This window comes from Arachis hypogaea, chromosome 19 (assembly GCF_003086295.3).
Source record: "Arachis hypogaea cultivar Tifrunner chromosome 19, arahy.Tifrunner.gnm2.J5K5, whole genome shotgun sequence".
NCBI lineage: Eukaryota > Viridiplantae > Streptophyta > Magnoliopsida > Fabales > Fabaceae > Arachis > Arachis hypogaea.
In genome coordinates, this window is record NC_092054.1 from 13269581 (window position 1) to 13413759 (window position 144179).

Genomic DNA, 144179 nt, shown 5'->3' on the forward strand with positions numbered 1-144179 from the left:
AATGAAGAAAACATTTCGTTTCGTATATATCGGAATGGGAAATAAAAAACTATTGTTGTTTCTTGACTAAGGACAATGTATTGTTGTTGTACTTGTATATGCAGTAATGGCAGTTGCTGATATGGTTTTTTTGTTTTAACTCGTCACCTTATTCGGTTATTCCACTTATATTTGGTTTTGTGTTTATGTTTTGCTGCTTTACACGGTCATGGAGTTCTATTCTTGCTACTCCTGAGAGTGTAGAGGTGAAGTTATGATTGGATGACTAAAATTACTACATAAAATATTTTTTAAAATTATCTTTTGAATAATTTCTAGAGGTAGTTGTTATGGTGGGCTGCTCTTTAGTGGATGATGTTGGATTGCAGTATCTTGAAAATGGATGTCCACTTCTTAAGGGGAACTTTAGGTAAGTTTCAAGAAGTTTGCCTGATGAGTTGTGTGGAGCATAGAGACAGATATATGTATCACGGTGCAACTGTATTGGCTCCTCTGGCTTAATATCTCTAGTTAGTGGACATGTGGATCTTGTAGAGATACCTGAGTTAATACTCAAAATAGTCCTTGAAATTTGACCACCAATTTAATTTAACTCTCGAATTTTCAATTGACCCAAATTGTACCATGAAATTTTAACGCGTGTCTCAAGTTGGTCCTTCTGTGGCAAATTTAGTTGACACCTAGCAGTGGCACAAGAAAAATGACGTCATATTTCAAAAACCCAATTCTCTGTTCCTTCATCACTGAAAGGGGACGGAAATGGACGAAAGGGCCAACTTGAGGCACGCGTTAAAATTTTTGGGTATAATTTGGGTCAATTGAAAATTCGAGAGTTAAATTGAATCGGAGATTAAATTTTAGGGGTCATTTTGATTATTAACTCGACTACTCGAGTTTGTGACATGGTGACTGAGAAGTGTATTTATCATAACTTGATCTTACTGATTGCTCTGGCATCAATGACATTGGTAAATTTCTTGTATCTGTAATTAGACTTAAGTACCTATCTGGGTGTTTAGAACTCTTAAGATTGAAGTTAGGATTGTGCACAAACATATCAGACATTGGGTTGTCACAAATTGCTTATATATTGGAGGTGATGGGCTAGCAGCACTTGCAAGTGGATGTAAGAAGCTGATGAAGCTTAATGTGTCGTATTGCAAGAGACTGGCCGATTTAGATTTAAAACATTGTGAAAAAATACATGATTCTGGTTTCTGGGCCCTTGCTTTTTACTCACAAAACATGATTTAATATCTTATTCTCATATGTTTTTAGCCATTTGAATTGGTATCAAAATATATTTTTTAAGGAGTTGAGCTTCCTAATAAAGATTGTAGAGAAGAAGATTTAAATATGTTGAATCATCATCTAGTTACCTTGTCCCTCAATAGACCACCATTATTTATTGATGATGACAACCATTTATACCAGCGAAACAAATGAGACTATTCTCTAAGGTAAAATATATTCTAATATTACCCTTTATCTATCTATCTATCTATTCTTAATATATAAAAGTAGATGTATGCATTTACCTACATTACTTTTAAGACATTTTTTTTTCTTACTAATGCCATGTCAGCAATATCGCTTACTTAGCAAAATTTTATAATCAACTACTCAATTCTTGTCAAATCAACTATTATTTCCAAATCAACAAAAAAATAAAATATACAAATAAAAAACTAAAAAATACAATACAATATATTTGTAACCTACAAATACATTGAATTCATATTCCTATATTTATTATATCTTACCGTTATAAACAATACAATAAATTTATGACCACAACAATTAATTTATTAATTTTTATAAATAACTCACTAAAGGTAATAAATATCCATATTACAAATGTCATAATAATCTATTCTTAATATATAAAAGTAAATGCATAAGTTTACCCACGTTACATTTAAGACATTTCTTTCCTCCTACTAATGCCATGTCGGCGATATCGTTTACTTGACAAAATTTTAGAATCAACTACTCAATTCTTGCCAAATCAACTATTATTTTCAAATTAACAAAAAAATAAAATATACAAATAAAAAAATAAAAAATACAATACAATAAATTTGTAACCTACAAATACATTTAATTTATATTTCTATATTTATTATATCTTACCGTTATAAACAATACAATAAATTTATAACTCCAACAATTAATTTCTTAATTTTTATAAATAACTCACTAAAGGTAATAAATATCCATATTACAAATGTCATAATTATATTATTAATCATAATAAATTTTACGTTATAAGTATTCAAATTCCATACTATTTAAACTACTTATATAAATCTCTTATCACTATTCCTTCAAATAATATCAAATTTAGCAAAAAAAAATTATTTTTAACTACACATCTCAAACTTACTCAATAGAGCATCATTCTTTCAGAGCAGAATTATTAGAAATCGAATAACTATCAAAGATCTAATGGCCATGCAATGAGAATCTGATGATCAGGTATGACAAAAAAAAAACTCACAACATGCATCATACATTCATACTTACTCAAATATCATATACCTAATAATAACATAAATTAAATATTGGAATAGTAAAAGATCTTCACAATTTTAGCAACTATAAACCAAATTGATGATAAATTTGGATGGAACTATGTTAAATGTAAAAAGTGTTAGAAGAAAGCATATAAAAAAGGAAACAATTACATTTGTGGCACATGTAATCAAACACCACAATATCCAACAATAGAGTAACTCTATATACTTTTCATAATCTCATCTATCAAATTATTAGTTATTAACTCAATACTTATTTTAGGTTCAAAATTCAATTAAAGGTTTTAGATCAAAGTGTTACAACAATTTTTGTACTATTTGATGGTGAAGCAAAAAACTTATTGGGTACAACTGCTTCAAATCTAATGACATTCCAGAAAAATAACGACATTGAAGCACCACTCCATCAAGAGATTAAGGAGAAAGAAAACCATACAAATTTAAGACACAATTTCGGAAGAAGAACATACATACAAAGATGGAACAAACAACACAATAGAAAGTGCATCAAACTCAACAATTCATAAAGAACATGTCTTCACAATAACTTACGACAGAAAGAAGAAAGCAACAATTCTAACAACAACCAATAAAAAAAAGGAGGACGAGCATCACATAAGAAGACTAAGTCCATCGATTAAAACAAATGTAAAAATCAAACCACCAAATAAAAATATCACTTTATACAACTCCAGCATTCAAATCTTTTGTACTACAAATTATTTTAAATAAAATATATTTTAAATTTAACTTTAATTTACACATATTTAATTTATTTTTATAAAATATAATAATTTTTAATATTTATCATATACTATCGTTAATTTACCGCCTCGTACATCGCGCAACCTCATTCTAGTTGTTATAAATAGAGGTACTAAAGCCATATTTGATAACTAAGCATCACTCTAACTTTTTATATTGTCTCATATCAATTTACAAGGTGTTTTTATACTAATTTAAAAGATATACAAAAGTTTGGTTTATATAGCATAAATTGTATTCGTGTTCTTATGCATAAATTTTTATTGGTCAAGTCATTCTATACATATTATTTATATATTATTTCTTATTTTTTAAAAATTATAACTTTATTCTACTTACACGTTATTAAACTTGTATTGACTAACAAGTTGTTTGTTAACCGACATTACGACTTTCTCAAGTGGCTTTTTTTTTACGGTGACTAACTTTCTCAGCGACTTAATAAAGCATCTCTGTTTAGCTAATGGAGAAAGAAAAAATTTAAAAAAATAAACTACTGACAAAAAAAATAATTTCCTAACATATGAACGAAAAATAAATAAAAACAACAAAATGCTAGATATATATTTTAAAAATAAGATTCTAATAAGATTTTTTTGTAAATATTATTAGATAAAGAGTTTTTTATTTTTAAAATTTGATGACGTTAATTAAATTTTTTTATATTTTTTGTGAATAATTATTTTTTAATATAAAAGGTAGAAAACAAATTTATTTATATTTTTTATTTTTGATATTGGATTAATAATAGTAGAATGTTAATTGTGGAAATTAGACTCTAGAAAGTACAAAAATTAAACCAATCTTACTCCTTAATTTCTATTTCAAAAAAGGTAAAAAAAAAAATGAGGTCGAAGATCTAATTTTTATTTTTAAACAATTAAAAAATAAAAAATTTTAAATTAGACCTTTTAATTTTAGTTTTCCTACAATTTAAAAAAACATAAAAAATTATAATATTGAGGTATATTGCTCATCTCATTCCTATAAAAAAATCTTACACTTTTTTTATGTAATGTATTTGTTAAATAATTTAATTTGATGCTTATAAAAAAATTTTACACGTACATTCAATTCAATTACGTAATGCCATATTAATAAAAATTAGAATGAGATCCGTGCAATGTGCGAGGCGGTAAATTAATGATAGTATATGATAAATATTAAAAATTGTTATATTTTGTAAAAATAAATTAAATATGTGTAAATTAAAATTAAATTTAAAAAATATTTTATTTAAAATAATTTATAGTACAGAAGATTTGGATGTTGGAGTTGTATAAGGTGACATTTTTATTTGGTGGTTTGATTTTTACATTTGTTTTAGTCGATGGACTTTTAGTCTTCTTATGTGGCGCTCGTCCTCTTTTTTTTATTGGTTGTTGTTAGAGTTGTTGCTTTTTTCTTTCTGTGGTAGGTTATTGTAAAGACATGCTTTTTTATGAATTGTTGAGTTTGATACACTTTCTATTGTGTTGTTTGTTCCATCTTTGTATGTATGTTCTTCTTCCGAAGATGTGTCTTGAATTTGTATGGTTTTCTTTCTCCTTAATCTCTTGATGAGTGGTGCTTCAATGTCGTTATTTTTTTGGAATGTCATTAGATTTGAAGCAGTTGTGCCCAATAAGTTTTTTGCTTCACCATCAAATAGTACAAAAGTTGTTGTAACACTTTGATCTAAAACCTTTAATTGAATTTTGAACTTAAAATAAGTATCGGGTTAGTAACTAATAATTTGATAGATGAGATTATGAAAAGTATATAGAGTTACTTTATTGTTGGATATTGTGGTGTTTGATTACATGTGCCACAAATGTAATTGTTTTTTTTTTATATGCTTTCTTCTGATACTTTTTACATTCAACATAGTTCCATCCAAATTTGTCATCAATTTCGTTTATATTTGCTAAAATTGTGAAGATCTTTTTCTATTCCAATATTCAATTTATGTTATTATTAGGTATATGATATTTGAGTAAGTATGAATATATGATGCATGTTGTGAGTTTTTTTTTTGTCATACCTGATCATTAGATTCTCATTGCATAGTCATTAGATCTTTGATAGTTATTCGATTTATAATCATTTTGCTCTGAAAGAATGATGCTCTATTGAGTTACTTTTAGATGTGTAGTTCAAAAATAAATTTTTTTTGCTAAATTTAATATTATTTGAAGGAATAGTGATAAGAGACTTATATAAGTAGTTTAAATAGTATAGAATTTAAATACTTATAACATAAAATTTATTATGATTAATAATATTATTATGATATTTGTAATATGAATTTTTATTATCTTTAGTGGGTTATTTATAAAAATTAATAAATTAATTGTTGGGATTATAAATTTATTGTATTGTTTATAACGGTAAGATATAATAAATATAGGAATATGAATTAAATGTATTTGTAGGTTACAAATTTATTGTATTGTATTTTTTATTTTTTATTTGTATATTTTATTTTTTTATTAATTTGGAAATAATAGTTAATTTGGCAAGAATTGAGTAGTTGATTCTAAAATTTTGCCAAGTAAGCGATATCGCCGACATGGTATTAGTAGGAGGAAAGAAATATCTTAAAAAAAAAGAAATGTCTTAAAAATAACGTGGGTAAACTTATGCATTTACTTTTATATATTAAGAATAGATTATTATCACATTTGTAATATGGATATTTATTACCTTTAGTGAGTTATTTATAAAAATTAATAAATTTATTGTGTTGTTTATAACGGTAAGATATAATAAATATAGGAATATAAATTCAATGTATTTGTAAGTTACAAATATATTTATTGTATTTTTTAGTTTTTTATTTATATATTTTATTTTTTTGTTAATTTAAAAATAATAGTTAATTTCACAAGAATTGAATAGTTGATTCTAAAACTTTGCCAACTAAACCATATTGAGTAGTTGATTTCTAATAATCCTAGTTTGGACTTGCAAGAATTAAAGAGATAGTTGGAGACAACAATTTTGTGTATAAGATTTAGTTAACATATATTTTTACGACATATGATAATAAAAAATTTTAAATATTTTTATTTAATGAATATAAAGTAAATGCATTAAAATTTTAAATTTTTTATATTTATAATAAAAAATTTTAATTTATAAATTTAACATGTATCTTTAAGACATAAATTAAATAAATCTTTGTATATATTAGATTTTAAAATTATGAAATTGTATTTATACTTAATTATTATATTAAACTCTAAAAATTAAATAAAATAGAATAGTATTTAATTTTATTATATTCTCGTTAGAATTAAAGAATCAGTAAATAATATTGGTTTATCCATTTTATTATCAAAACCGACAAATAATAATAGTGAGACTACCGTATATAAGTTTAAAATAAAATAACTAATATTTATAAATAAAAGATGGTGGCATGTATATTTTGTTGTTTACACAAAATAATTTTAAATAAAATAAATATTAGAAAAAGTTGTTGTTTATGTTTTAAAAATAATAAACTTATCTCTTATGTTCTTATTTAAAAAAATAAATATTAAAATAACAACATTAATTAAGGGGGGAATAAAAAGCTAAACGAATTTGTTATTCTAAATTTTTTGACATGCTACTATATATTCCTTTATGTTTTAGGAAGAAATGGATAAACCAACTTTTTTTCCTGCAATTAACAATGTTTCTTTTTCTTTTTCCTTCTCTTTCTCTCTCTTTAATTTTTTTTTTATCATTCTTCACTGCTTTGTTGGTTGACAATAGTTAGTTGCTTAAAACCATCATAATTTTTATTTATTTATTTTTTACGGAAGATAAAGAGATTCGAATCCACAATCTCTTAGGTGAACATGCAACAACTATATCATTTGAGTTATAACTCGTTGGCACCGTCATATTTTTATTAAGGATGAACTTTTATTTTATTTTATGAAACCGGATAAAGAAACTTGCCGCTGTTTAGTATTGGTTAGTGTACTATTTATTGTAACCAACTTGAGTTAATTGAGTAGTTAATTCATTCGTCTGCTTAAGTAACGAATATTTAAATTACGTCTTATGTATACAGTAATTCATTAGCCAGCAACAAATCTTTAAATGGAACTCAAATTCATAACGAATTAGTTCTTGTAATATCGGGTTGAAAACTACTAGGACAACTAACTAAAAAGATGTACTACTTGCTCTTAAAGTGTGTGTTAGACTATGGCTAGTTAACTCTACTGTACCGTCAACCAGTGTTGTATAGCTGTTATAACCTAGTATCCAAATTCTTGCATATAAATACTTGTGCATGAAATGAGTTTTCCAAGCAACAAAGTCACACCAATTCCCAAAATAACCAAAATGATTGCACTGAGCTATTATTTCTTAATCCTCATCAAGCTATGGCACCAACAAGGTCTATGATGATGGATAGCCCCTCAGATCTAAATGAATTTGTTATGATCCAAGGAAATGGAGTAAAGGGTCTCTATGAAATGGGCCTAAAAACCCTTCCAAAACAATACATCCACCCATTAGAGGAGAGAATGAGCATGATGACCAATAAAGTTGTGCCTCAAGAATCAATTCCCATAATTGACATGTCCAATAATAATAATAATAATTGTGATGTGGAAGATGCAATTTGTGATGCAGCTGAAAAATGGGGATTCTTTCAAGTAATCAACCATGGTGTCCCCACACAAGTTCTTGAGAATGTGAAGGATGCAACTTATAGATTCTATGAGTTGGCAGCAGAGGAAAAAGTGAAGTACACAAAAGAGAATTCACCAACTAAGCATGTGAGGTATGGATCAAGCTTTAGCCCTGAAGCTGAGAAGGCTTTGGAGTGGAAAGATTATCTTAGTCTCTTCTATGTTTCTGAGGATGAGGCTATAGCTACATGGCCTTATGCATGCAGGTATAGTTAGTTACTTAATTTAATACATTATTGTTTCTTGTTTAATTAATTAACAATATAGTATAACACCTTCTTTTATAGCCACACGTGCATGCTACTTTCCAATAAGATATTGACTATATGTTTGTCAAAAGCATAATTTTATCATGTATGGTTTTGTTATTATCTAATTGTATTTGATGAGTTAAATATATTATTTAATTTATGTATGAAATATAAATTATTTTACCTAAATTAAATTTATATATAAATATGATGAATAATATCTTGCGTACTCTTGTGTATGTTTAAAACATAGTAGTATAGTACACCATTTTTTGATAAAAGCTATTAGAAGTGGTGAATATTAAAAAAATCTCATAATTTTTATTACCTAAAGAAAAAAGTATACACAAAAATAAAATTTTAAAATTTATAACACAACTCAGACTAAGAAAACTGTTGTCTCTCTTTTATTGTGTGCTAGGTAAACAATGACCATCTTGAACAACATGAACAATTATAAATCAAATAAAAATACACTACATCTTAATTTAATGCTACTAATTAAATTTAAGATTAATTTACTCTTTTAACTCTATTAATTCATATTGTTCACACATTGTTCAAAAATATTGTTAGTTACCTATCCTTTTCCTAATTATTTATGTATAATTTTAGAAGCCAGTGAACTTTAAAAATTAGGTGAAAATTTATATATATTTATTTTTATGCAATGAAGCTAATATTTTAAAATTATTAAATAATTTGACAAGTAGTTTAACAATTATCAACTATTAAATTCATATAAATATAATTGTATGTGAGTTTTCGCCTAAAAATTACTCCATTACTTAACTCTAACTTAATTTTGTTGCATGCATGAACTATAAATAATTTGTAGGAATGAAGCACTAGAATACATGAAGAAATCCGAAGCTTTAATCAAACGGCTTCTAAATATTTTGATGAAGAGACTAAACGTGAAGGAAATTGATGAAACAAAAGAAGCACTCTTAATGGGTTCAAAGAGGATCAACCTCAATTACTATCCAGTTTGCCCTAACCATGACCTAACCGTCGCAATAGGGCGCCATTCAGACGTCTCAACTCTAACCATTCTCCTTCAGGACCAAACCGGCGGTCTATTCGTTCGGACCGAGGATCGGCGTGGATGGATCCATGTGCCGCCAATCCCCGGAGCCCTAGTGATCAACATTGGTGATGCACTACAAATAATGAGCAATGGTAGATACAAGAGCATTGAGCATAGAGTTACAGCCAATGGGAGCAAGACTAGGGTTTCTGTGCCAATTTTTGTAAACCCTAGACCTTCAGATGTTATTGGTCCTTTTCTTGAAGTTCTTGCTAGTGATGGGGAGAAGGCAAAGTACAAAAATGTTTTGTATTCAGATTATGTGAAACATTTCTTTAGGAAAGCTCATGATGGAAAGATGACAATTGAATATGCTAAAATAACTTGAATATGTGAGTTATGTGTTTGGATGAATGTGTAATAATATCCAATAATATTAAGTTTTCTTTGCTAGTTCATGATTTTTATTTGCAAAATTTATCATATATATATACAAAAGAAAAATATTGTTTTTGTTACCATGTATTGTGAAAATTTTAAATTTTATAAAAAAAATATGCGTACACATAAAAAATTAATATCAAATAATACTATATATTTATATATAAATATGTGTTATTTAATTTTTTAAATTTTAATATATATTTTATATTTTTTATGTCTTTTATGTTGATAATTAATTTAATAATTAATTTTTGTATGTATATGCAATATGATTGTTAATTTTATATTAATAATTAGATTCAAATTATAACCTACTCATTAGGTTAACTTATTTTTTTTATAAAACTATAAAAAAAATGCATAAAATCTACCGATTTATTTGTTATGTCATGTTCTAGAAAGTGTTACACTTACACTTCCTATTTATTTTTTAAACACATATTAACATTTATCATTAAAAATTAATTTGTTAATTTTCTTTGTTAGGTATTTATAGGAGGTGGAAGTAGTCTGATTATCCGAGGGAGGCTTGCGACTCGGCTCATTTTATTAAATAGGTCAAATTTAGATTCTTTGTAAAGTCTATCAATTAAAAAAGTTAGGCCATAAGTTTAAAAAAGAATCAATAAAACTTATTGGATTAACTCATTAATTTTATTTTGTAAACATAAATTATTCTTACTTTAGATTTTTAACTATTCACTTATATTAAATAGAAAATAAAACTAAAAAAAATCAATAGTCAAGATTAGTTAAAATGATAATTTGTTAAAAAAAAGTTTATAAATTATAAGTATGGTTATGATATGTGACTAATGATTGATATATAAATGAATTCGGATATGTTTGGTAACCAAAGAAAATCAGTCAAAAACAACCATAATTTGCCTTATTTAGCATTTATTAATTGTTGCGACAATTAATGAATGCTAAATAAGACATGATTGTTTTTTTTTTGTCTCCCTAACATTACCCAAATGAATTATGCTTTACAACTTATGAATTATAAATTTTGGAAGAGCAATGCTAGGAACTAAAAGGGTATTAGCCAAAAACCAGCCAAATACCTTTGGGTGAATCCAAAATTTCTACGAGTTAATATATATGGATGTTTCTTCTGCTAAGTATCAGAATGTTTCTTTTTCATACTAAATGGATGTTCTTTTATATATTTTTTGAATTTTTTTGTATTACAAATGTGAATGTCTCTATTTTTTTAAGAATTTCATATTTTTTTTAAATTTTATAGATATTTAATTATTTTTACTAAAATATAATTAGATATTTCTTTTGTTAAGTATTAGGATTTTTTTTTCATATTAAATGAATATTTTTTGAAGATGGACTATTACTCCCATGTTATTGTTGTTGTTGTTATTCAGTGGCTCCGCCACTTCCCACATTGCCCCTCCCAAACGCCTTCCAGATCCAATGGCAGCTGAGTCACATGTTCCTCTTCTTCCACTTCGGTCTCAACACCTTCACTGGACAAGAGTGGGGCTCCGGCCACGTACACCTTTCCCTCTTCAACCCCACCAACCTCAACGCCACTCACTGGATACACCTCGCCAAACTCAACGGCTTCAACCGCGTCATCCTCACCGCCAAGCACCACGATGGTTTCTGCTTGTGGCCTTCCCAATACACTAACTATTCTGTCCGCTCCTCTCCCTGGAAGGCCGGCACTGGGAACGTCCTCGCTTACCTTTCCGCCGCCGCCAAACTTGCCGGCGTTGACCTCGTCATCTACCTCTCCCTTGTGTTGAAGCAGTTGTCTTGGATGCGCTTGTTGAGGGCGTCGCAAAGAGCATAGAAGTCGCCGGCGCTTCCAACAGCATTGGTGAGAGAGAGAGAGGTGTGTGTGATTGTTGGAGGTGGGTAGGTTAATGTAAGAGATAAGAGGAAGGTTTTTATAGGTTTTAATTAGGTTTACTTAATTAATTTTAAATTTTTTAAATTTTGAATTTAAAAAATTTAAAATTAATTATTAATATAAATTAATGTGGTTTTATTTAGTTTTTGGTTGGTAACCTTTTGGTTTCGTATACTTTTCCATTTTGGAATGCATTTAATATTTTAGAATTTTTAAGTTTATTATTTTGAGTTATAATTTACGAAACAAGCTTTTTAAATAGGTTCGTGGGCTTGTCGGATTTTAAACAAACTGAATTCGAGCATGAAAAAAAAAACCTATGACCTACTTGTTAGGTTAACAATTTTTGTAAGAGTAATGTTACATGTCCAAATCTTTTTATGAACTAAGTCTAACCAAGTTAAATAATAAGAATACTAATCATAACTTATTTTTGTTATATTAGACTAATTTATTTAGATTTGATTAACAAAATAATTTGGATGTGTAGCATTATTTTTTTTATAAAACTATAAAAAAATAAATGCATAAAATCTATTGATTTATTTGTTATGTCATGTTTTAGAGAACATTACACTTGCACTTCCTATTTAATTTTTTAAACACGTATTAACATTTATAATTAAAGATTAATTTGTTGATTTTCTTTATTAGGTATTACCGTATTAATTTATAAAAAATATTATTATTATTATTATTATTGTTATTATTATTATTATTATTATTAACTTTTTAAATCAAGGGGTAAGAAAAAAAAGATTTGAACAGACATACAAGTCTTTTTGGCTTACAAGTCTTACAAGTTGCTACACATACGGGCCTTTTAATGCGTTATTCAACCGTTTCCTGTTTTCAAAGCGCTACACTCACCATGTATTATGAACGCTCTTCTTCCTCCTCCTCTTCTTCTTCTTCTTCGTTTTTTTTTATTTTCATGGTTTCTGAAATCAAGTTTTGAAATTGTTTTGAAGATAATGGAACTTCAGAAATACACCCAAAGAATTACAGAAATACACCCAAACGGTTACAGGAATTCACCCAAACGATTATAGAAATACACCTAAAAGATTACAGAAATACACCCAAATGATTACAAAACTACACCCAAAGGATTTAAGAAATACACCCAAAATTCGTTGAAATACACCTTATGCATAATTCAGAACTATTTCTCTTTCTCCTCCTCATCTTCTGCTGCTTCTTCTTCTTCAAAAACGATTCCAGAGCTTGATGTCAAAAAAACAATGGAAATCGAGAATAACGAAAAAAGAAAATAGAGAGAAAAGCACGTAAATAAAGAAGAAGAAGAGGAAAACGAGGAAGAAGAACGTGCAGTAAGAAGAAGAAAGATGAGAAAGAAAAGGCAATAAACGAAAGAAAAGAAGAAGAAGATGAAGAGGAAGACGAAGAAGAACGTGCAGCAAAAAGAAGAAGGAGAAAAAAAAGGCAAGAAACAAAAGAAAAAAAGAAGAAGACGAAGAGGAAGAAGAACAATTCGAAGCACGTTTTGAGCGTTAGTTTTAATTGGATTTGTAAGGCTTACAAGCCTTAATCGATTGTATGCAAAGAATTTCTGAAATTTATTTTATTAAACTTAACAGTAAATTTAGTTTAATAAAATAAAAAGTGACTTGTACTGAGAGTTAAGACGATAACCGGAAATGATTCTTGATTCCATTACCTACTAAAAAACTCCAATCTCCTCCTCTCATCAGTCATCACTGCCTCCCATCCATAGCCGCCAACGGTTTTAACTGTCCACCGCCGATCTGAGTTTCCGCCGCCCCTGTTCCATCAGCTGTTGACCAATTTGAAGAAGCACTCGCAGGTTTGTTTCAAAATAAAAAGAAAACGCGCTCTCATATGCATGTTAGTTTTGTTTATAGCAATATTCAGTTTTTCTCTTTTGATTATTTCTTATGCAAGCTTCAGGTGATGAAATTGAATGGATTAATTGAAATTGATAGAATTTGATGTGTTACTGTTATTAAACTTGTATTGACTAACAAGTTGTTTGTTAACCGACATTACGACTTTCTCAAGTGGCTTTTTTTTTCCGGTGACTAACTTTCTCAAGTTGTTTGTTAATAAAGCATCTCTGTTTAGCTAATGGAGAAAGAAAAAATTTAAAAAAATAAACTACTGACAAAAAAAATAATTTCCTAACATATGAACGAAAAATAAATAAAAACAACAAAATGCTAGATATATATTTTAAAAATAAGATTCTAATAAGATTTTTTTGTAAATATTATTAGATAAAGAGTTTTTTATTTTTAAAATTTGATGACGTTAATTAAATTTTTTTATATTTTTTGTGAATAATTATTTTTTAATATAAAAGGTAGAAAACAAATTTATTTATATTTTTTATTTTTGATATTGGATTAATAATAATAGAATGTTAATTGTAGAAATTAGACTCTCGGATTATTAGAAAGTACAAAAATTAAACCAATTTTACTCCTTAATTTCTATTTTAAAAAAGGTAAAAAAAAAATATAAGGTCCAAGATCTAATTTCTATTTTTAAAAAATTAAAAAATAAAAATTTTAAATTAGACTTTTTAATTTTAGTTTTCTTACAATTTAAAAAAACATAAAAAATTATAATATTGAGGTATATTGTTCATCTCACTCCTATAAAAAAATCTTACACTTTTTTTATGTAATGTATTTGTTAAATAATTTAATTTGTTAAATAATTTAATTTGATGCTTATAAAAAAATTTTACACATACATTCAATTACGTAATGCCAAGTCACCAAAAAAAAATTACGTAATGCCATATTAATAAAAATTAGAATGAGACCCGCGCGATGTGTGATGCAGTAAATTAATAATAGTATATGATAAATATTAAAATTTTTTATATTTTGTAGAAATAACTAATAATTTGATAGATGAGATTATGAAAAGTATATAGAGTTACTTTATTGTTGGATATTGTGGTGTTTGATTACATGTGCCACAAATGTAATTGTTTTCTTTTAACACTTTTTACATTCAATATAGTTCCATCCAAATTTGTCATCAATTTAAGATTTTTTTCTATTCCAATATCCAATTTATGTTATTATTAGGTATATGATATTTGAGTAAGTATGAATGTATGATGCACGTTGTGAGTTTTTTTTTGTCATATCTGATCAGATTTTAATTGCATAGCCATTAGATCTTTGATAGTTATTCGATTTATAATCATTTTGCTCTGAAAGAATGATGCTCTATTGAGTTACTTTTAGATGTGTAGTTCGGAAATAAATTTTTTTTGTTAAATTTGATATTATTTGAAGGAATAGTGATAAGAGACTTATATAAGTAGTTTAAATAATATGAAATTTAAATACTTATAACGTAAAATTTATTATGATTAATCAAGATTTAGTTACTATATTAATTTTTATAATTTTATTAAATTCGTAATCAAATTTATATATTTTTTAATTAAATTTTTATACTATTTTTAATTTTACAATAATTTTTTTTAATGAAAAAAATATCAGAATTAACTAAATATTTTTTTTGTAAAATAAAAATATTATATTAATTTTAATGTTTTAATAAAAAATTTAGTTATAAAATTAAAAATAATATAAAAATTTAATTAAAAATATAAATCTAATTACAATTCAATAAAACTATAAAAATAACAAAATAATTAAACAAAAAAGAAATAAAAAAATGGTTGACAAATTGGGAAATTCCCCTCCAAAATCAAACCGCAATGAAGGAGAGTAATGGTGGAGAAGACGACGTAGACCCTACTCAGCAGCACCCACTCCCTCTCCGTCCCTCCCTCGCAGTCCCCAGATCAATGCTCATTTCTCGATAGTCAATAAAAATATAATAATACAGAACAGAGGCCCCACTCCATTACTCACTTTGCCGCTTAACATTGACGCACTCGCATCCACACACACTCACTTGGATCTCTCTTCTCTCACCTCACCCAAAAATGCCGATCTTCTCGAACCACGTGCGCCTTTCGTCGTCGCTCCTCCAACGGCTCAAGAGGCACGTGACTGCCGGGGTGCACCGATCTTTCACCACCACGGAAGGGAACCGCCCTACCATCGTCCACAAGCGCAGCCTCGACATTCTCCACGATCCTTGGTTCAACAAAGTATGTATAAATACTCTTAAATTCTCCATCTTAAATTTTGTTAATCGTTATGATGTTAATCAAATTGGATTCATTGCTTTGGGAGCCACTTTTAGCTTAGATGACTTATTAATTTCATCCGAACAACCATAAAATTCTTCATAGTTGCTTGCTTATTAGTTGTAATAGCATATGCATTCAGTAACTATAGGGTGTGTTCGTGTTGTCAAATTATTTTTTCTCCAACAGAAAAATCACTTTTCTCAGTTCTCTCTCTCTCTGTCTCTGTGTGTGCGTGTCTACGCGCTATCTGATCAACTTCTATTTTATTGAATTCAGTGGTAATACTAGTCTTAATCTTGGCATTTAATAGTTTCAACTTTCAGTTTCGGTCAAATTAAGTGCAAACTGCATTATTGTTTGTGTATTACGTTAATACAAAAGAAGTTCAGTTCTGTTGGGTATGTTGTCATAGTAAGAAGGCAGTCCGGTGCAAAGCATCTGGTGTTATGCAGTATGCACGGTCTAGGGAAGGGCCGCTTGTAATGTAGGCAACCTAAACTAACCTGATGTAAATAGCAGCAGCTGTTTTCACGGTTTGAACGTATAACTTTTTATCTTGTGTAAATTTTGTCCAATAAAATTCCTTTTATCTGCTTTCCAACACTTGTATACACTATTATTTTCTTGAATAACCGGTTCCCAATTCCTTTTCAGAAAATCTACCATTCGTAATTCATAAATTCCTTTTTATCCTGCTTATTTTATGGGATACTAGAAAATGCAGATGGATTTTCTGGTAGATTCCGTTTTCTTCATTTGACATTTCTTTGTAGTTGGTCTTTAAGTTCTAGGCAGGAGATGATGTGTATTCACTTTTTTTATGTCACATAATTTTCATTTGGAGTGTTTTTATTTTATTATTATTACTATTTGCTAATTCATATTAACTTTGGTGCCTTCACATTAGGGAACAGCTTTTTCTATGACAGAGCGTGATCGTCTTGATCTACGAGGACTGCTTCCTCCAAATGTTATGTCTCCCAATCTACAGATTGAACGATTCAGTATGTACTTGTACTTTCCTTGGTCTTATGCCAATGTTGAACTTGTTCTTTAGCCTTGTGGTTGCTTAGGAGGATGCTTTTACTGCTATTTCTTTTTCTATCCGTAAAGTTATGAATTTTGGACTATTCTGTTTTAATATATCTATTGCTAACATTATTGAATTGATAGTGGTTGATCTGAAGAGACTTCAAGTTCAAGCAAGAGATGGACCTTCTGATCCTAATGCATTGGCCAAATGGCGGATACTCAACCGATTGCATGATAGAAATGAGACTATGTACTATAAGGTATGTTCAGTGTTTTCTGCCTCATTCTTTTGTTAACCAACCAATTTAGGCAGAGATATTGATTGATGATTATTTAGCTTTCAATATTTTCCGTCCTTACAAAATGATGAAGAAAGTGATCAAGGTGTCTATAACATGTGGCATGTAAAACTGCATAGAATTTAAGAGAAAATGGTATGTTACTGTTCCAACTAACATTTGAAGTTTTGAGATGTCAAAATATAATGCCACTCTACGTCACTAGCAGAATCCCAAACTTGGTTTTGGGGGCACTGAATGATGCCAGCTCACTGCCCACATGCAAGATTTAGTTTAACTGTTCAAGTCAGTTAGAAAATGATCCCACATTCAGTTATATCAACCGAAAAAGAGTCAGGCCTATAAGCAGAATTGAATGGAACTGAGTAATTCAACTCATTTTCACATTAGTCATCAAATTCTATTGAGACTCAAACTCTGTTTCCGTTTCCCTTTCCTCTGATTCCCTTCTTCTTCTTCCTACCCTAAACCCTAAACATTTACCTTACAGAAAAGTATAGGTTTTTAAAGGTAGTATAACATTGAAAAATGAATTTCCAGGATGCATCAACAGCAGAAAAGCATTATTATCAACAAAGCATTAATAAAGAGGGTAAAACAAGATATAAAAGCCGTGAGTAAATGTAATTTAGAATAAAATGAGAGATAAAGCAGGCACATGAAGTTTGGCTTTGGTATGAACTAGGGTTCCAAAATGCAGAACCAAATTATTTTCAATTCAGAAACACAGTAACATTAGTGTCAAAACCACCCCGCCCCCCCGGGGGCGGTGCCCGGCCGGAATTCAGTTGATGCTGCATCATGTGGTTTTAAGCCATATCATTTGTTTGTATGTTGCATTCCAGTCATAAATTGGATAATTAAACTTGCCCTGTTTACTTCTCTTTGTAATTAAAGATGTACTGGTGCATATTAATAATCCTGTTTTATCCAAGGAATGGGATTAACTTCTGTGACATGTATTACATGGTTAGGTTTTGATTGCAAACATTGAGGAATATGCACCAGTAGTGTACACTCCAACAGTTGGGCTTGTATGTCAGAACTATAGTGGATTGTTTAGAAGGCCAAGAGGAATGTACTTTAGTGCTGAGGATCGCGGAGAAATGATGTCTATGGTCTATAACTGGCCCGCTGAGCAGGTCCTTAATTATCCGCATCACAGTATCCCATGTAAACATTTAGCTGGTACTTTTACTTATATATATCTATCCTTAATGTCTTAACATGTTTGGTTTGTATAATTAGATTTTATTACTATGTTGTTCGAGTGTAATCGATTTCTAACAATTAGCCCAGAATTATTACTGCTCTGGTTTGAAAAGTACTGTACTAATGTTTCTGTGATCTCTCTAGTCAGAACCATGACCCGCAGCCTTGTTTTTGAAAATTAGCCTTTCAATTAGTGGTCTAGAGAGATGAGATTAATATAGGAAAGGCAATATTGGGACAGGTGAATATGATGTTTATTAGCTTGACCACCTGTTTTCTTTATTGTTTAGAATGTGAAGTAAAGTCTCCATTATCCTTTAAGTTTGACATTGACCATAAGAATTTTAACAAGTTAAGCTTTCAAGTTGGCAAATCATTTCATAGTTCATACTTTCTTTGGGTTTCTAAAGTAATCTTACTACTTTTATCACCTCAATGTGCAGTCCATTAGTGCACTGAATTCTTGGTATGAAACTGTGCTTGAAGAGAAGTCTTGTGGCATCTTATTCCAAATTCACCGCTGATGCAATTATCAAGTGCATTAGCACAAGCTGCTTGTGCACAGGACTACCCTTTTATTATTATCATATCCAAATAAAAAGGTGCAATTTAGTACAGAGACTCTGACTTGGTGGCAATTGTGAATGATAGATTTATGCAGCCAAAATTGCAAGAATAGAGGCTTTTTCTATGATTTGAACCCATGACTTTCAACTTAGTAGGAAACTACTTTACTGTTATGCCAAGGTTCACCCTCTAATAATTTTATCCACATACACCAAGAGAGATATAGGTACTCGAAAAGCAGCAGAAAATATGGAGTGATCAAAATGGCTTCTTTGATGTACAAATTGCTAGATATTCTGACTATACTACCCAAACCAAATGCTTGGTGATTATATAAGGCAACATAATGATCTATCAAATCCACTAACGTACTCGCCCATTGCTCAACAAACAGCAGGCTTTGGTACAAATACTATTCTTTGTGCAGTTTGCTATGAACAGTGGCTTTTCTTCCAGATCTGATATGATGTGATGACTGTCTGCAAGAGATAAATATTCCATAGAAGCAGGGCTAGCAGCTGGACGAAAAAATACTTTAACAGCTGGGAGTTTGTTCTTTCAATTAAGCAATTTGATTTGTGTTTTGATCAAAATGGATTTTAAAACTCTGGAATTTTCGTGAGAGAACCAAATCTTGAAGGATTTATTATAGAGAGATGCTGCCTACGGAAAACTATGGTTAGAATCTATGATAGAAATCAAGGGATTGCTGGGTGAAATTACTTGTTGTGTTTTCTTTGGTTAATGCTTTGTGCTGTGCTACATTAAAAAGTGAAAGAGATTAATGGTATTTTAGACCTCAACGTTGCGCTCAAAATTTTTTGTTTGTTATGTACTTCCATTAATGTGGTAATGGCCATGTAATATTTTTGGCACTTCCTAAATTTATCAACAACCACTGTTGGTTTCTGTGTTATCCGATGTTGGGATGTTGCTGATTGATTTATTTTAACCGAATGAAGATACAACTGTTTTAATATTTTTTGAAATTGTATGATAAAATTTCTGTCCCTTGCGTATCATGTTACACTGAAGACATCATGCTCAATTTTCTTCTTTCATTGGAATATATCTAATTTATTAAATATTGATCAATGTCCCGGGATGATAACCAGAAACTTATTTGATTACGAAATTGAGACATCTCTTTTTATGTTCTTTTCAGGTTGATATGATTGTTGTTACTGATGGGAGCAGAGTTCTGGGACTTGGAGATCTTGGAGTTCATGGCATTGGCATTGCCATTGGGAAGCTTGATCTGTATGTTGCAGCTGCTGGGATAAATCCTCAAAGGGTATAATGTTGCACATTTTCCTTTTATTCTTTCTTTCAAGCTGTTCAAATTTTGACAAAATTAACAGCTAGAAGTTGTCTGTGTTAAAATATCCAAGTTTTGTTTTAAATGTTGTGATAAATAGTTAAAAAGCCTTATTTGATCGAAGTTGCTTTTTACCTTAAATACTTATTTTTTGTTTCTTTTTCCGTGTTTGATTCCAAGTATTCCGTCCTGTACACTATAACTGTCACTTTGAAGAAATTTTCTTGGTTCAATATATTGGTCATTCTCACATTTCAATGAAGTATTTATTAAGCACCTTCCATCACTACCTTCCATGCAATATTGACCACAATAATCAATGAAACATTTACCCTATGTCTTAGTAATCAATTCTTGATTGTTGGTTCCTTAATTAATGTGTTGATAACCAAAGTGATGGATATTGTGAACTGGGGGAAGTACCTAACTACCTATTAATTTCCTTCTTGTGTATAGAACAGCGTTGCGGTGTTTTTGGAAGACCTTCCTTTATACTCTTGTTGGTTCTTCCACTACAAGTGTTCTTAATTATGATAATAGTTTCATATCTGCTTTAATACTTGGTGGAGTGGTGCAGATATTCTTCATTTTGTTTTCAATTCCTTCCTATTTTTTCTTGCCATAGGTTCTTCCTGTCATGATTGATGTTGGTACTAACAATGGGAAGTTACTCAAAGATCCCTTGTGTAAGTCTTTCAATATCCACTTGGTGAATGATATTGCTTATTGAATGAGTGTTGAAATTAATGTATGTTGGGGTTGTCCCTACCTTTATTCAAATATATACTTTCTCCATTTATATATATTATAATTTAAGAAAGTGATTTAAAAGCATTGAAGTTACAAAGATAAAGGGTATTTTACAAGTTACCTTTAGTTTATTGTCGCACTTAATCTCTCTCTCTTCCTCTTTTATACTAATATATCTCCTTGTCACTTATTCCAATCATGTTATTGAATAGGGTTGTAATTGAGTTAAAAATAATTAATGCCGCAGTGCATGAAATTCAACCATCAAGGTGTCACTCACTCCAACCATGTTATTGACTAGGGGTGTAATTGAGTAAAACATAATTACTGGCACAAGTGCTTGAAATTCAATCATCAAGGTGTCAAGTTTATCAGACAACTTTTTTTTTTTTGTACGTGCATGTCCTTTTCTTCACAACCATGTGATTAGAGACAATATTTAATAAATGAATGACATCATTTGAGTATAGTTTCTCAGCCTTGACCAAGTGATCATGTCCTTGCCCTTCAAACGAAAATCACAGAGCAGCATATCAGGATTTTAAATATGATGTTAATAATATATTATGGAACACTATATTCTTATATGTTTAATGTATTTATGATTCTTTGTCTATAATAATATATAGCATCTGTTGTGTAGTTGAGACATGGTTTCTCCCAAATCTGTCATTGTCTACTCCCTTTTTCTTTCAACATCTATGACGACTGCTTATGCTGGTCCCCTCTACCTATTATCACAAGCTTTCTAAGTCTAAACATGGTTAAACATTTCTTTGTAGATTTGGGATTGCAGCAACACCGCCTTGATGGGGATGACTATGTTGCTGTTGTGGATGAATTCATGGAGGCTGTCTTTACTCGCTGGCCAAATGTGATTGTGCAGGTATTGGAGTGATATTTGGAATAGATATTGTAACTTGAATTTGTTTTCAATTTTTGACCTTATTCATAGGGCTACTGTTTTCTGCCATAAGGCTAATATTTATTTATTGTCGTGTGGCTGCAGTTTGAAGATTTTCAAAGCAAGTGGGCATTTAAGTTATTACAGCGGTACAGAAATACCTACAGAATGTTCAATGATGATGTGCAGGTATAAATTTCTTTATATAAGATCATAAAATGTTTCACACACTTTCATTGGTAGATTTTTAGACAAACAAGTTTTGTGGGATATGGTTAGACATTCTGCCTTATCTGGATAATTTGGTGTAAACCTTGTGATCAATTTAATGGACTTCCCCTCTTAGACATGTTAAGAGATTGGAAAGCTATTATTCATTAATATTATTTATGTATGCATGATCAGATGATGTATAATTCCATCTTTTGTAAATAATTGATGTACTTTTAAATATGTATTTAAATGTTATGGATGCTAATTTTTGGGACAAGCAATTAAATCTATAGTTTTCCTTTAAGTATACCATGGCTTGGAGATTTTGAAAAGGAGAATCTCAATGTTGCAAGTTATGTGAATTATTATGAATTTACCGATTTATGCATAAAGTGGAATTTTGTATAGATACTATCATGGTATCCCACATAGTTGAATGGGTGAACGTTTGCATGCAGGGAACTGCTGGTGTTGCAATTGCTGGACTTCTAGGTGCTGTAAGAGCACAAGGGAGGCCAATGATTGACTTCCCAAAGCAGAAGATTGTTGTTGCTGGTGCTGGAAGGTTAGTTAGCCATTTTGTGAAATCATAAAGTAGCATTTAGGATTTGACCTGAAAACTTTTTCTTATAGCACTACTAAGATGCAGTCTGCAATGCAAAAGTATCCTTAGGAGTTGATACATACGATAAAGATATACAACTAACTAGTTAAACATGTTCTTTAGAATTGATTAATAAAGAAATTTTATCAAAGAGGAGACGGTGTAAATGACGTGCAATATTTGGGGACAAAACAAGAGCATGCACTTCTGAAACTTCCCGTTTTTGTCAATTCTGTCAGGAATGGCTGCCCGAAGAAAAATATAGTTCTTTGAGAATCTTGTTTTCAAAATGGATCTTTCAGAGTGCAAGACTTTGTTGCTTCCGTGTTCTTAACAAGGTTGTTGGGATCTCAAACTTCTGTTCCAGAGAGTTTTGAGGGTAAAAGGAGTTTGATATTAGAAAGGAACAAACAAAGTGTAAACCTTTTAAGTTATTGATAGCTTGGGTTGGGAGCTATGTATAAAGTAGCTTTGTTATCACATTATTGTTTGTGAAATCCCTCCAAATTGAATTGCCAATTTTGCTCTGTATTGCTTTATTGCTTCTTTGATTTTATTTTTATTGCTGCAGTGCTGGAATTGGGGTTCTCAATGCTGCAAGAAAAACAATGGCAAGGATGTTGGGGAATAATGAGATTGCTTATGAGAGTGCAAAGAGTCAATTTTGGGTCGTTGACGCAAAGGTATTGTATTTCCTGGTACTTGTAGTTTAATTCTTGTTTTCCCTATTGGTATAAAATAGTTCTTTTTAGTTTCGACAACTGATGATTTATACTTATGTTACATTAATTAAATACTTACATTTTTAGTTTAGTTCTTGTATTTTAAATACTTATTTTATCATTAATTGAACCGAATACCCTGTCCAGCTGCAATCTAATAATCATTGATATGACATACATGATACATTTTAGAAATTAATTTGTAAACATTTTAAAAGTCCAAAAATGTTTTAAAAATTCAGAAGGGAAAAAGAAAAAAACTCGCTTGCTTTCTGTCATGATATGCCAAAATGCATTCATGGTTGAAAAGTTTCTAATACGCCTCCTCACATAATAGCCAATCTTTTTGTCTTGAGGCTTGGACAAAAATACACAGGTCCACAGATACCTTGTATTAATATTGATTTTTATTCAAAAGAATGGGCGAAACAGAAATTGAAATTTATACCTTTTTGTCTTAGAAGCTTTGATATTATGTTATGAACCATCTCTTCCAAAACTTAAAACTGTTAGGTAGTATATCTAATGGAAAATCAAACTTATTTCACCCTATTTTATTGGATATATTTAATGAGTTAATTATTTATTCAAATGTCCTGTAAACGACTTGTGATTTAAAACAATTGATATCATTAAATATACATACTTGTTTTGCCTTTTTCACAATGAAAGCATTTTATTCTTTTATCACACTGGCTTGCTTTAGATTCCAGTTTTGATTAGTCAATGATTCACTGTTTTTCATCTTAAACATCACCTCACTTTCCCTCTTTTAGCACTTTTGAAGATGTCAAAAAATAGTAGCCTGTGAAATTTTAAGTTTTTAACTTAAATGAGATTTTTGGCAGGTTTTTATGGATTACAAGTCTTATTCAGTTTGCTTATTGTTTTTACCAAATACAGGGGTTAATCACTGAAGGACGGGAAAATATTGATCCAGATGCCCTACCTTTTGCAAGAAATTTGAAAGAAATGGATCGTCAAGGACTCAGGGAAGGAGCAAGCCTTGTGGAAGTGGTTTGTGAAAATTATCTCTTTACTTGATTTACCAATTTTGAAAATCACAATGAGATTGATCAATGGAATAATATTGATAGTTTTTCCCTCTAGAATGTCGAGACTAAGTTAGTATCACTCAGTTTTATATGGAAAAATTCTTAGCACGAGTATGATGATCACAATAATTGTTCTCACTCCTAGTTCAGTTAAGGTGCCATAAAATTGAAGAATGATGACTGCAGAATATTTGTTAGATTGCATGCTAATATTTACTGTGGGAGTTATTAGCTTGTAGACTCCTTATGTAAAGTTACAACATGCTTCTGTAACACTTATTTGTCTGAATTTTCTGTGTTTATGATGGTAAGAATTGCTGAGCTGCTTCCTTAATATATTCTTGCTGAACATCGGTAACAGGTCAAGCAAGTGAAGCCTGATGTCCTTCTGGGATTATCTGCTGTTGGAGGATTATTCTCAAAAGAGGTATATATATCTTGTACTTAAATTTAACCATTGATCGAAAACTGTAAATATAGGAATTGACACACTTTACTAAGTTTTTTATAATTCAGATTATTAATACAGCATCCTTCTATTTGATATTATATGAAATTTTCAATTCTGTGTGGTATAACAAAATCCATGCCTTCCCTTTGCTGTTAAGTGAGGTTGGCTAAATGGATAAAATGGTGATATTTTGGTCTGTAGAATTTGTATAAATAATTGAAGATAAAATGGAACTCTCCGGAATGATGCATGTGTTAGACGTGTTTTGCCTGAAAAGCGTAGCTATCATATGTGTGGAGTAGGAATGTGTCTCTGGCATGTGACTAATGTGTGGCACTGGAAATCTACAGTTGTTGGAAATAATTCGCAGTAATTATCCATATTTGAAACTATGCATGGAATTTCTCCCTAATGACCATGTAGTGTTTCTAAGCACTCAGGCATTTGAACCCAAGTAATTATGACACGTTGTTACACTCCTCCCCTTTTTATTTTTCTACTAACTACAACAGAAGCAGCAATGCGTGGAAGAAAATGATCAGCCCCTTAGTTTCAATGCTTGCATAGAAACTACAAAGAATTACTAATAAATCTGATCCCTTAGCCCAAGGGATGGAATTCAGAAGTAGAAATGAGTTGTTAACTTACTTTGACATGGTACTGATGATGACTTTCTGTTATGTAGGTATTAGAGGCCCTCAAGGATTCAACATCAACAAGACCAGCTATATTTGCCATGTCAAATCCAACAAAGAATGGTATGGCTATTTTATCTACTCTTGTTTTCTTAATATCACATACTATTGCAGCGGACAACATATGTTCATAATTGCTTGTATCATGTCCCTCGTCTTTTGACAGCTGAATGCACCCCTGAAGTAGCATTCTCCATATTGGGTGACAACATTATTTTTGCAAGTGGAAGTCCGTTCAGGGATGTGGATCTTGGTATGCTACAACTATACATTCTCCCCGCAAGCTAATCTTTATAGTTTAATAGTAGTTCCTTCATGAAATATCCTAATGCAGAAAGTTTCCTTAATGGTTGCTGGAAATATACAAACCATGATAATTGCCTATAAACATACAATAAATTTTCTTAATGGCACAGACACACTGCCATTAATATTTGGCTTCCTTTCTTCTACCAAAACCAGCAAACCTGATCAACAGAAAATTGATCCAAAGTTTCAGGACAATTCCAAACAATGAATTCCATTGGAAATTAACCATAGAACAGTGCATAACTAGATGCATGTTTTGATTTTGAACTATATTCAAGACAAAAGATTTGAGTTTAATCTATCAATGGATCCATTTGGACAACCTTTAAAAGTAAACATCCATTGACACCCCACAATATATTGTCTTTCATTTTTTTGATTAAAAAAAATAATAAATAAGATGAGAAGGATAATACTAATAGGGGGATAAGGGATCCCCTATACAAAAGCAAAAACAAAAAACTAAAGATTTATTTATAAAGCATAGCTTTCCAATCTCTCAACATGTCTGAGAGGGAAGGTCCCCTATAAAGATCAAGAGTTTTACATCAACTAGTTGCTAGGTGTCCAATTCTATACGACAATATATGTACTTGCTAGTTTTGGACCTAGTTCTCATGCTTGGTTAGATTTCTGAGTTTGTTGCTTGTCAGCAACCTTGGTGGCATGTTGATTAACTTGTGGTTTTATGGATGATAACCTAAGAAAGCATCTAATATAGGTTTAACTAATTTTTTATGTGAGTAAAGTTCTTGTTTCTTAGAAAGCAAGCATTGTATTTTGTTTCACCTTGTTATAATTGATTTTTGTTCTGCCATGCATTTGAAGTTTGAACTGTGAAAATCTTCTGTACGTTTTAAATAACTAGTTCATCATAGAAGTGTCTTTTGTTTTCTTTATTTTCTCTTGGGGCAACTTACAGCTGTAACTTAACAACTTAAGGGTTTTTTTTTTTTTTTTTTTTTTTTTTTTTCTTTTTTTGATGTAGGAAATGGTCGCATTGGCCACTGCAACCAGGGAAACAACATGTACCTCTTTCCAGGGTTAGTTGGAAATTTTACTTATAAACTAAAATTTTCTCTATGTTGTGCTGTTGTATTAAATATGGTTAGTTTCCTCAATAAGTTATGTTTTTGTTCCAGCATTGGTCTTGGAACACTCTTGTCTGGTTCTAGAGTCATCTCCGATGGTATGCTACAGGCTGCTGCTGAGCGGTAAATCTTTCTACATTTAATAAAATTTGAAAATACTAGTATGAAAAGAATTTTCTGGTGAAAAGATTATTTATGCATCATAACTACTGCCATGTCATGCATAACAATTTATGTGTACTTCGGATGCTCATGAGTTATGGCACCACATTGCGGTTTAACTTTGAAGGATTATCTTATACACTTTTTTTTTATTATGTATGGTTGATTATTGGAAACTGAAGTTTGGCAGCATATATGAGTGATGACGAGGTCATCCAAGGGATTATTTTCCCCTCAATATCCAGGTATCAATTGACTTTTCTTAGCTCTATGTAGACTGGAAGCTAGTTAGAAAGGAGCAACATCTTTCTCTAAACATGTATATCTGCAGAATTCGAGATATCACGCAAGAGGTAGCTGCTGCTGTTATTAAGGAAGCTGTGGAGGAGGATCTAGCTGAAGGACACAATGGCATGGATGCTCGAGAGCTCCGCAAACTCAGTCAGGTAAATTAACTGTGGGTGAACATAGCATTTAAACTAGTAACATTCACCATAAGATGGTTGAAATTTAATGTCTCCATCAACTTTAAATTGGCTTTTTATTTTACCCATTATTTTAATGTCTTCTGCATAAATTTCTTCATGGTCAGGCTCACCTTACAAAAATGGAGAATAATATAACCTCAACTATTTAACATATAAATTCCTATTGGGGCAAAAAAAAAAATTAATTAATAAATAATATAAGATACAAATTTCTGTTTCGAGGTCAAATGAAAATGTTGGAAATCTGGACTGAGTTATAGGAATCAGTCGGTAACAATCTTACTTGTTGGCCATATGAGAGATAGCACTGCAATTTATCTTTTCATTATCTTTGTAATAGGATTGTCTTAATAATAACGTACTTTGTGTTTTAGAATCATGCTTACGAAATTTTCAAAAATTCACATTCTAAAGTGCACTTGCTTTTTTGGGGGAATTGCAGAATGAAATTGTGGAATATGTGAAGAAGAACATGTGGAATCCAGAGTACCCGACACTAGTTTACAAGCAAGATTGAGTAATCAACTTGGTTGATTACTGCAATTTCTCCCATGAAACAAGTATGCTTCGATCAGTTTCACCGTTGCACTGCTTAGGGCAGAAGCAACGTTGCAGATTTAATTCATTAAGTTCTCTAATAGTTTTCTCTTGATTTCTGGATCTATCTTGAAATTTTATGTACAAAACTATAGACATCCAACAAGAAACATATGGTTGATGTTAAGCACTTAGCTATAAAACTTTGTGATCATTTTTACCTAATATTTCAAGTTAGAGAGAGAGAGAGAGAGAGAGAGAGAGAGCTCTCCTGATATATGACCATCTTTTGTGATCAAGTGTACAACATAGATATATAAGAGAATATAGCTTTTTTTTTTTTTTTTTTGGTCTTGGAGAATATAGCTTCAATAATATGAAATTTTCATCATGATCATCAGATCATCGTCATTATAAATAGTTAAATACTCATGCTGTCCTATAACATAATATTTCGACCTTATCAGCAAAGTTTATATTTTGGTTGAAACTTCATAACTTTTTTTTTTTTGGACGTGAAACTTCATAACTTGAGTAACCGTGATAGAAAGCTTTATTGGGTCACACACAACAGTAATCACAGCCCACCCCCATTATGTGGCTCAAACCCCCAACACTTTATATAAGTGAATTGGTCATTCCACCTATGCAAGTTGGTTATTCCACCTCAGTATACTTCCATTATAAATTTAGAGACTTACTCTCAATCTCATTTTGGGATGGCCACGGGTCTCCCGTGGACATGCCCCCGTCCCCCGCTTTTATTGTCCCGTACCGCGACGGGTAATGGGGATCTTGTATCCGCTAGGGTTTGGGTATCTGCGGATATTTGTGGATTTTTTTTAAACAAAAAAAATGAAAATAATTAAACAAAATTAGAGATAACAAATACTCCAATGATAACAGCAAATCCACAAATGAATAAGGCAAATCTATAGCAACTTTGATAACGGAATTAAAATACACAAAACATAGATAGTAATAACAGCAAATCTACAGATACAGTGATAACAGCAAATCACATATGAAGAACGACGTAGACGGCGACCCTCAATGCTGCCACGAAAACGGCGACGACGACCCTCCTTACTGTGACGAAGACGACGTTGAGAGAACCCTTCCTACTGTGACGAAGATGGCGATGGCAATCCTCACTGCTTCAACAAAGATGACGACTGCGACACTCACGGACGCGTGAAGAGTGAAGATGCCAACAATGGATGATGAACGACGAAGAAGGTGATGCGATTTCAGTGAGAAAAAGGAGTGCGGGTGCGCGACGGTGAGGGTTTAGGGTGCCAGTGGGCGGCAGACGGCGAAACGGCATTGGGAAAAAGGTGGATTGGAGAGGACAAGAAGTTGAGGTTTCGTGAATGATTTCATCAAAATTTGGACGAAGAGAGGGAGTGTGAATGATGGCTTAGGGTTCACAGGAGGGTTTGAAACTATATGTATATGAAGGGCATTTTGATCATTTTTTATAACGGAATTATACGGAAGACCTCTGTTTCCGTTTCCGTCCCGTTTATTATACAGGTCTGTCCCTGTAAACCCCGATTAAATTAGTAAATAATTAGTCAATAAATTAGTTTTTAATAAGGAGGATTAAAAATGTGAATATTATATCAAATTAGGATAGAGCTCATCGAAACGAGAATTTTGACACCAATTTCGAAGAAAACGGTCTAAAATTGGACCGAACGGGCCAAACCGGACCGTCGGTCCAACCGGACCAACTCATTAAAATGAAGCTGAACCCCTTTCTCTCCCTCATTTGGATGCAGCAGCGTGAAACACTTCCAGGGAGGGGAGAAAGCTTCCGTAACTTTACGGTAAATTTCCGATCCCCGAAACTTCTCCGTCCGAGCTCCAATCGCCGCACCGTTTGCGGCCACGCGTCCACCGCGTCGAGCTCTACATTTCTACCGAAACAATTTTACTGGTAACTTGTTTAATCACTCTCAGCCCTCTTTTTCCCCAATTTTCGAATTTTAAGTGGGAATGTTGAATTTCTTTGATTTCTGATATTTTAGGATCCAATTAGCTTGAGAGAAACGTTCACTCTTGCTTATGTGAAGCTTGGGTAAGGTGAGGATACGATAATTCTATTTTATTTTCATTGAATTTGAGCTTTGAGTATTAAATTGGATATATATGTGTTATGAATGTGTATTAGGTTGTGAATAAATAATTGGAGCTGGGAATTGTGAATACTGGAACTTGGAGGAAGCGGATTAGTTGAGTTTTGAGGGGCTACCTTGGTTTTGAATAAATAGCTTTGGTCGTTACGTGGAAATCGGCCAAGGTATGGTTTAGGTTTCTTGCATTTAATATATAATGTTCTGTGAAAACTTAGGCTAGATGACCATTGGATAAGTTGGAATGCAGGTGTATGTTTAATGTTTAGTAATTTGTCGATAAATATATTTGGTTGAAGTTTATTGGATAATTAGTTTTTAATTTTGGATGGTGAATGTTGTTATGTTAATTTGGAGAGAATTATGGTTGAATGTTATTGTTGATGAACATAGTTAGTTTGGTGCTTGTTGATTAACTAATGATTTGGTGAATTATTGATTTGAGGTTTAATTATTGTGGAGGTTGTGATAATGAGGTATTTTGTGTTAAAAGCCTAGGATTTGTGAACTATGATTCTTAGTTGGATTTTGGTTGTTGGACTTGAATATTGCATGAGTTTAATTGTTGATCTGAGGTAGATTTATTGTGGTGATTGTTATGATGATGAGAAAGGGTATGTTGAATTGAAAAGAATGCAGGTTTGGACCCGAAAAGGGTGGCAAAGTCCGAGTTTTAGAAGAGGTGCTGCCGAAATTTTATAAAAAATTAGAGATTTTATTTAGATAATTATTTAAAAGAGATTTAGATTTAAAGGTTATATGGTTTGATTTTGAGTCATTAAGAAAATGAGTGTGTTTTAAGTTTGAAGTTTGATTCGTAGAAAAGAATGAATTATATTTTGAATTGGAACTATTGATGGATGGAATGAGAGGTGTGATAATGAAGGATAAGGATTGAATATGTTTAATGTATGATGATGAATGAGATGCAATTGAGAATGATGTGGATGTTGATGAATTATAATTGAATTATTTATATGGCTTATGAATTTGAATAATCTGAGATACGAGATTCCTTGGATTAAGTGCCGTGGCTTGCCACCACGTGTACCAGGTTGAAAACTCGATACTCTGTTGACCCTACGACGTAAGTGTGACCGGGCACTATATAAATTCCCGGGAATGTTACCCCCATTGAGCAATATTGATTATTTGAGAAAAATCTATGCATAGACTCTTGGGGATGCACGTCGGGGGACAGTCTAAGGACAATTCAGACTTGTCGGGTTGGCTGGATAACCGACAGATGAGCCTCATCAGCCATAGAACAGGCATGCATCATATGCATATTACTTGAATTACTTGCTTGTGCTCTAATTGGGTGTGCCTATCTGTATTTGCCATGCTAAATGTGTATTTGTTACATGCAGTAGTTGTAACCTTCTTGTGTTTGCCTTTATCTGTCTATTTGTCCGTGAAAATGCATGATGGAGTTGGAGGTATGGAGGAATGGCAGTATAGGACTTAGATTTAAGGTTAAGTTAAGTTAGGATTAAATATTTTTAGGAAACCACCTTTTATGGCTTCTGTTTAATACTTTAAGCTCTATAATCTGAGTGTCGGCGTTCTAGGATTGCCTCTGGCATTCTCAAGACCTTATATATTATGTGTGTGGCACCTTTACCATACTGAGAACCTCCGGTTCTCATTCCATACTATGTTGTTGTTTTTCAGATGCAGGTCGGGAGCCATCTCGTTAGGCGTCTGGACTCTTAAAGCGGAGGGGTTACTGGATAGTGTTGTTGTATAGTTTTGTTGTACAGTGATGTATATATATGTATTTAGCTTTCTCTCCGCATAACTTGTTCTTTTTTATCCTCTTAGAGGTTTATGGAGAGGCAGGATTGTGTGTATGTACTTTTGGGTTTTGGATATGTATGTATATATGTGTAAATATTCTCCGGCCAGTCTTGACTTCGCAGGCTGAGTTAGGAGCTTGTTATTTTGTATCTTTGGCACTCTATTCCTACTTCTGTTATCTTATGTTTGACAGTTACGGTTTTCTTAGCATGCAAGTTAACTCGTTCCTTGAGCGTTGCGCTTTTATCTCGCGATTTTTATTTCCCCTATTCTTCAAGGCTCCTAGCATATTATAACTCTTCTGCTATTATATGTACTCATTTTATTTTAGAGGTCGTAATACCACATCACCTCTGTTTTATGACTTAAGCGTAAAGCTTTGTGTGGTAGGGTGTTACAGTCCCCATCTCCCACGGGAAAAAATTGATCCCCAAATCTATTGAATAATTCTCCACATACAAGCGTTTTTTTATACAAGTCTTTACAAGTCATTTATATTAACGCGCTTCGAACCGTTACTGCACGTTTTCACTGCACCTTCTTCTTCTTCTTGCTGTACGTTCTTCTTCCTCTTCTTCTTCTTCTTTTCTTTCGTTTCTTGCCTTCTCTTTCTCCTTCTTCATTTACGTGCTTTTCTCTCTGTTTTCTTTTTTCGTTATTCTCGATTTCCATTGTTTTTTGACATCAAGCTATGAAATCGTTTTTGAAGAAGAAGAAGCAGCAGAAGATGAGGAGGAGAAAGAGAAAGAGTTCTGAATAATACATAAGGTGTACTTCAACAAATTTTGGGTGTATTTCTTAAATCCTTTGGGTGTAGTTTTGTAATCCTTTGGGTGTATTTCTGTAATCGTTTGGGTGTATTTCTGAAGTTTCATTATCTTCAAATTTGGCAAGAAACTCGTTTTCATGGAGGAAGAAGAAGAAGAAGAGTCTTTCATAATGCATGGTGAGTAGCGCGCTTTGGAAACAGGAAGTGGTTGAATAACGTGCGTTTATTTACTCTTGAATGTGGGAGTGTAATGCGTGTGTTTTGTTGAACTTGTGTTTGTAAGACTTGTAAGCCAAAAAGATTTATATGTGTAACAAGCCTCATCTATTCTCCATAAAATAAATTTTTGCAGATATCCGCCCTGCCGAAAAAAATTTGCCATGAATTCTCATTCCTATATGAGAAATTCTTTCCTTTTTTTTTTTTTAATAATCTTCATACACTTTGTGAATACCTTATTTTTTTGTTTTTAACGCCTTAATTCACTTGTACTGTCAAACAACTTTTTGCGCATTATTAATTTTTATCAATTCATAGTATATCTTGATAGTTAAACTCATCAAATTTTAGAAAATTCAAAACATCAATAAATAAATATTAAATATGAAATTTTAATGCATTGTATTGTAAAATTGTACATTCAATTGTGCAATGTTATATCAACAAAAATAACTACTTTTTATATGAATCATGTGAATAATTATTCAAAAAAATTGATGTAATTAAATAATTATGTAAAATTTTTACAATATTAGTGTATCAAAAATAAACTCACTAAATACATATAGAGCCTGTTTAAAAACTATTTAACATGAAAAAAAAATTCTATTTTTTTTAAAAAAATAATTCATTTTTATTTGAAACTCAATTCTATGAATTATTATAATATATTAATAGAATATAATTCAAGTTTGAAGAGTATATAAGTGGATTTGAAAATCAAACCAAGAAAAAATGAGAATTGAAATTTTCAAAGAAATTCAAATAATTCATTTTTTGTTGTTTTAAGTAAGGAAAAGAATTCAATTCTCGAGTGAATTCTAATTTCTATCGTTCAAAACAAGCTTTACTTATATGATCAAAACAGTAAAAAGTTAAATTAATAAGACAACTACGACAAGACTTACACTCAAATACTCCAAAAATGCTAGATGTCCAAGTGTTTTCACTAACTAAGTTAACTAAGTTATTAAAATTTAAACTTCAATCACGCGCCCTCTTCCTTCTCTTCCTCCAACATCATCATCATTGCTGTCGCCATCACTATCATCACCACCACCATCGTTGTCGTCCATCGTCTACCGTCACCACCACCATTGCTTCTTGTTTAATTTCTTCTTTGTGAATTTGATGAGTTGAGTGAAATTGAAAAGGTATGAATGCCTTTTATATTATTTTTCTATGTTCAATATTTGTGTGTTATAATTGTGAATTTGTATACTATGTTGAACAAAAATGTGTGCTATGCTTAAATATTTGTGTGCTGTAATAAACTAAAATTTGTTTAGTGATTTTTGACAAATTAGTGTGAGCTACCAGACTATTAACTTCGATTACTTGTGTTGTTTTTCTATACTCGATATTTGTGTTCTATTGTATATATTTTTGTTTTTTTCTTAATTATGGTTATTTATGATGATCTTAGTTTTCTTTAATTGAATTATTTGAAAAACTAGTGTTATTCTATGATTCTGTTTTTGTGCCATATGTGCGAATTTGTGTACTATGCTGAACAAAAATATGTGCTATAATAAACCAAAATTTGTTTAATGATATCTGCCAAATTAGTATGAGCTACCAAGCTATTAGCTTCAATTACTTGTGTGCTGTGAAAATGAAGGGGTGTGTGTTGTTTCACTTTGTTTGATTTACACATGTAATGTGGTATGCTATGTTGATGGACAACTGCAAAAAAGACGAGGCGATCACTGAACTTCTCAAGAGCCATTGCATTTAAAGCTGATTTGCACCTCTTGCATTTAAGGACAACATTTCATGACCACAAAGGAGATGTGTTGGGGGCTCTCAGACATTGTCGTGTCGCACTCTATGGACCCTAACTACTAAAAAATGTTGAAACTGCACATTAAAATTAATAGACATGAGTCATGATGACATACTTAAAAAAAGTGTCAACATCTTTTTGTGTGTGTATTTCTTTCTTGAAAAATGAAACCTATAATGTAACATTAGCTTGTAATAAATGGTTATCAGTTTACACACCAGGAAGAAAAAGAAAAAAAAAATAAATGTATAACAAAACTCAATAAAAGAATATACACATAAATTTTGATGTAGTAAAAATTTGTGTATTATATGCAAAAATTTGTGTATTATATCGATAAATTTGTCAAGAGCTGTGTGTGTTTTGGAAAATAAAACCCGGAAAATAACATTGGCTTGTAATAAATGGTGATTGATTTATACACCATAAAAAAAAGAAAAAATAAATGTGTAAAAGAACTCAATAAAAGAATACACACATTTAAATATTGGTGTGCTATCCAACAATAGGTCATGTGCAAATTTTTGTGTGCTATCCAACAAAAATTTGTGTGCTGCATAAGATATAGAAAAACTTGTACATATAGTACAAATTCTTTGAATTATGTACTAATAAAGCATTGGAAAACACACGTTTTATTTTGAGAATAATTTTTACTGTAATTAAGCTAACTTGATTGAACTTAATTGACAAAATTACTTATACATGTAACATTACTACAAATACTCAATGAAATTAGATCCCCAATTCTCTATATTAGTTATCAAATTTCATACAACAGAAAAAGCATCAATAAATATGTAACTTCAAAGTCAATAGTTGTGTTTTCAAAATCGTAAAAAATCAGATGAATGAAGCTTATTTTAATATCACAAGATTTACACATCCAGTGTAATTAGATCTCCAATTCCCCACATTCGTTAAATTGACAACAAAGTTTAAAGTTTAAACTCAGACCTTATGCGTATAACCAAATTTTCACCACTAGCTCAACTCGGATTACTTGTCTGTATATTCTGTATGGTGACCATAATTTGATTTGATTTGAACCGTTTAAAGTATATTCGTACACGTGTATGTAGAATATACTGTTTTGGGAAGGTTTTTAGAAAAATGATTTACTGATCTCCTTGTATTTAGAAAGATTATATTTTTGGGATATATCTAAGATGAGCACAATAATAATGTATTTATTAGATATGTCACATTTATATAAATCATTAGATTTTATTAGATGAAAATTAAAGACTAATATAAAAGAAGAAGATTAATGAACTCTAATAAATACAGAATATTCTAATATATAAATAAATATTTTAAATAATAGTACTTTAATACACAATATTTTAAATGATAACAAAATTTTATATTCTTAAATAATTAAATATAAAACATATAAATACAAAAATATCAATATTCTTTATTGATTAATATTAATTATTATGCAAGAAATGTTTATAAAATTAAAAAAATTATATTAAAATAATATTTTAAACTGTAATATAAAAATATAAAATAATTAAAATTTTATTTTATATTACTTGACAAATAATTAGATTATTATATTCAAAATTTATTAACTAATTATATTTGTTAAAAATATTATTATATAATATATTTTTTATCAAAATATTTTAAAAATATAATTTATTTAAAATATTATATATAATACATAAAAATATTAACTTTTTCATTTTTTAAATTTTTTTAGAAAAACATAATAAAAAATATCATTATAAATACGCGCATATCACATTATATATTTACTTATATTAGTAAGACCTAAACTAATCAAACTTATGCAATTAAAAGTATTAAAACTGTATACAAAATCAGACTATTGTAGAAATATAATCACATAAATACACTATTTCTTTTTATACCTTTCCCAAAATAACATATATACTATATACTATCTGAATTAAAATGTAGATTACTTATTATATATAATTACACCGATAAATATAGATTTGTCTAAAAAAATTAGAAAAAATAAATTATATTATTTATTTAGTTTTTCCAAAAAAATTGAAAAAATAAAAAAGTTAATATTTTCATATATCATAAATAATTTTTTAAATAAATTTTATTTTTACAAATATTTTGATAAAAAAATTATATTATATAATAATATATTTAACAAAGTAATTAGTCAAAATCCGTGGTTTATATGTATTCAGACTCCTCCCGCGATTTACAATTTTGCATAGATTTCTAAAAAGTTGCATTTTGGTATCCAAACTGCAAAAGTTTATCCTTTTTATGTTGTAGTTTAGAATGTTATTTTAATATAATTTTTTAATATTATAAAAAAATTTGCAAAATAATTAATCTTAATAATAAAAAATATTTATATTTTTTGTATTTATCTATTTTATATTTTTTCGAACAAAAAACTTCTACCTTTATATAATAAAATACGTGATAATCTTCTTAATATATATTAGTGTATATTATCTTTTAAGTTCTAAACTAAATTCATTATAATAAATTTCAAACAATTATAATTCCATGTATTATTTATAGAAAATTAGATTTTTTTTATCAATTTAATTTAATATTATTTTATATTTTCTAAGTTTTTTAATTAAATTTATTTATTTATTATAATGAATTCATGTGTATATAAATTTAGTATGTTATAATTTAAAATATTATTTTAATATAATTTTTAATATTATAAAAAATTTATATAATAATTAATTTTAATGAATAAAAAATGCTGATATATTTTGTATTTATATATTTTATATTTAATTATTTAAAAATAAAAGATTTTATTGTCATTTAAAATATTATGTATTAAAATATTATTATTTATAATATTTATTTATGTATTAAAATATTCTGTATTTATTAGAGTCTATCAATATTCTTCTCTTATATTAATCTTTAATTTTTATCTAATAAAATCTAATAATCTATATAAATATAACACATTCAATAAACACATAATTATTATACTTATTTTAGCCATACCCATATTTTTTGTATTAGCAATAGAGAGATTCTTATTCACTGAATCGAACAAGTCAACCCGATGCTCCTCAGTTCTCATGTTATTAACCTTTGTGCTTATGTAATCAACTAATCTACAAGTAGATAGTCCAAGTGTGTGATTGTAATAAGCAAGGACGAATTTAAGGATGAATAATGCTTTTAATTTGATGTTTATACTGTTGATATCATATCAGATATTTCTTTGACAAACATTCAAGAAACCAATACCGATATGTCAACAAGGCAAGAAACCCGGCGAAGCAAAAACATTACATCAATTAATCATTGTGATCATCTTAACTTGATTATCCAATCAAAAGTCAACATAAGTAGTAAAACATTTCTAATTATTTTTTTAAACAAAATAACCAATTTATAAAATAATTAAACGTTTCATAATAAAGGTTAACCACCAAAAATATTTCTGAATTATTTAAACATCGACAAAAATACACTCAAATTTTACTATCGACAAAAATGTCTTTAAATAATTTAAAAATACAACAATAATACCCAACAGTAAATATATATTTTCAAAAAATACCTTAGAGATTGAATTTTGATGTGATTTTTCACAAGTATAATTAAAAAAATAAGATATTATTATTCTTAAATTTTGGTGATTTTTTTCTATGTATATATTTATTTGTGATTTTTTAAAAGTATTATTAGTTGTTAACAAAAAAATTACAAAAAACATATATACTCAACAAAAAATTACCAAATTTTAAGAATAATAATATCTCATTTTTCTAATCATGCTTGCAAAAAATTGCATCAAAATTCAATCTCTAATATATTTTTTGAGAAATACATATTTAATGTTAGATAATCTTGCAAAAGAACTAACATTAAATATGTATTTCTCAAAAAATACATTAAAGATTAAATTTTGATGCAATTTTTTACAAGCATAATTATTAAAATGAAATATTATTATTCTTAAAATGTGGTGAATTTTTGTTAAGTATATATTGTTTTGTGATTTTTTAAAAGTATTATTGGTTGTTAACAAAAAAAATTATAAAAAATATATACTTAACGAAAAATCACTAATTTTATGTATAATAATATTTTATTTTTATAATTATTCTTGCAAAAAATTGCATCAAAATTCAATCCCTAAGGTATTTTTTAAAAATATATATTTACTGTTGGGTATTGTTGTTGTGTTTTTAAATTATTTAAAGGCATTTTTGTCGATAGTAAAATTGGAATGTATTTTTGTCAGCGTTTAAATAATTCAGAGGCATTTTTTTGTGGTTAACCCCGTAATAAAATAATTAAATCTACTATTACAAAATAATTAATTTTTTCACATTAGTACTATCAAACTATGTTCACGAAGATTAAATATATATTCCTATAATGGTAACCATTTTTTATGTTCACATATTATAATTGATATATAAATTATGTCATATATAATATCATTTAAGTTTTTAGTATATTTAATCTTAAAAGATGTCAATATAATTTTATTAAAAAAATCTTTTTATAAGCTCTCCTAAATTTTTTTTTTAACTGAAAACTCTATCAAAACTATTACAGACCAAAAGAAGTAAAAAAAATAGATTTAACCTTTAAGCCGAAACAGGTCAGCTTATCTGGAGGGAGAGACCCAAACGCTGCATGCACCCGGTCAAACAAGCCCCAAGCTACTAGCTGTAACTCATTTTTGTTAAAAAATTTTCACAATTAACTACTTTATTTTTTGGGTTACACTGATTATCTAACCATAAAACCAAAATTAGTAATTAAAAAATTATAAAATAATAAAATACACCGTAAGAGGCGCTGTATTCCAGCAAAAACTTTCCCTAACCATATCCATTATCCATATTGTTATTTGTTAAAAATTGCTGTTAGCCCCGCCAACCTTTCCCTTTAGGCCAAGTAGGTTCTTTTTTTTTTCATTCCTCCTTCTCTCGCTACAAATTTCGAACCACAAATATTACTCTCTCTTCCATTCTCATCCTAAACTCTCACTCAGCATTCAGCAACAACACAAATCTTCTTCCCCCTTTAATTCTCTATTTCGCATCTTTAAATTCCACAGTAGGCACGCACGCAACGCAATAGGAAAAGCATTATATATAGATCACAAGAAAGAAGGGATTTGATATATAAATGAAGTGTCAGAAACACGTACCGGATTCAACCAGCGACATCGGCGTTTGTGCCACTTGCCTCCGGGAGCGCCTCCAAGTCATTCTTGCGGCCCAAACCCAAGCCCAGGCCCAAACAGAGGACGAAGACGAGGACCAACCAGCAGAAGCTCTCGCATCTTCAGACCACAGCAACAACCAATCGGAAAAGAACGCCGACGAGAAGAAAAACCCTCCGCCGATCAATGCTAACGACTTCGACGGACGGAAGGACAATGACAACGACAAGGTAATATACAGTACGCCGCAGGTCGGACCGCCATTCTCCGTAACCGCCACGGAATGCGACGGCAAAACGCCGAAGAGGAAGCTTGGAAGGTTTTGGAACCCTACGAGACTGTTCAGGACGAAATCAAACATGACGGAAAACTCGAATCGGGAATTGACAACTACGTATCGATCGTGGATGTCAATGATCTTCCATGACAGACGGAAGAACAACTGCGGTGACGCCTCGAATTTCCGGCAATCTGATCGAGAATCGGAGGGTTTCAGCAGCGAAATCGACGGACACGATCGGTCGTCTTCCACAGAGAGCAGAATCTCTCTGGAAACATCTCCGAAAGGCCGGAACCAGGCGGCCCCAGCACCTGCGCGACGGTCGCGATCGTTACAGGCAGGGAAGAGGGTGTTTAACTGGAGGTTATGCTTGAGCCCGTTGGTTAGGGCAAATCCCAACCAGCACTTGGTCCATAACCATAAAGGAACACTTCAAGAAACCGGTTCCGTGGGTGGTGGGGCCCAGAAAATTAGATTTATCTCGGCAGCGTCCTTTAGCTGCAGCCGATCGAAGAAGCTTGCGGATATTGGAAGAGTCGCCCGCAACCGTTGATTTCTTTTAGGGCTCTGTTATCAGTTATAATTACTTAAAAAAAATTATTATCTATTAATTTCTTTGTGCAGTTTGATTTTAAGCAACAAGAATATGTGCATTTTCTATTAACGAAAAGGAGGTGAGTTGAGGAGGAATCATTTGTCAATTTTTTATTTCTTATTTTTTTGAATAGCTTTTTGTCGTATTCAATAGGCACTAAATCTTTTGAGTTTATTTTGTTGGTTTATTCAATAGATTATTCAAAAACATAGTTTGGCAAGGCAACAGCCAAACAGAGTCCAAACCAAGTGAAGGCCAAGCAAAAAACGCAAATTTCGTTCTCCAAAAGGCATCTCTTGGACCTCTTTGCTCTCGTTGAATACATTTACCAACTTCCCCATACAAAAGATATTAACCGTTGAAGGTTCATGCCTGTGCCTTTTTAGAGTAAATAATAATCTTAATCCTTGGATTATAAGCATCAGTTACATTAGTTCATGGAATTAGAAAGCTATGTGTAAAGACTCCAAAAAGTCAAAATCATACTTTGTCCATATTAATTCTCATAATATATAGTTAGTCAAGATGTCAAATTACTCTCTACATATAGAATTGATTTTTGTTTGTCTTTAAAGTGTTTGATTTAAAGTAAACAACTGGTTGAAACTTTAACGATTGATAAATAATGACAAAGTGCAAAATAGTATGAAATATGAAATATCCAATAATCCAACACGTCCTTCATAGTCATCGCCATTGCTAATGTCCTGTGAACGAACACCATCGCCTTCTACTTTGATCCTAGAGGCTACAACTCTTCGGAGAACTCGGCGAAGACTGAAGCGTGTTTTTAAATCAAACCTTCACACTCTTGTATCACTAAACTGCTTTGCAGAACACAAAAAAGCTTCTTTTAATTCAAATTTGAAACATTTCTTCTAAAGTGCAAATTTTGATATACTGAATTTTCCACTACCACGTTTCGAAGACATTTTGACTAATAAATTTAAAAATTAGTTACTTTATATATAGATTAAACTACCATTTCTACTCATCAAAATTTTAAACACTAATAAATCGATCAATGAATAAAAGAAATTGCCATTTCTACTCATAATAGATAGTTATGTACAATAAAATTATCCGAACATTGAGAAATCACTTAAACTCTAAATTACCCTTTTTCCTTTTCCAACCCTCCCTTTTATTCTTTTTATGGATTTCACCATTTCCTTCGCCAATACCACCACTGCCACCAACGTAAGCCCCACCTTTGGAGACAAAGGGAATTCGGCGACGCATTGCCTGCCGCTAGGGACGGGATCCCGTCCTCAATGCCTTCCTGCGTCACCTCTTGGTAGAAAGTGTCCCACGTGCACCACCCGAAGAAATCCGCAATGCTTCACGACCTTGAATGCGCCGTGGACGATGGCAAAGGGGTCAGTGTCGGCATTGATAAAAAGTGTGGCTAAACGACTTGCCTTGAAGGCATGCTCTGAAGCTTCCTTTAATGAGAGGGAAGAAAACGGTGTAGATGATCTGGTTACTCTCGTCACCCTCGTCAGATTCGAGATGGAAACCGTCCTTGTTCTCAACAAGAAAGAACTGAGTTTTCAATAGAATATCTCTTCCTTTGTCTCCCATCTTTTGAGCCATCCACCATAGCTTGAAGCGGAAGGAGGAAGGTGGGATTTATGGTTGGTGTCAGTAGTGGTGGTGGTAGTAGTAAAGGAGATGATGAAATTCATAAAAAGAATAAAAAGAGAATTAAAATTTGAGAGATGACTGTTGAGATTAGAATCAAGAAAAGAATAATTTGAACATTTTTAAGTGATTTTTCAGTGTTAATTCTATCATTCGAAATCATCTTTTATGGATAAAAATAGTAGTTTTTTTCATAAATAAATTTATCAACGTTCAAAATTTATCAACGTTTAAAACTTTCAGTAGATAGAAATGATAATTTACTCTTTTATATATAAAAAGAAACTAGTATAATGCTTTAGTTTATTTTGAAACCATCTTATTTGTTCCTATCAAATTTCTTCATATCAAGCCTCACAATGGCACTAGCAGTCATAAATAATTTATGGATCTATACTTGAATAAATAAATAATTAATTATATGTTGCTAGTAGCAAGGAATTAAATCTTGCCCACAAATAAGTCTCTTCCTGATTTCACCTTTTTTTCCCTTGAGGGGGATTAAAAAAAAGAGTCTATTCTATCTTATCTAAACAAAGAATGAAGTCCTAGCAACAAACATTTGAACACGGCAATCACCAACTCACTGTCAACAGAGGAAATTGGGAACTTAGGGCTTCCTCAGGGCAGATGCTGCCCCCATTGCAATGGCAAGGACAATGCCAAGACCAGCACCAACAGATGCACCCACAGCAGCAGAATTAAATGAATTCGCCTTAGCTCGAGTATCTCTACTTGCATCACTTGACATTGCTTGTTCTCTTGCCAACTCCAACATAAGTCTGTCTCTGGCAAATTCCTGCGCCAAAAGAATTGAACAGAAATAGAATTTCTCATTATGTACTACTGTAACAGATAATATTTGTAGTGTGATGAGCGAAAATTGAACCCAAACGATATCAGCTGATAGATACTTCAATTTTTATAACTGGTTAAGCCACTGTAAGGGATGAATATATATCAGATCAAACAAATCAATAGTGCTCCATAAAAGAAATTCAAACAATCAAGAAAGCCAATTAGAATAAGTATTTTTCAATACACACCATGGTGTATTGTTGAATATTTTATTAAAATGAACAAGATATGAATGCTTTGTTCACATATTAAACGTCATGTATGTTAGTAAATTATACTGAATCTGTGACATGGATGGTTGATCTAGAATATTAGCAACATAGGTCTTAATGGACATTGATTTTATTCATGTACATCTAAAATAAAACTGTTTCCTATTCTAAACCAATTATTTCAAGAATGTTTATTTTAAAAACAGTTTGGTATGATGAATAGCATGTTTAAACCAGAAAACTGGGGAAAATATAATTAGAGACTTGACTACACAAAGAAAAGGCCTCCAGCAAAGGAACCAAGATAAGGACTCCAGGCCAATAAAACTGGATTACCTTTCAAAACCTGCCCCGGGCCCAATAAAGAAAAATGGGGTCATCATTTACCCAACAGAATGTCATCATATGCTTAGTAACAATTACCAAACAGAAAGCATCTTCACCTCATTGAAGCAGCCGGAGAACATCAGCAACTCGCTGGATATTGGAATCATCTCACAGCCTTTGGAGGACCTTGTTTGTTTTCCTCTAAAGCAAAGCTTATGGGTTTTATTGTTTGTTATGCATTTTTTAATTTTGATATTTTGCTTATAAATTTTTAGTTGCAGGCTTATGAATATTTGAAATCCAACGGAGCATGAAATGCATTGTTCTATGATAATAACATTTATATGAAAGGCAATTCACAAATATAGAGATACTACTAGTATTACTCAAAACAAAATAAGATAAAACTATGAACCACAAAATAAAGATTTCCCCACCTGTAATGAAGACTCCTCATGACTGCGAAGTACCCGGTGGATTTGTTTACAAAGAGAGTCGACACCTTCAACTGGAAGAACTATCTCCTTCCTCTGGAAGGGCCTTTTAACAAAATTAATAGGAGCCAATAAAAGCTTTTGAGGACCCATCTTTTTAACAGAATCTGCATTGTTTGGATCCCATGATAGAGTGGCCCCAGCAAAACCAGGCATAACATATGGACAGGAATTTATAACTTCGGTTGAGTTAGGAGATGCTTCGTAAGCTTGCAAAACAGCATTGATCGCTACCTTTTGAAGGTGTGCACTAACTGCAAATTTATTTGTTATTGCGAGAACCCATGGAATTCCAAGAGACTTGGCCTCATCCAAGAAAAGTGAAAGGACAGGCTTTGGTTGAGAGCTGTTTGAATTACTATATCGAGGTATGCTATGGGATAGGTTGTGAACAAGAACAATTAAATCTGTCTTCCTACTTAGATCTCGGATTCCAAGCCACAAATCATCCCTGAAGCAAGAAGTTTCCTTGTTAAGTTCCTGCAAATTAATTAAGAGAAATGAAAATTTAAATGAACATCATAAGGTACATTTCATTAATTTAAATGCACATCCAGAGTTTACTAGCAAGTGCAACCCAGCTCACTATTAAATCAAACATATCAACATCCCAACTTTTCAAATCAATCATATATATCCACACTAGTGAGTACAAAGGAGGATATTTTGAAAGGAGAGTAATATTTAAAATTGGAAAGCAACCGACACGAAAAGAAGGTTGGTTACCTGCATATTTACTCCAGAGGAATCACAGTAGCACAAACCACCAGCAATACCTTCCTGCACATCAACATCCAAAAGTGCATCCTCTATGGAGGGAATGTTGGATTTACGTTTATTCAAGATTGCCTTTAAAAGAGTAGTTTTACCAGCACCCTGCACATTAGACAACTCATACAACTTATAAGATGATAAATAATAAATTATATCCAGAATGATCCCAAAGCAAAATTGTCATACCTCCATCCCAATTAATCGTACCCTACGAGTTCTGATGTGAACCTCTTTAGAAACCGTTGAAAAATCACTAGTGCAGAATATTGAAAAGTTATTTAAACTTTCCGGACGGATAAACTTATCCTTGTCAATGGGTGCTAAGTTCCTAGCAAGCTCAGAATCAACAGAAGTGAACACGGGCAACAATGAATCTAACAAAGTTTGATGCTTTGGTGGCCTTCTTAGTGGAGCACCAACTAATATTCTCATCTTCTGTAATTCCGGCTGAATTCCTTGATTTGAAGAATACTTTGGGGCAGAAGGAAAGGACTCAACTGAAGTCGAACACCTAATTAAGATAAAAATACACATTACATTACCTATAGGACCATTGAAGTTAATGTTTAAGAAATAAAAACATTTAATTAGAAAGTTGTTGGGCACTTCACAAACAAATCCACCACTCCATCCTATTTCTTTAATAGAGTGATGTATATTATAAATACTAATTAGGGTCTTTTAAAGATCAACTGGGAAGAATAGATATCGTGCACAAGTATTCAGAAGTGTATTATTAATCAAATGAATAAAGCCACAGACTCGTGAATGGCTTGTTGTCATAGCAATTTAGCAATTGATATGCATCTCTACAGAACCTTTAGTGAAATATGGAAAACCAATTAATTTATCCGTCATTATCAAAGTAACTCTTAATAATAACATTATTGAATAATTTCTCATGTGTCTGCCCTTGCTCCCACCCCTCCAATTCGTAAAATTATATATATACATGTTATCAATAAATTTTGATGTGTCACAAAGTATAGCATGTCAATACCAGTTACCATTAACTTGGGCATGAACCAATGTACAGAGATGCAACCCAAAACCAGTAATATCAACTTTTAGAGGTTCTCCATTTTTTGCTCCAGGCCCATCATCCCATCCGAGAGGAACAATTGTAGTTGCAGTGCGAATAACAGGAGACTCAACTATATGCCCGAGCTCCACAGTCCCTGCAGTTGCAAGGCCAAGCCATTGTTGTAGATGAGGAAACTGCTGCCATTGCTCAATCCCTAGGAAATTTTCACTCATACACAAATCATAGATTCTGCAACAAATGGAGGAGGAAAAGGATTATTTTATCTCAAATAACTTCAATTAAACATGTACACAAGCAATTTCAAATGCTTCAACAACCAATCCTTATTCTAGTTGGTGACTAGGTGGGGATTCAAGGAGCTAGAAGCACAAAAATTAAAAAGTTTATTCAACAGAGATGACCATTATTAGAATTAAATGGATTTAACACAACTCAATAGTTAGCTCATATGGTGAATGTTAACCCAATAACTTGTAAAGGCTATTTAGGCCCTATCCCTATGTGATGTGGTGAGTCCTGTACAAGTAGGACTAGACATCTGGTGTATAAAGTTTACAGGACTAGACATCTATGAATGCCCCATTAACAACCATAGGACAAGCCCCTAACACCACAATCAAGTCGATCCAAATCAAAGGCTTCGATATCATATATGAAATGAGTGGCCTTAACCCAAAAACTAGCTTAGTAGCTCATAGAATGAGGATTGCCATAACACTTATAAAGGCTAAGTCTTATCTCTAAACAATGTGAGACTCTAGCAGCCATTAACAAGTTCTTTGAAAAATGGGGGAATGTGGTCATTTAAAAGTAATAATTTTGGGAACATATAAACATAGTTTCAAATATATATAACACGACAAGTACGACTAGTCAAGTACCTTTGGAATCTAGATCTATATGATTTCATTGAATGAGATTGTAATCTTTCCCTCAATTCCGTAATCACTGATTTGACCTGAAAATGTCTTTGCCAAAAGAAAGCAAACAAAATGAGAGAACTTCCAAAAGTGTATTTATATATAATATAAGGTTTAAATACAAACTATCATCCAAAAAAAGGCAATGGAAAAATATCATGGATCAATAAGCAATGAAAGGAAGCTCATACCGATGTCAGTTTTGAGTACTCCGCACCTGATAGTGACTCTACTGAGGAATTTCCCAATAAATAAAGCTGTTTACATGAAACCATTTTTTATCAGTTAAAAATTAATGAGAGGGGAAAAAAGGGGAAAGGATAAGCAGAATATAAAAATAAAATTGCATGGTCATTGATGGAAACAGTTGACTGTAGGACATTTTACTCTTTTTAATTGATCCTACTCATTCAAACAGCTTTTTGTAAATACAAATATATGAGAAATAAAAAAGGCTTGATCATTAATGTTAAGCTCCACATTGCTTAAGAACAAAATGTCCATGATAGCTTCTAATAGAAAACTTGGGTAGCCCCTCTTTGAGCTATGTTTTTATCTGGAGCTAAACATACAATCTTAATTTGATATTAAAGCTTATCCTTTGATCTTCCCTCCCTCCATTCTAACATAAGCCTTCAGGCTTCCCCTTTAACCATGCACATAAACTCATGCTTCCTAGCTTTTTGCTAGTATATATAAGCTACAGGATGAAGATTTTCATATTATATAAAGGCCAATAATTCAAAAGTAGGAACTTACAGCTACTTCCTACTTTTTCAAAGTAAATGAGACACAGAAACACTACTTTCACACCAATCATAGAAAAGATAGAGCAATGGCGGGAAAAATCACATGAATAACCAAGCCAAGAAAGCAATAAAAACAAACATAAGAAAATGATGGACTGCTTAAATAACAAACCCCTCACATTAACATGCCCAAGTAAACAAAATAAACTATACAAATTTAAATTTAAAATAAAAAATAAAAATAAAACTTCATCCTTAGTTACAGCAAAAGAACACTAGTGGAAAAGAATCATCTCTGATAATATCTACCTGTCCGAATGGCACATATGAAGGTAAATATGGAACTCTGCGCCATTTTCTTTCGTCTCCAGTTACAATATTGCCTTTTGTATTTGTTTTTCCATTCTTTGCCAACTCCAACGAATGTTTGTCACTGTCTGGAAAAGGCTTGAGTGATATGCCATCAGAATCCTCTTGTATTTCAAGTGATTGTGGTTCAACTACTTCCTCCTCAATCAAAGTACTAGCAAGAGAACCAGTCATTGAATTTGTTTCAATAGAATTAATTTGTCTCTCTCGTTTACTAAATTGTCTCAGTACGGATTCTAAGGGTACCAGCTTTGAGAGTCTCCAGAAGGATTTATGCAAAGGACCTACCCCCAAAACCAACTGCTCTCCATCATTCTCTTTCGGCTTCCCTGAATCTTGGCCCCTCTTTGATGATAATAACCCATTAGTTTCATTTTCAGAAAGCACTGACTGAGGCTGAGCATTATTATAATGGTGGAAATAAGCAGGAGATAAAATACGAGGAATCAAATCTTCCGGGATGCAGTAACTCTTAAAATAGTGCTGCCAACCTTTTCTATTAACATAGCTGCAAAAGGGGAAAAAAGGAAAAGAAACCAATGAATATTTTTAAGTTTTCATGTTTCTAAAGAGAATACTGCAGCTAACCAATTTAGACAAGGAGTAGAAAAATACAGCGAAAACATACTCCTTCAGAGCAGCATTTCCTACAGGAGGCTGAGAAAATGTTATACATTTGATAGAGACTTTCTCATTTTCCTTTGATGAAGATGAAGCAGCAACTACTCTCAAAATGGCAAGAGTAGCTAATGCGGCTACCTGTGTAGAACATCAGGAACTTAGCATATGCATATTGTTCAAATGCATCTACACCATTGTTATGAAATCTAGATGGATTAATCATACTTACAGCTCCACCAAGTGAATGACCACATAAAACAAGCTTGCGTTTCTTCTTTTGAGCAAGCCTATACAATTCTAAAGCAGGTATTCCTTTAGCACGAGCCAAGAAACCCTAGGAGTGAAACCAGCAAAATTAATAGAACCTAAGGACACCATATTTACATCTATAACATTAATTAACATATCACAGTATCAATGACTAAAGGTTGGACCATATCCTTGATTAAAAAATACCTAATAACATAAATAGTTGAAAAGAATATAACATACCATGGTGATTAAGTAATTATTAATTGACCATATTACGCAGCAATATAAATCATAAATAGCCTATAAGATCTAAAGAAGTAAACCTTGAAAAAAAAAGGTAAGTGGTTAAATGAATCTGTAGACGCCATACTCTTCAGAAATTCCAATTGAAAGTTGCAACTGAGTCCATGTAGTTTCAAAAATATTTTAAATTGGGTTCCTTACAGGCTCAAAAGGTAGGCTGAATTCAACGCCTCACAAGAAAATATCAGAATTAAGCACATGTGATATATCACATATTCCTAGACTAACTCAGTTTCTAGTGCTCATTGATCAATGTCTTGGTTACATTATTCTTATTTAATTTAATATTGAACATGCTATAAACTTCTGTATGTGTGGGCTCATAAATGCACAAAGTTATACATAATTCTATAGAGAAGTTTACCTGATCCCTCACCATTGAAGAATATAAGAAAAGAACCAATCAATAAAAATAAAAATAAAATTGATAGAAAACAAGCATTTTACCCTATGAGCAGCAGGTTTAGATTTACTATTTATTTGTTTAGGCCTTGACTCCAAAGGGTTCCACATATATTCTTTTCCATTTAAGTTTTCACCCTTATCAGATTCAGCATGTGCACATCCATCTGCCGCCTCAGGAGCATCCTCATGGAAGATCGCACCTTGAAGTATATTTGCATCAGCAATTACATCCCTATCAAGAAAATATAAAGGTATATAAAAATCATTCTCAAGAAGAAGTACTGATTTTTTAAAAACTTACACAAAAAATCCCTGAAATAACTCACTTATATTGTTTTGTCCCTATAAAAGAAGCAAATAAAGTGTCTCCTGCCTCAGCCAACAAATACCTGAAACAACATAATCTGTCAAATAACAGTCCAACACAGCTTAAACCAGACACTAATACAATCCATTTTGGAAAGAAGTGCATACAAAAACATGTAAGCACAATACTACCTTGAGGAGAGACAGGAGGGGGGAAAAGGATCTAAGTGGTTATCAATAGATTAATTGCATTTATTTGAAATATCTTTTAGGTACTTGTATATAAACATTCATTTTTAGCTTGCTTCTCCCTGTAGAAAACATCTTAGTTTAGTCCCTATGTATTTTTGAGGATGAGTTTTGACTCCCACCAAAGTAAAATCACTGCCCTGTGACTTAGAAGCTACAGGTTCAAATATTGGAAAGAGCCTCACTGCTCAGGGGAATGAGGTTCCATAAATCCATCCTCCTCAAGTGCCACCATCTAGCACTAGGGCGGCCTACACCTATAATTATTTTCACTTCTATCTCAGTAGTCATTGATTTTTCACCATTATAATACCGAAGCTTATCATAAAGTTATCACGATGCATAAACTTAATGGACGCATAAGGGTCAACATGAAAATGTGTTATATAAAGAACTCCACCAATGAGTGTCACTGCTTCCTAACAACCTCGTCCTTTATGTCCAAATGTTCAAATATTAGGTTAAGGGAAAAAAAGGTTTCTAGTTGCTCAAGAAACCGAGGATGAAATTTTCAGGAAGAAAATAATAGAAACTTCCAATGTTCGAATATTTAATGGCATTTATGAAAATAAAATTAGAAGAATTCTATTAAAGGCAATGATAATTCACACGAATAAAGTTATATAAAGACTAACATACCTATGAGGAACATGATCTGACGAAGGTTGCACCCGTTCCAACGCAACAATATGTCCTCCAAAATCAGCCTTAAATTTATTTACAGCTCTAATCATCTCAGTGGCAGGTCTCTAAATTATAGGAAGTCAGACATAAATGAGAGTAATTAACTTGTCGATTGACACTAGACATAAATGAGAGTAATTAACTTGTTGATTGACACTAACTAACTAAATTTCATGCAAGCATAGCATACATATACTCTAAGTGAAGTTTCAAAGTAGCTTCGTGTTTATGCAAGACCTAAGGCCATTTAGTATGGTGAAAACTCTTATTTAGTTCCTACTTTTTCCAACATATTCTCTAATGCTAATCATGGTTATTGAGTCACGAGTTCATACAAGTCGTTTGGCTGGTTATTCGAATTGTCTTCACTTCTAAATCAGACGATTCGGCATTAGAATCACACTAATACGTGCTGGAATCGTGAATCACAAATCAAAAACGATTCCCGGTGGCACTAAATCGTGAATCACACGTTTGAAGTTCATATGCAAAGTTCGGCAAACAGGTCAAGAAAACCCGATGCTCACTCTAAACATGGGCTTTCTCTTTTTTTTTTTTAAGAAGAAACAAAACACTGAACACGGTGGGTTGTATTTTAAATATTTAATGTCTCTCTGCACCACAAATGGTGCATTTCCATTTGTTTTCCAGGGGAAAAAAAAAGTACAGTGCCTTTTATGCATATCAAGATAAAATCCAACAAGTATTCTGAGTCAACTTCTCTTCCATACTTTCTTTTTTATCTATCTCTGCACATTATTACTTGTATATTTAATAATTAATTTTTTAAGATTTTATGCCTTCTGTGAAATATTTGTTGACGATGATTTTGTATGTTTTGAGCTTATACATGACTTTGGTGATGTTTTTATGTTATTGGTATCATGAATTTTTTGTTCAGAATACTATTTGTTTGTGTTATAGTATACAACAACAACAACAAAGCCTTATCCCATTAGATGGGATCGGCTACATGGATCAAACAACGTCATTGCAGCCCTATCATGTGTTATAGTATATACAATGTAATTTTGAACCATATCCCTTAATCTTACTATTCGATATGATTTACAATTCAATAATTACCCTTAGCATTCAATTTAAGAATCGCGATTTGATAACTTTGATGCTAATTTGCACTTAACAAAAAATACTACATATACCTATCTAGCTTTTATTACACTAATTGACCTACCTATCATTACAGAATATAGATCATATACGGTAGCAAAAATTAGGTTTTGGCTCTAATAGGATCCAAAGATCTTGCGACACAGCTTTGGTTTATGCTGTATTTTGCTATTTATGTGGTAGACAAGAATGTAAGAAGTTTTCATGATTGCTTTTCGAATGTAGACTATATTTGAGATAGGGTCGCTCTTTTGGCTTCCGTTTCGTTCCCTGATCATTGTGTGATTTCTGGAGTGCCATTATCTAACACATTGCTGACTCAAAGCCCATTCTCTGAAATCCTTTAAAATAAATTAAAAATAAAAGGTGAAAACTCAGGTACAGTCAACTTCAGGTGAAGTTGATAGTTGAGAGTCGTTAACTGATTTGACTGATTTGACTAAATTTTCATCTAACAGCTCTCAACTATCAACTTCACGTGAAGTTGACTGTACCTGAGTTTCCACCAAAATAAAAACCTACAAAAACTAGAGACTTCCCATTTCTAGAAAGAGAATAAAGCAAACAGCATAAACCAACACAGAAAAAAGCTAACCAAACTTCACCACCCTCCCATTTCCTCAACATAATCATTTTAAATCAGATAAATAAACCAAAAAAAAAAAATTCAAAATCTCCCACAAAGCTGAAGCCAGGCCTTCTACAGCTATATTTGGATTGGTGGTTTGAGATGAGTGATGAGCTCAAGGCAGTATAATGAGCATCCATTGTTTGGATTGGTGGTATAGGATGGTGGAACAGAATGGGGCAGAAGGAAATTTAATCGGCCCCATACTTGGATTGACAAAATTAGGATGGAGTGGAATGATTACTAATGGAACAGAATCCATTCAATTAAATCAAAACTTTAATTTTTTGTTCTTTCCAATACAGGAGGTTTGGGATGGAATTAAGTTTCATTCAAACAATGGAGAAGAATAATTAATCTACTCCTCTGGACTCCATTCCACTCTATATCTATCATCAATCCAAACTTAGCAAAAAATGAGGTTTGCGATCGAATTGAATCCATCTATTCCATAAAAATCCTCATATTTTTATCCAATCCAATTTTGAGTGTTTAGAGGGGAAGCCCATTTTATATAAGACAATATTAACTCAATTCTTTTGAGCTCCATTCACCACTACCTTAAATATTACTCTACTCCAGTTCCTTTTGTTTTTGTTTGGGTATTACCACTCCCTTAACTTCCATCAATCCAAGCATAGCCTTAAGGTAGCATTAGGCTCATGTCCTCGGATAGAAAAAACAGAGACAGTAAGATGGTAAAGACAAGTCTCCCACGTCCCTTTAACTTCGGACAAATAGAAGGTAGTTAAAAATAATCTGAGATATGCCTCTGGTGTTCTCTATTTTGAAAATAGAGAAATTATCTTTCCCAAGATACTCTTGTCCCCAATGTCTTTGTCTCCTCTGTATCAAAATGTTAAACCACACACTACCTAAATTATCAGAAAAAATAAAACACAGCTCAGCTCTCTCGTGCAACAGAATGGAATTACTTCATCACTAACTATCCAACTCCATTTCTAATTTTGTCTATTGCGCTATTTCCCATTCCATCCCAAACTACTAACCAACATACCCTTAAATCCTAATTGAACCACAATTTAATACCATTGTTCAACAACAACAATACTTAGTGCAGTTCACTGCATGGATTAAACAATGTCATGCTATGCTATTACAAACAACAACAACCGCAGCTAATTACTGAGTTTCATATGCAGTGAAAAGAAAACTACCTTGTAAACGCACTCGGAGAGAACCATGCAACAAAGGAGATCCTGCAAATCAGAGACGGAATCAGCCTTAAGTGCGAGGCAGAGATCATGGAGCTGCTTCCGGCGCCGCTCGTACTCCTCATGGATCCTCTTCTTGTTCTCCCTGTGGCTTGTCCATGGCCACTTCATCCGCCATTGGAGTGGTCCCCACGACACCTTCATCAGCTTCGCTCCCTGGTCCCTGATCCACGGCTCCACGCGGCTCTGTATGAACTCCATTGCCGCGAGGGACAGGATAGCTTCTTGCGGATTTTGAAAGAAATAATAATCAATCAATTGATTCAATACAATGATAATCCATGTTCCTAACCTAATTGAAATTTAACGAGAAAGAAAGAGAATAAAAATCTAGAGTTGGGTTTTTGTTTGTGTGTTGAGTTTAGAACAAGGGAGGGATAAGGGATAATTATTATAATAATTATTATAATTTTGAAATTAGATTTGGGCGTATAAAATGGAGAATATGCGGGAGGTTACGAAACGGAATTGTATGTGACGTAGACTGGGGACTGTCACAATCACATTTTTGGGGTTGTTTGGTTTCTTTTTGAGTTCTGGTAGTTATATCTTCTCTCGTTTGATTGGAAATTGTTGTCCACAAATATTTGATTAATAGAAACTAGAAAGTTTCGGTAGATTCATTCCGCTGCACGAGTCATTCGATACGGACATACGGTTTAAGATATGAATCTCAGGTTTAATGACTATTTTACTATTTTTAGAGAGAATTTACATATCATTTGCGAAAAATTAATATATGATATCAGATTTAATGAATATCTGCGAGAATCTAGGGATTACTTGCGAAAAGAAGCCTAGCTATTTTCCATGAAATCATTATAAAGAATGAAGATGAGGTGTGATTAGAGTTTGAGGGTGACTAGGTTAGAATAAAGGAGCAAGTTAAAAATTTTTAGGATTTGGATAGTTTTGCGGCTCATTTTTTTGCAAATGGAGAAGCTCATGGTGTAACACCATGAAATGGAGCCACACCAAAAATGTTCACTGCTATGGGTTTAGGAGAAAAACGGAGTTAAGCCCCACTTTGGTCCCTGAGATTGACGAGTTGCACCGATTTAGTCCTCCAGATCCCAATTGCACCAAATTAGTCCCCCAGATTCGAAAAAATGCACCACGTTAGTCCTTTCCCTATTTTCCGTCACCGGAGGTCTGACGCCGTTAGTGACTTGGCAAATATTGCCACGCTGGACACGGTGGAAACGGCGTCGTTTGTAGATTGGCGCTAAAATCCCCCTTTGAGCGACGGCGTTTCTATGCAAAGGAAAACAAAACGTTGGCCTCTCCCTCGTTGTTCTTCACTCTTCGTCTTCAACCCCTCCATGACTGACACAGAGGAAAAACGTCTCTCCTCCGTTAGTCACTGAAATCAGGAACGACTAAGCAATAGGATTCCGGAGACTGCTTGATCGCAAGAAAACATTGAACAGTTGTGTGAGGAGGGACTTTGCTGCAACAAGGAGCACCGAGGTTAGTGAAGAATTTAAAAATATTTTTTTTCAAATTTTAGGGAATGCGTTGATGGTTGTTGATCATAGTTTATTGCTTTGTAAGTTATTTTTCCATAAAGTTTGTAGTGGAATTTGGGCTAGGGTTTTATTTGGATGTTGTCTGCAACTGTTTTTTTGGGGTTTGTCTTCATGCTCTGTTCTGATGGTGGATAAATTTGTTTTATTTTGATATATGTTTCTATAATGTATGAATGTAGTTGATGAAAAGTATGTTAAAGGGATCATTGTGTGGAACTGTTTCTGAAAAGAAATTTTTGTTAATCATGCAGATGGATGTGCACTTAGATATAATGTTCCACCATGGGGGAAAATTTCAGAAAGATGAAAAAGGGATGACTATATATTCTCCTGATAAGAAGGCATGCGTTGGAGACATTGATGTAGATACTTTAGATGTTTTTTGGGTGAGAAATTATTATAAGGAACTAGGATATGATAGGATAGGAGAATGTTGGTAGCATGTGCCTGGGAGGAGTTTAGAAGTTGGGTTAAGAGCTCTGAATTGTGATGATGAGCTGAGAGAGATGTGTTTCATGGGTGAAAAGAATGAGGGGCTGGTTGATGTTTACTTTGAGCATGCAGTTTCAACACCAGAAATTCTTGAGGGAAATGAGATTGTGGAGTATGTTGAGGGTGACCATGATGATTTGAGAGAGCCTAGTGATGAAGATGACCATGAACCCCTACAAGATGTAACCCCAAACCCAGCTAATAAACCCACTACCCCTACTGATGAGACTCCATTCACCAAGAGCACTGAACCAATGCATAATACCTCACCACCCAAGACCACAGAACCAACAGATCCTGGTGCTAGTAACCCAACAACCCAAAACAGTAATCCTACTACCACACCCAACTCTAATCCTAGCCAAGCTACTACTGCAGAGCCTATTACAACTACTCCTCCAGTTCCCCCAAAACTGAAACCCAACTCAAATGTCAACCCAAATCAGAAAGCCAATACTACCTCATCACAGAAGGCCACTGCCAACCCGAAGAATGCCTCTAAGCCCAAGCCCAAGCCCAACAAAAATTCTGTGTCTAAGCCCAACCCAAAGGCAAAGCCCAAAATCAGAGCTAAAGCCTATTGCACAAGGTCTGCTTCACAAGTGAGGACTAGGAAGCAACATGAGAAGAAAAAAGAAGTGCTGGGGTTGTCTTCTTCTGAAGATGAACACACCACAGAGGACAGTTCATATGATCCTGGGAGAGATGATAGCTCAATTGATGATGATGTTGTTAAAAAATGTGAGACCAAGAGGAGAGAGCCTGGCTCGAAGCATGCACCTGCTGAGGGACTAGCAAAGTCTAAGAGGAAGTTTCTTAACGATGATGACGCATTTAGTTTCACATATCAACCTCAAAATTGTTGTCCACGTTGAATTGAATTTATGTCCTACTGAAACAGGATCCACCTGCGAGGCCATCAAAGTTGCAGACAAGAAGGAGGTCCTCCACACCACCATCAGGCTCGATTACTGTGGATCCACTACAAGGAGCAAGCTCAGCCACATCTTCAAGACTGGCCAACTTCCTCAAATTTGTCCCAACACCTGGCTTCAAGCCACCAAGGAAGAAGAAATGAAGATGATCCTCTTTTTGCCTATTTTGGATGAAACTTGACAGCTTTTTGTAAATGATGCTTTTTGTTTTGTGGCCTGAATTTATGACAGTATACTTTTAGTATATCTGAATAGATTATGACAATCATGGCACTCTGTGGCCTTTGACTAAGGTGTATTTTGTCTAAACAGTTGTCATTAGTAAGGCAGGATTATTGTTACTTTTGTTAAAACTTATTGATATGGATATTGATATTGTTACAATTTCTTCCAGCTTCAAGTATGCTACTTCACATGCATTTTTTTGCAAATTCTTTCAGCAATTTCATTGAATGACAGAAAACAAATATGACATCTGAGAAGAAAAATTTTACTTTCTTCTAATACACTTCCACCCTGAATACAGAAACACAAACTCATCTTCAAGCTTTAACTACCAACATAAAACCCACAACAAAAACTACAAACAAAGCCAAACCTAAAATGTACATTTTTTGGGTTCTAATTTCAGCTTCTATCTTCCCAATTCTCCAAGCCAAATCCACCCTAACTTGGTCACCATCCACAGTAGACATTACCCTTCCTCTCAGGTCTTCTTCTCCAATGTCAGCCCAGACAAACAAACCACACCACCTCTTACCATTAACATTGTAGTTAGGGCACCCAAAGAAGGCTTGTTAGGGTTAGCCTCTGTTGTGGACCACCGAAGAACAGGGCGGCACCCACACCCACACCACTGTGGAACAACCGACCCTCTACTTCGACTGGAACTCCTACTGTTGGACCGCATGGAACTCTGGCTCCTACTTGCAATCATGCTGGTAAACTTGGAAGGGAGCAGGAGACGAAGAACCAGAGAGAAACGGGTAGAAGAAGAAGATGATGGGGTGACATGGTGAACTTAGGTTTTAAAAGGGGGATAAGGACTAATTTGGAGCAATTTAAACTTTAGGCCACGTCATACAACCGTTACTGTGTCCAGCGTGGCAATATTTGCCAAGTCACTAACGGCGTCTGACCTCCGGTGACGGAAAATAGGGAAAGGACTAACGTGGTGCATTTTTTCGAATCTGGGGGACTAATTTGGTGCAATTGGGATCTGGAGGACTAAATCGGTGCAACTCGTCAATCTCAGGGACCAAAGTGGGGCTTAACTCGAGAAAAACGTAGCTTTCGGTTTTCATTCACTAGCATTTCTTTTTTTTTTTTGTTTCAGATTAAACAAAACGTAACTTCCGTTTTGCTTTTGAATTTTTTTTTGTTTTATGAGAAAATCAAAAACGCAACTTGCGTTTGTTAGAAAAGTTTTATTAATTTTTTTTAAAAAAGTAAAACGTAGGCTACAATTTGTCATATGAACTGTTCAAATTTTTTTAAAAGAAGAGAAAACGCATGTTGCGTTTTATTTGGGCCTAATTTTTTTTTGAAATGTACAAAACGCAGCTTACGTTTTGTATGCGAAATAATATTTTAATAAAGAGCCTTACATATAAATAGCTAACACAGCTAACTCCAACTCGCACCTCACTTCTCTTCTTCACTTCTACTTACATTCTCTTTTCTTGTATCTGATGCTTGTGAGATTTTTTGGTTATTAGAAGGGTAAAAAAAGTGAGAATATGGAGGATATTGCAAATATACGAGTGTATTATAACGGTGAGATTATACCGAATACACACGAAGGAGTGAGTTTTGTTTGTGAATGTCCATTTTCATTTGCTATTCCATACAGCACGAGTTTTATAGAGTTGCAAAATGGTCTTTGTGTGAACATACAAAGTCACATTTCGAAAAGAGTGAGCAACATTTTGTATAGGAATCCTATGCAAGTATTTGGTGGACTGATACAGTTTCAAATAATGTCCATCACTGACGATGCAAGCATGCAGCAGATGTTCTATATTTATCGACAAATCCGATTTCACGTGCCGGTGATAGAGCTGTACGTTGAGTTTGAACAGCAGTCGGGGATGGGTACGGTCGGCGACGAGGTCAATGTTGATGAGCTCGGGGATATAGATTGGGAAGAAGAAAATAATGACAGCGAAGAGGAATTCGAAGCTAACTATGAAGTCGATGACGAAAATGATGACGGAGACTTGGCAGGCAATCCGGCGGTGCAGAATGAGGCAGATGCCATTGTAAGCCAACACCCGTTTGGTGTGCCGTCTTTTATGCGGACTCTAGATCTCGAAGCCATGCATGCCCCGGAATTTCCTGAGTATGCGAATACGGGTATGTTATGATTATTAACTCAAGTGTCCTATAGTGCTTAATTTATTTACCTTGTTTGACTGATGGTGGTGCGCATGTCGTAGGTGAAGGCAACGTTGCGGCGGAAAATGGCGAGTTTAGTGTCGGAATGGAATTTGGTTCGAGAGAGTCGGTGATATCTGCAATCAAAAGCTACACCATCTCTAGAGAAGTTGATTACACTATGTATGAGTCTGAGCCGCAGACATTCTATGCGAAATGCAAGGGGTATGGTGCAGGGTGCGACTGCCTTATCCGAGCTAGCTTGATTCGAAAAAAAGCTTGTTGGGAGATCAGGAGATACAATGGCAAGCACACGTGCACCATGGGCACGATTTCACAAGATCATGCCAAGTTGGACTCAGACACAATTGCAGATGCCATTAGGCCGTTGGTCGAAGCAGACCCCTCGATAAAGGTGAAGTCTGTTATTGCAGAAGTTCAAGGCAGGTTCAACTACATTGTGACTTACCGCAAGGCTTGGTTGGCAAAGCAGAAAGCTGTCGCAAAAGTTTTCGGTGATTGGGAAGTTTCTTACCAGACTCTGCCAGTATGGTTGAAAGCAATGACAGTGAAGATGCCAAGGTCTCATGTTCAAATTAAAACGCTACCCGTTTACCGTGAGAGTGAGGAGGTTCAAGGTGTAAGAGTTCTTCACCGCGTGTTTTGGAGCTTCTATCCGTGTATTGTAGCATTCAGACACTGCAAGCCACTGGTGCAGGTTGATGGCACGCACCTGTACGGAAAATATAAAGGTGCACTTCTGGTAGCGGTTGCACAAGATGGGAATCAGAACATTGTGCCTATTGCATTTGCGATTGTCGAAGGCGAGACGGCAGACGCATGGGAGTTTTTTCTAACTAATTTGTGGAGATATGTTGTTACCATTGATGGTGTGGGTATTATTTCTGACCGCCATACCTCCATCGACGCTGCAATAGCTCGCAGTAACGGTGCATGGTCACCACCAAGGGCGTAGCACATGTGCTGCATCAGGCACATCGGGTCCAACTTCTTAAGGAGGTTCAAGGATCCATATTTGCATAAACTCGTGGTGAACACAGGTATTTCAACTCGCTGTTCTGGTTCTATTCATAGTAAATTGTGGCATCTGCTTATGATTAAATGGTTTGTTCAACAGGCTATTCTAGGACGGAGCAGGAGTACAACAAAAACTACCAAAGGCTTAAAGAGCGGGGTAAAGCATATACTCAATGGTGCGATGAGATCGGTGTTGAGAGATGGGTGTTGGCATTCGATGGTGGTCATCGTTGGGGTCATATGACGACAAACTTGGTAGAGTGCATAAATTCTGTCCTGAAGGGTGCACGCAACCTTCCTGTGACTGCCCTTGTCCGGTCAACTTTCTATCGGTTGAATGAGTTGTTCACTCGGAAGAGTACCAAAGCTCATGAGCGTCTTCGCAACGGATACACGTATTCAGAATTCGCAACGAAGAGAGTTGAAGAAAGCTTCCGACGGGCAGGAAACATTGTGGTCAACCGGTTCGATAGGCGCAACGAGATATTTGAGGTTCGCAAAATGCAAGATGGTACTATTTACACTGTTAACCTTGCGCAACGACACTGCGACTGTGGCCATTTCCAAGTCAAGCGACTTCCATGTCGCCACGTGCTTGCATGTTGCGCCAACCAGCGTCTTGATTGGCAAGCGTACGTGCACAATGTGTACAAGATGTCTGAAATTTGCAAGGTGTACAGAGGCGAGTTTGTTCCAATGGGTGACCCATCTACGTGGGATAGATACGAAGGAGCGAAGGTGATCGCCAACTGGACATTGAGGCGCGCGACAAAAGGAAGACCGAAGTCAACCCGCTACTTGAATGAGATGGACTCGCGTGATATGCGTGGTCCTCGCCGGTGCACTATATGTGGACGCGAGGGACATAGCCGCAGCCAATGTCCTCAGCGTGCAGGTCCAAGCTCCGCTGGAGGTCATTAGTGGTCTAGCTTTTCAATATAACTTTGTTATTACCTACTTCAAAATTATATGCTACCTTTTTTTGTAACCTTGTCATTTACTTTAACCTAGTTAACAATTTATAATAAATAAAACTTTTAACCTCGTTATTTAATTTTTTAGTGAATAAACATTTCGAGCCAAACAGAGTTATACGAGAACAAAGCTAAATATGTCAGAATAATAATACTGAACAGAAGTTTCTAAATATAAGATACGACACTAAATACAAATCTGAATACAACACTGAATACAAGAACAACTGCAACAGACTACTTCCTCGGCGCCTTCTTCGAATACAAGGATGGGGTGTATTTGTCCGGAGGCGCAGTCTGTGTCCGTAGGTTATATGGATGACCCTGAGACACATCGGCATCCAGCCCACTACCAACGTCAGGACCACCAAAATCTGTCACGCTCGCACCACCAGTGTCATACAAACCGGAGCCACTCATCCCCGGAGCACTCGCTCCACCAACATCATACCAGTGCTGCAAGTCGTATCCCAAGTCTCCCTCTTCCTCTTGCGGGTACTCATTCAAATCAAACAACTGGTCGCGTGGTGGAACGGAAGGACCAGGCGGATCTACATATCCTGTCGATTGATCAAAGTCGAAGTCACTGGCATGACCTGATGTGGTTCGACGACCAGCAGACTGCTGAGATGTAGCAGGCCCTTCCTGCGGTGGCGTCGGAAATAGATAATCTGTATCTCTCAGGACCTGATCGAAGCTGATGGTGTCAGATCCACCCAACGGACTAAAGTGACCCTCGGCCGGAATTACCAGTTGTGGTATGTAGGGCTCAGGTGCCTGAGGAGGCTGTGGTTCCGGTATATATGGTGCCTGCTGCTAATTTGCTGGCCACTGCTGCGCATATGTTAGTACCTGAAACTGCTGCACATATGCCGAATCCTGAAGCTGCTGGGCATGTGTCGGATCCTGAAACTGATGCGCATATACCGGATCCTGAAACTGTTGGGCATATGCCGGTATCTGATACTGGTACTCGTATGCCGGGACCTGATAGTGGTGCTCATATGCCGGAACCTAATTAACAATTAATTACAATTAATAGTAATTAATGATAAAAGATAAACCTAAACAATAATACTTACTTATTATTTAAAACGGTAAAAATTCATAATAATAACACTAGTAATTAATAATAATACCTGAAACTGTTGCTCATGAGGCGGGACTTGCTGCTGAGGACCAGCTGCGTCTTCCTGTTGCTGCTGTGGTTCATCGGCGCCAGCCTCTTCACCTGCAACTCTATCTGACAGTCGCAGGTGAATCCCATACTGCTGTGTGTACCACTCATAGTACACTGGGAGAGGATGAAAGTCAATAATCTCCGCACCTAACTGCAATGTGTTATAGCGGTCAGATCTCCACCTGTTAACCCATTGACTGTAAATCTCTCTCCAGTCAAGGTTCTGTGCTCCTGTCAACCGCGTGCAATGATCACGACCAAGGTCGAACGCCGGGCCTGGTGGAAGCTGTTGCATCCCGAACTGTCGCCTAACTCGGTCTGTCGGGTGCCATTCTATGCACTCGAAGGACACTAGCGGCGACTGCGTGGAGCACATAACCAACTGAGCAGCGAGGACATCCGGAACCCACACTCCCATATACGGCCGCCATATAAACTACACATTAGTTACCAAGAGACCTATTAGAAAAATTAACTGAATAAAAACATTGGACATTAATGGTTACAACTTACATCGTCAACTCCCATGTCGTCGAGTCCTCGCCTAAAATGCGCAGTAGGCTTCCGGATATATCGTGTATGTCGGCGCCAATGGCTCCACCTAACATAAAAAAACAATAACAATATTAATAAGAATAACAAATTAATAATAATAATAACAATAATAATAACAACAACAACAACAATAACAATAAAAAACAATATCTTTGCACAAGTGGAATACCGACGTCGCTGAGCTGATCGCGGGGTATAGGTGCCAGGAGCGGCATACGCTCCCACGCCCAAACAAAAAGCAGTATCAGTGGGCCGTCCATCTCTTTACAGTTGTATCGTGAAGCACAACACAACGATCTGTATAAGTGCGCCAGACTGGCTGCCCCCAACTGTATTCTGAAATCCGGTGGAAATCTCGAAGTAGCGGTAGAAACTTCGAATTCAATGAAGTGGTCGACTTATCCGGAAACACTACTGTTCCGAGCACGCAGAAAATGTGCGCCCGGACGTACCGCTCAACAGACTCCTGAGTGTCACAAGGCTCAGTGTCTCTGCACCTTCGGACCCATGCGAGATTAACCTTCCCTAACACGTGATCTTCTGGACCGGGCTCCCGACCAAAACAAGCAATGCAGTTCTCCACCAAAAACTGGTGACTGCTATCTGATCTACCGGTAACAGCCTCCCCATTAATCGGGAGACCAAGAATATAGCTCACATCTTCCAACGTCACTGTCACTTCACCGATCGAAAGATGAAACGTGTGAGTCTCCGGCCTCCAGCGTTCCACCAAGGCACTCAGTAGTGCAGCATGACCTCTCATTTCGCCTACTCGCGAAACATGTTGAAACCCAGTTAATGCTAGTGCCTCTGCCGCTACCTCGTTAAAAGTATCTGGCGGATCGAATTTTCTGGGCAACAAATTCCTGATAGCCTGCAATAAATAAAATGATAATTATTAAATTCTAAATAATAATCATAAATTATTAAAAAAGATAATAAATTATTAAAAAATAATAAATATTTAATTCTATTAGAAAATAATAATAATTATTATACAATATTCTATTATGGGTAACATTCATAATAATAATAATAATAATAATAATAATAATAATAATAATAATAATAATAATAACTATTTCATGACTACCGTATGATAAAACACAACTATTTTTCATATAATAGACATGATAATAATAATAATGCCGGTATGATAAAATACAACTACTATTCATATCATAGACATGATAATAATAATAATAATAATAATAATAATAAATTTATAAGTTAAAATATATCACTACAGAACATAAAAATAAAAATATTTATTTATCATAAACTTAAATAAAAAATTACTCACCAATTGAGGATGATCCAAATATTCAATAATGTGTTCTTCTGGTAAAGTAAAATTACGAACTATTTTTCTTTTTTTACTAAATAAAATCCCAAACCTTCACTAATTCTTCTTCTTCACAAACTCACTCCCTTTCACCTTAACCCCACCCTTTTACTCTCAAAACTCACTCACAGCATGTAACATGAAAGGGAAGCATGTAACACAAAAGGGAAGCTGAAACTCTCATGGCCTGCGTTTTGATTTTTATAGGCAGGCTCCACCACCACTCTCCTTCACACGTGTCGCACATGCAGCTGAGGATACTGTCAAACGCAGGTTGCGTTTTGCTGTGCACCTGCCAAACGCATCTTACGTTTTGGAGGTTCGAGGTGTTGGCATGCAAAGAACACAGAGGCACGTTTCGAAATTGGGTTCTCCTCCCATGCCAAACGCAAGCTGCGTTTTGCAGAGCATGCAGCTTTTTTAAAATCATCTCGTCAAAACGTAACCTGCGTTTTGCAAGTTACTGAATTCACCAGTTCCACATCTGTGGATTACTCACCATGATACAATATTGCTGCACATCACGTTTTTCACTTCCATAAATAAATTAATTTCTGTAGTTTTGCATATGAAATTTTATTTTTTATGGTTTTAAGTTAGTTTTATTATGTTATGGTCAAATTTGTCAGTATCATAATTTTTTATGGAGTAAAGCTAGGGAACCAAAAGCATATCAGCTAAAACTCAGCCAAATACCTTTGGATGAATTCAAAATCTCTATGAGTTAATATATATGGATGTTTCTTCTACTAAATATCAGAATATTTTTTTTTATATTAAATGGATATTCTTTTATATATTTTTCGAATTTTTTTGTATTGCAAATATGAATGTCTCTATTTCTTTAAGAATTTTATATATTTTTTTAAAAATTTTATAGATATTTAATTATTTTTGTTAAAATATAATTAGATGTTTCTTTTGTTAAGTATTAGGATGTTTTTTTTCATATTAAATGAATGTTTTTTTTTATATTTCTGTAATTGTTCAAGGACTTCTTTTAGCTAAGATCAAGTATGTAGTTTATCAAAACGGCACCTAATATCCCAAAACAATTGCGTACAAGGTAAAATCTCTTCATACAATGTGATGAAATCCCACAAAAGAGTGTCCAAACACAAAAGAATGCATTCAATAGAAGAGAACTAGATCATAACAGTCAAGAAACTCCTAGAAGAAGATAAAGAATCAAAAGAAATATGAATACAACCTCCCACATCACTGTCAACATCTATATCCTTTAACTACTAATATAATAACTATCCCTAGACCCTAATAAAAACAAAACCCAGTACACACGGATTCCAGCCCCTTCTCTCTTGAAGTCGCATTGCATTCTACTTATCACCAAACATGTAATGCTTCACATAAAACCTTGAACGCCACAGCCTCCCTTCAGCAATAACCATCAATAGTATCCATGCCACGTCCTATGATATATCTGAAAATCACACTCTTCTACCATGATTATCCATTCCTTACGTTCCACAACATCTCCTTACGGTGGCAAATCCGACGAGTCAGATGTTGGTGATAGAAGAGGAGTGGATCGCGGTGGGGAGGCAGAGAGGGCCTGACGATGAGAGAGAGGGGTCTGTGTGTGTGATTGTTAGAGGTGGGTAGGTTAATGTGAGAGAGAAGAGGAAGGTTTTTATAGGTTTTAATTAGGTTTACTTAATCAATTTAAAAATTTTTAAATTTTGAATTTAAAAAATTTAAAATTAATTAATTATTAATATAAATTAATGTAGTTTTGTTTAGTTTTTGGCTGATAAGCTTTTGGTTCCTTATACTTTTCTTTTTTTATGGTATTTTGGTACTTTAATCCTTTTAAAATTTAGACATTTGAAGCTTAAATATAAGAAATATTTAAAATGATTAAATGATACTTTGTTTTTAATAATTTACTCTTATTTATTTTTGGATTTTGATTCTCTAAATTTTGAATTTCATTTTAGAGGATAAAGTGTGATTTCTCACCATTTATTTCTTAGGTGGAACCAAAAAAAATATGAGAAAGAAACTATTTAAGAATAAGAGATCACAGTTTACTATTTAAAGTAAAAAATTTAAAATTTAGAGAATCTAAATTCTTTATTTTTAATTTTACATTTTTAAAAAACATCTAAAATCTCTAAAATTTAAACATTTAAAATTTAGATATAAAAATATCTAAATTGATGCTGATAACAAAAAAGATAAACAAAAAGGAAAGAATTGAAATTAAATGAAAAGGATAAATTGATATTGAAATAGAAAATAAAATAATACGTTGAAATTGAATACAAAAGAATCACTTTACTTTTTATCTAATTTCTTGATGTAACAAAAAAAAGACTTACTCAACTTAATTTGTACACATCATAATTTGAAAATTGAATCGAATGGAGTCACTCAACCTTCTACCAAATTTTCTGGTCCAACAAAAGAGAAATTCACTCAACCTCACCTATCCATACAATGATTTCATCACGAAACTAAAAAGGGAATTTTCAAACTTCTAATCACTCTGTAACAACTACAATAGTTTAAAAGGTATTTATAACATCATATTAGATTAAAATAAGAAAATCATAAACCCACTAACATAAACCCAATCTACTAACTAAATAAATAAAAATCAAAGTGCATGAAGCTGAATATTCTAATACTTAAAAATATAAACTAATAACTACTAAATAATAGGGATACTTTTTTTATTCCTAAAATTTAAGGTCAAAACCAAAATTGTCCTTAACTTATTTTTTGATTTAAAATGATCCCCAACGTTATATTTAGTATTAAAACTATCATTTTGATAAATTTATCCTCTATAAAATTAAAAAAAAAAAAAAAACACTCCTCCCTTCTCATCATCCTGTTGGAAAATAAAAGAACAAGACACACACTCACGAAGAATATAAAATGAAGAGGAATGTATTGAATGTATTTGTGTGTTATTGTTTATGAAATAACTACATATGTATTTATACTTTTCTTTGACGTCTAAACTTAATACATCCTAATAAATAAATGGTTTAAATTAAAACTAAATATAGACAATTTATTCAAACTGTGATTTCTATTCCTTCTTAAATTCTAGCCATCAAGTTTATTTTTAACATTCTCCCTTAAACTTGATAATTTTTCGATTCCAATCATAATCCTTAACTTTTGAAAAACATTATATTTCAGAGGTTTTGTGAAAATGTTAGCAACTTGATCAAGTGATTTCACATACTCAACCTCCACATACATGTTCTCAATACATTGTCGAATGAAATGATACTTTGTTTCTATGTGCTTGCTTCTATCATGAAACACTGGATTCTTTGCTAGGCAATCGCTGACTTATTGTCCATCATGATCTTGGTGGATTTAGCTTGCTCAAAATGAAGTTCCTTCAGTAGTATCTTCAGCCAAATTGCATGACATGTACAGGCAGTGGCAGCAACATATTCAGCTTCACAAGTTGAAAGAGTGACTATAGTTGTTTCTTTGAACACCAAGAAATTGCATTATTTCCTAAAAAGAAAACAAAGCCAGTAGTACTCTTCCTGTCGTCAATATCCCCAACATAATCACTATCACAATAGCCCATTAATTTGAATTCATATGAAGCTGAATAAAACATGCCATACTCAAGAGTGCCTCTAAGATAGCGAAGAATTCTCTTGGCTGCCTTTATATGGATTTCTGTTGGATTCTCCATGTAACGACTAACTAACCCAACTGAAAATAAAATGTCAGGTCTGGTACAGGTCAAATACCTTAAACTCCCCACGAGACTTCTGAATAATGTTTGATCAACTTTTCTTAAGCCTTCTTCCTCTTTGAAAAGTTTGACTCCACACTCCATAGGTGTATTGGTAGGATTGCAATCTAGCATATTGAGTTTCTTCAATAGCTCTCTTGCATAAGCCTGTTGTGAGATGAAAATTCCATCCTCTATTTGTTTCACTTCAATTCCTAGATAATAAGACATTAGTCTCATATCACTCATCTCAAATTCTTGAGCCATTACCTTCTTCAATTCTTCAAACATTATTTGATTGTTTCCTGTGAATATAAGGTCATCCACATAGACACAAACAAATAACAAATTTCCTCTTTCCTCTTTCACATAGAGTGCATATTCATGAATGCACCTAATAAAACTATTATCTTGAAAATACGTATCAAGACGATCATTCCAAGCTCTTGGAGCTTGTTTCAATCCATATAAGGCCTTTTTAAGCCTTAAAACTTTATTTTCACAACCCTCAACAACAAAACCCAAAGGTTGTTCAATATAAATTTCTTCCAGAAGATTACCGTTCAGAAAAGCAGACTTCACATCCATTTGGTGGATTTTCCAGTTGTTCTGTGCTGCAAGTGACAACAATAGCCTTGTCATCTCCAAGCGAGCAACTAGAGCAAACATCTCATCATAATCTATTCCTTGCTTCTGCTTATACCCTTTTACAACGAGTCTTGCCTTATACCTTTCTACATCACCTTTAGAGTTTTTCTTAACTCTGTAAACCCATTTGACTCCAATAGCTTGATGACCACTTGGAAGTGATGCAAGTTCTCAAGTGTTGTTCTTCTCAATTGCTTGAATTTCTTCCTCCATAGCTTGTATCAATTTCTCGTCTTTGACAGCTTCTTTAAAACTTAAAGGATCATCATTGAAGAGTAAACACAATAAATTTTCATCCTCTAGCTTTTCTGTTTGCTTATAGAGATCAGGGAGACTTTGATATCTATGAAGGCCTTCGCTTGAACTAGATGATGGAGAAGACGATGATGATGCTAGTGGGGTTAATGCTAGTGTTGAAGGATCGATTTCGCCTTGCACTTCTTGCTTCGGGGATTCTTTTTCCTCAAAGGAAGGCAGAAAATCATAAGTGACTTCATTTTGTGTACTCCAGTCCCACTTTGCATTTTCTTCAAACTCAACATCTCTGCTTATTATTATTTTATTATTGATGGGATTGAAGAATTTGTAACCTTTGGTATTCTCCTCATAACCAATAAATATAAGCTTTTGGCTCCTATCATCAATTTTTGATCTTTCTTGCTCAGGAATTTGGACATATGCAATAGATCCAAATACCCTTAAATGTGATACATTAGGCTTCAAACCACTCCATGCTTCTTGAGGTGTTATATCGCTCAAACTCTTGGTAGGAGGTGAGCGGTTTGAGAGATAAACTGCACATGCAACTGCTTCTCCCCATAACTCTTTTGGTAATGACTTTTTTTTTAACATCGTTCTTGCCATATTTAGAATTGTCCTATTCTTTCTTTCAGCAACCCCATTTTTTTGAGGCGATCTAGGAACAGTTAGGGGACGTCGAATACCATGATTTTCATAAAACATCTTGAATTCATTTGAAGTGAATTATCCACCTCTGTCAGTTCTGAGAGCTTTTATCTCATAGCCACCTTCTTTTTCAACGAGGGCTTTAAACTTCTTGAATGCTTCAAATGCTTCGCTCTTTTGCTTCAAGAAATAAACCCATATTTTTCTTGAATAATCACCAATGAAAAGAAAAAAATAGGCGCTCTTACCAAGTGACAAAGGCTTGATAGGTTCACAAACATCCACGTGGATAAGCTGAAGTGGCTTGGTAGCTCTTGATTTGGACTGCTTTGGAAAACTCTTTCTTGAATGTTTTCCAAGTAAGCAGGCTTCACATAACTGATGAGGATGATCAATTGTTGGAATTCCTTTTACCATCTTTTTTGTTCCCAATTCTTTGAGCCCATCAAAATTTAAATGTCCATATCTCATATGCCAAATCCATGGTGGATCTTCAATACATGACTTCAAACATATAGCTCCACCGCTTCTCATGTTTAACAAGAACATACAATTTCTTGTCATAGAAACCTTAGCAATAAGATTTTAATTTTTATCTCTAAGCCAAAGATAACGATCTTCCATGATTATCTTGCAACCATTCTCCATAAGTTGCCCAATACTCAAGATATTATTCTTCATCTTTGGGATGTAATAAACATTGGTAAGAATCTTATGACTTTCATTCTTCAACTCGAATAGAATCGTCCCTTTGCCATTGATCTCTACTTTTGATTCATCACCAAAACGCACGTGTCCTTCTATATTGGTGTCGAGTGCTACAAATTTACTCCTATCACCTGTCATATGGTTGCTAGCTCCATTGTCAAGATACCACGTACTATCTTCAGAATTTTGATCTTCCTTGAGCGTAAGGAATAATGTTGCTTCTTCAACATCTTCACTGTGCACAACAAGTTTATTTTCTTCTTCTTTGGATGTCTGACACTCCCAAGAATAATGTCCATTCTTTCCACATGAATAGCATTTAATGTGTCTTTTGTCAACTGTTCTTCCTCTTCCACGACCTCGAGAAAAATTTTGATTTCTTTTCTCTTGAGAATAATTTTTCTCATCCCTTCCTCTTCCATAACCACGTCCTCGTCCTCGTCCACGGCCTCGACCTCGTCCACGGCCTCGACCTCGTCCTTATCTTCCACTTTCGTTGGTTTTTCCTCTAGCATTCTACGAAAGTTTTGCCTGCAAGACATGCTCCACACGTTCTTGCTTGTCTTTATCCATTCTTTCTTTATGGGCCGGTAAGGAACCATTCAACTGATCAATAGACATCGTATCCAAATCTTTGGACTCCTTAATGGCTACCACCACATGGTAAAATTTTGAGTTGAGAGAACGAATGATTTTCTCAACAACACGAACATCTTCTAATTTTTCTCCAAGCTTTTTCATTTGGTACATTACCGTCAAAATTTTGGTGAAATAATCCGAAATGGATTCAGTCTCCTTCATCATTAGAGACTCAAACTCAGCCCTTAGAGTTTGAAGACAAACCTTCTTTACCTTTTCAACTCCTATGACGGAATTTTGAAGAGTATCCCAAGCTTTCTTTGCATTGGTTATATCAGTAATCTTCTCAAACATATCATCGTCCAAGCCTTGATGAATGATAGTAAGTGCACATTGATCTTTCTTTCTTTTATTTTCTAATTCTTCCTTCTGAGCTTCTGTTAGCTTGTCCACATTCTCTGGTTCTACATAGCCTTTCTCAACCATCTCCCACACTCCTTGAGCACCGAAAATTGTTTTCATTCGGGTTGTCCAATTGTCATAGTTGAGCTTAGATAATTATGGGTATTGAAAAGATAAAGTAGTTCCTTTTGACGAAGACATTTTATAAGTGGCTCTGATACCACTTTGTTGGAAAATAAAAGAACGAGGCACACACACTCACGAAGAATATAAAATGAAGAGGAATGTATTGAATGTATTTATGTGTTGTTGTTTATGAAATAATTATATATGTATTTATACTTTTCTTTGATGTCTAAACTTAATATATCCTAATAAACAAATGGTTTAAATTAAAACTAAATATAGGCAACTTATTCAAACTGTGGTTTCTGTTCATTCTTAAATTCTAACCATCAAATTTATTTTTAACACATCCTTTATGGGAGAGCATCATCCTCAACTATCATCCTCCATCACCTCCTTGAAATTTCCTTCCCACTGTTGCCGCCATCCTTTTCTCCACCTCCTTCCCAAACAATGGCTGCAAGGTTTGCTTGTAGAGCTTATTGCCGGCAAGGGGCTTCGCAATAGGAGCAAGCGCAAACATCTTCTTTCTCTCCTCTTGATTATGCGCCGACTTCTCTGCTTCGTTGTCACTCCCCATTCTCTCTCTTTCTTTCTCTGCTGCGAAGACGATGGTGGAAGTGAAGGTGAAAAAGAAAGAACGTCCAAGGTTAGGATTTAATTAGGGTTTGAGATTACCCATGTTGGAGAGGACGACGCATGCTAGACGGCTAGAAAAGGCGTCACTGTCGAAGACGACGACGACGTTGCTGCAGTGCTATGCGTGAGACAACAACGTGAGTCAAGAAGTGCGACAGTGCGTGAGGGAGTGAGTGAGTAACCGCTGTTTAACGTTTCTAATTTGGTAAGTTGAGGTTCAGGTTCCTAATTTTCTGAAGTTAAGATTCAAGAATTTTAAGTTAGGATTTTCAATGATTTCAAATTAAGGTTCAATAATTTCTGAAGTTTCTATCTTTTGTTGTTGTTGTTGTGGTTGAATTTAAAAGAAAAATTTTTTGTTGTTGTTATTGAATTTGAAGGAATTAAAATGTGGTGACTGGTGATCTTGGAGATGAGGTGACCATGGATATGAAGACAGTGGTGTGGTGGTAGTAACAAAGGGGCATTTATGTCATCTAAAAAATTATTATGTTAAAAAGAATGATTTTAATGTTAAATATAACGTTGGGGTCCATTTTGAACCAAAGAAAATGTTAAGATTGATTTTGATTTTGATTCTAAATCTTAAGAATCAAAATAGTATTTATATCTAAATAATATTTAACTCTTCATGTCGTGTCGCCAACATTTGAAACACATATCATATACCTTCATTTCTAAATTCTAATAGTTTACTTGTATTTATTTTTTATTATATATTTTCCAAAAAAAATCCAAAATCTAAGTATAAAAACATTGAAAAGTAATACATTTTTCTTTTACCACAATTAAAGGAGTTTTTATTGTATTCAAATGTGGATGTTTTTTGTTTAGATTTTAAATGTTCTTTTACAATAATTTTAAATTTATTTTGTTACATTTCGAATTTTTTTATTAAATTTTAAATATTTCTAAATTACTCTTTAACTTAACCTAGCTATTCTTAAACTCTAACCCTAACAATTTTCTTTCTCTATTACTCTTTATCACCACCACCCCTAACTCTCAATCCCTTTTCCAAATCCTCTCCCCCCAATTTTTCATTATCATTCCAATTTCACTCCCTTCTTTTAAGTTTCCTCCTACTCTTTTTAATGACACGATAAAAGTCTCTATTTTTTTTTATAGTTTTTTACTTCTTGTTGTACAGTGTCACTGTAGGACAAGGTTGGCATGTTCCCTCCTGGTGTACCATGAAAGGTGGTGAAATTCTTAGTCCTTTCAATCTTGATCTTCTCATTGTAATTCCCTGCACCTATGAACACTATCACATGCTTGGAGTTCCGGCGGAAGAGACGCTATTGATGGCGTCCGTGATGGTCTTGAAATCACCGCTACTGTCTTGCATTATCATAACAACTTTAGAACCTTCCTTGACCACCAGGGACGGATCCATGTGAATGTGAGACTCCACTATAATTTTAAATTTTATTGAATAGTATATAATAATAATATTTATTTGTCCCACTAAATTATTAAATTTGACCGCACAATATTTTTTTATTCAACTTTTGATACTTAATAGTCAATTTAAAAATTTTATATTAGATGTCCATTATAATGATCAATTTTCAAATTTAAATAAGATTGATGTTCTTTTTTAGAGATCGACTCGAAAGAATATTATCTATCTATTTGTGTTTCTTCTTTTAAAATTAGCTTTAGTTTTTTCATAATAATTACACTAATTGAATAAACTTTTTCAACTATGAATATCATCAAGAGCTAATTTGTATGAAAGTTGAATTTTAAATAATTGTTTAGCAACATATACAAAAAAAAGACATTTTAATTATATTGTCAAGGTTTAAAAATATAAAATATAAAAAATTAAATTTTAAATTATTTGTTATTATTTAAATTACTATTTTAGTATTTTAATTTGTAATCAGATATTTTGAAATCTAATCATATTTTACAATAACAAAATATAATTATAACAACAATTATGCTACGTATACATAAAATAATCACTTGTAAAGAATAAATCTTAAAATATAAATTTTGAAATACAAAATACATATTAAAAATAAATTAAATGATATATTTATTTATACATAAATTTATAATAAATAATTTGATAACTAATTTTTTATTATAAAATTTATTATAATATTATATATATTTTATCTCCACTATCAAAATTTTCTGATTCTTGACCACCACAAGGGCAAGGTCTAAAATGTTATTCCTTTGATCCAATGGCCCCACATTTTGGTTGAACCATGATTCCAGTTGTCCCTGTCAGCTGGAAGTGGCACATTATCATCACGTAGAACAACATTGGATGATGTTAGGATTATTGTAACCATGACCATGAGAGACACCTTAGTGTTTGTAGCTTCTTGGTTCTGTGGTCATTTTTCAGTTTATCTTTTTCCTCCTTATTTTCTATTTTTTTTTTCTTAATAGTGTTTCACTACAAAATATGGGGACTTGTTATTGTGTAGTTGGAGAAAGTAGGAAAAAACTTAAAGAAAAAGAGTGAGAAATTGAAATGAGAATGGAAAAACTGGGAAAGAGGATTTGGAAGCCGAGTTTTTGGGAGTTTAGAAGGTAGTGTGGTGAAGAGTACTTGAAAATAGGAATGGGTAGGGCCAAGTGGTTAAGTTAGAAGGGCAACTTATAATTTTTTAGAGAACGCACAATTTTGTTTTTTGGAGTTTATTTTTTATATTAGTTTTAACTTTTTTTATGGTCAGATTGGTCAGCGTCATAATTTTTTTTTATTAATTTTGATACCTTACAAAAAACTCATGAATAGATTTTGGTTTCTTGTTTACCAAAGCCCCATTGATGACGGATTTTATTTTATGTGACAAAAAGTAGCTTTGGGTGTTTGTTAAGATTTTGAAAATTGAATCGGTCATTAAATTAGGGATGGTAAAATTTTTCGAGACGTAGAGATCCCTATAAAGATTGCTTCGAATGGAGATTCGATTGTAGAAATTTTTTTTTGCAAGAATGAGAACGGGGAGCAAAATTTTTCCGAAGCAAGCGCTGAGACCCGAGCGAGGATTCCTATCCCGTCTCCGCTAATACCCAAAATTCATAAATTTACTTAATTGTCCTTAATAGTTTATTTCTTATATATATTTTTAGTCATTTCACATGCTATATATATATATATACCATCATTCTCTATATTTGTGGCGTTCCTTTCCACAACTCTGTCGTCGTATCCATGATTCCATTCTCCTCTCTGCTGCCGCGTTCCCCACCTCATCCACTATTCTTTGCTTTGGCTCGTCGTGGTGTCCACATTTTAAAAGATGTCACCATCTTGTCGTTTAGACATTTTGTATAAAATCTTGCTGTTTTTATATAGAATAGATACTTTCAACTCTATTCCTATGGAAATTAATAATTAGTCAGACAAAGAGATGAAAAATGGAGTCCCCACAAAAAATGGGACCTTATGGAGAATGGGAATAGGAAGCAAAACTCCCCCACGGTGAAAAACTGGGGCAGGGACGAGGATGGAGATCAGGGAGGTATCCCCCACCTCCTCCCCTACCCTACCCCATTGACATCCCTGTATTAAATTAGCAAAGTTAGAAATTTAAATATTCAAAAGTTTAATTGAGATTCAACCAGGAACTAGCATAGGAACTTTTTATTAAAAAAAATTAATATTAACAAGTTATTAAGTATAATTTAATTTTTTCAAAAGTTTATTTAGTATTTACTTTAGTATAAACAAAATTTCAATCCAATTTAAATATTAATAATTTTTAATATCTAAAAAGTAAATAATAATATTAAAAAAATCTAAAAGAGATATTATTATTAATATTTTTTAATTAAATAATTTTTTTAAATCTCATAAAGAGAATTATTTTTCTTATTGTGACCGTTTTTCTTGATTTTATTTGGTATTAATTTTTTTTTTGTTTTAACTGCTATAATTGAGAGATCTTTTTTAACTATAAATATTGTGAAAAATAACTCAGAAACAAAATAAAAGATGAATTTTGTGCTAATTGTCTTTTACTTATATTGAAAAAAAATTAGGGATAAACATTCTTTTGGTCCCTAACGTTTAGGGTCAGAATCGAAACCGTCCCCAACGTAATTTTTTATTTAGAATCGTCCTTAACGTTTTATTTTGTATTAAAATCGTTCTTTTAACGTTTTACGGGCAAAAACCGTGACCATAGATAAGGCTGTGGTCACGGTTTTAAGGAGGGGTGACCATAGATGCTATGGTCACGGTGAAAACTGTGACTATAGATTAACCTATGGTCACTGTGAAAAAAACGTGGTCTAAAGTGTCAGAATTTGAAAATAGAAACCGTGACCATAGATAAAAAAAACCGTGATCATAGACCTATGGCCACGAGAGAATAGGCCACGGTAAAAAACCGTGACCATAGGTCCAAAACCGTGACCATAGATCTATGGTCACTTTTTTTACTAGTTAAAACCGTGATCATAGGCTTTTTTTTTTGTAATTATAAAATATATAGAAGGATAAGATGAAAGTAAAAATTTTGTATGTGAAATATTTTGTCTGGAGAGCATGGTGGAGCTGCAACTTATCCTTTCCTTCACCCATAAAGTGAGAGATAAACTTACAGTCTAATCTTACCATATGCAGCTTCAAGTCTTCAGCCACCTTATATTGAGAAGAAGTTATGTTCGGTAGACAATAATTTTTGTAAATAATGTGAATAATAGACTTTAGAATTGTTTCAATAAAGTAAAAAAAAATACTCCACTCCTAAATTACCTCCTAAACCTTAACATTAGGATAATCATCTGCATACTTAGTGAATTGAATATCCAACCGTTATAACTGTGCATAAGTAAATCGAATAAAAAGAAATAACCATCCTATTAAAAATAATAAACATAATCATCTGCATATCTATTGAATTGAATATCCAACATATCCATTGTTCATATTGTTTAGTATTCTCATTATCTACATATAATTTTTCATTGGAAAGAGCGAAGGATGTGATGGACTAACATAACATGAATGAGCCCCTTTTCAACGAGCATTAATTTTACTATAAAATAAGTATTATTCTAATAATATTATTTAATGAAAGATCTTTATTCAAAAAATTGTTATATATATGCTTTAATATTTAAACTTTATTAATATTTACTCAATTTATTTTTATATATTACTCAATTGTTATACAATTTATTCACAATACATACATATCTAATAATTTAGTAATTTGTTGTATCTTTTTATTTTAAAGTATTTTTTATAAATTTATTTTATAATATTCACTTTAATACGGACCTTTACTATCATCTAATAATAATTTCAATGGATTATATCCAAAAAAATATTAATATTTAAATTTTTTATCGAAACATTTTAAATGTAATTATAAAAATATATATTTTTGTTGTAATTGAAAATAATGGTGTATATAAACTATATAATAAAAAGTTTTCACGCAAATAATCTTCGTACTATTTTTGTAGGTGAAAATTTTACTTGCAAATAATAATTCATGCAATGATACATAAATATTATTCAAATATTATTTAAATATTGTTGTTTTAAAATTATAACACGGCATACATTTACTAAATTTCAATATGTTAAATTTTATCATTTTTATTATATAATTATCTGCTAAATTTTATGAACAAGAGTCTAACTAAGATTAAAAAAAAAATACATTCTATTAATTTTCAATATGATTTTAAAAACTCAAACAAGGTACTTCTATCATTTTATATGTTCTCGTAATTTCAAATTTATAAAAGTAGTTTTACCTATAATTCAAAAATTTATATACGGTGATGATTAGATTTTAGTTACTATATTATAATATTTTATTTTTATGCCAATGGTATATAAGTAAATAACGAATTAATTTTCACACCTTTAAATTGATAATATCCCTTGCTCACAAAAAAAAAAAAATAATAATGCCCCTCTCAAATTCATACATATTAGTAAGTATATTGCTTTTTTTTTTTTACCAAAGATATGAGACTCGAACCCGCAATCTTTTAATTGAGTATGAGGAAACTATGCCATTTGAGCTATTATTGCTCATTGACAGTAAGTATATTGCTCTTAATGTAAAATACATTGTTATTAATATTTTTATCAAATTGGCTAACGTTATTATTTTAGAATTATTTTAGAATGCTCTAAATATTTTTTCTCGAAAAACTAATATAATTTCAGTGTTATTAACATATGTTCTAAGAATATATTTTAACAATATCACAACAAAAAATATTTTACTAATTAAAAATTATTGAAAAGGATAACTTTTTATATTTTTAATTTATTGAATATATTAAAATATTAAAATTTTTTATTATTATATCACTGTCATAGGCTAATATTGAAAATAAAGGATAATTTTTTTATTATTTACTGTCATAAGCTATTGATAATCCAAGAGTCAATATATCAGATAATGTCTTTCTTTAAAATCTGACTAGCATTTCTAGACTTGGATTATATTTTTGACAATTTTTTAGCTAGCCTCTTACAATGCTAAAATTGATCGTGAGAACTGTTGATGATCCCTTATTTTATTTTGTGATCAAACTATGTATGTGTATGTAGTTGTTCAAATTGGCATGTGTTTATCCTTCTCTATATATACAAAGGTGATTGCTATGATGTTTAAAAATATTTATTTAACTTATTAAAAAAGTTAAAAATTAATATTTAATTTTAAAAATATAAAAATAAATAATTGTTAAATATTTAAAATTTATCTTAAAAAAATAAGTTAGCCACCAAATTATAGATATTATAAAATTTGTTGCATTTTTTATGCTGAGTTTGAATAATGAAAAATACGTGGTTATGCTGGTTAGTTATAGTTTCTGCATTCGAATTAATTCGCTGGAAACAATTATAAATTTGTTGTAGTTTGAAATTATTTTGAAATTTTGCTAATCTGTTATTGTTATGTTAACATCAGTGTATGTAATACTCAATTGCATCCATTAATAGAACTTATAAAATATGTAGATTTTTCTGTCTCATTATTTTTCGTCATTGTTAGCTTCGCTATTCCACTATTTTTCTTAATGTCTTCGATGATTAAGGGAAGTTTCTTTCTCTTATTTCCTTTGTTTTGCCCTTGTTTTGAGCTTTTCCTGTGTTCATCTTTGTTTCTACGCTTTCTGCTTTTAGCCATGATCTCATTTCTTTGGATTTGTTAGCTCTTTTCTTTTTATCTTTAACGGCTTTTGCACAATTATTTTCTTCATGTTTTATGAGTCCACAATAATAACAAAAATTTGGCAATCTCTCATACCTGAAGTCAACCTAGATCAACCCATCCTCCTTTCTTCCAAGACTTGCTCCTTTTAATAGTGGCTTGTTTGTGTTTACAGTGATGGTCGCCTTAAGGAATCTTGTTTGGTCTCTAGCAAGTTCATATATCTTGCATTCTTTTCCCTCTCCTAGGCTTGCAGCAATTTTCCTGCCTAATCTGGTCGTTTTGCAATGCTTGGGCATATTCCACATTTGGATAGTGATGTTTGTTTGTTTGGTCCTTTTCCCCCAACTCCTCCATTCTATCCCATTTTTTTGAGAGAGGCCGTAAGTTCTTAAAAGGCGATGAATTCCCCTTTAGGTTTCAACTCCACTACTCTCATTCTCTTCGGTTTCTTCCATACATTATGCACGACAAAGTGGATCCATGAGTTGTTTATGTTTTTGTTCAAGGTTTGTGTTCTGTGTTACATGTTTTACAATTGTGTTTGACATTTATGGTGTTGTCAATAGAACAGGATTCTACCGATTTGAGATCAGTACAAAGACAAAAGGGTACACAATATTGTACGGACATTTTTCACTTCACTTCTTCAAACTGTAGGAGAGCCCTTGGCTTCAAGGATGATGGACCCACGTTGTACGCTGGGGGAACTTGCTCCAACTAGAGTTTTGCAAAAAAAAAAAAATAATAATAATAGTTATATACGAATGTATATATTTGTCCATTATTATAAAGTAATTATCTAAATAGGTTTATGAGAATTTTAAAAGTGGACACTTTAGTCCGTAAAAAAAATTAAGAGCACTGATAATCTATAACATTATCAAAATAAGACTATCTTTGCCTCTTAGAGAATCATCCTCATTTAAGTCAGTCGCTAACTTTACATTATCCTTATCAGCTTGGGAATCAATCTGTTTCTGAGCCTTGAACACAGTATCACCAAAACAACAAGAATAATCTGGGTGCTCCACAAGTTCCTAGGCACTTACAATTTTCAATCATTATTTCTCTGGCCATATTATCTACTTCAGATGCGGGAATAGTTTTTCATTGTGCTGCATGCTTGTCAGGATCCAACATAGTACAGTAAGCATCGTGAATCCTCATGAACTCGTTCGCCGATGGGCCGATCGCTCGCCGCCATATCTGGGTGGCAGACTCTGGTTAAAACTAGTTGGTTGAAACTAGCTGTTAAAAAGTGGTTATTGAAAAATACCCGTTACAAACACAAATACAAATATGAGACGAGGCTTGAATATGTTTGCTCACACTTAACTCTTAATGGATGGGAACTATGATTTCAATGACAAGTCTTTGGATGACTTGGCTGAGAAAATTGTGTTCAATGACTCAGATGACTTTGATGGCATAAATCCGAGTGATTGAATTAAGAAATTTTTTTTTGATGACTCAGATCAACGCCAACTTGAAATTGTTTTGCAATTGTATGAGAAAGTTTCTTTGCCCAAAACTCTTAGAAGGATAGATAAAGGTCGTTAAGAAGGACATCAACGACTTTTCAACGATTACTTTGCACCTAACCTAGTATACCTTGGTGATATATTTTAACGGCGATTTCAAATGAAAAAACATGTATTTCTTTACATTATTGAAGCCCTTTCTGAGGTAGATCCATATTACCAGCAAAAAGTCAATGCCGTAGGAAATAAAGGCTTATCTCCATTACAAAAATGCACAACTGCCATGAGTATGTTAGCATATGGAGTTTCGGCTGACGTTGTTGATGATTGCACACAAATAGGTGAAAGCACTGCAATTGAGTGCTTGGAAAAGTTTGTTGAAGATGTAATTTCAGCTTTTGAGTGTGAATTCTTCTGTACCTCAAATTCGAATGATGTACAATGCTTTCTAAAGATAGGAGAGAACCGTGGCTTTCCCAACATGAAGGGAAATATTGACTGCATGCATTGGAAGTGGAAAGATTATCCAAAAGTTTGGAAATGTATGTTCTTAAGTGATTACTGTGGGGTTCCCACTATTGTACTTGAAACTGATGTTTCTTCTTCTGACCTTTGAATATGGCATGTTTATTTTGGAGTTGCTGGTTCCAATAATGATATTGATGGTTAAATTGTTCATCGTGTTTGACGATGTTTTACAAAGTTGCACTTCAGAAATAAACTATCCTATAAATGGTAACTCATACAATAAAGGATAATATTTATTAGATGGTATATATCTTAAATGGGCAACATTTGTTAAAATAATATGCCAATGACAAAAAGATAAACAAAAAAAATATTTGCATGATATCTATAAAGGTAATTAAAAAGATGTAGAACGAGCACTTGGAGTGTTGCAAGCTTATTTCGCAATCATTCACAGCCTAACATGATTTAGAGATAAAAAAAAAATTTGAAAAAATAATGAGAGTTTGCATCATATTGCATAATATAATTGTTGAAAACGAAAGAGATAGATATGCTTATACTTTTACTAAACTCCCTTCTTATGACGATGTCGACAATGACCATTTACAACCAGAGTTAGGCGAAGAGTCTTTTGCTCCTGAGAAATATATTCAAAAAAATGTCGAACTTCGCAATAGACTAAAGCATCGACAACTACAAACAAACTTGGTTGAGAATATTTGGTTCACAATACAAAATAAGTTTAGTTTAGAGCTTTATTATTTTTAATATTATGTTGTCTTTGTTAATATTCTATTTATGTAATGTTTTAAATATGTAATATGTTTTTTTAGTGTTATATTTAATTAGCTAATATTTTAAAGTATATTTTTATTAGTGTGTAATATCTTTTAAATTTATGGTATATAATTATTAATTCTGTAATTCTATATTTTATTTTAGTTAAATTTTCACAACTTAACTAAAATGATTTGAAATAATTAAAAATAATTTAAAATTAGAAAATTAAAATGAGACTAAACATTAAAGTATCAAATCTCATATTGAGTTTTGAATCAAATTTTATTTATATGGTCCCACAAATACTTATATGACATTTTGTGAGATCCAAAATAAAATTAAACTGAAACCAAATATTAAAGATGCTCTTAGAATTATTAACAAATATTAACATAATTAATCACTAAATGTTAATTTGCGTTTTCATATAAATTTATAAGGATTTACACTTCAGACAGGTTAGTCCATAAAAAAAAAGTACCAATAAAGTTCAACAGGATAGCATGTGGATAAGTTGGTTCAAATTTAGACATTCTACTTTAATCATAGAGGACTAATTTAAAAATAGTATGTCTATATTTGCAATTCTTAAAGACTTTATTAATAATTTTTTTTAGAAATTAATCTGTCCGAAGTGTAAATTCTCAAGAGTTTATTTGTTACTTTACCCTAATATCTAATATCTTTGGTAAAAAGGAAAAACACCATTTTCTCTTTTTTGAAACAACTATGAAAACCAAAATTTTAAAAATCAAACAAATTATCTAACTGGACGATATAGAGATTTAAAAGGTTAAAGATTCTACTAAAACTCAACCGTAGTTGGACTAGATACAATAAAATAATATATTTACGTATAAAATATTTATTTTTAAAAAAATTGATTTTTTATGGTTTATAATTGAAATCAGTTAATAGTTAAAAACGGCACAAGTTCGACCAATTAACTGATTTTTTGACTAATTCTTTCCTATTTTTATCGGTTTACTGTCAAGCAATTTTTATCTTGAATCAAAGTGGTATAGTGATCAATTTTTAGTTAACTAATTCGGTTTTTGTCCAAAAATTAGGAGTTAGTATTCTTCAAATGTTCTGCAAATTAGTTTTAATTGGAAAGTCGAATTGGTCAAACCAGTTCTTCAATATAAAAAGTAGTTATTTTTACTAATGTAGCGTTATATAATTAGATGTATCTGTAAAATTATTTTACACTGTTAATACATCAAAATTAGATAGAGTGTAAACTACTTTTGAAATTGCTGAATCACCTGAGAACCGTGCGGTTAGACCAAACCTGGACCTGGCCGCTTTTAGACAAAGACGCTAAACCGCGTCGTTTCTAGGCTAAAGAGTAAAAGGTAAAAAGTAAAAACTGTTCCGTGTTCAATCAGTCTTCACATTCAAAGAAACCCTAGCCTTCCACTCTCCAGATACCTAAGCCAAGCGGCGTCACTCCAGCGTCACGCCATCGTCGATTCGTTCTACCACCGTCTGTTGCAGTTTTCGGCCGTGCTCTCTCTCCCTCGAGTTCCATCGTGCTCCCTCTCCCTCATACTCTATTCGAGTGAAGGTTTGCTGTGATTTTAGGTATTTTCCTTGTTGTTTAGTTCTTAGTCGTGCTGTGTTTTCTATGATTTACTGGTTTGATTTTTTGTTCTTGTTTTTTCTTATTTAATTGTTCAATCATGGATGTATTTGCTGTAAATTGTTCAATTTTGGCTGCCTTGGTTAGTTGGTGTTTGGAGAATAATTTTCTTTCACTTAATTTATGTTGTTGGTTTATAATGGCTGCCTTGGTTGATTACTTGTTATTCAGTTCTTGGTCTTGCTGTGATTTATTTTAGTTCTTGTTCTTGCTCTTTTGCTGTTATTATAGGTCTTTGTTCTTGATTTTAGTTCTTATTTTTGGTGTGATTTAGTTCTTGTTCTTCTAGTCTTTTCTTATTTAATTGTTCAATTATGGCTGTGTTTGCTTTTAATTGTCCATTTATGGCTGCCTTCGTTAGTTGATGTATGGATAATAATTTGTGTTCACTTAATTTTTTTTTTGACATTTTAAAGTTAGTTGTTTAATGTGGATGGCATTTTTATGATTATATTAGAATATAATTAAGTTTGTGTATGTTTATTTATATTTTATTATAAAACAGTAATTTAGGTTGAACCACGATGGAATGGTTGAACTAGTAGCTAGAGTTTGATGACAGATTTTGTTTAGAGAACCTTGCAGTATTCTTTGTCTTAGATCTGGTGTGGTTGAAGCTTCAGCCATTGCACTATCACCAATTGAGGTCTATAAATAGAATATTAATTTGTTATGGTGCGTGCTTTGTGGGACGAGAATCTACGAATAATACCTTGTTTTGCATTTTGCTCAAGTGCTTCGTCAAGTGAGATCTTATTCTGTGTGTTAGTTTTGGTGATCTTATTCACATTGTTCATGCTTGATCTGGTTTCTTTTAATTGCACAATGCTCGAGTCATGTTCCATTCTCACCGTTCACTTGTCTATTGTGTTTGAAAATATATTATATGATTTCGCAAAGGATTTTTATTTTTCTAGAATTTCATCTTTGATTCTGTTTCATTTCTTCTCACTTCTCAGAACTCCGTTTTCGCCTTCTTCGTCACTTTAATCTTCAGTCTCCCAAGGGTTTACGCTAATATCAATTAAGAAGCATCAGAAACGCAACGAAAATGGCGTCTTTGGATCCAGAGATTGCAAAGACGCAGGAAGAGCGCAAGACGGAGCAACAACTCGCATCCCTCACTTCTCTCACCTTCGACACTGACCTCTATGGCGGTTCCGACAAGGGCTCCTACCTCACCTCAATCCCTGCCAGTGAAGATGAAGAGAATATCGATGCCATGGATAACGAGGTTGCTCGCAAGCTTGCCTCCTTTACTGCCCCCAAATCTCTGCTCAAGGAGATGCCCGGTGGTGATGACAGCGACACCGGATTGGGGTTCAGGAAGCTGCAGAAGATTACCGACAGGGAGAATGAGTACCAGCAAAGGAGGCTCAAGGCCATTGCTAAGAAGAAGAAGGAAGAGGAGGAGGCTGCTAAGGCGGCGCCACCACATGCTTGTTTTAGGAGGGTTTATCACTTGTTGCTTGCCTTATTCATTTGTAGAGAAAAATAGGAAGGTTTATCATTGCATTTGCTTGTTGCCTTCCTCTTTTGCAGAGAAAAAGTTTATCACTAGTTGCTTGCCTTAACTGGTTGCAGTTGTTTATTACCTTACTTGTTTGCAAAACAAATTAGAATATCTAACTTTTAGATGCCATAAAATAATTATTAAAATTAATTCTCTATATATAGTACAGGTATATGTTGTTTAATTAATATTTGTTTTAAGATTGCATATAATATAATTTTTTTTTCTATTCCCTATCGCAAATCATGTTAATTCTCCTAATCTTTAGTCTGTGTTTCCAATCTCTATCATTAATTTGACATGCAAAAGTTTTATAATTAATAAAGAGCTTATTTTTCTAGTTGTAGACTTGTTAGTTTTTCTTTGTTACTCCTAATTAAATTTACTTAATTTTGCTCTTTTTTCCTCAAACTTTTTATTAGCTTTAACTTATATTATATTGTGCAAATTAACCAAATTTAGTCAAAGATTGGTATCTACTGTTTTTATGATCTATCAAGATAAAAAGTTTGAATAATAATAATAGTATTGTTAATATTAAAATAATTGCAAAATCATTATTTATTCATTAGATGTGATTTAACTTCGGATATTATAAAACATGATAGACTTCTAACATCATGTATCAAATAAAATAAAGAATTTATTTTTTTAAAAAATAAAAAACTACTGTCTTGTTGAGTCCAACAATATAATTTTTTATTTCCTACAATAAATTAGAATACATAAATAATCAAGAGTCTAAAATTTACATATATAACTAAACAATTTAATTGGGGACAATTTACGAAAATAAAATATTTGACTTTTAAAATTACACGAAATGTAACTTTTGCAGTTTAGATACGAAAATACAACTTTCTATAAATTTATGTAAACCGTAGAAGGGATTCCATGAATTTGAAATACACGTAAACCGCTAGAGGGGTCGGTAGAGGTTCCACGGTTCTGTGAGGTGCATAAACTATGGAAGGAGTTCAATGATTTATACACGAGTTTCACTATATATACCAACCTAGAGTGAGTGGGATATATTTACATCTATCATTTGTATTGTCAACGAAATAAGACTATATTTTGTAGTACATTTTAAATTTATTCCAATTGTAAAAATGATATAATTTTAAACGATTTGAATAATATTGATTTGATTTATACTTTTCAATCTAATTCAATTTTATGCAAATGATTGATTTGTAGGGTGCTAATTTAAATTTAATTTTCAAACTATTTTGATTTAATCTAATATAATTTGAATTAAATAGAATTATATTCTATTTAAATTTAAATTTTTTAATTTAACTAACTCATTCAAATTTTTAGTACATATATTTAAATAATATTTTAAATTTTTAATACGTATATTTATATATATTTATTTAAATAATACTCTCAAATTTTTATTAATAATAACATAGTTTACTCCAGGATATTTAAAATTTAAATAATATAATTTAAATTTTTAAAATTTTAAACCTTATTATTTGGATGAAATATAATTTCATATATTTGTTAATAATTTTTTTTGGTAACTTAAAAAGGATAAATTCAAAATAAAAAAAAAAAAGCCTCAAGAGAAGTTGTAAACCTACAACATCACTACTTCACTAGGGATAAGCATTTGAAAAGTCTGACTATGTCAACAACCATTTAATTTACTCAATTTTTTTTTAACTAAGTTGAAATGTACTCCCTATTTTGGACTATTATTTTAAAATCTTTTCAACTCTTTAAGTGTAAAACAAATAAAAGGGCAAATTATTGAAATAAAAATGACACTTTAGGTTGGTATATATAGTAAAATTCGGTGCGTGTTTTGCATCCTTATAGAAACCGTGTTCCACGGTTTCTTCCCAAATGCTTCATCAACGTAAACTGTGGAACCCCTCCAACAGTTTATGTGTATTTCAAATCCGTGAAGAGAAGTCATCATGGCTGCTTGAGGAGGAGGAAGAAGAGGGAGAGTAAAACCACGTCATGTTGGAACAAATAGCAAAACGACGTTTAATTGTGCCAGGTCAGCTTTCCGAAAATGGACAAAAAGGCCAACTTGAGATACACGTTAAAATTTCATAATACAATTTGAATCAATTAAAAATTCAAGGAATAAATTGAATTAGAAATTAAATTTCAGAATCATTTTGAATATTAACTCGACTTAGGGGCGGAGCTAGATGAAATATTAGAGGGGGACCAAAAATATTTACACAATAAAATAAGACTAAAATAAAATTTTAAGGGAACCAAATAGGATTAGTCTAATGATTAGCTCACTAATTCGCTTAAACAAGTGTCAGGAGTTCGAATCCCGCTTTGTGTATGCAGCAATCATGTAGTTCCGCCCCTCACTCGACTTTCGTTTTTTGCCATGGAATTTTCTTCTTAAATCGTTATTAATCAGTAACTTAGTATTTAATGCCAGATATTTTAATCACAAAAATGGTGGACCTTACTTTAATGCTAAGCATTTAGTAGTTTCAATTTTAATAATGTTTTCGGTTCGAAAAAGAAATAAATGAGGAAGGTGCAAATGAATATGTGTTATTTTAAAATTTAATCTTAACCATTTATTTAGATTTAATGGTTGAATTTATATCTTCTCATTTTTTTATACAGAGATAGTTTTTCTTATTAGATACTTAGTCTATATAATATTGATGTATAGTTTTTCAAGAGTTGATTTATTATCTACTTTTTTATATAAAATTTGTAGTAAGCTAGTGTGAAAATAGTGACTTATTTTTTACGGGTCTGCTACACATACAAGCTTACAAGCTTACAAGTTGGCCCAGCCCAAATACAAGTCACGCGCATCAAGAAAGATTACATGGAGCGTCACCTTCACGCGCTCAACACTCAAACGGTTACGTATGGCAAACTCTTCCACTTCTTCCACTTCTCAAAACGCTTCGAAAACAAGGAAACCCTTTCATTTTCGAGCGAAAATCAAAGTTCAAAATATACAAGTCATTGTTCGAAACCTCCGTCAAAACACCATCAAACTCTCCATCAAGAATCTGAAGAGAAAACAAAGCAACAATACTCAACGTAAGTTCATTAAGATTCCTGTATATTTTCCATATTACAAACTACGTTTTACTTTCCTTCTACGTCGTTGTTCTAGGGTTTACTGTTACTCTTGCTTCTTTGTTACACTGTTCTTCTACGTTGTTGTTCTAAGTTATCCTGTTATTCTTGTTGTTTTAGATCTTCTGGTAACTGATTTTTGGAGGTTTATTCCGTAGATTGGGGGTGTATACTGCTTGACCTTGTAATGTGGCTTGATATTGAAGCATGTTTGAGTGATATCTGACTGATATATATGGATACTATATCTGAATCATATCTATGGGAGTATCTCACTGTTATCAATGGGTGTATCTGATTCTTACATATCGGTGTATCTTACTGTTATCAATGGGTGTATCTTACTCATATATGAGTGTATCTTACTGTTATTAATGGGTGTATCTGACTCATATATATGGGTGTATCTTACTGATATCTTTGGGTGTATTTTTCGTTTCAGAGAAAATGGCAGCAAGAAACCAAACAAAAGACCTTAAGTGTGCCACACATCTCCTAAGTGATAAGTTCAGAAACATGAGTGAGGAGAAGAAGGCGATTGTGAGGGATCTTGGATTCGGTGGGTTGATGCACATCCCACCACTGAGGGTGGATCACCAACTGTTAAGGGAGCTGGCAAACAACTTCAAACTTGGGGAGAACAGACTGAAAACAGGATATGGTTCTTTCCAAATAACACCAAAAACAATAGGTCATGCGCTAGGCATCAATGCAACAGGTAACTGGCTTAAAATTATAGGTGTATATTAAGTTGATGCTTGGGTGTATTTGAACCGACTTGGATACTTTGTTGTTTTCCTTTTTGTAGGAGATCTATTTCCTGAGAAAGTTGAGTATAAGAAACTTTCTGATGATGACAAAATAATTTTTAGAAGATTCCAGGGTAAGACCCTCAAAAGTCTTACTGATGAAATGATGGAAATCGGCGTTGGCAACGAAGAGGAACGCCTGATGTTCAAGAGGATATTCATCCTCTATATACAGATGGCGTTCCTTTTGCCAACGACGATAAACAAAATATCGGCTGTGCACTTGGCCCCAATTTTTAAGATGGACGGCATATCAGAGAGAAACTGGGGGGGGCATGTTTTGACCTTCATGGTCAAGGGCATCACAGGCTACAAGGAGAAAAAGAAGAAAGCAATTGATGGCTGCCTCTTCGCCCTGGTGATAATTTACTTTCATCTTTCAAAAAACAAAGGCAAGAAGAGGGCTGAAAGACTACCAAAGTCCTGGATTGCCAACTGGACTAAGGAGGAGTTGGTGGAAAGAATGACTGTAGAAAGAGAGGAAATTTTGGTAAGTAAACATAATATGTTGCTTGTATTTTATTTACCTGAATGCTGCTAGCTAAAATATCTAATGTTTCATGGGATTGTGAAGATGGCAGAGACAAGAGCAAGAGAAAAAGTGAAAAAAAAAGAAAAAAAAAGAAATAAAACAAGAAATAAAAAAAACAAAAAAAGGAAGGCGAGTTCAACATCGTCTTCGGAGACAAAAGCAACTACTGACAGTGACACTTCTATCTCTGAGTCTGAGACTCAAGAAGACTCAGAGGATTCAGGAAGAAAACACTGCAGCAAAAAGGGGAAAAAGTAAGTACCATACTTGGGTGTAATTTCTTTTTCGAGTTAGGTGTATTTTGTTGATCACGTTGGGTGTATGTAGTTTATTAAGCTGGGTGTGTTTCGTTTACTGCGTTGGGTGTATATTGTATATTCAGTTGGGTGTATCTTGTGCATTCATTTGCGTGTATTTTTTAGTATGTTCTAAATGATGATTGTTTGCCTTCCAGAATGGACTCCAGAAAAAGAAAGAAGAGTCAAAAGGAGTCAGATTCTGATTCAGAATCTGAATCTGAATCAAGTGATAAGTAATGTCCTGAAATTATTACTCCTTTCTTTTGGCTTCATTATAAAGATTTCGTGTATTAACTGAAATGTCTCTTATTAACTTATAGGAGCGAAGAATCATCACCGGTGGAGAAGGAAAAGAAAAAGAAAAAGACAAAAACAACACCAAAAAAGTAAGCACTTCTTTGGATAATATTCTGTGATAAAATTAATTTTTTATTTCTGATTGGTACTCTTTTTTTTCCACCCAGAACACAACCAAAAAAGAAAAAAGTTGTTGTGGAGGATTCACCTCCTGAAGAAGATCAATACTTTGATGGGTACAGTACCTCGTAAGCTATATTACCGTCTATCATCGTAATTATTTTTGTTAACATCTTCTTTTATGAATGTAGTGAGAGATATGAAATATCAAGTGACGAACTGGATGAATGGCTAAGGCAAAACGTTGATAAATCTGCTGCAGAGGGGTATGTCTTGCTGGACTGTCTATTTCATATTTTGGTGTGTTTTGTATGCTAATAATTGTTTCTTGTTTCGCAGGGAGAACCAAGCTGACCTGCGATCGACAGAAGGTCGCTATGTGTCCTCTGAAACGTAAGAAGCTTTATTTAATAAAATCTTGTTATGATGATTTGGGTGTATTTTGTGGAACCATTTCGGTGTATTGTGTTGATCAAGTTGGGTGTATGTTGTTTATTAAGTTGGGATATTTCGTTTGTTGTGTTGGGTGTATATTGTCCATTCGATTGGTTGTATCTTGTGCATTCATTTGAGTGTATTTTATACCTGTATCTTATTTTGTCTGAATAACATGAAATCTGTTTTAGAATACTGGTTGTGAACTTGGGAAGTGATGATCCTTCCTCTCAAGGACGCACAGAACAGAGTAGTGTAAACCAGCCGTCACAGAGCATGTAATTTCTCTTTCAAATAACCGTTACTTTTGTTCTTCTATTACCCTTCTACTTCTAATTATGTATATATTTTTTTAGAAAAAAAAGCCCTTTATTATTTTATTCAAGAAAAAAAAGGCAGGAAAAAAAAAGCAAAAACTGCAAGTATGTAAGTTCTCAAAAAACAAAGCATGTCTTCTTTTTGAATTGTTCGGGTGTATTTTTTGACCTTCTTTGGGTGTATTTTAGGTTGAGTCCGTCTGATTTGAATATGATGGTTGTGAGAGAACAGACACCGTCGGAAGCGCTTGCAATGTGAGTTTTCCAATAATATTTCAACCTTATAACCTTATTATTTTCAAAGGCGTTGTTAACCTTTCATTTTTCTTCTTGTTTAGAGTCCCGATTCAGGTTTTTGCGCCGGCATCCCAAACAACCACTGAGACAGATTTTGAACCAACCCCTATGCTACAGATTGAAGGGACTACAGAAACGTAAGAAATAGTATTAGGTGTATATTTGTTTAGAGTTTGGGTGTATATTTGCTAACAGTTTGGGTGTATATTGTTCCTGATTAGTTTTTTTACGCCATGATTAATTTTTTGTAACTGTGCAGCACTCCTGAAACCCCCAAACAACTTCAAGAGACCACACCCACGATTCCCCCAGCTCCAACTAAAATGTAAGTTCATCAGACTAAAATCAATCTTTGCTTATCATCTGTATATTCTTATTCTTATTCTTATTCTTATTCTTATACATGATGACGCAGTCATCCAGCCGCAGAAGACGCTGCTGCCCTGTTGATGATGGCACGGACAGCAACCTATGTTCCTAAAACAGATCCAGGGGTGCCATCATTCAGCCTTGGATTGACTGATTCAAGCCAGGAGGGGGCGTCAACGCAGGAGACAGAAAGGGCAAAATCTCCTGAAGCTACAAATTTGCTAGAACAATTGGACGATTTGGTCCAAAAAATAGCAAGCAGTGCGGCGAAGGGAAAAAACAAAAGTCCACAAATTCAGAGGGAGACTGGGGGAGAAAGTTCTGCGAAGTTTGAAACTCCTGGGGCAATAAATCAGATTACGGATGATATGAAACAAAAGTGCTACATCTGGGGGACGAGACTGAAGGAAGACGCAGATGGCAATACTAACGAGTATGAGGAGATGTGCACTCTCATTGCCCAACATGAATACATTTTGATGAGAATGCACCTTGCATCCCTCTAGGCAAAAAGTGATATAGAATCTCAGGTAATATTAGAATAACATTAATGTTTTTGCACCAAAGTCAACTGCAATGTTTATTAATGTAAAATTGATTTCGGCATATATTTTTAGATTGTATCTGCCATCTGCCTCATCCTCAACCAGAAAAATGAAAAGAGGTTTCAAGAACAAATATACTATCTCCCCCCGATATTGTGGTAAGTGTTACTTCTACGAACTTTGGGTGTATTTTCTGTATTAAATTTGTTGTATTTTTTACGTTCGATTGGGTGTAAGTTGTGTATTTTCAGTATTTCATTTTTTGTTTCGCAATTCTTGCAGAGCATGGCACTTTCGGATCACCCAGAGGGGGAATTCATATCATCGAAAACGAATAAGGAATTCAGGGTGGAAGACTACCCGAGTTTTATTCCCTTCATAGATAGAAAAAAATTAACTTCGCATCCATATGTAAGTTTTCGTTTGCTAAATTTGTTAGTACGCTTATTTACTTATATGCCAAATAAAATAACGCACTGTTGAAATGTGGCAATCCTTCAGATTTTTGCACCTGTTTGCCACTCGGGACATTGGTGGTTATGGCTGATAAATACAACGAAGCGGAAATGTCATATACTTGACCCGCTACACAAAAAAGCTCCAAGCGAAGAGAGAAAGCAAATTAATAAATTCACTGTAAGTTACCTCTGTCTTCTTTACTATAATAGATAGGTCTATTTCGTTAGTTGTGTTGGGTGTATGTTGTCCATTCAGTTGGGTGTATCTTGTGCATTTATTCGACTGTATTACTGATTTGTTTTGGTATTTAAGGGATATGTATTTTCAAGATTGAGAGCATATGCCGGCGGGGAACCTCTGCAGAAAGACGAGAAGGAGAAGGAAATTAAAGCATCATATGTTAAAATATCAGGCCAAAAAACAAGGTATAAATTTGTGACTCTGAACATTAAACTTTCCTAAATGAGATTTGTAATCTATTTTCTTCATTTTCAGCTATGACTGCGCTATCTACGTTATGAAGTAGCTTGAGTTAATTGAGCCGGAAAACATTAAAAAGGGGAAGTATAACTGGGATAATTGGAAACAGGTAACTGTCTTTAGAACTATATAACTCTGTATTACTTTACTGAATTAATATTGCTGTTTAAACAGAATATACTTTTTAATTGTAGGAGGAGGTGGACCACTATAGAGTGGAGTATGCTTCCCGGATACTATTCAGTGAGATGAATAAACAGAGAGATCGGGCAATTAGAGAGAGTAGTGCTATAAGGCTGTCGAAGCCATCCTCTGTATTATTGAGTCCGTTTTGTCAGATAAATTCTGCTGATATAGAAACTGCGTAATCCAACTGCTGGGTAGTTTGTAAATTGAACAAATGATGTAAATATTTGCCATTTATCAACAACTTCTATTCCATGTATATTTTTTTCAATAGTTAAACTATCTATGCTGTTAAACTGTCTGTGCTGTATTCAAAACCTGTATTACAGGTGGTAAAATATGAAGGAAAAAATCAAGGCATATATAAACGCAAATTATGAACTGTTACACCCAACGCAAGTCTAATAATACACCCAAGATTGCATCAAATATACACCCAAACTGTATGTGCTGTATTCAAAATGTATGAATTACATGTACTAAAATATGAAGAAAAACATCAAATCAAATATACACCCATAACCTGCGAATTTTTTGAACTTTTGTTCTATATGAATTTATATATGTGTCTATATGTAAATTGTGAATTAACAAAAATACACCCAAAAGAACGGTGCTTTTACACCCATATTCTATAAAACTATACACCCAAAGAGTTATCCCCCCACTGCTGGTACCCTGAACTGATAATTCATAACGTGTCCTTGATATTGGCTGGAATTTGAATGCACCGCTGATGCAGCATCAAATAAGTTTATCTGAATATAACACTCACACATTAGCTAAACTATTAACGAGAAAAATAAACTCAATGGCCACAAATTTAAAGAACATTACTTTTACCTCGCTTAAAACTTTCGTCTTCTTCTTCTTTGTGGCATTTGCGATCTGTTTCTCCAGCTTTGAACCTAGCCTATTTTTTGGACGTCCTCTTGTTCGAATCCTTGGCGGGCTTTGAAGCTCGTTAACGGATTCCAAGTTGGCGTCTTCGTGGGATAAAGAAGATGTCCCCTTCCTTTTGGCTTTTAATGATTCCATCTCGGGCATGACGTTATCGTACGCACGGTGCAGAATTGCAGTCAGCTCATCCGATTCGGAGGCAAATTCGCAAATATTTTGCGAACGAAAAACCAATTGGTCGAACCTCTTGCTTCTTGGCTCTATTAGTGGCTGGTCGTGGCTGCTCTTGATGTGTGTGTGTCGCCTCTTTACCTTCTTGCTCTATCGTTCCAGTATATATCTAGGGGACACTTGGCTTACTTGTTCGAAGCTTAACACGCTTAGTGCGTGACGGCACAGTATCCCTCTCGACTCGAATAATAAGCATTGGCATTTTACCTCGGCTGCAACTGAGTCGTAAGTAACCACGAACTTGTTGAATATTGAGCTGGAAACTTGTTCTCCGACTTCGTATACTGAATAGCCTAGAGCGGAATTCGTTAATCTGGTGATGCAATTCGCCTTTCCTCTGAATTGCGCTTGGACTTCCCTAAACTTTGCATGAGTGTACGCATCTTGAAACTGAGCTTCAATGGAGGATTTTGTTGCACACGGTATGACCGTATGAAAATCTACAGCATTTGATTCTCTCTCTGCTTGCTCCCTGCTTCCGAGGCAATTATCGTATTGTTTGACGAACTGAATAAGCGAGCTGTTCCGGGTGATATACTTGTTAAAAAATGAATGCATGCTCTCGCTCCTTTGTGTGCTTCTCATCCCTGCCCAGAAGTGGTGATCCAGATAGATAGGAACCCATATGTGACGGTCTTCGTACAGATCTGCATAATACACCCAAACACAGACTGTAAATACACCAGAGGAAACATGAAATTTACACCTCTGCTGCAGATTTTAAAAAGACATTACCTGAAAGCCACTTGTTGTCCGCAAGACCAAAATTCAGCAGAAAATCGTTCCAATTCCTATCGAATGAGTCTTTGCTGTGAGAGTTCCAAACAACTTGGCTCATTTCTTGTTTGATATCGGCATGTCCCTTGTACCCGTTTAATTTGCTTGGAATCTTCTTCATGATGTGCCAAATACACCAACGGTGAATTGTTGTTGGCATACAGGCCTCTAAAGCCCTTTTCATTGATGCGCACTAATCGGTGAAAAACCCTTTCGGAGCGTTTTCTCCCATGCAACAAAGCCAGCATTGAAATAACCATTTGAAAGATTCAATTTCTTCGTTCTTCATCAAAGAACATCCGAGAAGTGTTGACTGACCGTGGTGATTCACCCCGACAAAAGAACCACAGACCAAATTATACCTGAAACAAATTACCATAGTGCAGAATGCAAAATTATTAGGTACACCCCCAACAAATGCTTCGTATACACCCAAAGAAACAGCCAATATACACCTCTGCTGCGGATTCATAAAAATACATTAATTTAGCATCATAAACAGGGGCAGTTTGTTACCTGTTTGTATTGTAGGTGGTGTCGAATGAAATGACGTCTCCGAAATACTCAAAGGCGGCTCTGCTTCTTGCATCGGCCCAAAAAGCCAGCTTAATCGATTGATCCTCTTCGAGTTGGAGCTCAAAAAAGAAATTCTGATTCTTCTCTTTCATTCTTAACAAATATTTCCCGAATTCCTTTGCATCTTCTTGTTTGGAAACATTCTGCACTTCCCTGGTAATATAATTCCTCACATCCTTTTCGATAAAATTTAACTCACGGTGACCCCCGGCAGCCGCAACAAATGATTGGTATGTTTTGCTTGGTCTGATACCGGCCTCCTCGTTATTCTCTATTGTACGACGAATGGACATGCTTAGTTCCCTGTGCTGTTTGAGCATCTCTGCTTTGCTTGGACAGCAGGGGTGTGAATGATCGAGCACAACCTTTAAAATGATCCAAGCACCGACATCCTTCAATGTGTGTATATAAATTCTTGCAGGACAGTTTAAACCGACTGTCGGATTGGTCTTCTCGGTCGGAGATATTTTAGATTTCCATTTTTCCTCTCTGCTACATGTAATCAGTTGATTCTTAATCTCGTTTCCCTTTCTATTTGTGCACCGAACTCTTGTAGAGAAACCTGCAGCCTTGGCGTAGTTCCTGTAAAATTTTCCAGCATCTTCAAGGGTGGTAAAGGTCATTCCAACCTTCGGAACAAGCTCGTCATCAACAACCGAGAGAGGCTGCACAATACACTATGTCAGAAACTGTGAATACACCCATAGATATGATTCAAATACACCCAATCATGCCTAATATGATACACCCGAACCGCAACAACTCAACTACACAATGACCTTTAAAACCATAAACTGTAAATACACAGGCTGCAGAATACACCATGTCAAAAAACTAAAAACACACCCAATCATGTCTGATATAATACACCTGAACAACAACAACTCAATTAAAATAACAAAACCAGTAGTGTAGATACACCCACACTTCTAGCAAGAATACACCCAAAAAAAGATCTGATCTACACCCGAGCGTTTGCTATAAATTCCAGGTAATTAATCACAACTAATACATTGAATCGACAGATTTATGTTAACGTGTTAGTTTCATAGTCAATGTTCAGCAATTTTTCAACTACACAATGCTATACAAATTACTGAAAGAAAATTCATTATGTAAATCAAACCTCAGGAACTTCGTTAGATTCAAATTCATAATCCACTTCGCCTGGATTCAGCTGACAATTTGAGGTTGAATGATCCATTATCTTCAAAACGAGTTCAAACTTTGATTTCAGAAAACAACAAATCAAAATAGAAAACGAAGCTCGAGTTGCAGAGAGAGAAAAAAGTAACGTAAACGAAGAACATACCAGTGAGAAAAGGAGAGGAAAAGAACGATGGAGAAGAATGAGGGAAGACGCGCGAGAAGAAGAACAACCAAATCTCAAAATAACGAAAACGAAGAAGGAAACAAATATTTTAAATTTGGTAGTTAGATATATGCGGGATCTTATATAGCGCGTGTAATCAACGTATGTGGAGCAGCGCGTATTTTGGTTTTATTGTTTAATGAGCTTGTAAAGCATACAAGCCCTAATAGCTTGTATGCAGAACTTTTCTGTATTTTTTATTATTTAAAGAATCACCCATAAAATTTTTCATTATGTGATTAACTTATTTAATAACATTTATTATTATTTTGTACACAAAAAAATATCTTATTTAATAACATTTATTATTATTTTGTACACAAAAAAATATCGATTTATTCAAACATTTTTTCAATATTAAGAAGTAAAAAAGTACTGACACTATTGATGGACAAAAATCTGATAATTAATTTCTACAAAAAATATTGCAAAAAGTTTAAAAACATTAGTAAATAAAATATAATACTTTTAAGAACTACGGATCAAAATACAATAAAAAAAATTAATATAAAACAAAATTATGAGAAAATTTTGATAAAATAGATATAAAAAACAAATAGTTACAAAAATTGTACGTGAAGCACACAAAGATAGGGGGATTTTTTTCTAATGTAAAAAAATTAATTAATTCATGAAATAAGATTTTGAAACTTTATTTTTTGAAATACGATTTTTTTTTTGTAATTAAGGCAAGTTTGTCGCACATCCGGTAAACTCTATATAAATTATGGAGTTCGTCGCACTTCGAGCAAATTTTGGGATAACTTCAGCACACTATATAAAGTTGGTTGGGCCATTTTTATTTGTCCCTTTCTTTTCCAATCTCTCCTTCAAATTTACTTTGTTCCTTGTTTCTGTCTTTTGGACGTCCATAAAGTTTGTTATCGATGACATTCTCAATTTTAGGTCAGTAAATAATATATTAGTTAGAGTTATTTTTTTTAGCTTAAAGTTATTATTTACATGTTAGATAAAGTTACTAGTTAGAGGTTGCATGTTAGTTAGAGTTACCGATTTACTGTTTACATGTTAGTTAGACTTACTGTTAAATGTTTACATGTTAGTTAGAATTTTTATGTTATTATTTTTAAGTACAGTTGTTGGTTATTGTTTATAACATGTTAATTAGTATAAGTTGTTAGTTAATTGTTAGTTAATTTAGTCAGAATAATTAGATTAAGTTGTGAATTACAAGGTAATTAGTGGAATAATTAATTAGGTTAAGTTAGATTAGAAAGAAATATGATTAATAAAATTTAGGGTTCAATTAGTTATTAATTACAGTTGTTTAGGGCGTTAGTTGACAGCGTCATGTAGTTGGGTTAAATTTAAATTAGTACGTTTATAAACTAATTAAGAACTAATTCCAACAGATGAACATTTGTCCATTGGTTGTGCCACAACCTTATAAGCCGTACGTCTTTGTCGTCACGTAAACGATACCTAATTCAAAACAATAGAAATATTTCTCACAACCGTGGTCTAATAAATATACTAGCAACAGAGACAAGACAAATGTAATATATCTTTTATAAAACAAACTGCCATCTACTTCGGTCGGATATCTGTAGTAAATTTTTTCACCCTTTTTGCCTCCTACTGTCCGACGGAATGCGATATCAGATTCTTCAACACTGTTAGACTGTTAATTTCCAGTGTCATATAGGTAATTATTGGTTGCCCGATCTAAAAACGATAGAACCTTCTTCGACCTTCTTCATCATACATTATTTCACCATCGTAATGAATAGATAACAATGGATTCCTTGATATTGTAGAGAAAAAATGTCAACAATGAGAACAAAAGTGGACAATAAAATTGTGGTTCTCTGATCCGCTCTTCAACAGGCATGCTTTTATTTTGAAAACGTAACATAGAATTTGGTAGGGCTGCGACGAACTCTATATAAATTATAGAGTTTGCCGGGGATGTGGCGGACTCCATTATTTATATAGAGTTCACCGGAAATGCAGCGAACTTGCCTTAATTATAAAAAAAAATCGTATTTTAGAAAATAAAATTCAAAAAATTAATTAATTTTTTATTTTATATTAGAAAAAAATCTTAGAGAGGGAGGAAGGAGATCTAAGCATATTCTGGTTTCACATTAGAGAATAATAAGAGAATAAATTAAATTAATTCATGTATTAATATATTATTTATTAAATAATTTGATATTTATCTTAATAAAATTAATGTAATTTAATTTATATAATTGATTAGTTATAATCAAATGTAATTTAATGAATCAAACAAAATATTAAATAGTTTGATATTTATCCTAATTAAATTAATTAATTGATAGTTATAAATAATGCATTAAAATTAGTCAGATAAATTAAATAAAAAATATCTCTAAAAAAATGTCAAATGAGCTCCACTATTAAGTAGGAAACCTCAATTTTAATAATATGTAACAGTAATAAATGAGAAAATAGTGTCATATAGCACACTTTTATCGTCAAATTAATATGTGTGTTAAAACATTACAAAAAGAGATAAATATTTTTTTGGTCCCTAAGATTTGGGATCGAAATTAATTTCTTTCCCAATGTTATTTTTAATTTAAAATCGTCCCAAATATTTTTTTTAGTATTAAAATCGTCTTTTTTAATAAAATTTTTAATTTTATTATTAAATTATCCCTATCTTATAAAAAATTATAAAATAAAATAAAAAGAACGCGGGGGAAAGGAAAAGGGAAAAGGACGCGAGGGGAGGGGGAGGAAGGAAAAGGAGGAAGGAAGAGGGGGGAAGGGAAGGAAAGGGGGAGGGGAAGATGAGGGGAAAGAAGAAGAGGGGGAAGGGGAGACGGCGAAACTTAGAGCCGCCGTCGGTGTCGGGAATTGGAACCTGAGGGCTGAGGGAGAGAGAGCTCGCTAGGGAGAGAGGGGACACGAGCTAGGGAGTCGCGCTCTGCCACTGTCGCTGCTGCTACAGACCTCGCCACCACTTCGCGTCCTCGCCGCTGCACCTCGCCGATTCGGCTTCTACTTCTACCTACATCTGTATCTGCTTCTGCGTCTATGTCTGCTTTTGCTTTTGCTTTGTTTTTGTTTTGCTTCTGCTTCTGATTCTACTTCTAATCCTGATTTGTTATTTTTCTGATTTTATTGTTGTTGTGTGTTGATTTTGTTGTTAAATTTAATGTTGTTAGTTTATAAATTTGAATAATGTATTATTGTTGGTATTCTTGAATCTGATTATTAGTATTTGGTGGGAGTAAAGGAGGTGGTGGTGGTGGTGAAAGGTATTTTGATATAACATAAAACGTTGGGGACGATATTAAATCCAAAATAACATTGGAGATGAATTTGATTTTGACCCTAAACTTTAGGAACCAAAACAATACTTACCCCTTAAAAAAAATGTCGGAATTACTACTGGTGGATTGTCAAAAAGATCTGATGATATTTTTATTACCGATAGACAAACTCTGACAATATACATGTCGTCAGTAATGATTTATCGATGGAGCTTTGGTTTTCGATGCAAATTACCATCGAATGAGTGTTTGCAGAACGACTAATTTGAGGTGATGTTTTCGCCTTAATTACCGTCGAAAATTGATTTTGGAAATTCTGACGGTAATATTATTTAATAAAATACTTTTTAAAAAATAAAATATGCCGTTGAATTAATCCCACGCAAAAATCGGCTATAATATTTTTCAATAAAAATAATTTATATTTAATTTTTTTAATTGTGATTATCACAATTTTAACTTGATTAAAAGTAGATAAAAATTAATGAAAATTAAATGTTTCGTTAAAATAAAAAATTACAATATTATAAAGTAATCTCCTCAATAAAATAGTGGATACTGATGTGTAACTATACAAAATAAAACATTAAGACACTACTGGTTCTCGTAATCGTCGTCATTGTCCTTCTCTTAATGGTTCCGCTGCTAGTTTGAATGCGGCAGTGTTGTGGATGCTGGTGTCTGGGCTAGTGCAAGTACAGATAAGGAGGAGCCGCCTCCAACACCGCTGCCCCCTGTGTGATATGCTCATAGTAGATGTCCATCTGCTGTCGTATACGCTGTATTTACTCTAGTTCTTGTTTGAGCTCCTGTCTCAAGAACTATGTCTCCACATCCCGAGCATCCTTTGTCACCATCCATGCAAGGAGCTCCCTATACCTCTGCTCAGACAAATAGAGCTGGTACCCTGATCCGATAGGCTCTAGGTTAGGCTTTGGATTTGTAGGGTGGTAGCCGAGGTCGAGGAGGTCCTAAAGGTGGATGTGTGGAGGTTGCTGCCGAAGAACAACCCGACTCCAAAGATGTGGTTCTTCTGTGGCTCGGATGCGATCTGGCGCCACACGTCATCAGGATCCACCACGAATGCGTTCGAGGGGTTGCCGTCATCTGCCATCTGCTAAGATTGCTGTGTCACAGCCTTCAAATTTTGGGTGTATAAATCCTATTACTTTCAATGCGAATGTCATAAGATCGAGTATTTTGTTTCACTGGATGAGGATTCTCACCGATCTTCATTCCTACCAATTCTAGTTCTCTAGATTTTAAAATGTGGCTCAAAACATAAACAACATGTGAAAGTCTCTTTGGCTAAAAATGCCTCACATATGGATCTCTCGACACGAGCTTTGTTTTTCACGGTTCACTTGAATGAACCTATCAATCTTTCAAAAGGATAATCAATCTAAATTGAACTGGCGCGAACATTCTTTCTTCGTAAGACAAGTGAATCAGTAAGTATTCCATAATATCGAAAAAATTAAAGAAAATATTATCCCTAACTTACACAATATCAGAGGAATGTTCTTTTCCATCATTAATTCTTAGAGGGTATTTAGTTTAAATAAAATTCAATTCAATTCCACTATTTTTTTCAAAATCAATTCCTATTTAATTGCGTCTGATTTGAAATTTCATTCCATTAGAATTTCACTTAAAATATAAAATGTCTAAAATATTCATGTGACTTAATTACTTTTTTTTATTCATTCACTTTTAAAACTTCCCACCTCTAAACATATACGGCTTCCTCGGCATCTCCACTGTTCTTTCCTTCACTACTTCACCGACATACGCATAAGGTACGTACTGTAACGACCCACATTTTTTAAAATATAAATATAAATAAGTTATAATTTATTTTATAATTTGGAGTTCCTTATTTTTAGATATTATTTTATTATAAATAATTAAATTGATTTTATAACTATTTGAATTCAATCAAATTCATATTCCTATATATATATTTTTTATGATAAAATATTTTACATAACTAAAACTATAATTCTAGTAATTTATAAGTGATGAAAATTATATGTATATTTTAATTTGATTAAATGATATTTTTAATTTAAAAATAGAGTTTAGTTAATAATATTATTATCAAGCTCGATATCCGTTGATATGAGTAAATATCGGTACTCTTAGATGAACTTAGCTTTGCTAATGCTTCATCGTATATCTTTTATCATTATGTTACTAATATCATTTATATTAGTAATTCACTTATATTATTACTTGTGTTTTAATATATCCAACTTTCATAATTATCCGTTTAAGATATTTATAACTTGAACTGCTGACCAGCAGCTTATATATTTGAGACCCAACCCCGTACGTTTCACAAAACCATTCAAAATCATCATTCTCCCATTAAACATCATCAAACACGCATGGCTGGTTCATTTTTAAGAAAGAAAAAGAAAGAAAGGCCGTGAGAGAGAAAGAAAGAAAACCATGCAACCTCAACCCTTTCGAGCTTGATTTCTTGAGATCCGTAACTCCAATAAAAAATCTAATTCGATAAAAGTATTCGTATCTCCCTCCTCTACACATTGGCATCATTTTTGTTCGGTAGAATTTAATGGTGACGTAACTCTCCTTCTTCTTGAGTTTGATCAAAAAGCTTTTCCGGAATTTTCATTATTTTAATTTCGCAGCGAGATAGGATTTGGTAATTTTATAATAATTAAATATGAATTTGATAAGTGAATGTTGGTTTGATTGATTATTATTTGAAGTTGATTAAGTTTATGTTGAACTCTTGTTGAAGTATTGTTATTGCTTGTGATTTGTTGGTTCGACTATGAGGAACAGCTAAACTGGGATTATTTTGATGATTTTGGGATTATTATGATGTGGTATTTTGAGAAAATTAATGAAATTTGGTGGTTGGAAGATTGAATGAAAAATTGTAAAAAATCGATAACTGTAAAACTCAAAAACGGACTTAAAAATCAAGTAGAAAACTTGAAGAATTTTAGGAATGGGTTCAGTCCTTTAATAAAGGTATAATCATGGAAACAAAATTTATATTTGAGATTGAAATAGTAATTTAATAAAAACTTAAAGTTAGCTTTATAATTATATACGTTTTAGGATATTTTAGGTAATAATTAAGAAATTTAGGAGTAAAATAGATATTTTATAAAAGATGCAATGTTATTTTGGTAATTATATTATATGTAAGAATATTTTAATAAATTATACAATTTGTTGAGATAAAAATATAAATATTTTAGAAAGCTCAAAGATACAGAATAATTTATAAAAAATTAATAATAAAGTTCAAGTTAATAAGTTTTGGGTAATAAAAAATTATTATTATTGTTATTAATTTATTAAAATTATTATCAATGTATTTTGAAATATATTATATATTATCATTTTACTTAAAAGATATTATTTTATTTATGATATACTAAAAAGATAAGCAGAGAACTGTCCTAAAAGTTTTAGAAAGACAAATCTAAATTAAGAATCTTTAATTCTCTTTCCATAAGATAATTAGGAAAAGACGAGGGAATAATACAAAGATAATTTATATTGTGGAATGATAAGAAAGAGAAGAAAGAAAGAACAAAAAGAAAATGAGATAAGCAGAGATATGGTGGTGAGTCCACCAAGATTATTTTCTTTCCAGAGATACATCGGCCAATTCAGGAGATGATCGCACCTGTAAGACAGAGGTTACTTACAGAGGTTATCAATACATATATTGGCTAGAGAGAGAGAGAGAGAGCGCTTCACTTGTAAGACCGAGGTTTCTTACCGAAGTTATGTTTGCATACATTGGCTCAAGAGAGTCGCATCTGTAAGATAGAGGTCACATACAGAGGTTATGACACTGGAAGTCAAACTTAGACAAAGGTTGCTGAGTTAGTCGGAATATAATTATGTTATTTATTAGATAAAAGATAGTAGATTGATAAAAAAAATTCATTACAACGGGTATATTCATTTTAATAAATATTTTTCTATCAAATATTATAAAAAATACACTGACTATTCTAAATTACTACAGATCCAACTTCTATTGGCAGTAGTGAAAGGCCTGAATTGAGACATTTCTGGACAATAATATTTATCAATCAAATAATCAATCAAACACTTATCTATGCCTTCTCATCTTGAGTATATTTATACATAAAAGAAACTACACATAAAAAAAATTAAAATAGTAAAAGCGATAAAAATTATGATTCTTATAATTTTGTTTTGCCATCTATACATGAAAGATCAGAAGACCATGATTATCTAATCAAATTAATTTGTATTTATTACATTTAATTTGAATAAATAAGAAATTATCTTATTTTAGTTTAGTCCTTAATTCACATTATTAGATTAGATTTGGTTCAATATATTTAATTTGATTTGATTTGATTATTAGTTAAAAAAATCTTAGTTGTCTATTTTATTTGTAGATTTATTATTTTAATATCTAATGAATTAATCAAATCAATTAATTAATACACATAATTAGTATAATTGATTTAATTTAATAAATTTAAAAAAATAAATTAAAAAATACTACCAAAATATTAAAAAAATAAATAAAAAATACTATCAAAATAAATTGATATAAATTAGACGATATTTGAATATCTATTCAAAATAATTAATTGATATTATTAATTAGTTCTTATTGATTTAATTTAATGAGTTAAAAGAAATAAATTAAAAAATACTTTTAGAAATATGTCACGTCTACTCTATCATTAAATGTAGAAATTTAATATTTATATAATAAAATAGATTTCTAAAACTAAGATATATTTTAGTATATTTACTAACTATAAATGAAAAAAAATACATACCTGTATGAATCCTTGTCCATATTTAGTGATATGAATTCTTTATTTGTAATTTTGTATTATTCCTACTCGACTCCTTTGTGGTCGTCCTCAAAGTTAAAAAAGGGAAAAAAGATTAACATTTTTTTTTTCTCATATCTGATTTCTTTTTGTTATTTGTTTTAAATTATTTAAAATTTAAAATCTAAAATTAAAGTTAATTTGAGTTTAACATTTGTTAAATCTAAATTGGTAGTGTTTGTCAAAATAAAAGAATAAGGATGTTTAAGTATTTTTTTTAGGGCAATTCACCTAAATAAATTGTTTCACCTTTAAAATTACGCAAATACATTGTTTCCAAAACAAAGACGCAAATGCATTATTTTACATATCTAGCGGTTTACACAAACACAGAATCCGCTGCTGCCAGCCGCGGATTACGTTGAGTTGTGGCAGCATAGAAACCGTTGTTGTCTATCGCGGTTTCTGCATGATTATGGTTGGTCATAAATCGTTACTACCAGTAGCGATTTATGTGCATTAGGACACGTGTATAAACCGCCAGAGACAGCAGCGGTTTACGTTGAGTATGAAAACAAATAGTAAAACTAATCTTTATCTAAAAATATAATTACGAAACAAATAATTAATGGTATATACTATTTAAATAATATCATAAATAAAAAAATTTAATTTATCATTTCACAATATAATTTAAAAAATATAAATATGCATGTAATAAATTTTTTATTTGTATTTATTATTAAAAGTGAGACCAAATTACAAATAAAATAAGACCAAATAAATTTTTTATTTGTAAATCGCTACTACCAATAGCGATTTTCATAGATATATAAAATAATACCTTTGCGTCTTCGTTTTAAAAACAATGCATTTACGTAATTTTAAAGGTGAAACAATTTATTTAGGTAAATTACCCCTTTTTTTATAAATAATTAAATCATTATTTTTTTCTTTCTCTTTTTAATTAATTACAAGGAAATTTTAGTATAAAAATAATAAACATATATATTTTTTAAAAAGTTAAATACTGATGTAGATAATATAGTTTACATATATATAAATAAATACCAATATAAATACCGATCATCATCTTAATTATTCATACATTTATTATTATTTTACATTTTTAATAATATAAAAGTACTTAATTCACTAGTAACAATAACAAACTTGTTTTAATTATTTAATATTACGATAAGATGATAAATATATAACATTTAAATTTGTACATGTGAATAATTTATCGCCAATTGAAGCTAATTGTCACGGTCTTGGACACACTCCAACGCTACCGTGCCGACACTCGGATTTACTCAACCTCTTGAGTTAAGACCAAGTCAGCCTAACCCTCAATACTTAGCAAGAAAGCTAAGAACACAAGAGAACACAAGAGAAAGAAAGCTTTGGTGAAAGAACACTTTATTGCTCAAGTGTGGTTACAAATGATTCACACACTCACACTAACTCTCATCTCCTATTTATAGCCATCCACCTCCTCAATGGATGGTTAGGATTAAATTTAATCAATGGCCTAGATTAATCATCTAGAACCTTCTTTAAAAATATCTATCTTACCACAACTTTCTAAATGTTTCTAGATTATTCCATACCACTCTTTATACTTCTATATACATCTACACTCTTCTAGAATACTCTATGACCTTCAAGGACATTCTAGAACGTTCCGGAACCATCTAGAGCATTCTCAAACACTCCAGAAAACTATACAAACGCTGTTAAATTTAACCTTCTAAAATTTACCGTGACATTCTCCCCCACCTAATGCGCAGACGTCCTCGTCGCGTTCTGTTCATGATAGCGCTCTAGGTGTTCTTGGAATTGCCACAGATCTTCGCGAGTTTCCCAGCTAGCTTCGGTTATCGGGAGCCCTTTCCACTTGATCAAGTATTGGATACTTGGTGGCACCCCTCTTCGTCGCACGATGCGATTAGCTAAGATCTCTTCGATTTCTTTGTCAAAGGATCTAATCACCACAGGTGGAGCACGACTCGAGTTACCTCTACTCGGTTCGTCTTGGTCCTCATGATATGGTTTAAGCATACTCACATGGAAGACCGGGTGGATCTTCATAGAGGGAGGGAGTTGTACTTTGTAAGCAACCTCCCCAACACGTCCAATGATCTCAAATGGTCCTTCGTATTTGCGGATTAAACCCTTATGAACCTTGCGAAAGACTTTGAATTGTTGTGGCAGAAGTTTAATCATTACCTTATCTCCCACTTGATAGCTTGCATGCCTCCTCTTCTTATCTGCCCATTTCTTCATCCTCTTTGCAGCTTTGTCGAGGTAAGAACGAGTAACATCTGCTTGTTCTTCCCAAGACTTAATCATATGATAGGCTCCAGGGCTCTTTCCTGAGTAAGAGGAAGAAAGAGAGTGAGGCGTAAGCGGCTGTTGTCCAGTCACAATCTCGAACGGACTCTTCCCTGTAGACTCACTCCTTTGCAAATTGTATGAGAATTGAGCAATGTCGAGGAGTTTTGTCTAATCCTTCTGATTAGCACTTACAAAATGCCTTAAGTAACACTCAAGTAAGGCATTCACTCTCTCAGTCTGCCCATCGGTTTGAGGATGGAAACTTGTTGAAAAATGAAGCTCCGACCCAAGGAGTTTGAACAACTCTGTCCATAGTCGTCCTGTGAAGCGTGGATCTCGATCACTAATGATGCTCTTAGGCAATCCCCAATATTTCACCACATTCTTGAAGAATAGTCGTGCTGCCTCCTCTGTAGTGCAGTCAATAGGGGCGGGTATAAAGGTAGCATATTTCGAAAATCGATCCACTACCACGAGAATAGATCCAAACCCCTCGGATTTCGGTAAGGCAGAGATGAAATCTAGAGAGACACTTTCCCACGGTCGCTCTGATAGAGGCAGAGGTTTGACAAACCCCATTTGTAGGGTTTATCTTGTATTGATTTTTGGGGATTTTATCAACTTTTACCCACATTTATTCAATGAAATAGCATGGTTTTATAACTTCTCCCTTAATTGTGCTTAAGAGTGAAAACATGCTTTTTAGGACTTAAAATAGCTAAATTTAATTCACCTTGATTCTATTAGATGCCTTGATATGTTTGTTAAGTGATTTCAGATTTAGGAGGCAAAGATTGGATTAAGGGAATGAAGAAAAGCATGTAAAGTTTGAGAACTCATGAAGAAATGATGGAACCAAAAAGCTGTCAAGCCTGACCTCTCCGCACTTAATTGACCATAACTTGAGCTACAGAGGTCCAAATGATGCGGTTCCAGTTGGGTTGGAAAGCTAACATCCGCGGCTTCAAAACGATATAAGATTTGCCATAGTTGCATTGCGCATAGGGGCGCGCACGTGCACGGTACGCGGGCGCGCCGTTGGTGGCACATGACTCACTTAATGCAACACGTGGCCAGCAATTTTAGAAGCCTTGTGGGCCCAATCCAACTCATTTCTGATGCTATTTAAGCCAAGGATTGAAGAGGAATGGAGATACTTTAATCATTAGTCATAGTTTAGTTTTAGAAGTAGTTAGAGTTAGAGAGAGAAGCTCTCTCTTCTCTCTAGAATTAGGATTAGGAATTAGGGTTAGATTAGGATCTCATAGTTCTAGGTTTAATTCAAGTCTCCTTCTACTTCTACCTTCAATTGATGATTGCTACACTTTGGTTCTTCTCTCTATCCCTATTCTCTTGTTGTAATTTCTCTTATTTTGTTTCTAGGTTTTGTAATTGAGATACTCTTGTTCTCTTTATTTTCTTTCAATAATGCAATTTGAGGTAATTCATGATAATTGTGATTTCCTTGATTGTTGTTGTTAATTCTTTACATTCAATTGTAGTTAGAATTCATTCTTGTTGTGATTGACTATACTTTTCTTTTGTGCCTTCCAAGTGTTTGATTAAATGCTTGGAAGAATGTTAGACTAGAATTTTATGTTCTTGGCTTGAGAAGGTAACTTAGGATTTATTGAGTCACTAGTGTCCAATTGATTGATAGTTGATAGCCATTAACTCTAGCCTTCATTAATCCAATTAGTGGAAAGCTAGGACTTATGGACTAGGATTGATATAACTCACTTGACTTTCCTTTGTTAATCGATTTAAGGATGACTAAGTGGGATTAATCCTTGCAACTACCATACTTGTGGCTAGTGATAATGATGAAGACCCTTGACAACCAAACCTTGCCAAGACCATTTTGTGAATAAAGTTTTCCTACCATTTACTATTCACATTCCTCATCCAAAACCCCAAAATAAACAAGTCCATAACCAATAACAAGAACACTACCCTGCAAGTCCTTTGAGAGACGACCCGAGGTTTAAATACTTCGGTTTATAGATTTTAGGGGTTTGTACTTGTGACAAACAAATTTTTGCATGAAAGGATTATTGTTGGTTTAGAGACTATACTTCAACGAGATTTTATTTGTGAAATTCTAAACCGTCAAAAATTCATTCGTCAAAATGGCGCCGTTGCCGGGGATTTGCAATGGTGTTGTGTTATTGGTTATTGTACATATGTGAATATTGTGAATAGGTTTATCTTTTGTTGTTTCTTAATTTTTGTTAGTTTTATTTTGTTCTCTCATTATGAATTCTCACCACTTTGGCTTTGAGTTTGGTTCTAAGTGTGTTGTAGGAAATGTGGACTTTAATGGCAACATGTACCATGGATGGAACCAACAAAGATGGGAAGAGCCTCAAGGAATTGATCACTCCTATTGGCAACAACCTCCGGATACTTATAGGTATAATTTCCATCCTAATGCATGCCAACTTAGCGGCTATGATGATTCTTTTTGTGACACTCAACAACCACCATCATATGCCTATGAATCTCATCCTCAACATGAACCTCAACCATTCTCACAAGCCTTTCATCACCAAGCACCACCCTATGATCCATATCCATCATATAACCAATCATCCATACCATATTTTTATGGCCATTATGAGCAAGAACCTCTAGAATCACCACAACCATATCAAGATTACTCCCAAGAACCACCTCAATACTCATCATCTCCATACCTTTACCAAGAAGAACCACCTTCCTACCATGAACCCTCCCTCCAAAATAATGAACCTTCCTATTCACCCCAAGCCCCAATAGACGATCCTCTCACTTTGTTACTCCAAGGACAAGAAGCCATGAAGCGGGATACACTTGAGTTTGTGACCAATTTGACCAAGGTGGTGCACACTTTAGCCCACCAATGCTTGAATACTCAAGGTACTTCCGTGACCACATGTGAAAAGTCAAAAGAAGAGCAAAGTATGAAGGTGAAATTGGAAAATTCGGTGGAGAAAGAGGAGTCAAATTTTGTATTGGAGCAACTAGAGGAACCTATAATCATTGAAGAAAAGGAAGAAGTGGTTGAAGATTTAGGAGATGTTGAAAGTCCAAGGGAATGTAGTCTCATGGAGCACTCTTCCAAGGAGCTTGATATTGAAGTTGAAGAAGGTGCGCAACCCCCAAGGCATATCATCGTTGGAGACTTGGAAGAGGCTTATCAAGAGATGGATTCAATCATGGATGAATTTCTCTCTACAATGGAATCCTCTCCCATTGGACATGGAGTTGAAAGTATAAAAGAGTGTGCACAACCTCCCATACCCTTGGTGAGCAATGAGAAAGAGAGCTACCAAGAGAAAAACATTGACATGGTGTATATCGAAATTGAAGAATATGAAGAGGTTGACCAAGAAATGGATTTATTCATCAATGAATTTCTATCCAAAATTGAACCACCTCCCATTAGGCAAGAAATCAAAGTTCTTGAAGACAACACCAAGCTATGTGATAAAAGGGGAAAGGTTGAAATCAAGGAAGCTCGCAAAGAGGTGGAAATACACAAAGAAGAGCACAAGGAAGTAGACCTTGCATTGTCTAAGTGTGGGGAGGTCTCCCTTCCCGAGTCACCATCCAACACAACATTCAAGTGGGTAAAATTATTATCCATAAGCTTTACTTTCTCGCTTGAATATGGTTTGATTGAAATAGATGGACAACTTAGAGCTCTTTGTGGAATTAAAAGCAAGAATGAGTTGTGTAGTGGTTGCGAGTTGGGAATTAGGCTCATTAAGGTCAAAGCTTCAAGGTATAGGAACGATGATTGGAAGAATACCACTTTGCATGGGTCTCGACGGAAGGCTAGGTGTGCTAAAGAGAATTCTATATGTCAACCACCCGGAAAGAAAAAGTATGAAGATCAAATTGAAGAGGGGTGCGAAGATAAGATATGGGACCCCGGCTCGCTGAATGAAGACCAACTATGGGGACTCATATCTTGGGTTGAACTTTGCCCAAGCTTGGTGAAGACGGTTGGATATTCTGTCAACCAATTGAGAGGCAAAGATCCTTGGAGATTCAAGGATGAGTACAAACATAAGCCACCATGACAATGAGCCCCTCAAAATGTCCAACTTAAGGACTTAAACTAAAAGTGCTAGGTGGGAGACACCCCACCATGGTAACCTCTTTCCATTCTCTTTTGGTTTTGTATAATAAGTGATTTGAGTTGCCATTGTAGGTAGATTTTCATTTCATATTGATTTGTTTGTAAAGATTGGTTGTTAGTATGTTGTATTCATTAGTAGTAGATGAATAAATCCTAAAATCAATTTGCATTTTTGTGAATTGTTTGATATTTGATTGAATAAAGAAGAGTTTTGGACATTATAGGGAGCTCTGGGGCATTTTTTCTGCTTTTTGGGCAAAAAAAAAAAAAAAAGGGCCATCGGCGCGCTAGCACGCTGTGCGCGCGCGCGCACATTGCACTTCCGCAACTTCTGGTACAAAAACCAGAGAGTTGTGCGCACGTTGTGCCATCATTGTGCTGGGAGCACAAGCTCATCCACGCGTAAGCGCGCTGTGCGCGCGCGTGCGGATCGTCCCTGCTGCATCCACGCGTGAGCGCGCTGTGCGCGCGCGCGGATTTGCACCCTGCTTTTCTCCTTCCTCATTTCTCCTTCTTTCCTCTTCTCTTCTTCTTTCTTTCTCATTTTTTTCCTCTCTTGAAAGATTTTTTTTTCTTTTCTCTTTTAATATAAATAAAAAAAATTTTTTTTAATAATAATAAAAAAAATATAATAATAAATAAATAAATAAATAAATAAAATACTAAAAAAATTAAAAATATGAAAAAAAATTTTTTTTTCTCTTCTTCCATTTCCTTTTGTCTATTACATTTGTACACTTTTATTCTTTGCATTTTAATTCTATTTGTTCTCATTTTATTTTCTAAATTTCTCATTTTAATAATGGTGTTGAATTCTCTCACTCAATTGTTGAGAATTTCTTGCATTTGTTTTGGTGCTTCATGACTTGTTACATTAATTGTAATATTTGTCAACACACAAGATTAGTGCTTTAGCCCTTCCTAATTCATTACCCTTTGTTTTTTTTCTTGTACCGCTTCATCATTGAGTTAGGATAGAATCACATGCTTTCATGCGTATCACTAATCTTGTTTGTGTCAATTCTTATTTGATCTTGATGCTCAATATACTTTCCATGCCTTAACTTTACTCTTGCATCAAGTATCAGTTGATATGCTTTTTGCTTATATTGATTTCTCACTCACATGTTGTAGCTACCATGTAGTAGAGAATCATACTCTTATCTGGCATTAGCCCCCGCCTCTGTTCTATTTACTTTGATATCTTTGTTGTAGGCTTAATTTTCTTTCTTTTTCTCTCCTTTTAGGCTGGCCACCAAGAAAGGAGAAAACGAAAAAGCTTTTAAATGGGGCAACGAACAAGTCATCCGCACAACCTTTCGAAGAAGCTCATCAATTGTAGCAACCCATCCACCTTGCTCTCCTTTGCATGCACCGAGGGCGGTGCAATCTTCAAGTGTGGGGAGGTCATTCGACCGATCTCCATGGGTAACAATTTCCTTTTCAACACCAAATTTTTTTATTTTTCTTTGTTGGAGTAGCTATTGCATTGCATGATAGGTTGCATGTCAGTTAGAATTTGTACATATTCTTACCACTTCTTTCATATTAGGACTACTTGGTTATGGTGATGATTTCTTTTCCAAAAAAAAAAAAAAAAAAAAAAACTATGTTTTTAGGGCACCCCACCAATTTGAAAATTTTTGTTGAACTTGCTTGAAAGAATTTATTTTGGAACATGGTTTTGAGCTAAGAACACAAGCTTGTGAGATTTGAGCCTAATGGTGTGGTTACATCTTATAACCACTTATTTTCCTTCTTGCGTGTAATTGTTCTCTTTCTATGATTGTGATCTTTGATTTGTTTGAATCTATATGTCCCATTATTCCTTGTATTCATGCATTTATATGATTGAGGCCATCATTTCATTAGCTCACTTATCCAAATAGCCTTACCTTTTACTCTCCTTTGTTAGCCGATTTTGAGCCTACGCTTAACCCACTTGTTCTTATTTTAGCACATTACAAGCCTTAAAGCGGAAAACAATGAATGTCCTTTATTTGGATCTTCGATTAGCTTAGGCTAGTGAGTGTGAGTGTCATCCAAGAGTGGGAAAACTTTGGGACATTGGTTCGGATAAAAGGGTGCTTGTGTTTTGTATTTTTATATTGGGGAATTGGTACATACTCATGTATTGATTAAATGTATAGACCTTATGCATTGATGTTCTTGTGTATAGTTTGAAAGAAAAAGAAAAAAATGAAAAGAAAAAGAAATAAAAGTGAAAAAGAAAAAAAGAAAAGAAAAGAAAAAAATGTATATAGAAAAAGAAAGAAAAAAAAGAAGAGCAATAAAGGGGACAAAATGCCCCAAAATGGAGCTCAATAAGAATCAATGCATAAGTGTTGTGAAATGAAAAGAAAATGCATGAGTATGTGAAAAAGTGAGGAATGGGTAGTTAGATTAGTACTTAATTGTATAGGTCATTATATAGGTTATGTGGGAAAGTTTAAGTTAATCAAAGATTCAAATCCTAAGTCCATTAGCCATATATGATCCTACCTTGACCCTAACCCCATTACAACCTAAAGAAAAGACCTCATGATACATGTATGCATGCATTGAATAATTGTTGATTGTTAGAAGAAAAACAAATCTTGGAAAGCATGGTTAGGGGAGAACTGAGAGAATCAACCCCAAACACCGAGCGACTAGAGTGCAAACACTTCCGGTGAGGGTTCGATGCTCAATTCCTTGATTTCCGGCTTTCATGAGCGTTCTTCTCGCAAGTCTACTTGAACTTCATTTTGATATTCGAATTGGTAGGATTCATGAATCGTTATATGATCTTGGCCCTACTTGTGCACGTATGACTTGGATGATTGATTTATTTTTAACCAAGTAGGTAAAACCATTTTGCATTTAGTTGCATATAGTTTAGGTTTCATGTAGTTCATTTACATGGAATAAATGTTGATACCCTTTGTTTCTCTCTTGGCTTAAGCATGAGGACATGCTTGGATTAAGTGTGGGGAGGTTGACAAACCCCATTTGTAGGGTTTATCTTGTATTGATTTTTGGGGATTTTATCAACTTTTACCCACATTTATTCAATGAAATAGCATGGTTTTATAACTTCTCCCTTAATTGTGCTTAAGAGTGAAAACATGCTTTTTAGGACTTAAAATAGCTAAATTTAATTCACCTTGATTCTATTAGATACCTTGATATGTTTGTTAAGTGATTTCAGATTTAGGAGGCAAAGATTGGATTAAGGGAATGAAGAAAAGCATGTAAAGTTTGAGAACTCATGAAGAAATGATGGAACCAAAAAGCTGTCAAGCCTGACCTCTTCGCACTTAATTGACCATAACTTGAGCTACAGAGGTCCAAATGATGCGGTTCTAGTTGGGTTGGAAAGCTAACATCTGCGGCTTCGAAACGATATAAGATTTGCCATAGTTACATCGCGCATAGGGGTGCGCACGCGCACGGTACGCGGGTGCGCCGTTGGTGGCACATGACTCACTTAATGCAACACGTGGCCAGCAATTTTAGAAGCCTTGTGGGCCCAATCCAACTCATTTCTGATGCTATTTAAGCCAAGGATTGAAGAGGAATGGAGATACTTTAATCATTAGTCATAGTTTAGTTTTAGAAGTAGTTAGAGTTAGAGAGAGAAGCTCTCTCTTCTCTCTAGAATTAGGATTAGGAATTAGGGTTGGATTAGGATCTCATAGTTCTAGGTTTAATTCAAGTCTCCTTCTACTTCTACCTTCAATTGATGATTGCTACACTTTGGTTCTTCTCTCTATCCCTATTCTCTTGTTGTAATTTCTCTTATTTTGTTTCTAGGTTTTGTAATTGAGATACTCTTGTTCTCTTTATTTTCTTTCAATAATGCAATTTGAGGTAATTCATGATAATTGTGATTTCCTTGATTGTTGTTGTTAATTCTTTACATTCAATTGTAGTTAGAATTCATTCTTGTTGTGATTGACTATACTTTTCTTTTGTGCCTTCCAAGTGTTTGATTAAATGCTTGGAAGAATGTTAGACTAGAATTTTATGTTCTTGGCTTGAGAAGGTAACTTAGGATTTATTGAGTCACTAGTGTCCAATTGATTGATAGTTGATAGCCATTAACTCTAGCCTTCATTAATCCAATTAGTGGAAAGCTAGGACTTATGGACTAGGATTGATATAACTCACTTGACTTTCCTTTGTTAATCGATTTAAGGATGACTAAGTGGGATTAATCCTTGCAACTACCATACTTGTGGCTAGTGATAATGATGAAGACCCTTGACAACCAAACCTTGCCAAGACCATTTTGTGAATAAAGTTTTCCTACCATTTACTATTCACATTCCTCATCCAAAACCCCAAAATAAACAAGTCCATAACCAATAACAAGAACACTACCCTGCAAGTCCTTTGAGAGACGACCCGAGGTTTAAATACTTCGGTTTATAGATTTTAGGGGTTTGTACTTGTGACAAACAAATTTTTGCATGAAAGGATTATTGTTGGTTTAGAGACTATACTTCAACGAGATTTTATTTGTGAAATTCTAAACCGTCAAAAATTCATTCGTCAAGGTTCCAACAACCCACTTGGTGTCTTGTTTTCAATCTTATCTTGTTGGCACACAAGACAAGTATTCACATAGCTCTCCACTTCATCTCTCATTTGAGGCCAATAATAAGAAGATTCAATAGGTGCTAAGGTCCTTCGCTGACCTTGGTGACCAGCCCACTTGGTGTCGTGGCATTCTCTTACCAACTTCCTTCTCAGATTGTCCCATTTAGGAACGTATAGTCTTCTCCCTCTTGTGTAGAGAAGGTCGTTTTCTAACCAAAATCTTTTGCTCTTACCTTCTCTAGCCAACTCCACCAACTTCTTGGCTAATGGATCGTGATGCAACCCTTCCTTGATGATATGCATAATATCTCCTTCCACCATAGAAATAGCCGCTAACTCAGCCTTGCGACTCAGCGCATCTGCTACCACATTAGTCTTGCCTGACTTGTATTCGAATTCGAAATCAAACTCAGCCAAGAAGTCTTGCCACCTAGCTTGTTTGGGGCTTAACTTCTTTTGAGTTTGGAAGTAGCTTGTAGCCACATTGTCTGTCTTGACGATGAAGTGTGAACCAAGCAAGTAGTGACACCAAGTTCTCAGACAATGCACCACCGCAGTCATCTCCTTCTCTTGGACAGTGTATCGCCTCTCTGTATCATTCAACTTGCGACTCTCAAAGGCAATATGATGTCCTTCTTGCATTAGAACTCCTCCAATAGCGTAGTCAGAAGCATCAGTGTGGACTTCAAATACCTTTGAGTAGTCGGGTAGTGCTAGTACTGGTCCTTCTGTGATAGCAGCCTTCAACTCATCAAAGGCCTTTTGACACTCCTTTGACCATTCCCAAGAGTGATTCTTCTTGAGAAGATCAGTTAATGGTGCATCCTTAGCGGAGTATCCCTTGATAAACCTCCGATAGTAATTAGCCAACCCAAGGAATGACCTCAATTCAGATACCTTGTTTGGAGGTTCCCACTCTTTGATAGCCTTCACTTTTCCTTGATCCATGCAGAGAGTTCCATCTTTAATGATGTGTCCCAAGAAGTGGACTTCGTCCCTTGCAAAGGAACACTTTTCCTTCTTCACATATAGGTTATTCTCTCGCAAGATCTTGAACACGGTTCGTAAGTGTTCTACATGTTCCTCCAAAGTATTGCTATAGACAACAATGTCATCCAAGTAGACCACTACAAACCGATCAAGGTAAGGTAAAAAAATCTCGTTCATCAAGGTACAGAAGGTCGCAGGAGCATTGGTCAAGCCAAAAGGCATCATCAACCACTCATACGATCCATACCTTGTGACACACGTGGTCTTAGGTTCATCACCATCGGCAATTCTCACTTGGTGATATCCTGACCTCAAATCTAGCTTTGAGAACCACTTGGCTCTACCAAGTTGATGAAACAAATCGGCTATCAAAGGAATGGGGTATTTGTTCTTGATGGTTACCTTGTTAAGTGCTCGATAGTCGATGCATAGTCTCAATGAACCATCATGCTTCTTTTGGAACAAGACTGGTGCGCCATAAGGTGCCTTCGACGGACGGATGAACCCAGCATCTAGCAAATCCTTGAGTTGCTTCTTCAACTCATCGAGTTCTGGCGGTGCCATCCTATAAGGTGTTGAGGCAGGCGGCTTTGCTCCTAACTCCAATTCAATCTTGTGGTCCACTTTCCTCCTAGGTGGTAGTTGTTTTGGCAACTCGGGAGGCATCACATCCTTATTTTCTTCAAGGACTTCCTTGATTTTGGGAGGAACGTCTTTTCTTTTGGATGTTGACTCCTCTTGTAATAGAGCCAAATATGTAGTCTCTCCCTTCTTGAACCCTTTCTTGAGTTGCATGGCAGACAGTATCGATTGTCTGCCAACTTTAGAGACTGTAGGGACCATGCATGGAGACCCTTTCTCCATGACGCATACTACGTTGTAGTATGACATAGGTATTATATTTGCCTTCCTTTGCAAATCGAGCCCGATGACTATTTTAAAATCGTCCATGGGTGCTACTGAGAAATCCACAAGGCCCTTCCAAGAACCAAGAGTCATCTCAACCCCTTTTGCTACTCTCTTAAGGGGTTCACCCTTGGTATTCATGGATTTGAACCAACCATTCTTTTCGGTGATCTTCAACCCAAGCCTCCTTGCTTCATCAGGCGTGATGAAGTTGTGTGTAGCACCAGTGTCGATCATAGCCATGACGGGTTTTTCATTGATAAAGGCTTTGACATACATCAAGCCTTTCTTTTCTGTAGTGCTTGCCTCTTTGCCCTTCACAGCATTCATGTGTTGGATAGATCCAACACACTCAGTTACTTGAGTTTGAGCTTCTCGTTCCTCGGCGATAGATGCCAAAGTCCCTAGCTTGGGACAATCCTTTATTTGGTGTGGTCCCTTGCACATGAAGCATCCTCCTTTGGGCATGAAAGCCTTTTTCTTTTCTTTGTACTCTTTCTTTGAAGAGTATTTTCCTTCCTTCTTGGTTGAGAAACTCTTTCCCTTGTCTCCCCCCCCTTTAGTAGAACTAGGCTTGGAGGATGACTTGGGTTTAGAGTCTCCCCTATGATACTCAATGAGTGATTCGGCCACCACGATGGCCTCATCGACATCCTTAACATTCCTTCTTTGTAGTTCTTGCTTTGCCCAAGGTTGGAGTCCATCAATGAAGAAGAACAATGCATCCTCTGATGCTAAGTTGGGGATTTGAAGCGTGAGAGTAGTGAACTCCTTTACGTAGTCGCTAATCGTACTCTTGTGCTTCAACTCCCTCAACTTCTTCCTTGCTTCATAAACCACATTCTCAGGGAAGAATTGTCTTTTCAATTCCCTTTTGAAATCTTCCCATGTGGCTATGTTGCAAGTACCCTTTTTCCATATCTACGCACTTTCTCCTCCACCACAAAGTAGCATTATCAGAAAGGTAGAGAGCTGCAGTGCGTACCTTTATTGCTTCTTCGACCACCCCTTGGCCTTCGAAGTACCTCTCCATTTGCCATAGGAAGTTCTCCACCTCGCGAGCGTCCCTTACGCCCTTGAACTCCTTTAGCTTGGGGAGATCAATCTTTGTCGTCTCCCTTATAATGGTTGGTCGAGATTTTGCCTCCTCGAACCAAACTCGAACTTCCTCAAATATCTTTAAGGAATTCTCAAGCTTCTCTTTGATTTGGAGCATGCTTTCTTTGAAAGCATCTAGTTCTCCTAACACGTGAGCCTCGAGGGTCTCCTTGTCATGTTCTATCCTTTGGAAGCGCTCATCCATAGAGGATAGAACATTTTCCAACATAGAAACTCTTTCTTCTAAGAAGTTAGAGTCCTTACCTCTAGGCTCACTTGAAGAACGGACCTTCTTGCCTCCCCATTGAGAAAGAATAGTATCACTTCCCCTTTGAGACTCAACATGCTCCATGGTGATACTAGAAGCCATTCCCACAAGCGACTTGTGCTCCCTCTCGAACCTTGCTCGGATACCAAATTGTCACGGCCTTGGACACACTCCAACGCTACCGTGATGGCACTCGGTCTTAGCTCAAGAGGTTGAGTAAGTCCGAGTACCATCACGGTAGCGTTGGAGTGTGTCCAAGGCCGTGACATAATGGACTCAAAATAAACATTGTGGGCAGAATTCAAAGCACAAATTTTGGCTACTTGATGGCTCATGATTCTTGGCCCACAAACATCACTGAAAATCTTTTCCTTTGCAGTCATACCGAATTTATCCAACATTATCATGAACAACCAAACAGTACTCCTAATAAGAATAAATTATTATTTTTATTTTTAACATTTTGGATAAATTTTAAAATTATTTTTAATATTTTAATTATCTTATTTAAATTTTTAATATTATAAAATAATTTTAATATTGTCATGTCATTAATGATCTTGTTCTTGTGTGAATAACCTGGACGTAACCTCGGCTACAGGAGTCGACGTCGAGCTTTAGCCTTTAGTGCCGAGCTGTAAGCTGGGATTATGCAAGCTCTTCATCCAGAGGGGTGTCACGTCACGGAGAGGATGAACAAAGGGGGGAGTGTACCTGCAAAAGGCACTCCGATGATTAAGTTAGTACTGTGAATTCAGTGTGTCTGTTAAGGATAAGATATAATACCTTTATAGGTGGAGTATAAAAGGTCGGTTACATTACTGTTGATCATCTGAATTGAATGGTAGTTATTAGGTTTTAATAAGTGATAACGTCTGGTCGGACATTTTTATTCCAGGATGTAACGTATAACGCCGAGTTATAGCGTAAAGTGCCGAGTTATGGTGCATAAATCCGAGTTATGACATCGGATTTGTAACAGCCATATCATAGCCCTCTAAGCTTAGCCTGGAAATACGTTTTAATGAAGCAGGTTGAGCTTTTAATGAATCATTCGGCCGTTAAGTGAGTTTATAACTCGGCCGTTGAGTGTGCCCTTGGAGCCCCTATTTCAAGGTGCTTTATTAAAAAGTTAATTTATTTAGAAAATAATTGTATTAGTAGGAGAGAGAAGGAGTTAAACACGCATTAAAGAAGGTGCGTGTTCCTAATGGATATTATTGCTTGTGAGATAACTGATGTGATTGCTTAGTGGAGCCCAAAACAATTTTAGTAGTGGGAAGTTAAAGGTTTTGGAATCCAAAACGTTTTGTTGATTGCTCAAGGTTTTGTTATCAGAGTCATTTCTGAAGAGTGATGAGTAAAAGAGGTATGCTGTCTTTCTTCTCTAGTTTCTTTAATTTTTTCCCCTTTTTCGTCTTCTACTTAGTCGTTGTAATGGGTTTCGAAAGAGATAGTAAGGGAAAAATTGATTGGTCATACGACTGGGTTAACGGTGACGTTAGGAGGTGCTCGTCTCTGTTTTTGGATGAGGAAGATGTTAAGGAAATAGATAAGAGGAAGATTGTGGTGGTTCTGGGTTTGGTTGGAGTTGCTACCATGTTCTGATAGTGACCGGATGTTTCACAAGGAGAAGGGCTTTGATTTTTTTTACATGTACAGTTGTGTGTTGGAATAGTTGAGGGTGAAACTGCCTTTTACGATTTTTCAATGTCAGGTGCTTAAGCAGTTGAACTGTGCACCATCTCAACTTCACCCTAATGGCTGGGCGTTTCTTCATGGTTTTGAGATTCTGATGGAGTTCTTGGAAGAGACATCTTCAGTGGAGTTGTTTTTCTCTCTGTTTCAAGCTAAAGGTGTTTGGAAGGGTGGTTGGGTGAACTTGAATAGTTTGCCCAAGTTTGCTATTTTTAAACTGTATAAGTCATTGTTTAAAAACTTTAAGGAGATGTATTTGAAGGTTATTAATGCTGAGGGAGACTTCCCATTTTATATGGACGAGCACTTAGGTGAAAAGTTTCCGATTTGGTGGTTTTCGGAACCTCAGAATATTCTGGGGGCAGAAACAATTGGTGCAAGGAATGAATGCATCATTGAGTATTTGGTGGAAGTCGTTGATTGGAAAGAGTTGATTTCGGTATTTGACCTGCTTCAATGGGAGGATAATAGGTAGGCTGTTATAGAATATCTAGGTGAGGATTCGGAGTATTGAGATAATTGTGTTTTAACTAACGTTTTAAGTGACTTGTCTTTGTTTTGTTTTTTGCAAGAGGGAAGTATCCTAGGGTGTCTGCTGCAACTCTCAGAGCTCGGTAAAAAGTAAAAATCTGGATAAGGAGGGCTCTTCTTTAAAAGCAGAGAAGGTTATTGGTGCTGGTGAGGTGGACCAGCGTAAGCCGAGGAGGAGAAATATGATTATGAAGAAGAGGAAACAAGATATGGTTGATTTATCAGAGGAATCCGAGGATGTTAGGGATGAGGTACCAATGGAAGAAATTCAAGGGTTTTTTGAAAACCAAAAGAAATTGCATGATGTTGCCGATCATAATGTTGGCTCGTCACTGTGGGGGAAGGATTTTTCCTACATGGCTGTTGCCGACGAGGTATGTCAGACGTCGGCGGATGTGACTCTGGCGGGTGAGGTTGGTGACGTCGCCATTGATCAGTATATGCAGGTATTGGTGTGTGTTATTGTGTGATTATATTTTTTGTTGATATACATATGTATATGTCTGTTATGGTTTGTGTTTTGAAGGTGGTTGGTCTTCGGCTGGCGAGCTTAGGGCGCAGCCAAGAGAAAAAATATCGGAAGGTGGTTAAGGAAAAACAAGACCCAACATTGAAAGAAGTGTTGGAGGTAAAAAATGGTAAGGTTACTGAACTAGAAACCAGGCTGTCTGAGATTGAAAAAGAATTGAAGCTGACTAAGGAAAATTATGCAAAGGAGGTAGAGGACTTGAAGAAGAAAGAAGCCGACCTCTCCAGTATGAGTGCTCGGATGATTGAGGCTACGACAAAATTAAAAGAGATGAAAAAGAGCAAAGAGACAATTATTCTTGACTCGTTTGTTGAAGGATTTGAACGAGCTTCTCTTCAGGCTAAGTTCCTGGCTCTTGAGGTGGATTTTTCCCAGATGGATCCAGGGAAGATCATTCGAGATGGAGTTATGTTGGACGATGATGGAGCGGCCAAGGAAGAGGATGAGAATGTTGAACAGTAATGTTTGGTTGAGTTTATATATTTGATTTGACCATACTAAGTTTTTTTTAGGACATTTAATAGTAGTTGTTGGTAAACTGATTTGCTCCTTGGTAAGCTTTTGACTGTTTTTTTTTTCTATGCTTCACCGAAAAAGAAAAAGCAATCTATTTGATGATAGTTAGATAAAATTGCGTTTGAGCTTGTATGGATTGTTTTTGGTAGTTATTTCGTACGACGGTGATGTTTGTGTAGTTAGTCATCTCTACAGAGATGCTTTTGAAACTGTAGGTGTGGAATCTAAGTTGAACCTTTAGGATGGATTGATAATTCACAGATTGTGAATTATGGTGCAGAAAGATAAGTGATGGTTTTGTTGTTTTGCAAAAATTGGAAGTAATGCAGATAGGAGATGTATTTGTATACTATTGATTGACTTGAGTCATTAGTTGTTTGATGGTTGTATATGATAAAGATATAATTGGAAGGATAGGATTGTCTGATATAGATAGGCAATTTGTTTGTTTGATCGGTGATGTCCGATTTGTTTGATTCCGGATATAGATCGGCAACTTGTTTATCCGATTTGTTTGATAGATCAGTAAATTGTTATTTGATCGGTAAGGACCAATTTGTTTGATAGATCGGTAATTTGGTATTTGATAAGTGGAATCGGATGAGTTCAACTCTGAATAGAGGTCAGCAGAATGACAGCTTAACCTCAAAAAGAGATTAAAATGCTCAATGAAAGATAGAGTAAAGTAGATCATATAGGATGTTAGATGTATTGATGGACCTTTGATTACAAAGGTGCAGGTAGGCAAGCCTCGTTAAACCTCTACAAGCAAAACCCTTTTTGGAAAAAATCTTGGCAGTAGGAAAAAGAGAGTACTCGCCTGGCCCTGGCTTTTAAATGTAATACAACTTTAAAGATGAAACATTCCAAGTGTTAGGCACAGTATTACCATCTAAGGTTTGTAATCGATATGCACCGTTCCTGACGACTTTGATAACTCAGAAAGGGCCTTCCCAGTTAGCTGCTAGTTTGCCATGGTTAGGTGGTTTTCTAGCTTGTTCGGTTCATCTCAGCAACAAGTCATTTACATTGAAGGACCTTGGGTGGAGCTTCTGGTTGTACCACCGAGCTATATGCTGCTGCATAGCTCGGTGTGTGATTGCTGTTGAGGACTGGTGCACGAATTCTCACACTTCATACAACTGTACCAGCAACTGCACTGGGTCGTCCAAGTAATACCTGAGCGAGTCAGGATCGATCCCACAAGGATTGTGGTTTGAATCAAGCTATGGTTATCTTGTAGATCTTAGTCAGGCGGATAGAAAAGTTGTTGGATTTGAATGCATAAAAATGTATAAAATACTTTGTGAATTTAAATGGAACCAATGATAAGAAGATGGTTAAGGCTTGGAGATGCTTTGTCTTTCGGGATTAACTCTGGTCTTACTGTCTTCTTCAATTGTGAATGATTTTCTCTATGGCAGGCTGTATGTGATTGACGTTGGTTTGAGCAGCCGCCAATACTCCTCCAGATCTGAACCCCAGGATTAGTGCAGATCCATTCTGATTGAGGGTGAAGCTCCTGCAGTCCATTCTCTTTAGTGATCCTACTCAAAACACCACAGACAAGGTCGGATCTTCCGGATCAGAGGATGCTGCGTCTTTGGTTCTAGCATCTATCACAGAGACCCTAATCTCCCCATACTTCGGCTAAAACTGGTGTCTCGAGAAGTCCCCAACGAAGTCGTGGATTAGCCGTCTAAGAGATGTATAATCAAGCTGGTGGTTCATCATTATCCGATGAAAGACTCACTCTAAACCCATGTAGAATGTGATAACCTTATGCTAGTTCAACGCATTTATATTGATGAAGAACCAAGATACATCTTAGAATAGAAAATCAAACACGGATTAAAGAGAAACAGTAATACTTTTATTAATCCATAAAACTCAGCAGGGCTCCTCCCCTTAACCTAGGAGGTTTAGAAACTCATACTGATAGAAAATATAATGTGAAAAACGAAATATGGCAGATCCCCCTTATGAGAGATGTAAAAAGTCTTTAAATACTAAACTAATAACTAAGGATTACATTAAGGAGGGTAAAATAGTCTTTTAGTGCTAAAATCCACTTCTGGGACCCACTTAGTGAGTGTTTGGGCTGAGCTTTGATGAGATCCACGTGCTAGGAGTCCTCTAGGGTGTTGAATGCTGGCTAGGAGGTCCTCTTTGGGCGTTTGGACACTGGTCTCCTTCTTTGGGCGCTGGACGCATGGAATAGGGCAGGAGGCTGGCGTTGGATGCCAGTTTTTGGCCTTCTAATCTGAAGCAAAGTATGGACTATTATATATTGCTGGAAATCTCTGGAAGTCAGCTTTCCGTTTCCATTAAGAACACTGCATTTAGACTTTTGTAGCTCCAGAAAAGCTCTTCCGAGTACAAGGAGGTCAGATCCGGACAACATCTGCAGTGCTTTCTCTGTCTCTGAATCAGACTTTTGCTCCAGCTCCTCAATTTTAGCCAGAAAATACCTGAAATTGCACAGAAACACAAAAACTCATAGTAGAATCCAAAAATGTGAAGTTAATACTAAAACCTATAAAAATTAATAGAAATTAAACAAAACATGCTAAAAACTATATGAAAAAGATGCCAAAAAGCGTATAAAATATCCACTCATCAAGGACCGGATTTTCTCAATGGTGTCCAGGTCATTTTGCCAAGCTGTATCTGCCGTACTATAGTCGGCTAATTGAGTTCGCAGGGAGACTTGGGAGATCTCCACAGGTATCATTGCGTCCGACCCATATATCAGGCGGAAAGGCGTTTCCTTTGTGGTTGAGTAGATGGTGGTGTTGTATCCCCATATGACTTCAGGTATTAATTTGGCCCAGAGACCTTTGGAAACATCAAGTTTCTTTCTTAACGCATGTAAGATAACTTTGTTTGCAGCATCAGCCAAGCCATTGGTCTGCGGGTGTTTTACTGATGAAAAATATTGTCTGATCTGTAAATCCTACAAAAAGGAGGTGAATTTATGATCGGAAAACTAGCGACAATTATCAGTGATAATGTGCTGAGGTATGCCGACTCTACAGATAATATATTTCCATACAAAGGAAACCATTTTTTGTGAGGTGATTTTTTCTAGAGGTTGTGCCTCTATCCATTTGGAAAAGTAATCAATTGCTTCTATTAAAAAATTTACCTACCTTGCCGCTAAAGGGAAGGGATCGAGGATGTCGAGCCCCATTGATTGAAGGGCCAACTTACCTCGGAACTGTGAAGGAGTTCGGCTGGAAGGTGTGTAATTGGACTGTGCTTCTAGCAATTGTCATAGCTTTTCACTTTTGTTTCACAGTCTTGTTACAGTGTTGGCCAAAAGAAGCCAGCTCGGAGTATCTTCAAAGATAAACTTCGAGCTTCGAGGTGTGTGCCACAGATTCCCTCGTGTGCTTCGGCTAGCGCAAGTTCAACTTCTGACCTGGAGAGACATTTAAGCAGAGGACGAGAAAATCCTCGTCTGTATAGGCAATTGTTATATATCGTAAAAAATGAAGCTTGTCGGCAAAAGTGCCGAGTATTTTCGATATCCTCTGGTAGTATCTCTGTCCTGAGATAGTTTATATAGGGTGCTCTCCAATCTGTATCATGTTCCAGACTTAAAATTGCTGTTAGATCTATACTTGGGTTAAGTAGTGTGGATTGGTAAAGAGATGATGTGGTTGTTTGAGTATTGGCGAGTTTAGATAGGATATCAGCTCGGTTGTTGTTCTCCCGAGGTATATGTTGAATTTCACATTTAGAGAATTTTGAAATTAAGTTTTGAACGACAGTAAGGCATTGGATAATAAAGGATCTTTTACTTGGTACAAGTTGTTTACCTGTTATACAATGAGCAAGGAATCACAGTATACCTTAAGTTCGGTGATATTTAGATCGACGACGAGTTTGAGGCCAGCGATGAGAGCTTCGTATTCAACTTGATTGTTACTTGCTTTGAAGGAAAGGTGTAGAGATTTCTCTATGATGTTACCGTTTTTGTCTTCAAGTAAAAATCCAGCTCCATACCCTTGTGGATTAGAGGAACCATCGATGTACAAAGACCATTGGGTTGAGTCTTCGGTGGAGATTGGGACTGTGAATTCGGCGATGAAATTGGCTAGATATTGAGATTTTACAGGACCTCGTCCCTGATATCTAATGTCGAACTCAGAGAGCTCAACCGACCATTTGACTAGTCGGCCAGCTAATTATGGTTTTTGTAGAACTTGTCTTAAGGATTGATCTGTGTGAACATGGATGATATGGCTTTAAAAATATGGCCGAAGTCTTCAGGCCAAGAGCACCAAGGCTAAAGCAAGCTTCTCGATCTTCAGATATCGAAGTTCGGCATGTTGTAGCGTCTTGCTAGTAAAATAGATCGGCAGTTGCTGCTTTTGTCTTTCAGCAATAAGAACAGAGCTTATAGCCCAGTCGGTGATAGATAAATACAAATAGAGTTGTTCCCTTTGAAGGGGTGTTTGTAAAATAGGTGATTTTGAAAGAATTTCTTTTATAGTCGTGAAAACTTGTTCACATTCATCAGTCCAATGAAAAGTTTTTTTTTTCTTTTTTAATGTTTGAAAAAAACATAAAGATTTTGAAGCTAGGCAAGGTAGGAATCTAGAGAGTGCAGCAAGTCTCCCTGTTAATTGTTGGACTTCTTTGATAGTTTGTGGGCTCGTCATATCCAACACAGCTCAGCATTTTTTTGGATTGGCCTCAATTCCTCGGTTTGTGAGCATGAAGCCGAGAAATTTGCCCCCTTGTACACCAAAGGCACACTTCCTGAGGTTTAGCCACATGTTATATTTTCGGATTTGATTGAATATTTCTGCAAGATCGTCAAGATGGTTGTGATCGAGCTTTGTTTTAGCTACCATATCGTCGATATAAACTTCGAAGTTTTTGCCAATCTGTGCGGCAAATACCTTGTCCATAAGTTGTTGATATATTGCACCTGCATTCTTGAGACCAAATGGCATAACTTTATAACAGTAATTTCTGTATTCAGTAATAAAAGCAATCTTACTTTGATCGGATGGATGCATTAAAATCTGGTTATAACCAGAATATGCATCCATGAAACTCAGTGTTTTATAACCTGAAGCATTATCTACTAAGCAATCAATAGATGGTAAGGGATAAGAGTCTTTTGGGCATGCTTTGTTGAGATCGGTGAAATCAACATACATGCGCCATTTACCGTTATGTTTCTTAACCATGACAACATTTGCCAACCATGTCGTGAATCTGATCTCTTGTATGAAGCCGGCGTTGATTGGATTCTTGGTTTCCTCCAAAGAGGCTTGCTTTCGTTCAAGGCCGAGGTTTCTCTTCTTCTGAGCTATAGGTCGGACCGACGGGTTCAGTGCCAACTTATGAGAAATTACAGATGGGTCAATGCCTGGCATATCTGTAGGGGTCCAAGTAAATAAATCGGCATTCTGTTGTAGAAATGTTTGAAAGGAGGTTTTCTCTTTCGAGCTTAATGTGGACCCGACGTAAGTGAATATTTTTGGGTTATCTGCAAAATAGATTTTGTGTAAGTCCTCCGTAGGGGTTGGTCGGTCAAGAATGTCTACCCTTGGAACAAGGTCGGCCAAGAATGGGAGTTCATCTTGATTGTTGATGGTGTGTACATGTGCATGCATATTTCGGTTAGGTCTTTTGAAGCTATTGTTGTAACATTGTCTGGCTTCATGAGTATCACTGTGAATGGTTGCAATAGTATCATCCTGTAAAGGAAACTTAACACAAAGATGAACTGTAGAAATAATAGCACCGAACTTATTCAAAAAAGGTCGGCCAAGTATCATATTGTAAGGGCTAAAATGGTCAACTACTAAATATTGAACATCTGAAGTTTTTGATAAGGGAACCTCACCTAGTGTGGTTTGTAACCACACGGATCCCGATACGGGACTATTTCACCTGAAAAGCCGACCAGGTCTCCAGTGGAAGGTTGGAGCGTGTTGTTGCTTAATTTCATCTTCTGAAAAGTGGAATAGAAGAGAACATCGGTGCTGCTCCCCGGGTCAAGTAGTACCTTTTTTACCAGGAGATCTCCAAGTTGGATGGAGATTACCACAGGATCATCTAGATTTGTTGTAGCTGTATTGAAGTCGGAAGCTTGAAATGTCATCTGAGGGAAGTGTGAAGGCGTCTGAGGATTGTGTGGACTGGCTTCTATTGATAACATAGCTCGGTAAGAGCGTTTCCTTGCCCAGCTTGTAGCGCCTCCACCTGCAAAACCTCCAGAAATATAGTTAATAACTCCTCTTGGTTGTTCAGGGTGACTTATGCTCGTCCTTTCTTTGTCTCGGCCATGCTGTCCTGCCGAGTTATAGTCGACAGTAGAAGGGTACGACGTTGAATAAAGCCACCGATGTATTTATCGAGATGGCCTTGTCGAGCTAGTCGCTCTAGGAGGTCTTTCGCGATGACACACTCATCAGTGGTATGGTCGTGCTTCTGGTGAAAAGTGCAATACTTCGATTTGTCTGCACCTTTCGAATCTGGATAGTTGCCGGCCTTCCGTGGAGGTTTGATCAATTTGGAATTTAGGATCTCCTTAATGATGTCGCCGCGTTTTGTATTGAACTGAGTATAGGATTCATAACGGGGGGATGGCTTGAAGCTTTTTTTGTTATCCCGCGGTTTATATTCTTCTTTGTACTGGGGCCTTTCTATTTTCCGAGCTTGTCGGAGTTCTTCAATGTCAATCTGGCCTTTCACTTTTTCACGGAACTCGGCCATAGTTTTAGGTTTGGCGATAGCAATAGCTTCCTGGAATTTTCCTGGTCGGAGTTTGCTTTTGATGGCGTGCAATTGCACTTCAGGGTGGAGATCTGGTATACTCATAGCCACCTTTGTGAAACGTGTCATGTAATCTTTGAGGCTTTCATTCTGACCTTGTTTGATTGTGTTCAGATAGTCAGAATCGTGTAGGTAGATAGCTGATCCAGCAAAATGCTCCTTGAACAGCTTTGACAGGTATCAAAAATGAGAAATAGAATCTGCAGGCAAAGAACAAAACCAATCAAGTGCAGGATTGTCTAAATAAGATGGAAAACAACGGCATAAAACTTTATTAGATGCACCGTTTACTATCATTATGGATGTAAACTTTTTTATGTATTTTTTTGGGATCGCCTAACCCGTCATATGGGGTTAAGGTGGTTGGTAGGGTAAACCTTCTGGGCAGCACGAAGTTCATCACCTCGGCCGTTAATGCCCCAAGAGAGTCATCTGGCTTGCCATCCTAGTTTTTTGGCCGAGCTTTTTCGTTATGCACGGGTTGGGCTCCTTCGTTCCAAACTTCTTCGTTTCGACCTTCTTCATTCCAAGCAATTTCTGAGACATGCGTTGGATCAGACTAATGCTCAGCTTCTTCAGTTCGTTCTTGACGTCCGTCATTATTTTCGATCCGAGCATTAGTTAATCCGGCTATCTGGTTCGCTATTTTTTGATTTTCTTCCGCCATACGCTGGTTGGCTTGTTGCAACTCAGTCGCCATTCGGAGAATCTCGGATGGTATGGGTGGGGGAAGATCAGCCATGGGCAAACGCAAAAATACTGAGGCTGATAAAAAGGAAAAGATCTATATTTTCGGCCCACGGTGGGCGCCAATTGTTCTTGTGTGAATAACCTAGACGTAACCTCGGCTACGGGAGTCGATGCCGAGCTTTAACCTTTAACGCCAAGCTTTAGCCTTCAGCGTCGAGCTGTAAGCTTGGATTATGCAAGCTCTTCGTCCAGAGGGGTGTCATGTCATGGAGAGTATGAACAAAAGGGGAGTGTACCTGCAAAAGGCACTCCAATGCTTAAGTTAGTACTGTGAATTCAGTGTGTCTGTTAAGGATAAGATATCATACCTTTATAGGTGGAGTATAAAAGGTCGGTTATATTACTGTTGATCATCTGAATTGAAGGGTAGTTATTAGGTTTTAATAAGTGATAACGTCTGGTCAGACATTTTTATTCCAGGATGTAATGTATAACGCCGAGTTATAGCGTAAAGTGCCGAGTTATGGTGCATAAATCCGAGTTATGACATCAGATTTGTAACAACCATATCAGATCTGTTAATAGAATTGACAGTAGAACAATATTGATACAATTTTAAAAGATTAGAGACTTAAATATGATGAAAAAATAAATAATATATTATTACTCTTAAAATAATTACTAAATCAAGTAAAATAAAAGTGAATTTCAACAGAATAAAATGCATTACGAATTCAATATTTTTACTCATCATAAAATACTTATAGAATGATTAATAAATAAACTTATAAAAACGAAAAAATAAGACATAATACATATACAATAAAGTATAAATTATATCTTTTTATCACCAATGTACCGAACTTTTTAAATATTTAATTTAAATAAAAATTTATTTTTAAATTTAAAATAAATTTTAATTTTATTCTTCAATAATATCAATATTTTTTTCGTAAATTATTCAATTATTTTTTAATTACATCTAAATAAACTATTTTTAATCACATTACTTTTATTTTAAATAAATTTATTTTTTAAATTTTACTCTTAATCACATTATTTTCATTCTAAATAAATTTATTTTTGACTAAGAGTAAAGTTTAAAAATAAATAAATAATTATCTATCATAAAAAAATTAATATTATTAAAAAATAAAAATAAAATTTATTTTAAAGTTAAAGATAAGATTAATTAAATTAAAAATGAAAGAAGTTTGGCATGTTAGAAACAAAAAAAAATATAATTTATATTTCATTGTGTATATAGTATATACCCTGCTCATTTTTCTCTTTATATGGAAGTTTATCTATTAGCCATTCTATAAACATGAGTAAAAATTTTGAATTCGTATAGCATTCATTCCATTAAAATTCACTTTTATTTTACTTGATTATTAATTCTTCTAAGAGTAATGTATCATTTTTATCTCTAATATTTTTATCCTATTTAAGTCCCCAAAATGATTTCAATGTTATCGTACCATTAGTGATCTGTTAACAGAATTGACGATAAAATAATATTGGGACAATTTTAAAATATTAAGAATTTAAATATGATGATTTAAACGTTAATAACAACTTTAAAATTTACCTTTTTCTCATATTATAACAAATAGACTTCAATAGTTAGAAATTATAATTAGTAGTAGAATAAGTATCTAAATAGTCATATCAATTATATTATGTTTTTATAATTATTTACGTAATAAGTATATTTTTTTACATGGTAATACATAATTGAATGGATTCATAAAAATCTTTAACGAGTAAAATATATTTATTATTCTTAAAATTTGTTAAAAATTTTAAAAATATTTTTAAATTTTATTTTTTAAATTTTTAATTTGTATCAAATATATTCTTGAGAGTTAAAATTTTAAAAAAATTTAAAACCAATTCAGTAATAATGCAAAATAATTATTTCTGATATACTTATTTTAAAAGTTATTCTTATGAAATTGTTTTAATCATAATTTTTTTTAAAAATTAATCGTAAAAAATATATTTAATGTAAATAAAAAATTTTTAAAACAAAATTAATTTTTTTTATTTTTAATAAACTTTAAAAATATATTTTATCCCATCAAAATAAGAAGAGAAAAATTATAAAAAGATGGAGACGATGTTACGAGGTGGATCGACGAGCTAACTAGAAGGTAGAAACTACTAGATTCGACACAAACACCAGAAAGAGAAGGATATTATAGTTTCACTGTGTCCCTAATACGTATGAGGAGGGGTCCGATTCATGATGATGATGATGATCATCATGATGCTGCTGTTGCGAGGAAGGGGAGGGTGGTCACAGCCACCGGGGGTTGGCCGGAACTGATCCGCTGTACCACGACAACACCACCGCCTTCACGGCTTCCGCCTATCCTTCTGGACGAGCTTATAGAGGAAATACTGCTGAGGATTCCGGCGAGGTCTCTTGTTCGATTGAGGGACAGAATCTGCAGTTCATGGAGAACCCTAATTTCCAGTTCCCAATTCGCCAAGCAGCACCTTCGACGTTCAACGACGGTGGATCCAACCTTGACCCCCCCACTTATTGCCTACTATTGCATTGGCTACGCATGCCCGACAATAGGAGTTTTCTCCGTGCCATCTCCGGTGGAGAACCCTCCCCATGAACCCACTAAAGTAGTTCCCTATAAGGGACGACGCCCCCGCTCCATCATTGACTCTTGCAATGGATTACTTTGCTTGTATAATGTAGAGCGTGACGACGGAGGATTGCGCCATGGTGCCATGCTGTGGAACCCCTGCATCGGATCCACATCTCAGCCGGTTGAAATCGGAGGTCCCTTATCCGTTAGCGGATTTGGTTATGATCATGTGAATGACAAGTACAAGCTTTTCGGGAGAGTATATAAGAAATCAGGCGAATATGTCAGCAGAATTATCACATTCGGCCCAAATATTACCTGGAGAACAATTGAGGATTTCTCATGTAGCATGCCTAGCCCACACGGGACGTTTTCTCTGGTATCGTCTGTTGGGATTTTTGTGAATGGCACTGGCACTCTTAATTGGATTTTTCACGATTGTTTTAGGTATGTCGTGGTTCGTTCCCTTGACTTGGTGAAAGAGACTTATAATCAGTTTCCCCTTCCCGATAGGGATTTAGATGATGATTGCTTTATGAGTCCCCATTTGTGTATCTTGAGGGGCTGCCTTGCTGCTTGTTATGAGAATAAGAGAACTCATTGGACTGTCTGGCTGATGAAGGAGTATGGAGTCCCTCAATCTTGGACTAAATTGGTCGTAATCCCCCACCACCCGCTACTCGTTAATCCACTGGCAGGCTCTCCATTACAGCCAATCTACATATTCAAAAATAATGTTCTTCTGGCAAAAGCTCCCAATCACAAGTTTGTTTTGTTGAACTTGAATGATGGCAGCATAGATTTTCCTAATATTGACAGCTCAAATGATGGCATGCCCAAACTTCGTCCTTTGTCGAAGGGTTTAAGTTCAAGGAACTTTCAACTATGTCATGAAAGCTTAGTTTCACCCTCACACCTTGGTCTTCAAAGTTGCTCATCTGAAATGCGCTTGGTTAAGCCAAGCCTATAATCTCTTTAACAAGGTTTGCTTTTCGGCTACTCTTTTAACATCCTTTTGGTGAAGGATTTCCTACACTTAACTGTTGAATCCATAACTTGATTATCATTATTGTATTGCCCTGTTTTTTGTGAAATGGGCCTATTTTATAGGCTCTGTCCTCTTTAGGATTAGCAAGTTGGCATCACAGTATTTAATAATGTTTTGTGATCAGGTGCATTGTGAATCTGGTTACACGATGTATTTTGCTTTATTAGAATATGTATTTATCATGAGATGCCTGTCTAGTTAAGGTTTGTATCAGTTTGTTTTCACAAACTGGGAATCTGCAGAGGTTCACGAGCAAGTGCTATGTAATGCCATATTTAACATGGTAATATCCCATCTTTGCTGAAATTAATTTATTAGAGAACTAATTCGAATGTAAGAATGGTTTTACAAGCGTTTTTGGTGATAACTCAACTAAGTTGGCTCAAATCCTGCAACAATCACTCACATAACATGTATCTTTTTCGCGTTTTCTCCTTGTATTGTTGATACTTGATACGTTTTTCTTTTAGGCAAATTCTACAGGTGTAGATTTGTGGTGGCAAATGGAGATGAAGACGGTGTAAAATATTTAGGGGCTCATTGGTTTGTGTCGATTTCTGTTTTTATTTGTTGAAAATAATTTTTATTTTCAATTTTTTATATTTTAGAAAACGCAATTGGTTTGTGAAAAGAGAAAAGAGAAGTCAGTCCCAAACGTTGAAAAGAATGAAAATATGTTTGGTTAGTCTATTTTTAAAATGTATTTTTAATATTTTATATTTTAAGATTATAATTTTTATTCAATTATAATTTTAGTTATTTAATTTTTATTAAGTTAACACTAATTTTTATACAATATTAAATATGAAATAAGTTGTTATTTTAAATTAATTAATTGTATTCATAATAAAAAGAGATTATTTATTAAAAATAACGATAACAAGTCTAGATTATATTATTTTTTAATATATAGACAAAGTAAAATCACTACTAAAACTAAAAAATAACGTATAAAAGAACAAGATATAATCATGGCATTTGAAAATATAATGTGAAAGGAATATTTTAAAATGAAAATATTTAAAATTAATATTTTTAAATACAAAAATAAATTATATTAATATTAAAAATAAATATAAGGTATAAGTATAAAATAAATAAAGCATACAAAATAAAAATACGTTTGAATTTGATCTTGAAAGGGGAGCGTAGATAAATTTACATTGACATCTTTACTCCTGTTGTCAATTTCACTTGGTGTTTTTTTCTTTTTCGTGATCAATGTATAAAAATTTTAGAAAAATACTAAAGTAAAATTTAAAAGACATTGAAGATTGAAAGAAGTTTGACATAAATAAAATAGTTGAATGTAACAAACAAAAAATAGAAATCAAATTTCATATGATTTTGTATTCTAATTTAATTTATAAAAATGGTAAAAATTTGTAAGTCAAACAAAATTGTATGGTATGGACCTCTTCTACCTTTGTAATACTCTTAATTTAGTTCCAAATACTTTCTTACTTTTCTCTGCATCAATTCTATTTTTGCATTCTCTAAAGAACATATTTCTTGTTCTTCAATCAATCAGATTTTCACTTTTCCTTTATATCCAAAGCCAAGGTTCTTGTTGATCCATAGCATCTCCATCTTTAGCAAGCATGGCTGCCAATTCGAACAACAGCATTAACAATTTGTTTCAACACAATTTCTCACTCAAATAAAGGTCACTCAACCCGATTCAAATAAACTCGGAGAGAACAATCACAAAGACATGGGAGCAACAAGCTCTTGCTACCATAAGAGGATAATGTCTACAAGATCATTTGCACAAAGAAAAGATTCCACAGCAGTTTGAAAATTAAAAAAAAAAAAAAACAAAGAGCAGGTACTGAATCTGATCAATATACTCAATAGATTTAGGATGATTAGAATCTTATATCATGGTTATTGGCTTGGATGGATTTTGTCTTCAAATAAAAAATGGTAGGGTGCACTTATAGTTATCAGATCTGGGAAAAGATACAAGCTTATTTTTAAGAATCAACAAAATTGAACAATTGAAGAATCAGCTGAAAGGATCAAGGAATAAGGACTCAGCATCAGATTATATTTCCAAGATCAAAACTATTGCAGATTCTCTAGCAGGTCTTGGAAAACCTCTCAAAGATAAAAAGCAGATACAAGCTAGCTTAGAAGGATGAAATGAAAATTATCAAATGCTTTTTACAACAATCAACTCAAAACCAGAAACATATACTCCTTGTGAGGTTGAAACTCTCTTGTTAACACATGAAGATATATGCTGGAGAAGTTTAGAAAACAGAAACTACAATGAGTTTAAGCCAGTCTTGCTTAGTCATCATATCCTATCATTCCAAATTTCAATTGTGGCAATGGAGGGCGTATAGGAGGAAGAAATGGTGGTAGATCATTCTACCAATCTCCAAAACTATAGTGTCAAGTGTGCAAAAGAATTGGCCATATTGCTTGACACTACTCTCACATATTCAACCAAGAAATACCACCACCTTCTCAGCCTCAACAATCAAGATTTGACACCTTTGACACTAACTCATCATCCTCTTCATTATCACAAGGCAGTGCTACACCATCTATTCCACCACCACTAGCACCATCCTTTCACAATCCATCAGCATATGTTGTTGTGCTTTCTTCTATCACTGACCCTTCATGATATCTCGATTGATTTAGGAGCTTCAAATCACATAACATCTAATCCTTTAAATTTGCTATCTGGATCAGAATACAATAGTCTTGATCAGGTGCAAATTGGCAATAGAACAGATATCCCTATTGCACATGTTAGTCATGCATTGTTATAGCTGATGTGGCTGAAAAAAGGTAGCTATATTGGTAGTGTTCTAAATCATGTACACGCCATCTTACAGGGTCATCGTAGAACCTATGTTGGTTCTATGTTAGGAAAGATATGGTACAATGCCTTAGGAATGTGGGGACACCCAACCCTCTTGTTTTGATTGATGAGATTGACAAAGTAATACATTGGTAGTTGGTTCAATTTATTTAAATTGAGTATTCTATTCTCCCTTAGTATGAAATAAATATGCTGCATGATTTTTGTTTTATGGAGCTTTCTTCCATGAGAAAAGTATAATATGGTCCTTTATGATTCAAGATTCTTTATAAATCATAGCCATTGGATTTTTGAATGGATGACTAAGATTTAAAGCTTTTATTAATAATATAATAATTATATTTATATTTAAATATTTTTATAAATAACTCTATTTTAAAATTTTATTTTTGTCCTTTATCCTCTCTTTTCATTTTTTTCTCCGTCACTTCCTTCGCCGTGGCTGCTGTAGTCGCTGAAAGGAGGAGCGCGACTGCCACGAGAAGCCGCCGCCGTCGTCATCTTCGCGGGTTGCCTCTGCGTGCGCTGTTTTTGCCGACATTCATCCGCGTCTTGCCGTCGCCATCTGTGGAATCGCTAGGCCGTCGCCGTTCGCCACTTCCAGTGTCACCACCAAGTCAAGAATGAGCTAGAGGGAGAGAAATCCGTTGCAGTCGATGCTATTCAGTGGGGGAGGAAGAGCTGCGACAACGAAGGGGAGCAGGAGCCGTTGCGGTGGTCACCATCACCGCTGTTGGGTAACAGTGGTCAGAGCTGCCGCTAATAAAATCCGTCGGAATTTCTGTCTGAAAAAATAATAATTAGTTCTAATATATGTTGGTGGTGCGGTGGTAAGTGTAATGATAGTAATAATAGTTGTTGGAAGAAGATGTGAAAAAAGAAAGATGGTTGTTAAAAAAAAATGTGAGAAGAGGAAGACGAAGATATTTACATAATTTATTATTTTATTTTATAATTTTTTTTATTTAGACCACCAAAAAACTAAATATACTTTTCTCATCTAAGACAACTTCTTATTTTATTTCCTAAATGTTCTTTTAGAATTTAGAAGGATAATTTTGGTATTTATATTTGTTTTATTCAATTGACAGTTAAGCAAAGGACATGCTGGTGATCTAGCAAGTGTCTTGCTAGAGCTCTTGGATCCGGAGAAGAATGCTAATTTTCTGGACCATTTTCTTGATGTTCCATTGATTTATCAAAGGTAAAATATTTGGTAGCTCGAATGGCCCCTTTGTATTATTATTTTATTCAAATTTTGTTAATACTTAAAAGAAAATAGGCATTTTAATGTCGCATCGTCAATAAAAATTAAAAAGAATTGAAAGTAACAAATAAATAAAGAAATGTAAGATACTGGAGGCAAAATAAATTGTAAAAATTAAAATAAATAAAAAATTAAAGAGAAGATGAAGAAAAAAATGTAAAAGAGAAAAATAAGTAAAAACAGAGAAATTTTATTAATAAAAACAGGAAAGAAACAAATTACAAATGTTTGAGTTCAGAGGAATTACTTAAGATTTCCAATTTTACTCTGTGATGCCAATGGACTGAGAGCGTTTTGAGTTTTTAAGTGTTTTCGAGAAAAATTGAACTCCCTACAAAATGTGCCTAAAGCTTTATTTATAGACTAACGTGAAAATTTGAATGACATCCGTAACTGTCCCCACTCCTCGTTTGATGCCAATTCAAAAAATTAAAATAAATAACCAAACTGTTAAATGACCTAATTTAATTAAAATAAACATAAATATTATATACAGAAACATCATTATAGGACTAATTTTTTTTCATAATTTTTTATAAAAATAATATTTTTTGTTTAACATAATGCCCCAAGATTTTTCACTTGAAGTCATATAGTGATTGAAAGTGAAAAAACCTTGTTATTTATAGCAATAAAAGTATATATAAGCATGTATTTATTTATTCTTTTAAATTTATTACTATTTTTTATTTTATATATATATATATATTATTTATTCTTGTTAGTTCCATTTTTATCTATCTCTTTTCTATTGTTGATTTAGAGAAACCCTAACCCCTCCAAAAATGGTGTGAATAATATCTCTTGTATTATCTATGAGTACTAGAATCTTACTCTTATTCTGAAGAGCATTCTCTTTTTTTCTTTTATATTTCTTGACTCAAATTAAGATTTGACTTTCAAACCCTTATTCTTCAATTCTACTATTTTTTTTTTATGTTTGTTTTCTTAATTTGATTATGAGCTAATTATATTATTTGATATATTGCTGATATTTATAATTATAGATGGATATTTTTTTTTTAATTATGATCTTGTTCAATATGTTCTCTGTTCTTTAAATTACATATATGCTCTACTGTATTAAATTTTATGAAGCAAAAATTACAGATTACTTTTTTGGGTATGTTCATGTGGGCTGGAATTCAAATACTTTTTATCTTAGTCTTTTTGAATTGAAAAAATGGTAGAATATTCTATTTTCAAAGAGGCATCTCTTCTTTTTTATCCTATTGTAAATTTGTGATAAAATCCCAAATAGATAGGCTACTAATATATATATATATATATATATATATATATATATATATATATATATATATATATATATATATATATATATATATATATATATATATATTATTCATGAGTATTGGCAAGCAGTATTAAGTCTTGTTCCATGTTAAGTCCTTATTTACTGATTAAACCAAATTAAACCCATATAAGCTCAACTTTTATTAATTTCTTATGTATTGCTTTCTACCTTTACAGCTTGTTTGTTGATTGTTGACAACCTCGACACCCAATACTTGGATTTTTTTAATCTATACTCTTATGGCAACCTCAAGCCACCATCTATCAACAAGTCCTCCTTCTTCATCTAAAGTGGTCATTTGTGATAAGTCTGTTGTCAAAAATGGCAAAGATTTTGCTCCTGAACCAGAGGCCTCAAAATAAAAAATATGGGATCTCAGGTGCTACTCCCTTTCACCATTGACGGTGAAGACTCAGCTTTTATCGGCCCTATTATCTCTCCCAAAGTCGCAAACAAGATAAAAAATTCTTTTCCTGGTTATTCTCAAAGAAAATTCGTCGCTTTTCAAGACTCTATTCCCATTGGATATTTCGGCTCAAACAACAGGCTATTCAGAAATTCCCAAAGACCAACATTGAAGGTTACCGTACTTGGTTAGATAGGGTTGAAACTGAGAAGATGACCCTGTAGAAAGAGATTGAAATATATGATCTAATTCAACTTAGTAAAAACTCTTACAATGTCAATTCAGGACTAATGGGAGATGCATTGTATTTTTAGGATGAGACTTCTCATACTTTTTCATACCTCATACGGTATGATTACGCCTACTTCTGGATGTAACCGCTATAACTGGCCTACCTCCCTTGTGAGAGGAAATTTTAACTACTACCAAGTCGACCACAGGAGTTAAGTATGCCATTGATATCTCTTCCACCACCTACCAGAGCTTCATTCTCAATAACAAAGGTCAAGATGAAGAACCTGTTTCTGATAATGAGCACATAGCATTTCGTCTCTATTGGTTGAGCGGCGTTGTTTTCTGTACCCGGAGTATTCAAGTCGAAGTCTCTTATCTCCCGTTAGCCATTATGTTAGCTAAAGATAGGAAGTTGTGTTTAGCCAAATTATTTCTAACTGGACTGTATCTCACTCTAGATTGGATCACAGACCTTATGAGGGAGAAGAAGAGAATCACTAATGTTGACGATCCCATTTCGTTCTTTCAATTGTGGCTGTCTGTCATTTTTAGTCTGAGCTACAACCGTGTTTGATCCAAAAAGGTCCTACAGATTCTGTGGTTGCAGGACACCATCTGCTCAACTTAGTTTTTCCTGACAAGTTGATGGCCTCACATGATAAAATGAAACACTTCTTCCATGCTTTCTATTACTTATCAGAGAAGGACCACAACATCAATTTAACTCCTTTTGCTAATTGTCAAACTGGTCCAGAATGGTTGACGCGATCTCTTACCCCAGTTAAGATTTCACAAAAGGAAAGTATCACTATCTGGTCACAATTCTTGATTCCCCAACAACTTTTTGCTGGATTCCCAGGTAAAGATGACCTAAGAACAACAGACTACATGCCAAATGCCATTTCTAGACAGTTTGGGTTAGCTCAAGCCATTTCGTCCTCTTACCATCTTTAAGAGTCTCAATCTTTGCATATCAAAGCTGTAACATCCCAACTTTTTGAATCAAGTCATTTTTGTTAATAACTAATTAATTAATTAAAATGGTAATGATTTAAGATTTGAATTTAAAATTTAAACATATGAAAGCACTAGTGGTAGTAAATCTCTAACCGACAGTAAACAACCTTTTAAAACATAGTCATAACTAATTCTATATTTATTAGATTTGAATGATATTTTGTTATATGAAAAGATAAGAATACTAGCTCTATTCCTTAAGTTGAGTATAAAATCAAATTCAAATTAAATTAGGTAGATAAATCGGTTACAAGTTCATAGTAGAAAATCGCGCTCTTATCAGCCAACCTGATATACTAACAGTATTTTGAAAATATCTCAAGTTGTGGTTATCCGATTGACTTCGTTTAAGATTAGTTTTAAAGATAATTCAATTCTATATAAATTTGTTTCTAATAGCTAATTCCAAATTCCAAACTTAGAAAAAGTTATAGGGCTCACAAAGTGACGATTCAGATTGAAGATTTCACCTAAATGCCTCCTAACATAATCTGCACATACCTGAGAGCTATTTGATCCTTCCTTTCTCATTCTATTCCTTTTTTCTATACAAAACATTCTAGTATACATAAATTCTAGTCATGAAACAAGTCTCTCTTCATTAACAAACCGCATCTATTTGCATCGGAATACCTAGCGGAACTTCACTCGAGGTAGGGGGTTTTGTGATAATTTTATATGTCATATCTTAAATATTTTTTTTATATAGATGTTAGCATTGCATGTCATGATATAATGTCTCTTTCCTTCATATCTTATGTGCATTAAAGAACTGAGGGAATGATCCTTCAGTAAGAGAAGGTGACCCCTAAAGAAAAGATAATCGAGATGATCCTTCGGTAAGGGAAGGTGATCGGCAAACCTTTGGGATAAGAACCTTCGGTAAAGGAAGCGAACTATCCCATCAATTTTATATAATAAGATATCTTTGTTGATATAACTCTTTTCTTGTGTATGTCTAAATAACCTTGACTGTAAATTGAACTGAGGGAATGATCCTTCGGTAAGGGAAGGTGACCTCCAAAGACAAGATATCGATATGATCCTTCGGTAAGGGAAGGTGATCGATCGAGATGATCCTTCGATAAGGGAATGTGATCGCCAAAACGTTTGGGATAAGAACCTTCGGTAAGGGAAGGGGACTCCCACCTTTTATACCGGTTTGAGCTCAATACCTTCCATAAAAGCTACGAGAAAAAGTAATGAAAAGTGCAATAAAAAGTGTGATCATGATTGTTCTTCTTTTATCCTTTTTAATTTATGATTATGTTTATTATTTCATTCAAAGATCCTTCTTTTATCCAAAGTTCGTTTTTGTTCGATTGGTGATATTGTTTAAGATCTTTATTTTATTCAGATCTATTCTATTTGACTTATCTATGCCAAAGTTACTATTCTTCTCTTGTTTATTATTTATTTTGCCTTGTTTTATGGCCTATGAAGACATCATACCAAAGTTTATGAGTTTATATTATATGTTTTAACGCTATAGGCATTTTGTATGCATTACACATGTCATAACATAAGTAAATGAGAAGCATCTAAAAGTCACACAACTCCGACTAATCAAGACTTTTGAAAATAATAATTGAACAACATTGCATCATCATTGTTTTTATTTTAAAACTCGGAGTGGCTGGAGATGGATACGATGATACCATATAGATAAACTACTGAGAAACTTTTGTTTCTCACCCCTCTCTCCGTACCATCTTCAGGAACGATACAGTACGAAGCAATACAGTTGAGGTGAAAAGACAAGTGCACTAGTGGGAGCAAGCTATCGAGGACGTAGATACAAAATATTAAACGTTTACCTTAAGAAGGAAGAATATGCGATTGTTTTAGCCATAGTTAAACAAATTAAGAGAATTAAGATTTTTTATGTGTCTTGTTTTATCCTTATTGACTGATTGCAATTGTAACTATTATATTTCTTTTTTTATTTGGTATGAGTAAAGCTTGTCATTGTTGTACCTTCATAATTTAGCACACTGGTTTTTTATGTTAGTATTTGTAAATCCACTTATATTTTTTAACTAGTAACTTTTCTAATAAAAACTAATTATTCAATATTTTTATCTATAAATTATTTTATATAAATATTTCACATTTGTTTTAAGAGAAAAATTTCGCAAGATTTTGAATATCATCTACTAAATATAATCCAAATAAAGCTTAACTCAGTTTAAAAGTATTAGGGTGTTACATTTTGGTATCAGAGCAATTTGATCCCATAGGGCCATATTCTATGTTTGCCAGATTAAATTATTATCATTTAGTTATAATTAGGGTTATACAATGAAATCTTTTCTATGTGATATGTAATCATCTAATAGTCAAGGTTAGTGTGCCCCCTAAAATTTTTTGTTTGAGCCTTATTGTCATAACTATTTGATCAAAATGTGCATGTGTTAAAGGTCAAAATATGGATTGTCTAAGAACACCCTACTCATATTTAAAGACATAGAAAAATGCACATGAGACATTCTCAATATATATATATATTTAAAAAATAGTAGAAAATTATGTTTTATTACCTTTTTATATATGTTTGGCATGCGTCATGTTCTATTCTATTATTTATCATCTATATTGTTGTCGTATGATGCCCTATTATCTTTATAGCATTATTCCTTTCTTTCCTTCTTTTACATGCATACAATATGTTTATCATCCAAGTTTTCATATGCAAATTCATTTTTTTAAGGTCTTTTTACCGAGAGTACATGCATGTCTTTGTGTTTTCTTGATTGAACTTACTTATGTTGGAACTATCATATATGATATATCCCTATAGAAAGAAAATGTAGATAAAATCTACTAGGATAAGTTAGGTTGAATTAGTATCTTCTTAGGAGA

General features: G+C 33.7%; 10 protein-coding genes and 4 long non-coding RNA genes across 14 annotated transcripts; 11 read left to right on the forward strand and 3 right to left on the reverse strand.

Moving 5' to 3' along the window:
• The first annotated feature begins 7590 nt into the window (after positions 1-7590).
• LOC112777938 (feruloyl CoA ortho-hydroxylase F6H1-3-like) lies at positions 7591-9716 on the forward strand. Its single transcript, XM_025822317.2, has 2 exons — positions 7591-8187; positions 9071-9716. The coding sequence occupies exons 1-2, from the start codon at positions 7670-7672 to the stop codon at positions 9648-9650; spliced, it is 1098 nt and encodes a 365-aa protein (XP_025678102.1). The 5' UTR covers positions 7591-7669; the 3' UTR covers positions 9651-9716.
• Positions 9717-15197: 5481 nt separating this feature from the next.
• On the forward strand, positions 15198-28553 carry LOC112775467 (NAD-dependent malic enzyme, mitochondrial). Its single transcript, XM_025819088.3, has 19 exons — positions 15198-15705; positions 16655-16751; positions 16921-17039; positions 18053-18220; positions 20023-20151; positions 20801-20861; positions 21708-21811; positions 21935-22018; positions 22501-22607; positions 23218-23329; positions 24272-24385; positions 24785-24850; positions 25560-25632; positions 25736-25822; positions 26867-26921; positions 27021-27092; positions 27314-27376; positions 27463-27577; positions 28062-28553. Exons 1-19 carry the CDS (start codon positions 15538-15540, stop codon positions 28134-28136), a joined length of 1869 nt encoding a protein of 622 aa, XP_025674873.1. The 5' UTR covers positions 15198-15537; the 3' UTR covers positions 28137-28553.
• A 1250-nt stretch (positions 28554-29803) lies between these two features.
• LOC140182028 (uncharacterized) lies at positions 29804-32257 on the forward strand. The gene is made up of 4 exons (XR_011877837.1): positions 29804-30098; positions 30190-30244; positions 30333-30461; positions 31969-32257. It is a non-coding gene; the product is annotated as an uncharacterized lncRNA (long non-coding RNA).
• Positions 32258-34582: 2325 nt separating this feature from the next.
• LOC140182029 (uncharacterized) lies at positions 34583-40625 on the reverse strand. The gene is made up of 2 exons (XR_011877838.1): positions 40021-40625; positions 34583-34942 (listed from the first exon to the last, which is right to left on the reverse strand). It is a non-coding gene; the product is annotated as an uncharacterized lncRNA (long non-coding RNA).
• Positions 39564-41443, forward strand: LOC112775468 (uncharacterized). The gene is made up of 2 exons (XM_025819090.3): positions 39564-40989; positions 41106-41443. The coding sequence occupies exon 1, from the start codon at positions 39999-40001 to the stop codon at positions 40866-40868; it is 870 nt and encodes a 289-aa protein (XP_025674875.1). The 5' UTR covers positions 39564-39998; the 3' UTR covers positions 40869-40989; positions 41106-41443.
• Positions 41444-42929: 1486 nt separating this feature from the next.
• On the reverse strand, positions 42930-54836 carry LOC112775655 (uncharacterized). Its single transcript, XM_025819442.3, has 14 exons — positions 54060-54836; positions 51078-51187; positions 50210-50272; positions 49926-50115; positions 49153-49257; positions 48931-49061; positions 48243-48810; positions 47376-47441; positions 47146-47222; positions 46220-46492; positions 45406-45730; positions 45172-45321; positions 44389-44925; positions 42930-43353 (listed from the first exon to the last, which is right to left on the reverse strand). Exons 1-14 carry the CDS (start codon positions 54315-54317, stop codon positions 43165-43167), a joined length of 3042 nt encoding a protein of 1013 aa, XP_025675227.1. The 5' UTR covers positions 54318-54836; the 3' UTR covers positions 42930-43164.
• A 5591-nt stretch (positions 54837-60427) lies between these two features.
• Positions 60428-61407, forward strand: LOC112777941 (uncharacterized). The gene is made up of 2 exons (XM_025822321.1): positions 60428-60509; positions 60587-61407. Exons 1-2 carry the CDS (start codon positions 60428-60430, stop codon positions 61405-61407), a joined length of 903 nt encoding a protein of 300 aa, XP_025678106.1.
• Positions 61408-71051: 9644 nt separating this feature from the next.
• On the reverse strand, positions 71052-71636 carry LOC112777942 (uncharacterized). The gene has a single exon (XM_025822322.1). It carries the CDS (start codon positions 71634-71636, stop codon positions 71052-71054), a length of 585 nt encoding a protein of 194 aa, XP_025678107.1.
• Positions 71637-80788: 9152 nt separating this feature from the next.
• On the forward strand, positions 80789-81544 carry LOC112777944 (uncharacterized). The gene is made up of 2 exons (XM_025822323.1): positions 80789-80885; positions 81123-81544. The coding sequence occupies exons 1-2, from the start codon at positions 80789-80791 to the stop codon at positions 81542-81544; spliced, it is 519 nt and encodes a 172-aa protein (XP_025678108.1).
• Positions 81545-83553: 2009 nt separating this feature from the next.
• Positions 83554-85525, forward strand: LOC112779869 (uncharacterized). Its single transcript, XM_025824223.2, has 2 exons — positions 83554-83766; positions 84784-85525. Exon 2 carries the CDS (start codon positions 84876-84878, stop codon positions 85320-85322), a length of 447 nt encoding a protein of 148 aa, XP_025680008.1. The 5' UTR covers positions 83554-83766; positions 84784-84875; the 3' UTR covers positions 85323-85525.
• Positions 85526-90372: 4847 nt separating this feature from the next.
• On the forward strand, positions 90373-90874 carry LOC112775429 (uncharacterized). The gene is made up of 4 exons (XR_003189565.3): positions 90373-90450; positions 90529-90597; positions 90673-90747; positions 90821-90874. It is a non-coding gene; the product is annotated as an uncharacterized lncRNA (long non-coding RNA).
• A 573-nt stretch (positions 90875-91447) lies between these two features.
• On the forward strand, positions 91448-92430 carry LOC140182147 (uncharacterized). The gene is made up of 4 exons (XM_072228272.1): positions 91448-91488; positions 91572-91667; positions 91790-91855; positions 91946-92430. The coding sequence occupies exons 1-4, from the start codon at positions 91448-91450 to the stop codon at positions 92403-92405; spliced, it is 663 nt and encodes a 220-aa protein (XP_072084373.1). The 3' UTR covers positions 92406-92430.
• Positions 92431-93359: 929 nt separating this feature from the next.
• On the forward strand, positions 93360-93840 carry LOC112780122 (uncharacterized). The gene is made up of 2 exons (XR_003190993.3): positions 93360-93492; positions 93578-93840. It is a non-coding gene; the product is annotated as an uncharacterized lncRNA (long non-coding RNA).
• Positions 93841-132811: 38971 nt separating this feature from the next.
• On the forward strand, positions 132812-134161 carry LOC112777945 (F-box/kelch-repeat protein At3g23880). The gene has a single exon (XM_025822324.1). The coding sequence runs from the start codon at positions 132812-132814 to the stop codon at positions 134159-134161; it is 1350 nt and encodes a 449-aa protein (XP_025678109.1).
• Positions 134162-144179: the final 10018 nt, after the last annotated feature.

Excerpts from the sequence above, each read along its gene's own strand:
- LOC112777938 (XM_025822317.2), top strand. The coding sequence starts at position 7,670 with ATGGCACCAACAAGGTCTATGATGATGGATAGCCCCTCAGATCTAAAT. Across the intron at positions 8,188-9,070 it reads ACATGGCCTTATGCATGCAG|GAATGAAGCACTAGAATACA; the intron begins GTATAGTTAGTT and ends AATAATTTGTAG.
- LOC112775468 (XM_025819090.3), top strand. The coding sequence starts at position 39,999 with ATGAAGTGTCAGAAACACGTACCGGATTCAACCAGCGACATCGGCGTT.
- LOC112777945 (XM_025822324.1), top strand. The coding sequence starts at position 132,812 with ATGAGGAGGGGTCCGATTCATGATGATGATGATGATCATCATGATGCT.
- LOC140182147 (XM_072228272.1), top strand. The coding sequence starts at position 91,448 with ATGGTTGTGAGAGAACAGACACCGTCGGAAGCGCTTGCAAT. Across the intron at positions 91,668-91,789 it reads ATTGAAGGGACTACAGAAAC|CACTCCTGAAACCCCCAAAC; the intron begins GTAAGAAATAGT and ends GTAACTGTGCAG. Across the intron at positions 91,856-91,945 it reads CCCCCAGCTCCAACTAAAAT|TCATCCAGCCGCAGAAGACG; the intron begins GTAAGTTCATCA and ends ATGATGACGCAG.
- LOC112775655 (XM_025819442.3), bottom strand. The coding sequence starts at position 54,317 with ATGGAGTTCATACAGAGCCGCGTGGAGCCGTGGATCAGGGACCAGGGA. Across the intron at positions 51,188-54,059 it reads TCTCCGAGTGCGTTTACAAG|AGACCTGCCACTGAGATGAT; the intron begins GTAGTTTTCTTT and ends CCTATAATTTAG. Across the intron at positions 43,354-44,388 it reads ATGAGGAGTCTTCATTACAG|GAATTTGCCAGAGACAGACT; the intron begins GTGGGGAAATCT and ends CTTTTGGCGCAG.
- LOC112777942 (XM_025822322.1), bottom strand. The coding sequence starts at position 71,636 with ATGAAAACAATTTTCGGTGCTCAAGGAGTGTGGGAGATGGTTGAGAAA.
- LOC112777941 (XM_025822321.1), top strand. The coding sequence starts at position 60,428 with ATGTGCTGCATCAGGCACATCGGGTCCAACTTCTTAAGGAGGTTCAAG. Across the intron at positions 60,510-60,586 it reads TAAACTCGTGGTGAACACAG|GCTATTCTAGGACGGAGCAG; the intron begins GTATTTCAACTC and ends TTTGTTCAACAG.
- LOC112779869 (XM_025824223.2), top strand. The coding sequence starts at position 84,876 with ATGGCGTCTTTGGATCCAGAGATTGCAAAGACGCAGGAAGAGCGCAAG.
- LOC112777944 (XM_025822323.1), top strand. The coding sequence starts at position 80,789 with ATGGATGGGAACTATGATTTCAATGACAAGTCTTTGGATGACTTGGCT. Across the intron at positions 80,886-81,122 it reads CTTTGATGGCATAAATCCGA|CCCTTTCTGAGGTAGATCCA; the intron begins GTGATTGAATTA and ends ACATTATTGAAG.
- LOC112775467 (XM_025819088.3), top strand. The coding sequence starts at position 15,538 with ATGCCGATCTTCTCGAACCACGTGCGCCTTTCGTCGTCGCTCCTCCAA. Across the intron at positions 20,152-20,800 it reads CTGGGATAAATCCTCAAAGG|GTTCTTCCTGTCATGATTGA; the intron begins GTATAATGTTGC and ends TTCTTGCCATAG. Across the intron at positions 27,578-28,061 it reads AGCTCCGCAAACTCAGTCAG|AATGAAATTGTGGAATATGT; the intron begins GTAAATTAACTG and ends GGGGAATTGCAG.